The 123,495-nt window shown below is 33.1% G+C and overlaps 17 protein-coding genes and 1 long non-coding RNA gene across 20 annotated transcripts; 7 read left to right on the forward strand and 11 right to left on the reverse strand.

The window, feature by feature from the left end:
* Positions 1–250: 250 nt before the first annotated feature.
* On the forward strand, positions 251–1,661 carry LOC126673306 (GDSL esterase/lipase At3g48460-like). Its single transcript, XM_050367394.2, has 2 exons — positions 251–950; positions 1,032–1,661. Exons 1-2 carry the CDS (start codon positions 306–308, stop codon positions 1,536–1,538), a joined length of 1,152 nt encoding a protein of 383 aa, XP_050223351.1. The 5' UTR covers positions 251–305; the 3' UTR covers positions 1,539–1,661.
* Positions 1,662–3,171: 1,510 nt separating this feature from the next.
* On the reverse strand, positions 3,172–5,152 carry LOC126673308 (E3 ubiquitin-protein ligase AIRP2-like). Of its 2 annotated transcripts, none has more exons than XM_050367397.2 (5): positions 4,855–5,152; positions 4,260–4,417; positions 4,057–4,123; positions 3,627–3,861; positions 3,172–3,534 (listed from the first exon to the last, which is right to left on the reverse strand). In XM_050367397.2, exons 1-5 carry the CDS (start codon positions 4,928–4,930, stop codon positions 3,324–3,326), a joined length of 747 nt encoding a protein of 248 aa, XP_050223354.1. In that variant the 5' UTR covers positions 4,931–5,152; the 3' UTR covers positions 3,172–3,323. The 2 variants fall into 2 exon arrangements, with proteins under 2 accessions (XP_050223354.1, XP_050223353.1); XM_050367396.2 differs by having other exon boundaries at positions 4,260–4,422; positions 4,855–5,150.
* A 15,584-nt stretch (positions 5,153–20,736) lies between these two features.
* LOC126674629 (adenine/guanine permease AZG2-like) lies at positions 20,737–22,385 on the reverse strand. Its single transcript, XM_050369109.2, has one exon. The coding sequence runs from the start codon at positions 22,371–22,373 to the stop codon at positions 20,799–20,801; it is 1,575 nt and encodes a 524-aa protein (XP_050225066.1). The 5' UTR covers positions 22,374–22,385; the 3' UTR covers positions 20,737–20,798.
* A 1,515-nt stretch (positions 22,386–23,900) lies between these two features.
* On the reverse strand, positions 23,901–25,872 carry LOC126671335 (adenine/guanine permease AZG2-like). Its single transcript, XM_050365102.2, has one exon. The coding sequence runs from the start codon at positions 25,624–25,626 to the stop codon at positions 23,998–24,000; it is 1,629 nt and encodes a 542-aa protein (XP_050221059.1). The 5' UTR covers positions 25,627–25,872; the 3' UTR covers positions 23,901–23,997.
* A 2,139-nt stretch (positions 25,873–28,011) lies between these two features.
* LOC126673761 (uncharacterized) lies at positions 28,012–39,093 on the reverse strand. The gene is made up of 20 exons (XM_050368019.2): positions 38,825–39,093; positions 38,418–38,504; positions 38,243–38,311; positions 38,020–38,152; positions 37,888–37,934; positions 37,694–37,780; positions 36,736–36,797; positions 36,123–36,165; positions 35,940–36,020; positions 34,934–35,050; positions 34,283–34,388; positions 32,798–32,861; positions 32,388–32,430; positions 31,900–32,157; positions 31,656–31,817; positions 30,580–30,714; positions 30,038–30,190; positions 29,690–29,776; positions 28,659–28,727; positions 28,012–28,514 (listed from the first exon to the last, which is right to left on the reverse strand). Exons 1-20 carry the CDS (start codon positions 38,954–38,956, stop codon positions 28,431–28,433), a joined length of 2,019 nt encoding a protein of 672 aa, XP_050223976.1. The 5' UTR covers positions 38,957–39,093; the 3' UTR covers positions 28,012–28,430.
* A 1,887-nt stretch (positions 39,094–40,980) lies between these two features.
* Positions 40,981–43,875, forward strand: LOC126673706 (uncharacterized). The gene is made up of 10 exons (XM_050367941.2): positions 40,981–41,134; positions 41,281–41,306; positions 41,462–41,546; positions 41,701–41,910; positions 42,087–42,209; positions 42,290–42,347; positions 42,512–42,585; positions 42,995–43,083; positions 43,165–43,241; positions 43,551–43,875. The coding sequence occupies exons 1-9, from the start codon at positions 41,060–41,062 to the stop codon at positions 43,232–43,234; spliced, it is 810 nt and encodes a 269-aa protein (XP_050223898.1). The 5' UTR covers positions 40,981–41,059; the 3' UTR covers positions 43,235–43,241; positions 43,551–43,875.
* LOC126673705 (uncharacterized) lies at positions 43,426–45,976 on the reverse strand. Its single transcript, XM_050367940.2, has 2 exons — positions 44,911–45,976; positions 43,426–44,641 (listed from the first exon to the last, which is right to left on the reverse strand). The coding sequence occupies exons 1-2, from the start codon at positions 45,699–45,701 to the stop codon at positions 44,014–44,016; spliced, it is 1,419 nt and encodes a 472-aa protein (XP_050223897.1). The 5' UTR covers positions 45,702–45,976; the 3' UTR covers positions 43,426–44,013.
* A 202-nt stretch (positions 45,977–46,178) lies between these two features.
* LOC126672078 (elongator complex protein 3) lies at positions 46,179–49,889 on the reverse strand. Its single transcript, XM_050365979.1, has 9 exons — positions 49,356–49,889; positions 49,187–49,256; positions 48,905–49,077; positions 48,604–48,778; positions 48,153–48,319; positions 47,515–47,734; positions 47,313–47,417; positions 46,821–46,973; positions 46,179–46,645 (listed from the first exon to the last, which is right to left on the reverse strand). The coding sequence occupies exons 1-9, from the start codon at positions 49,823–49,825 to the stop codon at positions 46,487–46,489; spliced, it is 1,692 nt and encodes a 563-aa protein (XP_050221936.1). The 5' UTR covers positions 49,826–49,889; the 3' UTR covers positions 46,179–46,486.
* An 81-nt stretch (positions 49,890–49,970) lies between these two features.
* On the forward strand, positions 49,971–56,900 carry LOC126672076 (uncharacterized). Its single transcript, XM_050365978.1, has 12 exons — positions 49,971–50,348; positions 50,437–50,568; positions 50,796–50,970; positions 51,707–51,892; positions 52,229–52,386; positions 53,016–53,289; positions 53,391–53,605; positions 53,868–53,966; positions 54,057–54,565; positions 54,837–55,606; positions 55,709–55,907; positions 56,619–56,900. Exons 1-12 carry the CDS (start codon positions 50,177–50,179, stop codon positions 56,778–56,780), a joined length of 3,051 nt encoding a protein of 1,016 aa, XP_050221935.1. The 5' UTR covers positions 49,971–50,176; the 3' UTR covers positions 56,781–56,900.
* A 1,819-nt stretch (positions 56,901–58,719) lies between these two features.
* Positions 58,720–61,112, reverse strand: LOC126671553 (probable ubiquitin-like-specific protease 2A). Of its 2 annotated transcripts, none has more exons than XM_050365334.2 (7): positions 60,846–61,112; positions 59,993–60,254; positions 59,726–59,893; positions 59,505–59,636; positions 59,343–59,424; positions 59,153–59,263; positions 58,720–59,038 (listed from the first exon to the last, which is right to left on the reverse strand). In XM_050365334.2, exons 1-7 carry the CDS (start codon positions 60,895–60,897, stop codon positions 58,967–58,969), a joined length of 879 nt encoding a protein of 292 aa, XP_050221291.1. In that variant the 5' UTR covers positions 60,898–61,112; the 3' UTR covers positions 58,720–58,966. The 2 variants fall into 2 exon arrangements, with proteins under 2 accessions (XP_050221291.1, XP_050221292.1); XM_050365335.2 differs by having other exon boundaries at positions 59,993–60,645; positions 60,846–61,111.
* A 691-nt stretch (positions 61,113–61,803) lies between these two features.
* On the forward strand, positions 61,804–63,203 carry LOC126675264 (uncharacterized). The gene is made up of 4 exons (XR_008790504.1): positions 61,804–62,129; positions 62,691–62,780; positions 62,894–62,961; positions 63,041–63,203. It is a non-coding gene; the product is annotated as an uncharacterized LOC126675264 (long non-coding RNA).
* Positions 63,204–66,859: 3,656 nt separating this feature from the next.
* Positions 66,860–69,857, forward strand: LOC126673943 (26S proteasome non-ATPase regulatory subunit 6). The gene is made up of 8 exons (XM_050368278.2): positions 66,860–67,101; positions 67,204–67,318; positions 68,237–68,327; positions 68,432–68,577; positions 68,670–68,889; positions 68,974–69,082; positions 69,226–69,394; positions 69,481–69,857. The coding sequence occupies exons 1-8, from the start codon at positions 66,966–66,968 to the stop codon at positions 69,653–69,655; spliced, it is 1,161 nt and encodes a 386-aa protein (XP_050224235.1). The 5' UTR covers positions 66,860–66,965; the 3' UTR covers positions 69,656–69,857.
* Positions 69,858–73,394: 3,537 nt separating this feature from the next.
* LOC126675097 (uncharacterized) lies at positions 73,395–78,291 on the forward strand. The gene is made up of 12 exons (XM_050369677.2): positions 73,395–73,739; positions 73,831–73,959; positions 74,281–74,475; positions 74,626–74,673; positions 74,746–74,874; positions 75,287–75,411; positions 76,185–76,295; positions 76,522–76,630; positions 76,826–76,944; positions 77,068–77,221; positions 77,760–77,904; positions 78,002–78,291. The coding sequence occupies exons 1-12, from the start codon at positions 73,605–73,607 to the stop codon at positions 78,064–78,066; spliced, it is 1,464 nt and encodes a 487-aa protein (XP_050225634.1). The 5' UTR covers positions 73,395–73,604; the 3' UTR covers positions 78,067–78,291.
* Positions 78,292–89,514: 11,223 nt separating this feature from the next.
* On the forward strand, positions 89,515–90,686 carry LOC126674831 (uncharacterized). The gene is made up of 2 exons (XM_050369353.2): positions 89,515–89,686; positions 89,938–90,686. The coding sequence occupies exons 1-2, from the start codon at positions 89,602–89,604 to the stop codon at positions 90,393–90,395; spliced, it is 543 nt and encodes a 180-aa protein (XP_050225310.1). The 5' UTR covers positions 89,515–89,601; the 3' UTR covers positions 90,396–90,686.
* Positions 90,687–91,623: 937 nt separating this feature from the next.
* On the reverse strand, positions 91,624–93,799 carry LOC126674830 (nucleoside diphosphate kinase 2, chloroplastic). Its single transcript, XM_050369352.2, has 7 exons — positions 93,470–93,799; positions 93,227–93,283; positions 92,765–92,851; positions 92,478–92,558; positions 92,268–92,380; positions 92,111–92,160; positions 91,624–91,866 (listed from the first exon to the last, which is right to left on the reverse strand). The coding sequence occupies exons 1-7, from the start codon at positions 93,710–93,712 to the stop codon at positions 91,799–91,801; spliced, it is 699 nt and encodes a 232-aa protein (XP_050225309.1). The 5' UTR covers positions 93,713–93,799; the 3' UTR covers positions 91,624–91,798.
* Positions 93,800–94,152: 353 nt separating this feature from the next.
* Positions 94,153–95,987, reverse strand: LOC126674466 (GRAS family protein RAD1-like). Its single transcript, XM_050368912.1, has one exon. The coding sequence runs from the start codon at positions 95,895–95,897 to the stop codon at positions 94,314–94,316; it is 1,584 nt and encodes a 527-aa protein (XP_050224869.1). The 5' UTR covers positions 95,898–95,987; the 3' UTR covers positions 94,153–94,313.
* Positions 95,988–105,498: 9,511 nt separating this feature from the next.
* LOC126672924 (stemmadenine O-acetyltransferase-like) lies at positions 105,499–107,398 on the reverse strand. Its single transcript, XM_050366874.2, has 3 exons — positions 106,299–107,398; positions 106,027–106,059; positions 105,499–105,935 (listed from the first exon to the last, which is right to left on the reverse strand). Exons 1-3 carry the CDS (start codon positions 107,274–107,276, stop codon positions 105,627–105,629), a joined length of 1,320 nt encoding a protein of 439 aa, XP_050222831.1. The 5' UTR covers positions 107,277–107,398; the 3' UTR covers positions 105,499–105,626.
* A 4,036-nt stretch (positions 107,399–111,434) lies between these two features.
* On the reverse strand, positions 111,435–112,828 carry LOC126674942 (stemmadenine O-acetyltransferase-like). The gene has a single exon (XM_050369494.2). It carries the CDS (start codon positions 112,784–112,786, stop codon positions 111,608–111,610), a length of 1,179 nt encoding a protein of 392 aa, XP_050225451.1. The 5' UTR covers positions 112,787–112,828; the 3' UTR covers positions 111,435–111,607.
* Between the last annotated feature and the right edge of the window lie 10,667 nt (positions 112,829–123,495).

Raw genomic sequence — 123,495 nt, forward strand, 5'->3', positions numbered from 1 at the left:
CAGAGTCCATTTATTTAATATACTTATTAGCTCATCATATATTTTCTTGCATCTACGAAACATGGAAAATATCATGGTCAGGAGCTCTAATGTTGATTAACACAAGCAAGAACATTTGGTTGTGATTAATGACTTTGATTAATCCATCACCATCAAGTAATTAAAATGCTCACAAGTCACAACCATATTTTGGACCAAATTAAAAAAAAAAACTATTCTTAAATTTTATCAATTGTATATAATAAGCTGCATACCTGTATGCAAAATATTGAGTAATGTGCTGTTAAGCTAGAAAACCTTTTGCAATGGCAGATTCTTTCACACACTTTTCTTTACAAATTCTGCTTATATGCATCACACTCTTCTTCACTTTTTCGACGTTTGCTTCTGCAACCGATACGAAATCACGCCCCTTCAAGAAGATCTACGCTTTCGGTGATTCATTCACCGACACTGGCAACACTAGATCTACCACAGGTCCTAATGGTTTTGGCCATGTCTCCAACCTTCCATATGGCAGCACCTTCTTTCACCGCTCTACTAACCGATACTCGGACGGACGACTCATGATTGATTTTGTAGCCGAGACACTTTCATTACCGTTCTTGCCTCCGTATCGTGGCCTCAAGGGCAATCCGAGTAATGGTGTGAACTTTGCTGTTGCTGGCTCAACAGCTATAAATCATGCATTCTTTGTGAAGAACAACCTTTCATTTGATGTTACTCCTCAGTCTATTCAAACTCAGATCATTTGGTTTAATGAGTACTTACAGAAGCAAGGGTGTAAAGGGTCAGCGTCATCAAGCCCACAGTGCAGAGCAGCGTTTGAAGATGCACTGATCTGGGTTGGCGAAATCGGAGTTAACGATTACGCGTATATTACTGGCTCATCTGTATCTAGTGATACTATTAGAAAACTTGCAATTAGCAGTGTCACCGGGTTTCTACAGGTAAGTAGGCAACAACTCAGCTTCTACTTTATGTCTCTCCTGATACAATTTTTATACGATTTTCTGGTTCTGTATTTGCAGGCATTGCTGAGCAAAGGTGTGAAATACGTAGTCGTACAAGGCCTACCTCCGACAGGATGCTTGACGATGGCTATGACATTGGCTCCGGAAGACGACAGAGACGAAATGGGCTGTGTGAAGAGTGTGAACAATCAAACCAGGACCCATAACGCCGTCTATCAAGCCAAACTGAGAGATCTCAGTAGGCAGTTTCCGAATGCCACAATTGCATACCTTGATTACTGGAACGCCTACCGCAAAATCGTGACCAATCCGGCAGCTTATGGATTCAAGGAGCCGTTCAAGGCATGCTGCGGATCAGGTGATCCACCTTATAACTTTGCTGTTTTTGCTACATGTGGAACAACTTCTGCAACTGCTTGTCCAAACCCAGCTCAGTACATCAATTGGGATGGAGTTCATCTTACTGAAGCCATGTACAAGGTACTAACCGGCATGTTTTTGAATGGAACTTACAGTAAACCTCCGTTTCAAAACTTGCTTGCCAAGAAACAGCATGAAGGATAAATCTTGTTGCACTGGATTTTGATCAGCTTTGATATACATTAGTGTTTAATGACATAAAACATGGCTGAGTTAGTATTTACAGACCATAGAATGCAAATCTATCAATTACATTCCTTTTTATATGCGTATCATATGGTATTTGCATTTGTTTAACTGAAGATTTATTCTTTTAGAGATTACAAAATTCATGAATTACGAGATACAAGAGAACGCCACATGTGTCAACGCTATATGCAACCTGTTCTACGAAACAAAAGAATTCTTAGATGAATCTAATTCACCATGTAGAAATCACTATGTAGGACCGTGAATTTTCCACACACCACATTTCACAATATGAACGAAAAATTTATCATCCTAACTAGATTCACATCAAAATTTCTTTAACGAAACAATGAGGGACTAATCTATTTGGCAAAAATAATTTGCCTATGTTCCAATCATAGAATTATTATGAAGAAAATTAGAAAGAAAAAATTCTACCGTAAGTATTGAATGAACATTGAATGCAGATCAGCATTTATCAATAAGAAATATTATCCTGCAACCATAATTAGGTTGGACAATTCAGCTAGTATATTATTTTCCGCCATAAAATTCTGACAATCCAATGACCTTGCTATTAATGATGCCTCATAAGCTGGTAAACTATCATTTCCAACTACTTCATGGATTGTTGTCATTCTAGATTTAAACATCACCTATAATTCACCAACACATCTTGAATAAACCAGTTTCACAATGTCACCATCTAGATCAAAAAGTGACTCATATAGCTTATTCTTCTAATAAATTATATTTATGTTTCCTTTTGGCTAATCAGAACTCAGAAGTACACATGACAAATGATGCAACTAAGTAAAAATATACTTTGTCCTAAGAACTTACCAAGTAACATAACATGAAATGTTAACAGCCAAAATATCTTTGTAGTCAAAAAGCTATGCTGTGCATTTGAAATAAGATAAAGAGTTAAGAACAAAAGATTGTATTTGTTGTGTCGCCTGTTGCCGGCATGAGGCAGTGGCTACAGACAGTTAAATCATGAATGCAATGTCATGCATTTGAAGTACTAACTTCAGAAGTTCAAAAATCAGTGTGCAAGTATCATGTACACATAGCAAGCATTTAAATTCAAGAAAAATAGACTTTAGGGTAAATGAAATTTCATTTTTTAGCGCCAAATGAACAGTTAATACAACTCTAGGCCCATTTCTTCTATAAGGTGAAAAAGCATTAGTTATTTTCAAAAACCGAAATTGCATAACTATTTTTCTACATGGAAAGCTGTTTCCGTGTTTCCAAAACTCATTGGAAAACAAAGAAAACATTTCAAAACAAACCGTTTTCGACAGTGAGCAAGCAGATGATATGAAGGCCGGAATGATTTCTCAAATCAATGTAATTGTTGACCAATTATCTTAGGTAGAATTTTACTTAATATTGATGATACTACCCAAGTTGTCAATCAAAAGCATATCAAACCTCAAGCTCATTCGACAAGTTGTCAGCATTATAAACTAGTGCCTAGATGAAATGCAGGATGCAATATCATGATTCATATTATCCTCTTTCCTTTTAGGCATTCTCAAAAAGAAGAAACCTTTTCTGCTGTGAATTTTTAGATATAACATTAACAAATGGGTCTCTTATGAGAAGCATATACATTATTCTGGACAATAAGTGGAACGGAATTTCCAACATGAAAACCTCACCAGTCATTAGACTATGTACGCATGACGGTCAGCAGTTTCCCTCTATACATCAAACTTCTTGTCTGTCAAATTAGATTAGGTACTCGTAATACATCAAGAACACAGCATCAGGGACATCATTAGGCAAGCTGTTAATGAAAAGGTAGAATCGCAACATATCCTCTTTTAACACAGTTTTAGTGTCAACCACGTCGCTGTTGCATGTGAGAACCCACAAATCACTCGAGTTTACTCTTTTCAGACTTCCCCTACAAAATGGGCACGATTCGGATCTCGTATTCCTGCAGAATTTGAAAAGGGAACATTGACTATCATTAATGATTTGACAGTTGACTGATACAAAAGGGAATGCAGTAAAAAGGTTTTTCCGTACCAGTCACGGTAGCAGTTGATGCACATAGCATGGCAGCAACTTGGCACAACCATTTTTGTGCAGGGCTCCAAACAGATTCCACATTCATCTTCCCTGTTTATGTCCATATCTGAAACTTTCCTCCAATCCTCTGGTCTTTTTTTAACAACCATCTCCACATAATGACCATTTTCTTGAGTCATGTTCAACTCCAATGAATTGCCATGAAGATGTTGAAGTGATGGTAATATAACAGCTGCGATTTTAAGAACAGCCGAGTATGAACAATTAGAACTAAATTAATGGACCGAAGATTCAAGAAATGTTCCGTTTTGTTCGCTGCTATTCAACATTTTATAGCCCATGTAAGAAACAACAAATAGGTTTTGACTGTTCGTGTTAAACAATAAATAACAGAAAAACAGTCATCTTTTCAGTCAAAACAACTCACCATAGAAGTCCCTAATTGTAGCTTTCCTTCTGCACGATGAAATCTTTGGCTTCCCGTCTGAACATACCTAGACAAAAACACGTGGAACTGTTCAAGGCAACACGCTCTGAGAAACTAGATCATCCACAAAAGGAAGTATAGAATAACTGAAGCATCCAATTTACATGAGTAAAGCACAACAAAGCAAGCAAATGAGGACCAACCTGATATACAACTATATGAAAAAGGTTTAAATAACTCGAAAGTAAACAGCTACACGAACAATCCATCCATTGTAGCAACAACAAACATAAAGGCGCCAAGTGATTGTAAACCAGCTTCATTTGAAGACATGATCCACCCTTACCTCTCGGTATCGAAGCTGCCCTGCAAATAAAATTCAAATTAACTCAACCAAAAAGAAACAGATGCATATAATTGTTCAAGACACTCATATCATAATCCAATCCAACAATTCATTCAGTCCAACATGACTTAGCTCATATGGAAACCAATAGTAGCTAAAGAAATGTCAAGATATAAAGATAAGAACCACATATACAATCCATAATTGCCTAAAAGAACTAGTATAGTAAATAAAATTCCTTAAATGCAAAACTTAAAGCTAAAAATTCTAACAAAATAAAAATCCATCAAAGGCCCACTAGCACAAAACCACAATTCATCAACTTTTTACATGTTCTATGATCACAATCACCCTCAAAACATAGAAAACTACAAAAAGTTCATAAATTTCAACAACATAAAAGCATACCCAACATCAAAAAATGCAAAAATTCAGAGGAAAAGAAAACTTACAAAACATTGGCATGTTGTATATCAGCCTCAAGAACCTTAAGAGAGTCTTGGTAAGGGAATCTATCAGCAAGCTCATAGTAATCCATCAAAATTTAATCTTTTTTTTTTCTTGTGTTCTCCAATTTGTTGAACAGAAAGCAAATAAAAAAAAGGAGAATTTGTTAAAAAGAATTTCAAAAACTGGAATTAGAAAGAGTTGGTGGCCTCCACCATGAAAGTTTTTCTTGTTTGTTTAAGGAAGTGGCAAAAAGATAGCTCTTTGGATTCTAGAAAATGGGGGTGAGGGAATTTGGTAATGATAATTAATTAATTAATTAGTCAATTAAGCACTACAAAACATGAGCTTTTTCGAGAGAGATTAAATAATCTTTATTGGGGTTTTTTGAATTTGATTTATAATTTTACTTCAGTTAAGATTTTTTGACTTTTTTGACTCTGTTTTTGACCGTTTTATACTATTTCATCTCCTTTTGATGTGCAGTTGTAAAAAATAAAAATAGCTGCTTACTTGTTCCAATCAAAAATCCAACTTTTTTAGTCAAAGGATTTGGGTAAGACTCAATAATCTTTCCTTAATTTTCCTTTATAATTTTTCTAATCAATAGTCATGCATGTGTCATTAGATAAACATAAGTATTAATTAGGGATCATAATTAATTTATTTTAAATTGATTAAACATGAATTTGGAGTGTTATTTTTTATAAAATAGATAATGTAAATTAAATTTGCAAATTAAACTAGATTAACTCAGACTTTTTATTTTATAAAAATAGTATAAGTTGACTGTATATGACCTCATATTCAGTTAGGATATGTAATTCTAATCCAAAAGTTTATTCACATTCTTACTAAAAAGCTGAGCAGTTACTCAACATGTAATAAATGTTGTTTGAAATTTCAGAATAACAAAAACTTCCTCCCATTTTATCTATCGATTATCTATATTTACATATTAAAAATTACTACTAGATGTTAAAAATTTATTTAAAATTATTAAGTTAATCTTTTACATTTGTAGCAATTTAAGCATAATTTTAAAATTTGGAACAAAAAAATCTAACATCTTATTTCATGACATTTTCTAAAACTAGTTTCGCAGTACGTGCTATGCACGTGGCTCGTAACGTGACTTGACAATATTTATTAATAAATTAATCAATGTAAATAATATTAATTTATGATTTATAATATAAATTAAATTAAATTTATTACAATTGTATCAATATGTTTTATGTATAATTGATATTAAATTTCTTAGAGTTTTTGTTAGATTAAAAAATATTTTTGTAGCAATTAACTAATTTAATAGTAATAGTTATATATAAAAAGAATTCTATTTTAAATAAATAATTCCATAACATTGGTTTATTAAATGGACACATAAATAGTAAATTCAACACACGGAAATTTATAACTGCAATAAGAACAGTAAATAGTTAAGGTAATAATAGTATCTAGCAAGTAATAATTTGTAAATAGTAATTTTATCATGTCTTGGTATATTTGGTATGTTATAGATAATATAGTTTTCTAATCCATGTTAAATTCTTATTTCCTTTATCAAATCAAATACATATTTCTTATCATATGATGTCAACTTTGTGATATTATTTCCTATGTATTATTATACGAAAATCAAAACCAGCTGGTTAATGTTTATGTCTTGCCATATATGCTAGCTAATAAGATATAAGTATAATCATGTATTCAAAAAGAAAGACATAATCATAATTAAAAATTAAATTTATTATATAATCATATAATATTTAAATTAGTTATTAAACTAATTAGAAATTAGTTAGAGTTTGTATTGAATTAGGAAATATCTTATGAGTTGGATTAGAATTTTTTAATTAGTATTAAATTAATTAGAAATTAATTAGAATTTGTATTGGATTAGGAAATATATTATGAGTTGGATTAGGATAGAATTATCAATTTTGTTGATTAATTATATTAATAGTTAAAACAGTGTTAAGGGTAATAACGTAAACGTGTCTGTCCCCCATATAAAAGCATTATTTCATCAAATAATATCCTTTGTGGGTTTTAATGAGGGAAATGACATTGGATAATAATATCGATTGTCAACTATGGGCTAGAGCATGCATTAAGGAGCTTGAAGTGGTAAACAATGGAGAACTAGATGGTGATGGTGATGGTGATTTTCAGAGAAAGGAAGACTTTGACATGTGCGATTAGACCAACTAGCTCAACCACTTTATTAAGTAGGGCTACGTGAGGAATTAAATGTTGCATGCCATGGTTTTCATAAGCAAGGAGCTATTGCTAGCCTACATGTATAACAAGTTGTGTATAGCCTTAACCCATTCCAATGCTTTCTTTGACCGTCTCCTTTTGAAGACCCAAAAGATTCAACTAATGCAAAACCAAGCTGATGAAGATTTGCTTCTTGTGATCTCTTCAATGCAACTACAAGAGGAAACTGACCCTGTTTAATTCATGAGAATGACATACATTACCCTGCTTCATTTCACTAAGGCAAAAACTCCCATCTCCTCTAAACGCGACACATTTCGCTTCTGAGATCATACTTCCATGAAACGCCGAATCCGAGAAATGAATTATCATATTCCTTCCGCTAGTATGATCTCAGGACTACTAATTCTCTCCACTAGTTTGATGCTTTTAATGCATCGAAAACCTTGAAACCGACACAGAAGTCACCATCGAGTAGCCTGGAACATTGTAATATTGAGAAGACCAATTGCCTAAGTTCTGATACACTATAGACTATAGCTAGCCTCATGACAGGAGGCACTGTTTTGGTTCCTGATCGTGGAATATGGAAGCTGCTAAAACTAGCATGCACCGTCATTCCACAGCCTTCGGCTTCCCAGGTGTACAATTGAAACCTCCATTCCTGACAAATTGGCCGGAAGAAAAGCTCTATACCCGTTTGAGGATGGCGCCGGACTAGAGTCTCGAAAGCTGAATCCTGAAGAAAAGTATGCATAGAATCACTAGTGTAATTTTCCATTCTCTGCAAATTCATATTGGCAGGCTAATAAATAGTAGTTTTCTGGCGACTAATCAGAACAATGTAAGCTATATTTGATGCACACTTATGAATAAGTTCATATAGTTAGTATAAGCATGCTTAAAATGAGATAACTATATAATGAAACACCATTTACACAGAGGCAAATGAATAGTTATTAGAGTGGAATAGTACATGTTGATGTAAGAAGCACATACATCTTCATGACATTCAATATAATTGAAGCAATCAGATTGCTGCAAATGCTTCTGCAATTCTCATTCATTCAAGCATTTGCGGACATTTGATGTGCCTCAGAAACGGACATTAGATGCGCCTCAGAAGCGAACATTTCTTCAGTATCAGCCTTAAGTTGAACACCGATAACACTGTCTCCTGCATCACCAACGCCATCACCAGCCTTGAGATGTTTCACATCTTTCAATATCAACTCGTCATTCTTTCCTTTCTTATGATTATTCTTTATACGGCACAGAACGATATTGTCGCATTGATCAAGACAATATTCTTTCATCAGCCACTCATTTTCATAGTTTCGATACGAAAATCTCTTTCGGGTCCATGAAATCCCTTTACTGTAAACTTTTTCCCTGTGTCCTCTCCGTGTCAAGTTCCTCCGCTCGATCCAATGTTCCGTTTGACGGTAGAACCACCAGCAACCTTACTCTTTAAATGGCTAAAAACATAAAGAAATCCTTTGTTGTTGTTGTACGTTGTGCCACCTAAATTATCCCAAATTTGTCAGGGTTCTTCATACTCATACACATCACAATTTGATATCACTCCTTCGCATCGAAGTGAGGTTTGATTAGCTTTGTTTAGTAAATATAATTCGACAATCTCATCATCACTTGGCTGAAATTTGAAACCACCCATCACTAATAGAAAACAACAAATTACCGACGTATTTTAGCGAATATTAAAAATTCGTCGCTAAATGTAGGGGTGTGCATTCGGTTTTTCGGTTCGGTTCGGAAGTGCAATTATCAAAACCGATCGGTTTTTTAAGAATTTTAAAACCGGTTGGAACTTTGACCAAAAAAATCAGTTCGGTTCGGTTCGGTTTTTGGTTTTACCGAAATAACAAAATAATTATTTTTTCTTTAAATTTTACTCATAAAAAATCAAAATTAAAATTAAAAAATTAAAAAAATGAAATCTAAACTTCAAATCTAAGTCAATTACACACAATAACACTTAAATATGAAAGAAAATAGTATTATTTTTTAAAAACAATAGTAATATTTCTATAAAAAGTTAATAAATTTTAAAATATCGATTTTTTCGGTTTTTCGGTTTTTGAAAACTCAAAACCGAAGCGAACCGAAATGTATAAAAAATCATAATTCTAAAACCGAACCGGCAATTTTCGGTTCGGTTTCGGTTCGATTTTTGGTTTCGGTTCGGTTTTGCACACCCCTAGCTAAATGTATCATTTTCCGTTGGATTAGCGACGGATGTATTTGTCGCTAAATTTCCATTTTGCCAAAAGTACCGACGAGATATTTTTCATCCATCCCTAAAAGTTAATTAATTTAAAAAAATTAAAAATTATTTATTTAAAACGAATTATTAATTAAACAAATTTCTTGAAAAAATTATTTAAAAAATAATTTTATTAAAATGTGGGAATAAAGTGTGGGAGTAATTATTTTTTCTTTTTAGTTATAAGTTAAATTTAATATATATATATATATATATATATATATATAATAATAATAATAATTTGAATTTGTTAAGATGAAGTTTGAACAAACGATCACTTTACCCCTTTAACTTGGCACAAAGTATTAAAAACGTCAAAAACAGGAAAAAATGATCATTTTCACCCTGAATTTGCAAGATATGGTCAAAAACCTCCCTCCCCACTTTGACTCAAGAGAGTGAGACACACTCTCCAATTTTGATAGTGGTTTTTTTTACCCTAAGAAGGTTTTTGATAGAATATTTTTTAAAATGATCATAATTTTTTTATAACATGTTAAATTGATACCTTGTAATTAAAAAAAACAATTTAAATTCATTTAATTTAAAACTTTATATAGCAAATTAACCCTCAAATTTTATATTTTTAATAAAAAAAATTAACTTTTTTTAGAAATTGGAACAAAATCCGTGGGTCTATTCTTCAGAGAACAGACCGTAGCTGCTGCTCCTCCGAGGAATAACAACTCGCCTTCTCCGGCGAGGAGCCCTCCTCGTGGGAAATCAAAAAAAAAGAATTGATTTTTTTGAAAAAAAAAGTTCAAAAGACCCCTAGATTAAATATGGTTTAATTATGATTAATTAGTTTAAATATGAGTAATTAGAGTAAATTGTGATTAATTAGAAACGAACAAAGGATCACTTTACCCCCTGAACTTGGCGCAAAGTATCAAAAACGTCAAAATTAGCAAAATGGGGTCACTTTTACCCTGAACTTGTCAAATTTGGTACAAAAACCCCCCTCCCCACTCTCACTTAAGAGAGTGAGATACACTCTCCGGTTTTTAAAGTGGTTTCGGTTTCTTAAGGTGGTTTTTGATAGAAAAAGGTTTAAAATAGTCCTAATTCCTTTTAAACATTTTAAATTAATACCTAATAATTAAAAAAAAAACAATTTAATCCCTTTAATTTAAAATTTTATATGACAAATTAACCCCCAAATTTTATATATCTAACAAATTAACTTCCAAATTAAATTTTTAACAAAAATATTAAAACTTTAAAATTTTTTAATAAAAAAAAATTAAATTCTAAAAGACCCACGGGTCTTGATGAACAGACCCATGGGTCTGTTCATCAAAGATTTGATGAACAATTTTTGTTCATCAATTGATGAACAGACCCATCTCTTCATCAATTGATGAACAAAAATTGTTCATCAAAAGATGAACAGACCCATCGTGGGTCTGTTCATCTTTTGATGAACAATTTTGTTCATCAAAAGATGAACAGACCCACGATGGGTCTGTTCATCATTTGATGAACAAATTTTGTTCATCAAAATGATGAACAAATTTTGTTCATCAAAATGATGAACAGACCCATCTGGGTCTGTTCATTTTCTTCAAATGAAGAAGATGAACAGACCCAGATGGGTCTGTTCATCGTCTTCCTCGTCAAACGAGGAGCGGATCCGCTCCTCGTTTTGGCGAGGAGCAGATCTGCTCCTCGCCTGAGGAGAAAATCGCTCCTCAGGCGAGGAGCGGAGCTGCTGCTCCTCCTCGGAAAAGAGGAGCAGCAGCTCCCTTCTCCGGCGAGCAGGCTCCTCCTCCTCGCCGGAACTGTAAAAAAAATTTGAATTTTTTTTGGAAAAAATTTAAAAAAGCCCCTAGATTAATTAGGGTTGAATTATGATTAGTTAATATTTAATTATTATTAATTAGAATAAATAATGATTAATTAGAACCTCACTCTCCATTTAAGGTGCCACGTCAGCATAGGGGTGTTTTTGTACCGGTTTTGCCAAGTTCAGGGTAAAAGTGATCCGGTTTTCCTACTTTGGACGTTTTTGATACTTTGTGCCAAGTTGAGGGGGTAAAGTGATCCTTTGTTCAATTAGAAACCACTCTCCAATTCAGGTGTCACGTCAGCATAAGGATGTTTTTGAGCCGGTTTTTTCAAATTTAGGGTAAAAGTGATCTGGTTTTTCAGTTTTGGACTTTTTTGATACTTTCTGCCAATTCGAGGGGGTAAAGTAATCATTTGTTCGATGAAGTTACGTGTAGGAGAACTTCAAAGTTAAAGAGTCTTGGGCGGAAGTAATGGTAGGATGGGTGAACTATTGAAAAGTTTGTGAAAATCTCGATAATGATAAACGGAAATATTGAAAATGATATTAAAAAATAATTAAATGAATAACTTTTACGATTTAGTTACAAATATATTTTTTTAAATTAAAAAAACATTATGTTAATAATCCGTCGCTAATTTCCGTGGGTAATTCGTCACTAAATAATCGAATTTTTTTGAAAAAACAACATATCTCCCGCTACTAATTAATATATTATCGTCGCTAATCTGTCGCTAAACTAACAACATATTACTAATCTGTCGGTAACCCATCGCTAATTTAGCGACATATTTGTTTTTCTCATCGCTAAATGGATCTAGCGGCGGATTTTAGTCTTTTAGCGACGGATTTTGGCTATTTTATAATAGTGCATTAATAATGGACAACAACTAATTCATCCTTCCATATTTCAAAGCAAATCATAACAAATTAAGAAAAGATGTTGACGATCAACTTAAAACCTAAGAAATTTGCAAATTAAAGAGACTACCCAAGAACTTAATGAGTTGAAAACAGAAGACAAAATAAATAGAGTAAGAGTAGGGTTGAATGTAATATCCCGTACTTTTAAACTATTTTTTTTAAATTTATATTTTAAATTTTACATTCCGTTAAGATTTAGGTAAATTATTATTATTATTATTATAATTACTAAACTAAATATGTTAAGTATTTATTTTGATTATGGAAAAAAAAAGGGCCATGCATGCATTTCACGTAACAAAGGCCTATTTTCTTCTTGTTTTCTCTTCTTTAATGAAAGGCCCATTCTTTCATTATTTTGAAAATCCAATTGTTGTTATAAAAAGAAGGATGCGCAGGTCATCTCCTTATTCATGTATTAGCTCTCTTTCACGTTTCTGCAATTCCTAAACCTAAATTTCATTCTGTTCAAATCAAGCCAGCCGCCATCACTCAAGTTTTTGAGATCAAATCATAATCATTCATCAACTCTTGCTTTCATTAGCTTCAGTAAGTATTCTCATTCTTTTCTTGTTTAAAGTGCGATATCGTCGAATACGGTTCTTAAATTCCTTCTTATTGTATTAGTTATAATTCGATTGTTCTTCGTCGATCCACACCAACTCAGCGAGCTCTATCATCGCGATGTTTCGAAATTGATTAAGGTACGTATAGGTTCATCGTTTCCTCGCCGTTTCGATTTCGAACGTGTTTTAACTATATTACTGCCGATTCCTTTTTCTGAGATTGTTGCTGCCGTTCTTTTTAATTCTTGCTGCCATGTTGTCGTTCTTGAGGTTGATTATTATAGTAGTTCCATTGCCTTGTGCCGTCACGAGCTCGGCCGTTGCTGGTTTCGATTATGGTTTGAATTGTTATTGTTAGTTTTATTCGGCCATAATGAGTTTGATTCTTCATGTGTTGTTGTTTGAGCCATAAGATGTTGCTGCTGCCTTTTTGTTCTTCTTTTACATGATTATGTTAAGTAGGTTTCTAAAGCTTATGATTTCACGTTATGCAAGATTTGGCCTAATTTGTGTTTACAATATATATTAACTGTTAATAGAAATTGGTAAGGAATTGAATGAATATTAGCTTGGCGGCAGAAACATGGAAATTGTGTTTGAAATAGAAGAGATGGATAAATGGACATAGTAATCACCATATTGTTTGGTTTAAATCAATTGAGTTCCTCAAGCTATTTCTAGATATAGTTATTGTGTTTGATAATAACTTTTGAATTTGAATTTGATTTATAAAGTATTAAAGTGTAAATGATAAATGTTTTATAATTTAAATTTATATAATTACTCGGGTAATTATATATATAATTTTGAATATCAATTAGACATGCCATTTTGGCTAAATTACGATTTAGCCCCTAAAGTTTCTAAGAAACTTAATCAAGATAAGTTTTATCTTTGGATCTTTGTTTTGATTTATAATTTAGTAAATTGAGAATGAGTAAATAAAATTTGATGTTGAATATCAAATTGGCTATAGTACAATTTAGTCCCTATTTGGCTAAAGTACCATTTAGTCCCTAGTTGGCTAAAGTACAGTTTAGTCCCTAAACTTATAAACTTAAAATAATTAAGTTTTGGTTGTAACTTGGGTTACTTGAATTAAGATATTAAATTCTATTTTAATATAGGTAATTGTTTTATTAAAGTATTTTAATTTATAAACTCGGGTTTATAATTTAATAAAGTTTTGATTTGGGTTAGACTGTGGTCGCCCAACAAGTGGGAAGAAGCTTGGTAGTTTTTAATAACTCGGCTGACTCACTAATATAGATTTTAACTCTGATTTATTTAATTATTCTATGTACCATTTTAAATATGTTTATATGATTTGTACCTTATAACTTGGGTTATATTTGGAATGCATTTAATATAAGTGTTTATTAAATGTGACTTGGTTTTGCGTTGTGCTAGTCCTATGTGGTGTCTAGTACTCTTTAGAGTTAGGGTCTGATTTTAATTATAATTTTAATATTTTATTTAGTGTTCGTACTTCAGAGGCGAACCAGAGTTAGATTGCTTGTCAAGTTTCACGTGGAATAGCAAGCAGTGAGTTTATATCTCTATTTACCTCTTTATTAAGCAAATGTTATATTTTGTATATTTATATGTATAAACAGCTTTCGAACTGTTTTTCGGCATTGTGGATTTGATTTGGAACGTGCTACTCGATGGGCATCATCGGGACTGCGTGCGCACCGGTAATGATTATGGTATTGAGGTAGGTTTGAGATACGTCTCACCTTAGTGAGGGCACCGGTGGAAGATACGTCTCCTGGGCTCACTATTTATTAAGTGATAGTCGGGGATCGGTTATTGAGATACGTCTCACCGACACGACAATGGATTTAGAATTGTGGTTTAGGGTTTCATTGATAATCCATAATGAAAATGTTTTATTAAACGTTTTAAAGGTTTTTAACTTAATAAATGTAAATGGTTATATAAACTCTACTCAGTAAATCTGACCCCGTTGTTTTCCCAAATTTTCCAGGTTTATGATTTGAGCATTGGTCGATCTCCGTGTCTTCATTCTCGGAGGTTCCTTATTTTATTTTCAGAATAAAAGAGTCGTACTGTTTTAAACTCTTAGACCGCAGTAGTAGTATTAGATTACTTATGATTAGTCTTATACTTATATTTTTAGACTGTTGATTGTTGGTGATTATTTTATTGCTTTTGGCATGATTACAGTATTTATGGTATTTATATTATGTTGCCATACTGTTGGAGTTATAATTTCAGATAAGTATACTTTGAATATATGTTGCTTATTGTACTGCTAGACTAGGCTGAAGTCTCGGTTGCCCCCGAGCATGTGATCTTCTGCAGGTACATTGTTTTAAATGATATAAGTTGGTTATCCGCAAGGCTAGCTACGGGTTTTGGTACAACCATACCCATACCCTAGCGCCGGTCACGATTCATGAAAATGGGTCGTGACATTGAAACTCCGACTTATTTATAGGTTTTGTAAAATGTTGCCTAACTAACTATGGTATTTTTACGTGAATGTTTTCAGTTTGATGTTTATTTACTGCTTGTAATTAAATTACTCTTACTTATCTAGAATCTAGTTATGGAACAACTGTGTGACAGTGTAACAAAGAAAACATACTCTTAATAAGATCATTAAACTTTTATGGGTTATCTATCATTCCATTATCAAATTAAACTACTCTATCTCAATTTTTATTAAAATGAAAATGTCAATAAATTTTATTAACATGCACAGGCTGAAGCAGGGGAGGGCGAGATCGGGATGTCGCTCGGCTTTGCCAGCGAGAAGCCAAAGACATGTTCCTCTCCCCTTGCAGTCCGCCATGGCATCGCTGCAACAACTTCGTTGGAAATCCTAGTTTTTTTTATTTTGCTGCAACTACAACATCTATTTAAAGAAGATGAGTTTTTGTTAAAAGACTCAATTAAGCCTTTAAATTTTGGGTTAATTCCTAAAAAAATCACGAACTTTATACGAAATTTCATTTTAATCATGAACTTTAAAAGTTGTCATTTAAAGGCACGAACTTTCATTTTGTTTCAAATCTATCGCCAAAGTAAAATCCGGTGTATTTTATCGAATCAAAAATTCCTAATCCTATATACTCTAACTAAAAGATAATAAGATTTAATGTCGATTTATAATTTGGGTCTTTCATTAATGGTTTATTGAAGAATTTAGTCAACAAAAATACACTGAAATGATAGATTTAAAACAAAATGAAAGTTCATGCCTTTAAATGGCAACTTTTAAAGGTCATGATTAAAATGAAATTTCGTGTAAAGTTCGTGATTTTTTTAGGAATTAACCCTTAAATTTTTATGAAAAGTTTATTTATGTAACACCCTGTATTTTCTAACTTGTTCCGTTAAACCTAAACGATACCTTGGGTTCATTTGAGTGGTTCGACCACTTAGATTCGCGTGTCGAAGGTTCCAAACCTTTTAAAATGTGTTTTAAGATGTATTAGAAGTAATCTCGGAGTTTGAAACGTTTTCGATTTCAATTTCAAAATCTCAAATTTTCATCGGAGGCAGTAGCATTTCGCGGGCGCGATTCATGTATCGCGGGCGCGATGGAGGTGTAGCGGGCGCGAAGCGTGCATTGTTCAGTTCGCTGATTTCTATTTAAACTCACCTAATTCGACCTAATCTGATTTTACACTTTCTCTAAAACCCTAAAACGGCTGTAGCATTTCTCTTAGTCGTTTTCTATCATTTCTAAGCCTATTTCCATCGATTGTAAGTATTTCTAATACTCTCCTTATGGTTTAATCCATTATTTATCATTGCTATCGATTATAAATTCATTAGCAATCATATGGGTTGATTGTAGGCTGATTTTGAATCCATATTTTCTGAGTTTCTCTTGATTGTTGTTCTTAATCCATCTCAAGAGGTTAGTGGCTTAAATCTCTTGTTTTGATTTGTAGAGATTGCTATATACTCAATTGTTTCGATACCTTGGGTAATTTAATTATATTTTCTGTTTTGTATTGATCTAAAATCTGTAAATAATCTTGCTATGTCATTTTTAGTTTGTGTTTGGTGTTTGTTTCTTGGGTGGATGAGTGTAATCGTTATAATTGAAAGACTAATCAAATTGTGGGATTTGTAATGGAGTGTTCTATTTTTATGATTAAACTAAAATTTGGAAATTTCAAAGAAATGGATCATAGGGTATTAGATGATAAACAATACATTGGGTGGCTTTGAGAAATCGTTTAAACGGAATAGCGTATAGTTTGGTTAACATTTTTGAATTTAAATTCTGTTTTGAACTTATTACTAAAAGCTGGAATTGTTTTTTGATAATTAAAAAGGTTGTTAGATAACAACTCCTACCTTGGGTGATTTGAGATAAATTGACCAAAGCTAAATCATAGATTAATTAAGGTTTTACAAAGGTTAAATTCGATGTTTCAAATAAGTAACTTTGTTGGAAACTATTTTTAAAATGGTTTAAAACTTGTTAAAGGAATACTAGTTCATCTTAGGTTGTGGTTTAATGTAAATTGAGTAATATAAAACATATAAGGTGTTATATGTCATGTAGGGTTTCGGTTGAACTATTTTAGCTTCAAATTAATACTTGAAAGGTGTTGAATCTTATTGATTCTATTTGAGGTGACATAAATAAATATATTTGGGGTGCTACTTGCTAAATGTTAGCAAGCTTAATTGTTTATGGCATTATTAAGTTACGGCGTGAGTTCTTATTTAAAAATTGACTTGGGTTTCATTTAAGATTTGATTAAAGACTTTGGTTTAAACTTGGTTTATGGATGGGTCGGGTTAGACGTGGTCTCCCGACATGTTGTGTTGAGTTATACTGCAGTAAGGCTAACACACTACTTTGGGAACTGTAATTGTTTTGTGAAGACTATTTAGGTATTTAAGTACTTTGGTTTCGTTTTAAAAGATAAGAACTCAGCTAAGCTTAACCTGCCTTATTTGTTAATTAGTTATATGGATACTTGGTGGTATTTTGATTACCTTGTTTGAATCTTTGGTTGTGTTGTGAAATGCTAGTCCTATGTGGAGTCTAGTATTCTTAGAGTTAGGGGTTGTTCGGATTTTGACTTATATAATGTTTTAGACCCGTCGACTACTCGTGCTTCGGAGTCTACGCAGGGTTAGCTGTTTGCCAAGATTCACGTGGACAAGCAAGCAGTGAGTTTATAGTGTTATTTGCCGCTTTATTAAGTACCACACACTATTTTAGTATATCAAATGGTTGTGAGCTGTTTTAAGGATTATGGATCTGGATTGAAACGAGCTACTCGATAGGCTTGTATCGAGACTGTGTGCACCGGTAAGTACTTTGGGATTGGCTGACCAATGTCTGGCCTACTTTGGGAATCGATGAGGATTTGTTTCCATCTACTTTAGGTTAAATACTTTGAGATTTCATTTCAATACTGTCTTCCATAACAAGTATATATATTAGTCTAAAAGGATTTGTTTTAAGGGTTTTAAACTTAATAAATGTAAATAGCATTATGAACTCATCTCAGTATATCTGACCCCGTTGTTTTCCAAACTTTCCAGGTTTATGATTTTGATAGCGCTGGTCATCTCCGATCTTTTGATTCCTCGGAGGTCTTTTTATATTATCAGACTTTTCAACTGTTTTACTTCTTAGACCACAGTAGAACTAGTTGTCTCTATTGTTGTACTTGGTTTGTCGTAGTGGTACGACTTTTATATTATTATACTTTGGAATGCTACATTGGATTATTTATTATATGAGGCATGTTTCATAGTTTCGAATTGTTATTAATTAGTTATATAAGAACTGCTATATAAATTGTTAGACTTAGGCTGAAGTCTCGGTTGCCCCCGAGCATTGGTTTTCTTGCAGGTTATATTGAACATAAGGTTTTCCGCGAGGCTTGCTACGGGTTTCGGTACGACCATACACATACCCTAGCGCCGGTCGCGATCCATGAAATTGGGTCGTGGCAATTTAAATCTTTAAAATAAATTTTAAACTATCAAACTCTTAAAATTTAGTATACTTTGTAATTTAAAGAACTATATAATCAAACGCATATAAAAAACTTAACATAATTAATCATTGTTTTTAATTTTAAAAAAAGCTATTTTTTTAAAAATAGTAAACAAATTATCTAACAATGATAAGCCTCTTCCCATCATATTTTCATGTGTGAGTTTCACTTTGTCAACATATGCAGCATCTTTGTCAGTTATTAAATTAAAAACGGACGAAATCTCAAGCACTCCGCAAACATAAACACAATGTTGGCAAATCCCTTCTTCTTAAACGGGTCCGGGTAGTTCGTCAACTGAAAGATGTTGTACGCAACAACTGAAAACTAGTGTCCCTTCAAGACCCTCCAAATCCGTATAGTTCACCCCCAGAATAGTGCGCATGTCAGAATTTGGATATAGACAGTTTCTGAATCGAGCAGTTTTCCATTTGTCTAAATGAACCCAATGTGACCAAACGATTTCAAATAAAAAAATAGTGATAAAATGTAATATAGATAAATGTTCATTAGAAAATTCAAAAGGATATTACTATAAATATTAAACAAAACAACTTTTCTTGTCTTAGTGTCTGAACTTTTACTTCTTTTAATTAATATTTTTTTAATATCAAATAAGTACATCACGAGTTCCCAAAGTCTGAGGAAAAAGAAAATTTCAGCTAAATATATAAAACAAAAACAAATTAATTTAATATTAATACAAATTTACTTACAGTCAACAAAAAGTTCGACATAAATCGGTCGAATGCATATAGTGCTGAATATCGCATTTTACCATCAAGTTCATTATCCCCCAGATTGTTGTATAAAAATTTAGAAAGTTTTGTTTACCTTTACTCTTTTCAGTTTATAATTTGTTCTTTAGCCATTTTCAAGGAGTGTAATGTTTTTATTATTTCGGGTAATGAAATATGAACTTAACATCTGTAGTCTCTGAAGATATTAAAACCAAGGATTATAATTACAACATATAGTAAGTATTTTTTTTTTAATTTTTTAATTAAGTTTAATTGTTCAAATTTGTAAATTTTACTAGTGATCTAGGTTTCATGGTGTACGCCAAACACTACTCCATAATCTATAATTAACAGGAAAAGAAGAAATATGACGGTTTCAACTAAGTAGGGTTGGTGTCACCAGTTTTGGAATAGTTCTACTCAGGGCGGAATCATGGGAATGCGAGGCCGGGCAGCCGCCTGGCCTTGTTGGCGAGAAGACAAGGATCAGTTCTTCTCCACTGTCTGTCCGCCATGGCATCGCTGCAACAGCCTTGTTGGAAACTTTAGCATTTTTTTTAAAAAACTTTCTACAACTACAATGTCTACTTGGAGAAGATAAGTTTTTGTTAAATGGTCTAATTAAGCCCTTATATTTTTACAAAAAAGTTTATTTAAACTCTTAAAATAAATTTTAAGCTATCAAACTCTTAACATCTAATATACACTTATTGATTCATGAAATTCAAATATATTATTAACTCTTTCGTTTACATATTTTTATAATTTAAAGAACTATATAAACAAACGCATACAAAAAATTTTTATACAATTAATTATTGTTTTTAATTTCACAAAAACTAAATATATTTTTAAAAATTAGTTAAATAATATGTCGATTACCTAAAAATTATAAAAAAAATAACTGAATAATATTATTGTTTAGTCTAAAAAAGGTAAAAGCACATGACATATATTGTTCCGTCAAATTATTTTTGACCCCCCTCATTTTAAGTCCTGGCTCTGCGCCTGTTGACATGGCACCAGATTTAAAATATTTTAAAAAATCTTTGTCATGTCATTTAAAATTAAGTGTTCATTTGAGATAAAACACTATAGTTCGGTAAATTTTACTAAAATAAAATAAAATTCTACATCAATATGTTTGAATTTTAACATTCGAGCATTGATATGCTTTCTTTGTCTTATGGCTATATTGCTATACACATTTCAAAATGAAAAACTTTGCAGAAAATGCATCACATATCCCTTTATAATGTATGCATAAACACTCCATGTCCTACCATTATTTAGGACAAGTATCATTTAACATAAAATATTATAAAAATTACACAAACTTGACTGTAAACTATCGAACTTATTATAATCTATATTGCACGAAATCTTGTCGGGCCTTATAATTAAAGTATCTACACAGACACTTGATTTTGTTCATGCCCTGATTTTTTCCTATTGATAAACCACATTTTCAACCTTATAATGTAATCAAACAAGCTAAGGGCCACATAAAGCCCAATGCCCCCAATAATCCCATTTGGTATAGAGTAAGTTAAGGGCATAAGGATCATTGTCATAAAAGCAGGAGCTGCCTCTTTCATATCTCCCCAATTTATATTCTTCACCACTTTCATCAAACTAATCCCAACTATTACTAATGAAGGCCCAATGGCCCATGGAGGCACACTTGTCAACAATGGTGTAAAAAAGATTGATAAGAAAAAATAAAGCCCAATAATTACTGCAGTTAGCCCAGTTCTACCTCCTTCTCTAAGCCCAGCTGATGATTCTAAATAAGTTGTACTTAGCCCAACTCCTAATGCTGATCCTACAATTGTAGACCCTGAATCTACCATAAATGCTAAATATTGCCCTTCAAAATTACCTTCTGGATCCACAAATCCTCCAATTTCTGCTATGCTGTATAATGTGCCTGATGTAATTAGTACATCAACATATAATAAAGTTGCTAATCCTATCCAAACATTTTTGTTGTTGAAATTAGTGAAACTAATTGCACCAAATGTGGATTTGATTTTGTGAAAATCAACCACTTTTTTGAAATATTTGTAATTTTTCTCACCTTGAGGGGTTTTAGGAAAGTAAGTTACGGAAGTGCCCCTAATCCATGAAATTAGTGTGACAAATAACATGCCATATATCATACTCCCACTAACATTCCACATTAGCCCATAACATGTTATTAGAAACCCAATTGAGCCTAGCCAGAATTTTGGGCTGTGCATTTTTCCCGCAATGCATTCTCCGGTCACCGGATTTGTGTCCGAGCAGGCCGTGAGGGTCAACAATGTTGACGGGTCAGGCCCGATAAGCCCGACGCCTTGATGGATCAGCAAACCGATGAACGCAATGAAAATCCCAAGGCCCGCGGCGCAAGCGAGCCGGACCGGGTTCGGTATGAGACGGGCTAGCTTTTCTCTTAAGCCCAGAGCTGATAGTGCCAAGAAGACACAGCCTTCAATTAGGACCACTGCCATGGCGGTCCCATATGACATGAACCCAGATCCATGAAAGCCCACAAAATTATAAGACAAAAAAGCACTCGCCCCGGTCGCCGGAGCCACACCCACAGGCAAATTGGCCAAAATACCCATAGCAAATGACCCCACCATGGCTGATAAAGAAGTAGCCACTATAAGATCACTCTCTATTTTCTTGACACAATTCTGATACCCTTCGTTGGGTTTAAGCATGCAGTCCGGGCTAGCCGTTTGGTTAGCCGGAGCTGAACAGTCAGCCATGGTGCATGTGCCGCCGGAATCCGCTAAAATGGTGGCGTTTACGGTGATCACGTACGCCATAGTGAGAAATGTGGTTGTGCCGGCACGTAGTTCTTTAGTGAAACAAGTGTTTCTTGCTTCTAGCTTGAAATATTTGCCAATTTTAGTGTTTGAAACTGCAGAATTGAGGCCTTGCTCCATTTTTCTGCATGAAGATGAAAATTTTGAGTATAATCCAGTCTCCATTTTTCTCTGTTTTTTGGGTGTGAGTGTGTTCAAGTATTTAACAGTTCAAGCGTTACATAATAAAGTGGACCTGGTGGTTATTTTTTGTAGTATTTTATAAGCCAAGTGTTGCTTTTTGAGAGGATTTATGGAGTTGGTTTTTCTTTCTTTGCAGATTCTGTAATCAATTTCATACTGTAAATGTAATAATAACAGACCAAAAATAGAAGTAAATACAATTTGTAAGAAAATTTTATGTGCACATTCATTCATCATGTAGTAAGCAGAATCATTTCATGATAAAAATATTATCCATTCATTCAATTATTTATGACTAAATATAATTTATTCGACTTATGGAAGATATTTTGTACAGTTTAAAGACATTAAAAGATAATGTCCAATTCTCTAACACTTTCCTATTGTAGATAATATGGTTGTAAAGTGAAGAAATTATTAGAAACTAGAAAGCATTAGGTAACAGACCTAATTAAGTAGCTACAAATAGGAGAAGCGTTGTCATATTTTGCATGCATGTTATAGAGAGAAAGAAGTGAGTGGAGTGTGTGCAAAATGTTAGTGACGTGAGAGTATTATCGGAAGTGAGAGTGTGTGAAAAAATTTCTTTGAGTATAAATAAAAGAAGTTTGTTCATTTAAATCCTCCTATTTTCTAACATATAATTGTAGTTTAAATTTATTTTCAAAAAAAAATTGTAGTTTAAATTTTAAAGTTTTCCTTAGTTGTACAAATTTGTTGCATAATTCAGATTTAGTTGATACTCTGCATATGTTAGTATATAAATCGTTTTTCAGAATCAGGTTGGAGAATTTTTAGCGTTTGAAAAAATTGAAGCTACGACTTTAATAGAATAGTGTCTAGTGTCTAACTTTTAGTTGACCTATAACTCTTCGGCATGTATATGTAACACATAATACTTAAAATAAGGAGGAAAAAAAGTCTCATTGTAAAATTAAAAATAAATTATCACAGTATAAATATTTTCATTTTTCTTTAAAATAGTGATAATCTAGTTGACTGGAATGACTCACCTCAATTCCAACTTTCTTCCATTTTTTTCCAAATTTATTTAAATGGATGACACATAAATAAAATGATAAAAAATTAACTATATTAAATAGGCTCGAATGTACCAAAAATCACCAAATTTTACGTGTTTTTGGTATTTAACATAATTTTTTAATTTTAACAAAAAAGTATACAAACTTTCAAAATTTTGCAATTAAAGATACCGACACTGTTTAAGATTAAAACGGCACCGTTTTATATGTAAAATGACACTATTTTTCAAAGGAAACACGTACTTTTAAAAATAATAATACATCAACTGAAATAAAATATCAATACAAAAAAAAAGTTGAAGAGTTAAACCAATAATATACCTACCAGAATTCAACTGCTGGTCAATGAGTTTGAAAGTGAATTTGTTAATTTACTAATTAGGCTAATCAATTACCGCTAACAATTAGTAACATGGAATAGTCCCACACCTGCTAAAAAAAAAATTAAATAAGCAACAGGAATAAATTTACGAAATCCAAACAGTGATAAGATTCATGCTTTAAAACAGCCATTAAATGCTGCAAAAATCACAGTACAAACTAACTCTAAAAAAACACCCTAATTAAACAAGCTGAATTGAAGGATCTACAGATACTTGATTATGTTCTTTCACAACCATTTTTCTCATCTTCACCGTCCATCTCACAAAACTCACCACATAATCATACAAATTAAGAGCAATATAAAGCCCAACTCCACCAATAATCCCATTTGCAATCGAATAAGTTAACGGCATTAGCAGCATCGTCATGAACGCCGGCACCGCTTCTTTCATATCGGCCCAATTAATATCCTTCACCACCTTCATCATCATAACCCCAACTATCACCAGTGACGGACCAATAGCCCACGGTGGCACACTAGCCAATAGAGGGGTAAAAAATAATGACAGTAGAAAGTAAAAACCTATAATTACCGCGGTTAATCCTGTTCTACCTCCTTCTCTAATTCCTGCTGATGATTCTATATATGTTGCTATTGGTGAAACTCCTAAGGTGGACCCCACAATTGTTGATCCTGCGTCTACCATGTATGCCACGTATTCACCTTCAAAACTCCCCGTTTCATCCACAAATCCTCCAATTTCTGCCATTGTGTATAATGTTCCTGTGGTTGCTAGCACATCTACGTATAATAAGGTCGCTAAGGCTATCCACACGTCGGATCTGTTGAAATTAGTGAAACTTATAGCGCCAGCCGTTGATTTGATTTTGTGAAAGTCTACCACTTTTTTTAAGTAATTGAATTTTGAGTCACCCATTGAACTGTCAGGGAAGTATGTGACAGACGTACCTCTAAACCATGAAATTAGTGTCACGAAAACTATACCATATATCATGCTCCCTTTTATTTCCTTTATTAAACCATAACATGTGATTAGAAATCCAATTGAGCCTAGCCAAAATGTGGGGCTTTGCATTTTTCCGCCGATGCATTCTCCGGTGACCGGATTGGTTATCGAGCAAGCTGTGAGGGTCACCAATGATGATGGATTAGGCCCAATTAGGCCCACACCTTGGTGGACTTGTAAGCCCGTGAATGCGATGAAAAGGCCAATACCTGCTGCGCAAGCGAGCCGGACCGGATGTGGTATGAGTCTAGCGATCTTTGCTCTGAGCCCAAAAGCAGCTATAGCAAGAAACAGACAGCCCTCAACAAGAACTATAGCCATGGATGTCTCGTAAGATATGGTTCCGGATCCATGAAAGCCCACTAAATTATAAGCCAAGTAAGCATTAGGGCCCATACCCGGAGCCAAGCCGAAAGGCAAATTAGCAAAAATACCCATAGCAAACGACCCGATCATGGATGCAACTATGGTGGCAACAACAAGGTCACTCTTGGCTCCGTCAAGGCACTTTTGGTAGCCGTCATTGGGTTTCACCACACAGTCCGGACTAGCCGTTTGGTTAACCGGAGCCGAACAATCAGCGACGGAGCACGTGACGCCGGAGTCGGCAATAATGGTGGCGTTAACTGTAATGATATAAGCCATAGTAAGAAATGTAGCCGTAGCCGCACGTAACTCATTTGTAAAGGAACTTTTTCTTGCTTCTAGCTTGAAATATGTACCAACTTTGCTCTTCGAAACTGCGTCGTTTAAGCCTGTCTTCATCTTATTACAAGAAGTTGATAATCTTGTGCATAAGGTGGCATCCATTGCTGGACATAGCTTGTGATTGTGTTCCATAATGTTTAGTGTTTTAGAGTTTGGTTTAGGCGATAGAGAGAGAGTGAATAAAAGAGGGTTTAGTTAGATTTTATAGGACGGACGTTGCACATGAGGCAGATATAGTACTGAATTTAAGGGATATGCGTTACCAGTATCTTTTTTTTTATTTGAATTTTGTAATTTGGAAGAGAGCGTTAAGGGTAGGGCACTTATGATTTGCATATGTAACAGAATCAGAAAATAAAATGAAAAACAAGAGGAGAAAAAGACCCGTGAATGAAGAATGGAGACGGAGTGAGACGATTTAAAAAATAATGATAACCAACGAAAGAAATTTAAAAATAATCGATAACTGACGACCAAGACGACACTCTTACTTATGCTTTTAATTTGAATGAGCGTCTCATGTTATATAAAAACTGAATCATTATTATTTTTCATCATAAACTTATATACATCATTTGTCCAATTTTTAGATATAATATATTTGATTTAAATAAATAGTTTATCTTAATGAATATCATAATACTAATTAGCAATTAGTGCTAGACAGAATCTATAAAGTTTATTAGATGATTTGGTAGTCAGATAGTTTAATTTTGATGGGTCATGTACATAATAACAATACCCACCATGAATTTCATCATCCAAGTCTAGTTTACTAACTACACTTATCAATCAAGTAAAGAGATTAATGATGATTAAACTTATTACCCAGAAATTAAATATACATATAGCATAGACAAAATTATGAATTGGTGACATTATCTGGATTTTGCCATGACATGATAGTTTCCACATTAAAAAGCATATAAATACTCTGAATTCATTGAAATTTTACCTAAATTAACATTTTACATCAATTTGTTTGTCATCTTGACATATACGTCCACACAACATTAAATTTGGATTAGTTGGTAATGAATCATTGTCCAAAAATTATGGGAGCCTTTAATAAAAATACATTTTATGCATACGGCCTTCAAGCTCTGATTGAACACTTTAAGAATCAAAACATATTATGTATATATAAATATATAGAGATGTGCTTGCCAACTAATACAATTGAGCAAATGAATGAAATAGTTTAGTGCCATTAGATAATCCAATTTGCACTCCTTTTGTGTTGCTAAGAAATTGCTTTATTTTGGGTAGTTGCTCTAAAGTTCCAAATGCAAAATCTTTGAATGATCTAATGTCAATTTTTTAAATAAATTAGTTCAAAAGAATCTATCAAAATTTCTTGGCCCTTTTCTCTTTTGCAGCTTAGAAATCAAACTTTGTACGAGGGGTTATAGAAATAAAAAAATTGGTTGTTAATTAAATATAAAAATCTCTATCGACACACACACTAATGAAATTATCTATCAATGTAATATAAATTAAGAGCAATTCTCTGTTTATATGAACATATAGCAACAATTCTATTTCTTTATATTATATTATATAGCTCAACTCATATATATCTTCTCTGTTGTAGCCAACAGCAGGTAATTTAAAAATGCAGGGCATGCTTATCGATCTAATCAAAGGCTTTCATTCTTCTCGTAACTTGCAAGATTCCATCTTATAAACAATGTTTTAATTTGAAGAAAAGACTATCTTTTTTGTTGTTTATTAAATAAATAATACAAATATGGGAGCAATATAAGAGGATAGCTATAAATAAAGCCACACATGATTGTATACTTTGATAGAATATAAGTTTATGGGCAATTTATGCATATGGGAAACTCTGAAACTCTAATATTTATAGAGGTTTTATAGTAAAATACTAATTAGAATTTAGCAGACTATTTTAGTGGGTTGTTGGAATTTTAAACTAGAGTGGGTTCTTCTTTTGAGAGACAAGCAAGTTAAAAGAAGAGATTACAGAGAGAAACACACACACCAAAGAATGGATATTATAGATTAATGTTGCCAACTCAAGGAGAATAAAGAGTTTACCATTGTGAGGCTCTACTTTAACGGATTCTAATAGTGTTTTTTCTTCTACATTTCACCCAATTCTTCATGTTTTCAGCTATTTTGATGAATAGTTAGTTTAAAATTAGTATAATCATATTCTTCAGGGAAATACCTAAAGTACTCATGTCCTGAAATGCGCACAGATAGAATGCGATTGCACGTAATATTCAAAAATGAAATGGCTACTAACCAAGTAAGATGCAGTTATTAAATGACAAACTCACAATGAAATCTTCGTAGTTAAAGCTTTGTTCAGAGTCAGCTTCAAGCGAACAGCTCCACGATCGTATTCGAGCAGTAACATCTGCTGAATAAATAGTACAAGTCACATAGAATTTGTAAACAAGTTAAAATCCTCTACTTTTAGACAGTGCCTCCAACTAAAATTTCATTATATGACATAAATGAATATATTGATTTTAAAAAGAAGATAAATACCTTAATAATTTTGTAAATATATTGTCAAAAATTGTTACATAATGCCGGCATTTCCACACATATAATCTAGTGACAGAGAGGTATTGTTCGAATCTAAAAGTCTCTCACCCAAGAAAATTTAATTATTTTTCCTGGATAGCTTGAGCTAGGGGTGTACAAAAACCAAATAACCTAACAAAACTGAATGACTAAACTAAATCGACTCTTCAGGTCAACTTTGTCTTATAAATAAAAAATTTACAGTTCACTTTTGGTACAAACCAAACCGAATTAAAAAAACTACCAAACTGACTAGTAATGTTCGTTTTGATTTGGTTCGAGATATTTAAGATTCTAATAAGATAGATTCAGTTTTAAAAACTATCAAAATTTTGGTTCGGTTCACACCCCTAGTTTTGAACTATATCAAGACACTTTTACTTCTTCTTTTTGCCTCTCTTTTTTGAAGTAGGTTCAACCTCTTGCTCTTCCGCCTTTTGTTCCGCCTCTAATATAGCCAACTGCAATATAAACAGAAACAGAAAAAATGATAACATGAATGTGCAACTAAATCTTATTCTTCGGAAAGCCTTTTTACCCTGATTCCCCCACAGAGAATGTAAAACGCCTCCTATATAACTAGTGATGGGAATTAAAAAGGCTACCTCATCAAGAATTGGTTTAAGTTCCCTATACCGAACTTCAGCGAGATCAAATCCGTCCTTGCGAAGCTCCTGCAAGCCATAATTACACCACATGTTATGAAATTTCAAAGGAACTTCAGTTATTTCATTGAGTCATTATATGTGAATGCTGACAAAGAGATAAAGATGGACACAGATAAATCTGCCTCCCTCACAATATGAAGCATGATATGTGGAAGGGGACAGCCCATTAGTCAATACTTTCACATAGTTACTTCTGAAGCATGGTAAACCGGGTAATAGAAGCCAATTGGCTCTTGGCCTTATAATGTGTACTACACCTTCATAGTGGACATAATCCAGGTCCAGAGAAGTATGTGCCTCCAAGGGCTGTGCATCGGTCGGTTCGGTTCAGTTTGGAATCGACCAAAACTGACCAAACTGAAATATGTTAAATGTCAAAACAAATCGAACCAAAATTTTCTCAATGACTGAACCATTCTTACAATTTTGGTTTGGTTTGCCTCAAATTTTTTGGGCCAGTTCAATTTTTGCACACCCTTAGTGCCACATAAGGGGGTGCACAAGATGGATATCAAGATCAAGTCTGAAATAAATCAAGATCAAAGCCAAATTAGACATCCATAATCACACACTTTCTGCCATTATGAAGTAGTTTCAATCACAGTTTGGAAAGCCAATATGACCCAAAAAGTGCGATAGACTCGATATTATGGAACAGCAGCAATCCTTTGAACTTCATGTGCAGGCTGCTCCATAACATTCGAGTTTAAGTTGTTCAGTTCAAGAATATTTAACCACCATCCACCTAGTTAATTAGCAGTCTATTAATTGAGTTGTCTTTTTATCAAGTACTTAGTCTTTGGGCGAGTAAACTGAGCTGAAGATAATGCTTAGAAGAGCCAAGCAAGCTCTAGACACCAACAATGAAAAAATTAACAGAAAGGAATCACGGAGAAGCACAGGCATATCCTTAGCTACAAGGAAGTTTATAATAATCAACTATATTAAGAAATGAATGTAAAACAGACCTTCCCAGTGTGCTGAGTATGTTCATGGGCAGCCATCTGCCAGTACAAATTCGTCCGTCTATAGAAATCCTTCAAAGATTCTCCAGGCTTAACAAAGTATGAATTAGAAATGATCAATAAATACACTGACATGGTTAAGAAAAATAGAACTAGAAGGAACACCAAATCCATCATTTAATGCAAAAAGTAAGGTTTAACAAAAAAATAATTGCACTAAAAACTCAGTTTCTATACAATAGCGTCTCATGGCATGCTTAATATTCTGAAACTAGAAAATGAAGCTTCATTTTTTTTCTTTTTTCCATATACAAAATTCCAGTCCAAGAGGCAGTAAAATGTAAAATTTACCACTGGGGTTCTTTGTGAATCGGACAGGCCTAGGTTGGCCCTAATCTGCTCTATTCTGGCTCGTTTCTCTTTCCTCCGAAGATTCTTTTTCTCGCCCTTTATCATGGCAACAGCATCTCCCACTTTAAGTGATGAAGAGCCATCATTCCTGGCCTACATAGAATGAGAAGCGAGGGAAAGTTTAACTAAGCATCAGCACAAAAGAAAACTATCAAAGATCTGCTGCAAGATAGCATCTCTCCCTATCCGGTGTATCATAAAAAACTGTCTTCTACATATACCATATCAATATGCCCTCAAATATAATATCGATAAAATAGTTTAGATCATCTGCTTTCTGTAATTCAAATATGGCATATGCATACAGAAAAATGCAGTTGATAATTAAAATCAAGGCTGCATAAGTTTTTGTGCTAGATGCTGTGATACATGCAGTTAGATCTCAACTCCACCATGCTATTCAGCAACTGCTAAATCAAGCTGTGTGAGGAAGGAAAACCATTTCCATAAATGAATTTCCATTTAGAGGTAATGAAGGTTACCCCTGCATCATCATCAGATTCATCATCGTCAGTCTCCTCACTGTTGCTATCATTGCTACCATCATCCTCACTTGAATCATCATCCTCATCATCACCCTCATCCTCTGAGGCTTCCACCCATTCTGATTCAGATGCCTACATCAGGAAACAAAGGCGGTGTCAGTATACAGACCAAATTTAATGAATATTTTATACAAATTGAAAAATTAGATCTTTTAGAGCCCATTTTTTAGTGGGCCAATATCCAAAAAGAAAATTCAGATTGTCAATATTGCACTCAAAATACTCTCTCATCCAAATTTCACTACCCACAACCCATATTTGAACACCCCTAATCAGCATAGCATATACTGTACATATCGTCAAGGAATAGATAACCTTTAGATAATTTTGGGTTTCTACAGTGTTTTATTACAGCTGTTGTTCCTTGATATATATTAGTTTAACATAATTCCAACACTGTGTATTAAATATGTACTCCCCGCTAATGATCATATAAACATACAATTTCATTCCAAATACTGTTCTCTACACACATCATGACTTCTACCAATCCTAACACCAATGGTATTACCGTTCATGTTACCCAAATGGCTCCTTACTAATTCCGTCCATTACTATTCAACCCTTTTCTGTGAAGCTTTCCAACCGTATTTACCTTCAATGGAAAACTCAAGTTCTTCAGCTGCTCAAGTTACACAAACTTACAGGTCTTACCGATGGCTCCCTGCAGCAAGAACCCTCTCTTCCAAAACTAATCCTCCTATCATGATTCCTAATCCATAGTTTGATCAAAGGTTTTAAACAGATCAACTAATTTTATCTGGCTGTTGTTTTCCCTATCTGAAGAAGTATTTTTGTATAACTTATACATGAAAGTAGTGCATTGTTAATTAAATACTACGGTTTATAAAATACCTAGCACAATTATATTGAGAAATAGAAGGAAAATTTTTAAGCTTCAATGAGATAAGACAAGTTAAATGGCCATCACATTAGGATAGATCAATAAAGAACCTAGCTATCTAAATCCATAAATAAAGAAGATAATAGAACATGTGATAGATATAACAAACCGGAATAATACACTTCCACTCGTCAAGTTTGCTGAGATTAAGAGAATACAAATCATCAAGTGTGATCTCTTGGTCTTTAACCTCCATCATTCCCCCATAAATGTATAATGTATCTTTCCCAACAACCATGCAGGAATTTATGCGTCCGCAGGGCTTCACTGTCTACAAAGTCAAACTAGATCAATAAATCAAGAAAAGATGAAAAATATCCAAATTCAATAAACTCTTAACAACTATAACAAACCTCAAGTGAAACAGAATTTTGCAGAACCATTTTAGATTTAGATGTATCAGATTTTCCGTCAAATTTTGATGTTGAGGAACCATCATCAACATCCATATTTGCTGTCATACTCTCAGATATTTCATCTATGGTGCTTTCCAAACCAGCCACCTCTTCGCGGTAATCTTGATTCCCATCATTAACACTCTCGTCTATTTCCATAGCATTTGTTTTGTCTACATCAGACCCATTAGACCTTTGTTCAGAATTCTTTTTTAACTGCAAAGAACTTTACCAGCATCATTAAAAAGGAAACTTGACAGATATGCCTACATTGCATAGAAAACAAATTACAATCTGTAGACTGTAGAGTTGCACCAGAAAAGTCCTTTCTGAAAACTAGTAAAGATCCATTTGCTTTATATTAAATCCAAAAACTGGGATCCACTTGCCAGGGGTACAACCTTACCTCCTACATATTATCAATACATGTCTATTCACAAATGTACCTTATCTTTGGTTGACTTTTCTTTCCGCAGCTCCAAAGGATACCTGCACCAAACAAGAAAAGAAACCACATATTTACTATAAAAAGTAAAAGTAAAATATGCAAAAGTAGATGGCTTTTGAAGAATCGTGAACATAATAATTTCTGGTTAACCATGTTACGAGAATCATACTGCAGAAAAATCAAAGGGGAGAAGGATAAATACGCTGATGGGTAAAATTTTAAATAGTGTATCCTTACTAAAATCATATTGTAAAGAATATATACTTCTATCTGTTTGGGAAATACTAGACATAAAAGGTACTCTTATCATGTAGCTAAACTAAGGTACAACAAGAGCCTGCTTAAAGGCATTGATGACAGGCCAAACAAGACCAACCATTTAAAAGTTTAACTTGAAGAGGGACTTACCAGCGGTAGTTGTCCAATTGGAAGCCATAAAGTTCGTTCAAGAAAAGGCTCATCATTACATCTCCTGTGCAATTACACAAATTAAAAATGAAATAAGGAAGACGAATCCAAGAAAATAAATGCTGTGAGCAAGAGAAATAATCTGCTGGAGTCCAAGGACATGGACAGCTATTGTGCACCAATAATGACCTATTAGAATTGCCCTGTAATTTTCGCTTCCTAAATTGCCAAATCTTTAACGATGTTTTCTTTGTATTATGAGTTCATGGCCTTAGAGGTGTAGATGAACGGCTAGAACTTTCATAACTATCAAACAAGATCAGCTATCAATAATTATAAAAAGCTTTATGTTTCAAACACCATCATCATCTCTTACTAGAGGAAGTTGAGGCGCCTACTAACTTATAATAATCAATCTTCCCTCATGAGGTGCCTACTAACTTATAATACTCGATCTTGCCAGATGAGGTGCCTACTAACTTATAGTACTCGATCTTCCCAGATGAGGTGCCTCCATAACAAACCAAACCACCCTCAGGGCCCCAAATAGACAAAGCAGAAAATACCTCAAGTGGATTGAAAAAATTAAAAGGAGAAGAGAAACAATTACCAAGTAATTGAAAAACCCTACAAAATTATAAGGCTGCTTTCAAATGCTAGACTTCTATAGCCATGAACAGTATTAGAAGTTGACATGACATTCTTCCACGTGACTAAAATTCCTCTATGATTATGAAAAATCTAGATTATACAAGTGATATACTTCTGAAGTGAGACATGGGAGCACATAGGTACATGCACACAAGACTTTATACAGATATGCATTACAAAGAATTTAATAAAGTGAGACTTCTTTTCATCTCTAAAAGACATCAAAGTAACGGATTTCATTTTGTCTCGCTGTCCTTTCACTTGGTAGCACACATCCACATGGATACATGAATTCATGAATTTATACAAATAGTTGGTGCTGAGGAAAATGAGACAAGGTCAGAAGGTCTACGCATGAACTCGATCATATATGTTAAAAAAATAATAAAATCATAGTGTGAGCTTTTGGTGAATTGCTTATTTGAATACAGTATCAAGCATCTATGATTGAAAGGTCTAAAGTTCGATTCTTGACAATCTCCATTTAATTAATTATATATTTTATCAAGATAAAATAGGTATGTGCTTGTTCACGCTTTGACCCCAATGAACATTCTCATATGGAGGTGTGTTAGAAATAATAATAAAATTATAGTTAGAACCTCTCTCACCTAACAGGTTAAAAGGTAAAGAGGATCTGTACTAGTTCCAACTTTAAAATCAATGGACTTGTGTGCAGAGGTGTGTTAAGAATAATAACAAAATTATAGTTAGAGCCTACCTAACAACTTCAGATTTTGGATATATAGTTATTTGACAATTTAGAAGAAGTCAAACAATATCTATTTAAAGAATTGGCGTGTGTATGCAGAAAACACATGTAAAGACACCAACCTTCCATTTCCATATCAACTACACCGCCAAATAACATGGCACGCTTCTTATGGACACACATAGAAAACCCAGCACGTGGCCCAGGAGGCATCCCACTTTTCTTTACCTATTACATCAAAAAAAATATTAGACACATAAAAGCACAGTACATAACAATGTGAAGGAAAAAAAATGCAATCTAAAGAGAAAAAGGAATTAGCCAGGTCAAAAAAGAGGCATGCTTTTGCATGAAAAAGCACTCCAACAAAGAAAGTTTATCCACCAATAATAGATAGCTCAATTATTGATATATGTACATGTTCGGGAATTATCATGTTCGCTAAAAGAAATCATGTACTTTCATAAGACTGGGAAGAGAGAAAAAGAAGAAACACCATGGATACAGCATATATGAACCCGAAAATTTCAGGAGTTATCATGTTCACCCAAAGAAATCCTGTACTTTCAGAAGTACATTCATTTAGAGTAAATACCATCTTAAGACAAAATAAATATGGATAATGAAATGTGGTCGAATCATCACCACAAAGTGGCTACATTAAATGCACTAGAAGTATAATAGTCAAACATATAAATAATTGTAATTATAAAAATGAAAGAAGAAGTGCCATTTAAAGTCTTCTGACATTTATTGTATAAAAGGAAACTCACCTTGCTCCATTCCCAAGTCCTAGGATCAAGAGACCACATATCTGAGTGAACAATTCCCTTTTCAGAGCTGTTCTTATCAGATGAAACCTCTTTCGAGTAGCCCCCATATAAATATATCTGCAATATTAAACAATAAGCATGTTATCAATTAAAACACACTATGATAAATAAATCAAAAATGAAGATGTTGCCACATAAGAAAAATCTGAAGTAATAGTAGTTGACATATTTTTGCTTCAAATGGCTATCCATGTTAATGTTAGCAATTACCATAAGGAAGAACAGCTAAGAATAGGTTAATGACCCATATTCAATCATAAAAGTTAGAAAAAAAGAATAAGAAGTCTCGACACATGAATAAATCTTGTCCTAATCAACTTTGATCAGTATTTCATGTTTCATTTTAGTAAAGCAAATTATAACCGACAGTAAGTGTGAAGGTAACTATACACTACACTCTTAGTGCAAAGAAAGAACGAAGAAATGTTAAGATGGCTTGTAGTGATGTACAAGAAGAAGCAGAGTGTTTTGACACAAACAAAATGAAACAATAACCATTTTGACATCTACCAACAAAGTATCACAAATGAGGCACTAATAACAGCATTCAAGTGAAAACGAAACCCCATTATATGCAAGAACACTTAAATTTCCTAAAAAAGGATTCAAATATCAACTCCAAGAATCAAGGAATCTTGAGTTAAAAAATAAAGAGTGCTACAAATTACCATAGCAAAGCATTTACAACCCCCTAACTAATGTTTCAGCCTCTTAAACATGGTTAGGAGCACAACAAATAACAAAATTCCAGTAGCAGCTCAATATATTAAACTCGAACTCAGCTTAAATAAAATTTGATGGTCAAATTTTGACAAAATTCCCCCAATTGTTGCAAGTCTTGGGCAGAATCTAGAAGATTATTGAGGACAAACAACATTTACAGAACCAAAAGTGCTTAGATGACCACTAGAATGCCTATATACCTCAGATGGAATTTTGACTTTACCTCGTCTTGATAAACAAAGAACTGAAAACCACTCCTTGCACTTGGCCACATTGCTCCCAGCTTTGGCTTCATTTCTTGCCACTACAATACACCAGAAAATTACTCTTAGGAAATAAGAACAGACAGAAGATCAACAAAAACAACAAAATAGATTACAAGAAATTATTATACAAATACGCTTACCTTGAATTGATCTAAGTCGAAGATATACAGATCATTGTAATATCTGCAGAAGTAAGAAGAACAGGTCTATCATCCATTGTGCCTTACCAAAGGAAAAACTTCAACATAGGTTAAACATTCAACAACCTTAAGCAAAGAATAAAGATGAATCATTTTCATCAAAAGACAAATTCCGTAATTTTGGTTGATATAAAGTAAGAAAAAGTCATAAATCTTTCAAATTCGATTTGTGCTTGATGCTTTGTAATTTTTGAAGGTGAATGGCACCTCAAGCCCCTTTATGATAACTATAACTAAACTCATAACTTGGAGATAAAATGATTTTCTTTTTATATCAGTTCATGTTCAAGAAATCTATCATTTATTCGTTTCACTAGTAAAATCCTTCAATGGAATCACAAAGGCTAAACAAAAGTCCTTGAAGGAAAAATAAATCGGCCAAAAAAAAGAGTGAAAGAGCTACACCAAAATTAACTTGGAATTGAAATCCCCTTACTGGGTTTTGATGGTGTAATTGTCAACTGCAACAGATAGATATTGTAAACAAAATGAGAAAATAATCTATTGATTCTAGATCATCAAACAATGTTTCCATGAAAGACCCATTAACAACCTCACTTCTCTTAGAGTGTCATAGAAGCCACCGAAAAGAATAATTTTGTGCTTGTATAAGACCTGCAATAGAACCACAAAAGGCAAAGAACATACATATGAGATGTAGTCTAGCATGTATACATATGTTCCTCAACATATTTTTAATTGAGAATCTAATAAAATTTATGAACAACAAGATAACCATTGGATTTTACCCTAGTGTTGAATGTAGAGAAATCTCATCTAGCAACATTTCAAGAATTCTTAGCATAAACTGCACCTCATATCATTGTTTGATGCTGATTTGGTTCTAACTAACTTGCTAGACTGCTAGTAATTATTCGGTGTTGCTTTCTTATGTTTTTGCTGGGCATAAGCAAAACACTCTATATTCCATACATTCTAGGACGAGATGTAGCATAAAGTTCATCAAATAACTTCCAGGAAAGAAGTATCCCTGCTCTAACTTCAGGGTGTAAAAGCTGTTGTGTTGCTTTTGACTAACACTAAACTTGCAATTTAATGATGTTTATTTCCATTTTCTTTTTCTCTTTTCCTTTCAGCTAATGACATACCTAATGTCTGGTTAAAGAATAAAAATCACATATCTTTCTTTTCATAAATACTAATTAAAAATCAGTATTGTTGCAATGTAGGAATATCAAAGTTACCATACTTGCATTTTGTTTCTCTAATAAGATCCAAGTTTATTTAATTGCTTGCTAGATCGATTCTATTCTATTATATCAGCAATAACTGCATGGATATTATTTAACATTTTCAACTTACAAAATACTCCAACTAGCTCACCCCCTCCATTGCTAAATATGTAGCCACGTAATTCAAGCATTGCAGTAAAGTTTCAAATGTTGAAAAGAAGATTGCATGCGTGAAGTACAGAAAGAAATAAAATGAGAAGGCAACAGTAACATCCTTTCTGCTAAAGCAATGCAATATACAGAAAGGCATCAATATACCATTCGATGACCAGACCGCGGGCTAGGACTTCCTTTCAAGTTCAATTGTTCCCACTGATTTGTTTTCAGGTCTAAGACCCAGAAGTCCTGAGACAAGAAATCCCGTCAAAATCAGAATTAAGTGTATATACTGCACTAGACGTGCAACGCATGGAAGCCTTAACAAAGAAGAATATAGAAAGGCAAAGTTTCACCTTGTAGTGATGGAAGCGCTCCTGATTTGGGGATGTGAATTCCCCACCTATCAACAATTTTGCAATTACATATGCACAATGCAAGAGATACAATAAAGTAGGGCTATTAAGAAAAGGGTTCAATAAACTTACCAAAAATATAAAAATAGTTCTTCCAAGCAACTGCCTGATGAGCGCTACGAGGAGGTGGGCTATTGGGGCTTGATACCGTCTTCCATTCTTGCTTCTCCACATCATAACGGTAAAGATCACCATATACAAATGTCTGCAATAATAATCCATATCAAATTAACCTAACACATGCTCATATACGGAGAGATAGACATAGTAAGGACAGAGTTGTGAAGAGTCTTACCTTATTACCATTATACAATTCACCTCCATAGAGGATCAACTCAGTGTCCTTTAAGGGATTGATGTTTAGCTACACAACCATCACTCAATATGAACCTCTCAGTTTATAAGGTTAAAATCGCATACAAATAAATACTGACAAGTTGTTCAAGTTAAAAAAAATCTGAAATCATTACCGTACAATTGGATCGTGGAGACGGTGCAGGAACATTTTCCTCTACATGAACTTCCTTCTTCTTAGCTTCCTCCTTTTGTATGTTCAACTGTTTGAAACCAAACCAAACCAAAGTCACACTTGTCAACAATGTTAAACATGATAAAAATGTACAGCACTTAAACCTTTTCATTCTCAGCTAGCTGAAAACATTGCTTCAATTATTATTACTTACAACTAAAGCCATTAGTTTGTCAAGATAAGCTCAAATTGGACCAAGGTATCACTTAGAGGATACTGAAAAACACTATTCCAAGCTTTTGAATGCAATCTAGTGATTTGAGCTCAATTAAATGGTACAAAAAGTCGGAATTATGCACAACTACACATGATTAAGCGAAGAGCGGCAAATGAAATAGAAATTGTTACCAAAATGGCGTCAATGTCATCTTCGGGAGAGAGTTTTTTAGTTTCTCTGCGAGCTTTTTTCTCCTCAGCTTTCACGGTTTTTTTCTCGGTTTTTTCTTTGCCTTTTCCTGCCTTCTTTGTTTTCTTTCCCATTCTTTCTCTATTTCTTTCCTTCCAAACTGAAACTTGAACTGGCGCAGGCGGGCGGCAAGTGAAACTGCTCCAATTGGTTTAGCTAGTTCGTCTTTTTTTTTTTTGATGAAGTTACCTAGTTCGTCTTGAATATACTCTAAGAGTGACTTTTTAGCAATGTTTTTAAAACCGGACCGGAGATCGAACCGGCTTCGTCGGGGGTTCACGGTTCGACCGGTTCAACCGGGTTCAACCAGATTTTTTAATTATAATAAATATAAATTATTTAAATTAAAAATATGTATCATAACTATAAAATATGATAAAATATTTAAATAAAATTATCTTTAAATAGAATTTATTATCAAATGTGTGAAATATAATAATAATTGATCAATATTTATCTGTGTATAGAATAATTATATGTATGAGAAAAACTATAATTTTTAAAAAACATAACTTTTAATTTAACTTGTTATTATATTTTAATTTTAAAATAATTTATTATGAATATAATTATATAATAATATTCAAGAGATAAATATATAATTTTTAAATTTTAATAATTAATAATATTTAAATAAAAAATATAATATAGTATGTTATAAATAAAAATATGATAATATGTAAAAAAAAACAATTATAATTTTTTTCATGTAATATAATTATAAATAATTAATATTTAAAAATATATTTTCTTGATTTATATTTAAGAGTATATAATAATATTAGAGAGAGTTGGTGTTTTTTTTAGTGAAAATTTTATTTCATAAAAGTTAAAATGATATATGAGAGAGAAAATAGTAAGAGTAATTAATATGAGAGAGAAAAATCAATGCACATGGGTGAGAGAAAGAAAAGGCACACATGGTAGGGGCCACAAATGTACTTTCTAGCCAAAAAAGTGTTTTTTTGCCTATTTTATTAAAAACCGGATTTGTCCGATTTTTGGGCAAAATCCGGTTTTTCCGGTCAAATCCGGTTTTTGACCGGTTTTGACCGGTTTTTTAATATTCCGATTTTAACAGAAAATCGAACCGGACATCCAGCCGGTTCCCGGTTAATCCGGTCCGACCGGCCGGTCCGGTCCGGTTTTCAAAACATTGCTTTTTAGTATGCAAATACTAACAAACTTCAATTGCGTTAATGAACTTGCAAAGAACTTTTTTTTCCCCTAAAAACTTAATTTTGTAAAAATTAAATTAAAAAAATCATTAATATAAAGAAAAAGTTCTTGATGGCTTTAATGGTGCTCTTTTTTAGGAGGAAACAAAATAACTAAAAGAAAATTGTTAATAAATAAATATATTAGTAGTACTATCAATAAATTATAGTATACAAATAATATATGGATTGGGATTCCCTCAAGTTCATTTAACTTGAGGGGGTCATGTTTATAATCTATACCGTTCATTATAAAATGAACGGTGTAGATTAATTTGATCAAAATTATACCTTTTTGATCTACACTGTTCATTTTATAATGAACGGTGTAGATCGTGAACATGACCCCCTCAAGTTCATTTTGAACTTGAGTGAATCCCAATCCATAATATATGTGCTACATTTTGCGCAAGTACCAAAAGTTTCCTCTTTAAACCTTACTTATATATATAATCGTTTAGTATTGGAGGTAGAATTTTATTTTATGTAAACAATTTACTCGGCTCGAATACCGTTTAATAATGAAATTGTCCAAGAAATTAAAAAAAAACAAAAGGGATTAAAAAAATATTTTGCATGTGAGATATAGTCCGGTGGGCTACTCTTCACCATGCATCTTTTAGAGGGCAATAACCCCGCTAATCTCCGCTAACACCTAACCTAGTGTTCTACCTTGAAAAAAAAATTGAAAATAAATCGTAATAGTATTTAGGATTTTCTGCTGGATTGTATAATTAGAGCCGAGATCCAACACAAAATGTTAAAATTTAAATGGGCTGGCCCATTGTACAATCTCGGTGCTAGGACTCGCTAATCTTCGAGAAAAGCATATGAACCCATTGTAGCCAAACAGGCCCAACCATTTTTTTTCATTTTTCTGAGAAATTTTTGCAAGAAGAAAGGAAAACATTTGCAGAAGAAACACAAAAAAAGTGCTGTTTCTCCTAACTGGAGAAAAAAATGGAGAAAAATAAAACAGCAACTGTCATAATTCTTCTTTTGATATCTCTCTTCTTGCACTCAGCTCAATCTCAGGTATAATCAGTAACTTTAAAATTAATCCAATACTGTATTATTGACGATCTAAGTCTATTTCATATTTAATTATTCCATGAAGATTTTGCTTTAATTTTATATTTATAAAGCACTGGATTACAGAAACATTTGTTGATTTGTTTCAGGAAATTGAAGAAAATTCAGCTGCAAGGTTAGGATTCAATTTGAAGTTTATTTTAGCTCATATTTACTTGATTTGAAGTTAATTTCATTTTCATAGCTTAATTTTGTTCTCTTTTGTGTTTAATAAATGTCACTGTTTCATATACTTCAAGTTATTTATTTTTAATGTCTGTTTGTTCTTAGAGGTGTTAAGAAAGAGAAAATGCATGCACATGAAGTACATTGTTCTAGAGAAAGAAGTAGGGCTGCCTGGCAAATTATAGAGGAGGTAAAAACAGAAATTGCTGTTTCTCGATATGTTTCATGCAAGAATTTGATTCAATTGAATACTCGCTTGTGTTTTTGTTCCAAACTGAGCCTTTGGCAAAATTATGATGCTGTATAGGTTTTCTATTTGTTTGTTTTGGTGTCTATTTGTATAGTATTTGCTGCCCTTTGTGGAACGGGAGAGGTACCAGATTTCGAATAAATGTAGACTTCATGCTGAAAATGATCTGTTCAGAGATCAAGAAGAGCACAAGATTCACGTGGATGTAAATGAATGGAAGTGTGGATACTGTAAGAAGAGCTTCCGTGCTGAAAAATATATTGATCAGCATTTTGACAACAGGCACTACAATCTTCTTAACACCGTATGTGGATTCCGGTCCCATTTCCTTGTTATGAGCGTTAGACGTTTCTACTAATTTCTACTGTTTGTGGACCTTCAACTTGTTTTCTTTTTATCGACTCATTTTTGGGATGGCAAATAAAAATGGCTTCAGACTTTTAGTTAATGAAACATAACGAACTTTTTAATGATTTTCAGAGTGAGAGCAAGTGCTTGGCTGATTTATGTGGGGCACTGCATTGCGATTTTGTGTTGAAAACCAAAACACCAAAGACAAAATGCAATCCTGCAGCTGTTGCAAAGAACCGGCACCTGTGTGAGGTAGGTTCTGACTGCCATAGTTGGTGAATACTCCACTCCTTTAGCCTGCTCTGCACTGATGTCTATTTTTTCATGTTCAGAGTCTTGCAGATAGCTGCTTTCCTCTCAATCTGGGGCATTCAGCAAGTCACCTTCATGGTATATTTTAAGATCAACAAGATAGTTTATGATTTTATGCTCTTTAGTTCTTTTTTCTTACTTTTGATGACAATGTAATGCTACCATAATACTTTTCCTTTAAAAAAAACTATGGCTGTGTTCAGCAATTTCTCTTTCATTGATGACAACATTTTTGCTTGCAGAGTTGTTTTTGCACCAATTCTGTGATGCACACACTTGCTCAGGGAAAAAAAAACTTTTTCCTAAAGGCGGCAGGGTAAGACTTTACTCTAAATACAGCAGTTGCCTAATTTGTAGTCAAAGTTTGATATTACTTCTGTGGTTATCAGACATTTTGCTTTCACTGTAGTCAGTCCTATACTAGATTTTACAAGATTGGCCTGCACACTACTCATTATAATAGACCACATAAGAAGATTGTGAAATTTCCTTGATCTTTCTTGTTGGTTGTTCTTATGGGATATCCGAAGCATTTCAAGACCTCTTCCCTGTTGAATGAGCTCACTAACAATAACCTGCAAATCTTCTTTCGAGTGCTTGAAAATTTAAAATTTATGGATTTTTCTCTATTTTTGTTCTCTAGTGGATCATTATACTACATGTCTGTTGCTTACCTCATTCTTGTTTTAGATGCTTTTAAGGTTAATGTTTATTTTTTCATGCAGAAGCACACAAGTGTATTCTACCTAGCTATTTCAATATTGACTTTGATGCTGCTGCCTCTCTTCTATCTCATAGTTTATTTGTATCAAAGGTACCATATCTAGTTCTTCGAAAGTTCCAAATCGACGAGCTTCAGAGACAATTTCATCAGCTTTTTTTTTTTGATTTGCAGGGAAATGAGGCAGGGAACCCAACAGCTGAGGCGAATCAATCCAGTTGGACAGAAAAAGAAACCATCATAGTCAACTGGTACAACTTTATGTTTCTTTCAATAAACTTCATAAATCACCATGATTGAGACAATGTTTATGCGCTTAACCTAAAAACAGACTTATGAGATAAGCTGAGTATTTTGTTATTAATTTTCAATCTACTGGTTCTAATTTCCACATAAAAGGCATTTGCATTTTTAGTTATCTGGAGCATTTCAATCTTTGCAATGGCAATAATGGTACTTAATATCGGAATAAAATGGATTTGCATGTTTCATGAATAAATAGATGTAGTCATGTAGACGAGCTAGTAAATAGATATTGAGCAAGTACATGCTTCTTGCAGGCATACTTAAGCTACTCCTCCACAAGATCATTATATAGCAAAAGCAGAGGACTTGTTTGAAAGACCGAACTTGACACATTGGCCATGGACAAATTATTCCAGGAGATGGTTCAAAAACCGATTATGTGTTGATATTCAGATCTCTTGTGAAATGGCATCCACCCCGATTTTTGTGCTCTTCTGATATGGAAAATTTGAACATATACTTCCAACTTTTCTGTAACAATTATACTATTGACTAATGTTTAGAGGCTTGTTGTAAATGATTGAATATGCAATGTCAATCTTACTTATGAGTTATAAACAGAACACCCTTTGTCCGCGATGTCCATAGAACATTACGTTTTTCCGGTTTCTGTAAAGGTTCCACGGAAGCACCAATAAGCAAACAAATTATGTTCGGAAATATAGTCATGCTTCCACTATCAACTGCCAAACTTCCAATAAGTTCTGGTTTGCGATTCTAAGGGGATATAACCCTAAATGCAAGAGATATCAATTCATTTGACATCAGAAATCCATCCGGATCACTGAGCCGGATATAAGCTAAACCAATCCCAATCTCATCTTCACACGTAAACCGGGCTTTAAATTTGTCTGCAGTCACAGCTCCTCTATCCTTATCTAAGAAAACCACATGACCGCTCTCTATATACGGTTCATAGACCTTGCAGAGAGAAAAAACCAGTGAGCTACCAAAGGCATCTGCAAATGACCTCAAATCAAGTCCCTTTGCAGTTCTAAGTGAGAGCATCACAATATCCATAGCCATGTCTTTAGCATCACGACTATCATTTCCACTATCGTTCACCGTCTCATTCTCCAGATTACGCACATAATCGGCATACTCTTTCATCCTCCTTGGCCTCGAAAACCTCACACCATTTAGATAACTAGCAGAGCCAAGTCCAAAAGCATAGAAAGGTTTGTTCTTCCAGTAAGTATAATTATGCTTGCACTCAAATCCATCTTGGCAATAGCTACTAATTTCATAATGGTTATAACCAGCCTCCGAAAGCATCCTTGAAGCCATTTTATAGAAATCAGCAGCCTGCGATTCGGTTGGCAGAGGAAATTCTCCTGGTGTATAACTGCAAAAAACAAAAACTCAAACTTCAAAAAGAAATTCTGAAGCTAAAATCCAATGATATAAAGAATCCACATTTTTTTGTGACAAGGACTCACTCCCCTTAGCCGAAGCTTAGGATCACTGTCAAACCCGGTATGTGGACCGCCCGCAAACCCACATACCCGGTAATTTCGGGCTTGCCAACAGTCCAATACCAACCACTCTCCATTTAATGGAAGCCGGGGTTTGAACCCGCGACCATGACACCCTGATGCTTATTACTAAACTTACAGGTTTCCAAATTTCGTTTCTTGTTCAACTTGCAAATCATATACAGAAACATGCTTAGGTTGTGCTTTTACTGTTTGAACCAAACTGTCTTCCCACATTTGTGGAGTCTGATGAGGAAGAGACGAGATAAGATCAATACTCCAATTCTCAATCCCACATGAACCAACAATCTCAATAGCTTCATAAACTTCCTTAATCCCATGTGCTCTTCCACAGCTTTTAAGCAGTTCCTCTTGAAAAGCTTGCACTCCTAACGACACTCTATTAACACCCAACACCATCAATTCCTTCATTTTCTTAGCATCAAAAGTACCAGGGTCCATTTCCATTGATATCTCAGCATCATTGCAGACTCCAAACTTATCTTTTAATGTATCCAAAAGCGACGAAACCAGCCTTGGCGATACTAAAGAAGGCGTTCCGCCCCCAAAAAACACAGTTTCAAGAGGCGAGTGAGAGTTGAAATTCGGTTTTGTTGAGAGTATTTCTTGTTGAAGTAACTCTATGTAGTTGGAGATTCTTGGGTCGGTGTCTGTTGGGTTTGAGGAGCCGAGAGCAACGATTGGGAAGTCGCAGTAGTGGCACCGTTTGCGACAGAATGGGAGGTGAATATAAGCTGAAGTTGGAGGTGGGTTTGTGGTGGATGGTTTGAGTGAGGCATTTTGGTGAACAGGTTGTGGGGATTGTGTGTATGCGTTGGTGATTATGAAATAAGGTGGGAATTTTTGGAGAGCTGTGATGGGTTTGGTGGGGAAAGTGGAGAAAATAGGAATGAAAGTTGATTTAAGCATTACTGAGTTTGTTTGAGTTATGGTTTTACCACAATGACTAATGGTGAAGAAGGTCTGATTCTGGTACGAGAAAGCCACTCTTCAGCTGGAGTTGCTGTACTGTCTGATTTGAAGCAATAGTTTTCAGCAGAAACCGAGAGTCTGCTGAGTGCTAAATGTGGTTTCTGCTGATATTATAGCTATCCGATATGTTTACATTACATTTTATTAAAAAACCGGCAATTTGTAGCAGACGTAAGGACCGAAAGATGTTGTGGTGCGATAAGTTAGATACCACGAGTATTTTAATCATAATTTGTACTGATATTTTAGAATATAATTTGATATTTTGCATTTTTATAAAAAAGAATATGTGGTCCTTAATTTAATTTTGAGCTGAATAATGAACTTAGCAACATAATTAAAATCGTATCAGCTATAAATCACCGGATTTATAAACAATGATATAATTGGGAAATAAAAATAAAAGATGGTGAATGGCATTAACAATTCTTAAATCTTGATAGAATTATAATTTAGTGTAAAGATGATAGATACATAAATTGAAATTGTTGAACTTGAAACAAAATGTATTGTCCAAATCTGTAATTCCTAATAAGTGGATCCAAAACCTCAATGGGGCTAAAAACCAACAAAAAATACAAGTGATTGAGAAAACTGGATTTTTTCTTCTTCTTTCTTATTCATAATTAAAACTTGTAATGACCGAATAAGAGATTAAAGCTTTTCCGAACACAAACATAAATTACAAAATTTTGTTATATCACATAATAGCCTCGGCAAGTTCAGGCCAGAGACTTGACCATATAAGGGCCTTCAAGCTCATAACCCAATTTTCTATAATAATGACGAGTTCCAACACCTGAAATGACTGCTAGTTTAGTTGATCTATGCTCCAAGCGAGCAATCCTCTCTGCCTCTTCCATTAACAGAGTCCCGTAACCCTGCCATGACAAGGTGAAAAGGATGAAACATCCAGTAAGAAAATAAAGGGTCGGTTAAATTGTAAACGGGCAATTAATTGTATGGAAAGGAAGAATTTGCAAACTTTGATCTTGACAAATCCATAATAATTACAAGTCATGTCATTACTTATTCGAAAAAGCATTGCTATGTTACCTGATGTTGCAACTTATCTGCATCGCGACCATGAACAGGAACTGCAGTTCCATAAACATGGAGCTCACGAACAATCGAGCACCTCCCTGTGAGCTCAGGGCAAGTAACGTTGCGACCACATTTCCGCAAGCGCAACAAACCTACGAGAATATCCTGCAGCAAACACAGTCCAGAAAAGTTTATGTTGTTTCAGAAAGCAACTAAGCTGACATCAAGATGAAGAAATTACTAAAATAGCAGCTAAAGTCTCAGTTGAATAACAGCAGTATTGTGATCCACAAAACTCTAGAGCATACATGGCATATTACAATGAAGGGTAAAAGGATGTGATGAATATATATAAAAATGGATGATCAATAAGTCATTTCATGTGACAGCTACAAATAATAGAGCATTTGCAGATAATTTAAGCGTACAAGTACCAAGTACTTATCTATCACAATTCACAAACACACAGAAGAAAATGCAGGACTGCAATAATGTTCAACAAACCTGCCGCGTATCCTCATATGAGATAAATGTCTCCCAGCCTTCATTAGCTGTATAATCTCGGCGAACAAGCTCAACTTCTTCAGGCTTAATTTTATGATGAATGTCCTATAATGGTTAAAGAGGCAATCAGCATGAGGGTCTCAATTTGTTCGAGGTAATAGCACAATCACAGCAACAAGATGCTGGAGTTTCTTTTGCTTACCTGGATTCCAGCTTCACGTGTACGGACATCACGGCATTTCAAGCCCAAGTCATCCATTCGAGCTAAAGCTAGCTCCCTAAGATTTCCTTTCTCAACTCCAGATGTAACCAAGGGCATAGGAATATCCCGCTGAACTCTATAAACACGTGTCCAAGGGGGTACCATGGCTAGGATCCTTGCTATAATATCCACAAGTTGTTCAGGTGGATAATTTCTGTACCTGCAATGAGTAAAATACATAATTATTACTGTACACTCAATTATGCACTTTCCCTATACAGAACAAAGGCCAGTTTTTTCAAACCAGATTTCCATATCATTTTAATGACCGCATCATCAGATATATCCCTATGTTATCTAAATCCATTGAATTTTCCTTTTTGACAAGGAAAAACAGAAAACCGAGGGGCGGCACCTTTAGAATAGGTAAGAATCAACAAGGATTTATAAAGATGAATATGAGTATGTAATTGAGATACCTAAAACGCAAGAGGCTATGAGGAGCTATAAAAAAAAAATAGTGGGTTCACAATAAGCCTAGGGCATAGAGTAACCTGATATTTGATTTTTCTTTTCTACAACAACACTTTGCTCAGAGAAAGAAACAAGTGTAAGCAGTAATTAGAAGCAGTACAGACCTGCCAGTTTTCCAGAGTTCATAAAGCCCAGTTCCACGGATTACAAGTGTAGGATAAATTTTGAGACCATCTGCTCTAAATGAAGGACTCTCGAAGAATTCTCGAAAGCTTTCCATGTCCCTCTCAACTCCAACATTTGGAAGATCAGGCATCATATGAGCAACAACCTTGAGTGCAGAAACAAAACATAAATAAAGTAAATCACAGCAGAATTTTATAGAGATAAAAAGTGAAGCAAGTGAACATTAACTACGGCACTACTCAATTATTTTTGACCCTTTAGTGGTGGAGAGCATCAATTTGAGATTATTTAGATAAAAAAAGTTCCTTCACAACTCATAGCTGGAAAAGAAATATAGACTAAGTACACTAAAGACCATAATAAGTAGGTCAGCATTCATTTTCCACTTTCACTAAGGAGTTTTTATAAATATATAGTACATCAACACACCTTAAAACCAGCATCTTTTGCCAAACAAAAACAATCAGCGACAGCAGCCACTGTATGTCCTCTATTAGTATCCCGAGCAACATCCTCATATGTGCTTTGCACTCCAATCTCAAGTCGTGTACAGCCGTAAGAAAGCATTTGACGCAAGTGAGGTCCAAGACAATAATCTGGCCTCCTGTAAATAAACATAAGTGATTAAAAACTCATTCTCAATAATCATGAAATATGCATAACAAGTTTGTAACACAAATCAAAACAATTTGCTGATAATAAACAACATAGTACAACACAAATAACTTACGTTTCAATAGTCATGCCAATACACTTCACTGCACCATGCTCAGAGAAAGCAACCGCCTCTTCAACATTAGAAGAAGTATGACCAGATAACGCATCATGAAGATTCCTCGTAAAATAATCACGGTATTCTGCTGGCAGAGACATGAAGGTACCACCCATAAGTATAAACTCAACCTGAAAACACAATATCAATGCTTATATGTAAAATCTGAGTTATTAATTTAGACACCATTGCAGTTAGAAATTACATATAAGAGAATACTTAAAGAACAAAAAAAACTACCTTATCGGCGCTATGACCTAATCGCTTAAGCTGATCAATCCTGCTTCTAGCCTGAACATATGGATTGTATCTGAAATCAACAGTTAAGCAAATAAGTAAATTCAATAACTAAGATAGACACACTTAATTATTAAATTAATTTCAGTTCAGTTCGTGAAAGTTAACCTACCTGGCTCGAATTGCACGCATGCTAGTAGGTTCATAACCAGTATAAGACTGAGTACTGTACTCAAAATCGGAGTCCGGTCCACCCGGACAGTAAACACAAATATTTCCCGTCGTAGCAATATGCGGACATCTATGCGGCTTCGACATAACAGCCACGACAGCAATTCCTGAGGCGGTTCGAACCGGTTTGGCACGGAGCTTAGGAAGGAGAGACTCGCGGTCGGACTCAGGCAGAGCGGCGATCATCTCAACGAGCTTCGGCGCCCGAGATAGGCCGTACTTGCGGCAGGCGGCGGATTTAATAGCGTTTAAGTCGACATTCTGGTTTTTTCGGGAGAGCTCTACCATGGAGTTTACGATTTCTGCTATAGCTCGAACTCTGGCTTCTTCTTCGGTTAGTCCATGGGCTTGGTACCCGCCCCGACCCGGTCGTGGATGTTTCATGGATTCGGAGCTTACTGCTGTCGCCATTATAGGCTTTTCAGAGAGAAAAGCTTATTAAACCTCAAAAGCACAAACAACTGAACAAGGAGAGAAAAGAGTGTGAAAGGAAAAGTAGAACTCGAACTACGAAACGTTGTCGTTTTATGCTAAGAAACGGTGTCGTTTATGTTACGAAACGGTGTCGTTGCATCTGCACGCGCGCAAACTCTCTGGCTTATTATTTTTCCTGCAATATGTGAATTTCTGCTCCGGCAACAGAATTTACAAACTCCGACCGATTCTTCTGCCAATCATCTACTTGAATCTTAGTTTAGTAGTTTATTAACAACAGATTAGCAGAAGCGTTTTTTACCGGAGAAAGTAATTAGATACCGGAGAATGGAGGAAGAAGCAATCGGAAGTAAAAGACTGATAGAAAGCAGAGTAATAGAGAAAACAGGAGAAGTAATCTCAGCAATAAAGAGTGCCAAACACGTCGATCAAGTAATTTGCGCTCTCCATTCTTTCGCTATCATTCTCTTCCCTACTATAGATTCCTCTCTAATTTCAGGTTCGTCTTTAATCTCTTCTTTTTCGTTTCATCAATAAGTTAGGGCTAATCATTTTGTTTTAACTGCGTTTTTCTAAAACAATTGAAGGTAGTCTCGACGATCGGTACAGGAACCAAGTGCTTAGCACTGAAATCCCTGCTTCAGAAGACAGAGAAGAAGGTTGGGAAGCATTTTACAGGGGAGCTGCATTCCCTACATTAGCTCGGGTTTTGCTGCGTGGTAATGAACTTGCCTTGGTTTCGGTCATATTATAGTGTTTTGTTACTTGTATGCTAGGTAGCACGGACATTTAATTAACCTGTTCCGTTTTAGAAACGTGTTTGACGTTTCGGAAATGAAACTTCACTTTTTACATAGAAAACCTTAAAATAACACGGTTTCGCAATGTCCGTGACCGTGCAACATAGCTTGTATGTATGTATTGATCAGTTTCTTTTTGGATGCAGATGTGGCTTCCGATTGGTTAGCTTGTTTCCCTCTTTCAGCTAAAAAGCATGTGTATGATGCTTTCTTTGTGAATGGTCTTACTACTGAGGTTGTTCAGGTTTTAGTTCCTTGCTTACAGATCAATGGAAATGACAGTCTTCTTGATGTTAATGCTGTTCAATCAAATTCTGAAAGGTATACAAACTGCAAACTTATCTAGGAATTATTTTATTGAAGTAGAAGTTTTAAATTTAAGCTTTCAGGAGGAGCTGCACAGATGTAATGTCTAGTTTCCATAGGAGGAAAAAAATTCTTAAAGTAAATTGCAGAGAGTGTATTTGATATTAAACCTTTCTAGGTAGTATTTTTTTAGTTTCATTCTCAAGTAATAGTATGAGGTGTAGGAAACTGATAATTTGATTCACCACTTCGTTCTGATGGTCAGCTATTGGTTTCAAATTAAAGGCATGGTGAAGAGTTGTTCCTCTTCCAGTATAGCTATCTTGCTACTATGTGATAGTTCTTGAGTTTGTGACTATCAAATTGCAACTGATATTAACATATAAACCGATCATATGAGATGTTATCTTTCTGTGCATGATGTGTATGCGGCTACAAATTACTTTATGATCTCCTTCACACTCATGGGGAGATGTTTTCTCTATTTAGAGAATTACCCCTTTTTCCTATACCAAAAACCTTTTTACTCTGTTCACATTTTTCTGTGTATTTTGAACACATGCTCGCTAATATGGTTTGGTAAATTGAGTTTATTTCTCTAATATGTTTATACATTGTATATTTGTCGCAACTGTATATATTAAGCACACCATAGATATTATGTCAATCAACAGTAGCTACGGCACTTTTATTGTATATACAGCTGGTTTTACATAACGGCAAAGAGAATTTATAATTCATGTTCTGACAGGTTACTTCTTCTCTGCTTACTTGAAAATGATGGAGTGGTGCAAATGTCAAGAGAATTTTGCAGCAGGTACCCATCTGTTGATTTTACAAACAAACAGCTCCAGCCAGATGTAGCTAGAATGGCACAGATTATTGCATCTATTCCTGATAAAGCACGACCGAGAGCCCCAGCTTCACTCTCATCACAGTATCCTTATTCTATGCTGTGTTGGGTACTATGGTTTCATAATTTAACTGACCACTGCTTATCTGTTGAGTCCTAACTCCTAACAAAACAGGACTGTGATTTATTCCACTAAAAGAGCTTGTTTTTTCATGTGTTAGATATTGTGTGCCTATAAGAACTTGAGATGTGCATATCTATTCTATGTTTGGACTACTTATTGGAAGATTTTGAACTTTTTTAATGTTTATCTCATATGCTTATTTATGTGTCTGTTAATTTCTCTCTTTTCACAACTGATTTTATTTCTTTTGCCAGTTGTTTCTAGTATATATGGTTTCTCCTTTACTCTAATTTTAGTTTGTTCTTCAAGCAAATTACCATTCAACTTCTGCGTGAAGTACAAGAGAGAGTTACCGATCTACTTGATAAAAACTCTACTAGTGCATGCTACATAGATGGTTCAATGCTATTTGCTGGTGAAACATTTTCTCGTATATGTCGGCGTGGTTCTTCAGGTAATTGAAAATTTTCAAGAACCATATTGAATAGTTAGTTTTGCACTGCATGGAATGTATCTTGAAGTTGACCTTCACAATTAAGTTATTTTTAGGCATGCTTTAGGCAAAACACTATTGTTAGTACAATGTATTTGTTGTCTCCTCTCCGGATGGAATTTCGTAGTTTGTTAAAATAACTATTTATTTCTTCAAACTTAACGGTTTTACAAAGGGATAATATAGTTTGGTGGCGACAAGTGTAGCTAGGGTTCTAAATGAACTAAACTGTTCACTATTCAAAGTTCGACTTAAAAACCAAGTTCAGACTTTGTTTAGAAGCTCATTTTGTAAACAAATTGAATTTGAATTCCATGATGTTCAGCTTGGTTGAGCTCACAAGCTCGGTTGAATTACGTAGTACGCAAGCTAGTTCATTTAAAAATTCATTTACTGTAAGCTAAATCGTGTAAAAATTCGTGAATTGTATAAACAAATCTCAACTTGCTAATGGAAAAATCCTTAATTCAGTGTACATTAACCTGGTTGGATTATGCTGAACTATTTGCTAACCGTCACGCATGTTCTAAGGTGTTCCTGATAAGATGTGGCACTTCAACTCATGGAAACTGTTTGTTTCATGTTTGCAGATGTGCTGTTAGGTGAACTACTCCCTCGGGTGATTCAAGATGTACGATGGTTTCTATCGAGTCCCAATCAAGCAACGGAACAAATGTTTGAAGGAAACCCTAAATCCCAAATTTGGTTAAGCATTCTGGAAGCAATTAAAGATTCATATGCTGTAGAAAGGTTGTCTGAACAGCTTTTACATCAGCTGGCAATTGAACATGTAACTGATATTGAAGCTTATTGGACTATTTGGTTACTGTTTAATCATATTATTAAAGATCAGCCATCAGTCAGGTTAGGAAACATGGTTCTTTTAGGTATGATGTTGATTACAGATGACAGGACTTCAACAGTTGATGGCTTGATGTCAATTGTTTTGTTATTCTTTTCTGCAGGTCTATGTTTGTTGACAAATTTCTATTTTGGAAAGTATTTCCTGTTTGTTGCCTACGATGGATTATCCAATTTGCAGTGCTTGGTTGTCCACCTGATGCTAGTTTACTCAGTAAAGGTCATGATACACATGTTCTCGTGGGCACAGTGCAGCGCCTGTTGGCAGTATGGTCTAAAAGGGAATTTTTGCAAACAGCTCCAGTAGAGCAGCAAGCTTGTATACTTCCTCACTTTAACTCCTCTGATTTTAAGTTCCTAATACTACAAAAATTCCTGGACTTGGTATATAAAGTTCTAAGATAATTGGTAATTGAGAAAACTACACACATCTCACAAAAAGTTGTGTTTGTGATCTCTTACATTAAATACTCCTTGATCTTCACTCTCAAAATGCGCCTAACATCTTATAGTGATGCATTATTTTTATTGTTGAGTGCCACTTGATTGTGTATTATGTTGACCTTTGATCTGCAATGCAGATATAACTGCTGCTATAGGCATATGCATGGAACAGATGTCTAAAGAGGAACTGGATAGTTCGAAAGATGCTATGCACTCGATTCTTCAAGGAGTCAGCTGTAGATTCTTGTTCTTCGCTACCATTGAGTTTTTTTTGCAATATAACTCTGTTATTCCTTTCCCTTATATCTACTATTTATTGCTGACAGGTAGGCTGGAGAACCCTACTCATTTAGTTCGGAAAATGGCTAGTAATGTTGCTTTAGTATTCTCCAAGGTGATTGACCCAAAAAATCCCCTGTATCTTGATGATAGTTGCAATGAGGAGAATATTGACTGGGAGTTTGGATTGACTAGACTTGAGAATAGGACTCTGCCTGCCTTAAAAGAAAATGACAATACAAAAACATTGACCATTCGAGAGCCAGAAGAAGACTTGAACTATTCAAGATACGATGGAATGAGTGGGAGCAATAAGGGTGAAAAAAAGAAATTACGTAAATTGGTCGATCCTGATGAAATTATTGATCCAGCCACACTAAATTATGGATCAGACTCTGACAAAGAGGATGATGATGCAAGTGTGGATTCTGATTCCTCCAGTGATTCGTCTTTACAGCCTTATGACCTAACAGATGATAACACAGATCTGCAAAGAAGATTCACACAGTTGGTTGATGTGGTTGGAGCCCTACGGAAATCTGATGATGCTGATGGGGTAAGTTAATATAATTTGTTGGTCAATCATCTCCTCAAGGGGTTCTTTGGAATTGTAAGAGTCAAATTTACTTGCAACTTTTCATATCTTAGTTTGTGGAACACTTAAACTGACTAACGACGACTGGGTGTCATCTAGTTTGTAAGCTGAATTCAGATGTAGAATGTTGTTGTAATAACCCAGCACTCTAAAACGTTAGATTTTCTGCAAGGATTTTTGGTTATTTCTTAAAATAGGGCAAGATATTCAATTTAAGCTGCTTTACATGCAGGTAGAGAGGGCTCTGGATGTTGCTGAAAAGCTTGTGCGAGCATCGCCCGATGAACTCACACATATAGCAGGTGACCTTGCTAGAACCCTTGTGCAAGTTCGTTGCTCGGATTTGGCTGTAGAAGGTGAGGAAGAACCAGCAGAAGAAAAGAGGCAAAGCGCATTAGTAGCGTTGCTTGTTACATCTCCTTTCCAGTCTCTTGATGCTTTAAACAAACTGTTATATTCCCCAAATGTAGATATCAGCCAACGTATAATGATTCTTGATGTAATGACGGAAGCTGCTCAGGAACTTGCAGATGCCAAGACCTTGAAACCTAAACATCAATCCAGGGTCCTCATATCAACGGCAGCAGAGAATCAACCCTGGTTCTTGCCTAGTAGCTTAGGACCTCCAGGAGCTAGTTCCTGGAGGGAGGTATCGGAAACAGGGTCTGTATTGAACTATTCTAATCGTTATGAGAGGGAACTCCCCCTCAAACGTGGTCAGATCAGAAGAGGAAAGACTCGTCGCTGGAGTCTCAGATCAGCAAATACACAGGAAAGCCAGCTGGAGTGGACCCATAACAAGTTTCCTGTTTATGCAGCAGCATTTATGCTTCCTGCAATGCAAGATTTTGATAAGAAAAGACAAGGCGTTGATTTACTCGATAGAGATTTTATCGTTCTAGGGAAACTCATATATATGCTCGGTGTGTGTATGAAATGTATTTCCATGCATCCAGAAGCAAATGCATTGGCTCCCCCTCTTCTAGATATGTTAAGGTCCAGGTAAGCCCCTTTATATCCATATGGCACATGCTCGCTTAGCTGTTGGAAAGAATTATATGCTATCGGCACTTTAAGTACTAAATAGCTTTTGGCTTTATCCAGGGATATTTGCAATCATAAAGAAGCATATGTCAGGAGAGCTGTCCTTTTTGCAGCTTCGTGCATATTAAAGTCACTTCATCCATCATATGTTGCATCAGCACTTACAGAAGGAAACCTTGAACTTTCTAAAGGACTTGAATGGATTCGCTCATGGGCCCTTAACATTGTGGAGACCGATGTAGACAAAGAGTGCTATATGGTAAGTAAGAATCTGAGGCTCCAGAGATGGAGTTATAGCATTGTTTCTTCATTCTATCGCATGCTTTTCATAAGATGTCAATTTATGTGGTTATGCAAGAGGAAGTTTTTCTCACTCTTATTATTGATTTCCTTCACATGCATTAATTGAATTCTCTCCTTTCAAGACATAAAATACTGTTCAAATGCTTCAAATTCACTTAGTTATAGAAAAGGGTAACTTTGATAAAAAAAAATATAGGAAAGGGTAAAATTTAGGGTTAATTACTAGTACTTCTGAGTTTTGGTTTGAATTAGTGTCCCTCCTAAATTTTGAAAAATCACTACTTCCCTTAAATTTAAATTTCTTTTATCTAATGTCACGAGGAAATAGCAGTTTTTCAAAAGTGAGGGAGGAATTGGTAATTTAAACCTAAACTCACAAGTGATAGTAATTAATCCTAACTTCTAACTAGCTGAAGCGCTCTTGAAATATGAGGAACATCTAATAGGAATATAGAAAAATTTGAGCATTCTAAGTTGTCCCATGTGAATAACCATTTCGTTTGCACCATTGCTAAATGAATACTGTCCTCAAAGCTTTCTAGAAAGAGTAACTGAATTCTTCTTGTTCTTTTTGTTTATAATAATGTCTGAATTCTTCATGCTCTTCATGGTACTGATACATAAGTATGGTTGCAAGATGTACTTATGTAGTCGCTTTTTGTTGTAGATGGCTATGTCGTGTCTCCAACTTCACGCTGAGATGGCCCTCCAAGCTTCCAGAGCACTAGAGGATGTAGAATCTACGTTGAAAGCTAAGAAAATTGGGCTCCCGTCTAATTTGTCAATGGGAACAATCAGACTCCCCTACACAAATATGGATTATAGATGAATTGATATGCTGTGTAATTCTGTACAGTTCCTCTGAATAAGTATAAGATGTTGCAAGTTATTTAGCGGGAACTTGTAGCATTATGAAGATTATTAATGTTAATGATGCTTATTATGGGTTCGAACTTTGCCAAGAATTATAGCTCTACTTTGCAGCAACACATGCATAAATTATGAGAAAATGAAGCTAAACGCCTCGAAAATAGGCAATTTTCAGATGGTTTCCAAACTTTCATCTCTTTTCCATTATAGTCCTTTTTGTTTCAATTTATAACCGTAAAATCTCTTATTGTTAATGGTATAATAAAGAAAAATCTTGTAATTTATTTCGCAAATTCTGTCAAAAATTATCAAACTTAAACGCCTACACTGCAGTTGTTCTGGCAATTCAAAGTCACACATATTAATAAAATATACATCAACCATATATTGGCGATATTTGATGGAAAAAAAAACATATCATCTTTATAATTATTAATGGTGTTGTGCTGGTGTTTTTTTGTATATGTGGCTTCTATTTGCCAAATTATCTGCATTATATGTATTAAAGTCCTTCGATACCTTTTTTTTATTATTATATCATTTAAAAGTCAAAAAATTATGGTTACAAATTTAACGGCAAAAGGGCTCAAAAACTACCCACCTGGCCACCTTTCATTTTTTTTCAATAGCACCCTGACCTTGTAATTTTTTCAATAGCACCCTATTTCGTATTTTTCAGTTTCAATAGCACCCTAAAACATCAATTTGAACTTTTTTCATTTGGTTAATATTCAAAAAAAATCCTTCATATATATCATAAGTTCTAAATATTCTACAATGTTTTAAATTATATATAAACGCCCTCTTCTTCACAAAATAAAAAAAAATATTTAAATAAATTAGACCCGTGGCGGAACCCGTGACAAAATCCGAAGACGAGCTCCTCGTCTATGGAGAAAGACCATGAAAGACCAGCTCTGGTCTTCCATGAGGGAAGACCAGCAGCTCGCTGGTCTTCCATCTTCCCTCATGGAAGACCAGCGGTCTTCCATCTTCCCTCATGGAAGACCAGCGAGCTGCTGGTCTTCCCTCATGGAAGACCAGCCAGCTGCTGGTCTTGCTCCATGGAAGACCAGCTATGTTTAGCTGGTCTTCCATGGCGGAAGACCAGATCTGCTGGTCTTCCATGGAGGAAGACCAGCAGCAGCTGGTCTTCCGAGGAAGACGAGCTGCTCGACTTCCTCCGGAGCGGGTTTGTTTTTTTTTTTTAATTTTAAATTAAATTATTAATATATATTTGTTTATTTTTTTTGGATTTATTTGAAAGATTTTTAAGTAAAAGGACTTATTTGAATTTGTCCAAGTAGAAAAAAGTATAAAATGACCCTTAAATTTAATTGTTTTAATAAGTTTAATGCTTATAATAATAAAATCATCTTTTTTTTAAAATTTAGGGTGCTATTGAAATCGCAAAATACGAAATAGGGTGCTATTGACAAAATTACAAGGTGGGGGTGCTATTGAAAAAAAATTGAAAAGTCGGTAGTTTTTGAGCCCTTTTGCCCAAATTTAACTAAAAAGACTTCGGTATAAAATAGATGAAAGTTAAGGGGATGTTGATGAAAACTATATCAACCAAAATGATACTGTATGCACTACTTTCTGTACTGCTGTAGCATGTAAGCTAAAGCCTACAAGCTTAAACAGCAGTCACGCATTTTGGTTTTGCTAAATGCGAACAAAAAAAAACTTATGTAAAAGTAATCACTCGGGACGGAAATTAAATCCAGTATCAACCACTTTGGAAAGTAGCAAGAAAAATATTTTTTCTAGCTTTTACAATCAAAGAGAACTAAAACTTCAAATGTGAATAACAAACTAACTACAAAGCAGAAGTTGCATGGCCTTGGCTGAAGCAGTAACCATGGTAATATTGATATCTAGCTTGTAATGTTCCCTTCACTGATAGTTTAAATGTTATATATTTTTGAATTTACAGTTCTGAGATTCAGGATGTCAAACACCAAGATTGTGCAATTGAAAATGATCTAACTTAAAAAAAATATGACAAAATTGTCAAACTTCCCATCTGCAATTTGCAGGAAAGATATGTACATGATGACTGCTACTTCAACTATGTATAACCTCAAACGATTCGAATCAAAAAGCTATTCACAGTTACTCAGTGATAGCAATCATTACAATTCACTTTTCAAATAATTCCAGTTCCTCAAAAAAACGCATCAAGCATTCAGGGCTGAACCAGTTCTTATCCATCTGCATTAGCTCATTCAAAATAGTCATCTCATCAATAAGATATATTAAATCATAATTTACACGATGCAGAACTTCCGCCTAGCAGAGAAAATATAAAGCGATTGAAAAACTTACGAAATATGGGTACTTGTTGATGCTAAATTCACCTGGAGCATTCTGCATAAACAAATTTATAAAGTAGAGAACATAGTTGCCACATTCTTCGCCATTTCTTTGTTGCGGAACCTATAAATGTTTCGAAAATGCCTATGTAAATGAACTAAGTATGCAGAAAATGGCAAAGAGCACTGTGGTTAGTGCTTACCTTGGGTACCAATAATGGAATTTTAGAAATCAGTTTTTTATTTGCAGCCCTGCCCTCTGATCCATATATGTCTAAGACAAATCTGAATATAGCAAACAAGTTAGTTTGACATTAAGCAACTATGACGAAATAGCAGCCCCAATTTTCCATAAGCAAACATACTTTCTTATATCTGGCTCAAGACGCCTTGGATTAGCCTTTTCAAGTGAATCCAGCAACAACATACAGGGTGTTCTGTCCTTCGATTCAGAAGTCTCACCGAGATGACACAATATTAAGACACTCCAATGACCCCTGAAGGAATAATAATTTCAACACCTCAAATCCTACCTTAGCAAACGAACAGAAGTATCAAATGGCCGATACTAAGAAAAGAATCTCACCAGCAAACAATAGGAACAATGACATATGTCTTTGAAAAAATTTGCTTTGTCCGTATCCAAGTAAGTACTTTTCCTTTAAAGGATGCTGTCAAGTATAAGCCGAACCACATACTATCCAGGTAAGCAAATTCACTCCTCTTATCTTCTGAGAATCCCTTCCACAAATTCCTGTACATTTTGGAAAAGGTTGATATGCCACAATTACCAAACTAATACAGAAGATTTAAGTCCTGTTCTATCAGGATTCAAATACGATAAACAGCTTACAAAAAGTAGCAGTCAAATTCTCCACTATGCATCTTTTCCTTTTTCTTTTCTTCATTAGTAGCTTTAACAATTGGGCGGTCATGCTTAATTCTCCTCTTTGATCGCTCACGAGTAGGAAAAGTACCGAAAGAGCACGGGAATACCAAAGCTAATCTCCTCACCTCTTCAGCTTTTTGTTTATTTATCTTCTTTCCATGAGTATACAAGCTCAATACCATGTGTTTCCAACATGAACGATGCTTACACAGTCGAGAATAAACCTCTGTCAAAAACAAAATATGCTAATCCGTAATTTCTCCACTTTTCATTCATTAAGCATTTGAAAGATCAGCTAAAAGTGAGTGACTATACGAACAGTACATGTTTGAAAGTATGCAGTAAATTGGTAAGGGTAAATCATGCACATTAACAGCAAGTGAACTTTCTCAGTTCCATATAACAATGCCCAAACAGAAATTCATGATAACATTACTATTGCAAAGGCACAAGATTTTATTTTTTTTGTAAAGGGTTCATGAGTTTTCCTGGACGGATACAGATACCAACTATGACATTTAAGCCTTCCATATTTGGACTAATCCCCATCCGACCGGATAGGTCCCTTGCTGGCTATCCCCCAAGTTTTAAACAGCTCGATCCCAAGTTTTAAACAGCTGCATGCATGAGTACAAGATGACGTCCTTTGGTGCATATCATAAACAATGCTGCTTATAGAGATAAATTACAAGGATGAATGCTAATAAATTAAGATGGGTAAAAGAACAAACTTTCAGGTTTTTTAACAGCAAAAGAATCTAAATTGGTTCCATAATGATGATTAAAGCTAAAATTGAAGGGTGGTAAACAGATTAACCTGACATTGGAATCGCAGCAATATTTCCATTTTGAGGCTTTCTCTTGCCCATTGTTGATCAATCGTGCAACTAAAAAAACTGATAATTCAAATTTAGAAGACAAGAAACAGCAGCATTAATTGATCAAATTTAAGAAATACTAAAACAAAAATCAAGCGGTTTGCGACTCCGAAGCTGTTTATGGGAGGTTTGACATCAGAATCAAAGTCCAAAACTTTTCAAATTCTTGTCATGGTTTCGGTTCGAGTCGCTGGTCAGGTTCGGTTTGGACTGGTTAAAGTATCTGAGATGAAGGCCGAGCTCAGTCCAAATTACCAAAGAAATCTCAAAAAAGGTGCAAAAATGACCTTAATATTTAACACGTGTCTCACTTAAGCTGCTAATATTTTTTGGGTCTCAAAAATAACCCCAACATTATTAAAAGAGGACATTTAAACACTCACTCAATAAAATCGTAAAATATTTTGACGTGTCAGCTAAAAATCAAAAAACAAAATGAGAAAGGAAGAAGATGGGGTAAGATTTTTTTTATTTATATTTTTTATTGTTGCCACGTCATTTTTTATGTTTTTAAATATGTTTTGTGCTTTTGTTATTTGATATGTCGATCATCTAACGATTTTCGTTGAGTGAGTGTTTAAATGTAATTTGGGTCATTTTTTAGACGCAAAACGTATCAGGGGCTTAAGTGAAAATACAGACCAAATATTATGATCATTTTTACATCTTTTCCCAATTGTTACACGAAGGCATATAACAAGGATATAGAAAAAATTAACCAAACATTAACGTATTGTTTGGATTAGGGGTTGAGATAGGAAAGGAAGAGAAGGGAATGGTTGTAAAATTTCAACCCCTGTTTGGCAAAAAATTTTGAGGAAATTAGACCCAGCACCACCAAAATCCATTTTATTCTCATAAATACCACGCGGCATGTTTGGTTGCAAAAATAAAAAGTAATTCACTCCTTATAAATTTTTACGATTTCAGTATATGTTTTTACGGCAAAAAAACTTGAAATGTACGCTTTCTTTCTCCGATCAAACATGCAATTGATTTCATCGAGTTCAGCCGCATTTTCATCCTCCAGATCTCGATTTCAGAACGGCGGGCAGTGAGAAAATAAAAGAGGCTGAACAGAAAGTTTTTACTGCCTTACTCGCGTTCTTTCACTAAGAAGCGGATGTGGGTAGGTCCGGGCTTTTTTTGTATTTTCGGCAGTGGTTCCGATGTGGAACGAACTACCGGTAAATATCTGCGAGTAATTGAGATGTCTCAACGAGGTATGGCCAAACTTTTTTTATTTCAGTTGTATTTTTATTTTTAATTCAATTTAGTGCTAAATTATTGTTCCTATCTGTTCAACTAAAGCGTAGTTGATTTTCTATTACGATTCAAATTAGTGTTACAGATGCACGATATGGTTTCTGACAGGTTTCTTAATTCCAGTTTCTTGAGATTCATGTATTTATGTTTTGTTTTTGATTAATTTATTGGTGTGGATATTCTCATTTCCTCTTAGTTCTGTTAGAATGAGAAGAACATTATTTTTGTCCTATTACTCATCCACCAACAGATTGAACATAAGAGGCTAACAATATTTTCAACTGGGTGCTAATTACTTTCATTTAATTTATGATTCATTTGAGATGATTAATTTGGCATTAACTGTGTTGTGTTTGTAATGCTTCTATTGTGATTTAAGTTGCGAAAGAAGGATGTGAAAAATTGAAAGTTTGAGTAATGAAGTGATTTTCTTGTGACTAGTTTCTTTATAGGAGAAGTGTGATATAATAAATTGTATAAATGAATGATTTTGAACCCTTCTTTTTTTTTTGTTTTAGGAGAAGAAGCCTTATTTGGATAAAGCTGTTGAGCTTAAGGATGAGTATGTCAAGGCCTTGGAGCAAGAAAATTATGCTTATAATGAAGATGTATGAATCGACCACTCTCAAAGGATGTGAAATATTTTATTTAATGGCTGCTATATTTTGTTGTTTTAAATCCCTTACTATCTTTTGCAATATGTTAATTGTTGAATCTGCAGGTCATAGACTTACTTGGATCCAAAAGCTGCCTACAAACACCATCACCTGCTCTTCCAACACTCAAAATGTACATTATTGTGATGTTTATGCATTTATTTATTGATGTTTGATGAGTAGATTAGCTTATCCATGTTGTTGTTTCTCAGAGGTTCAATAAGGTGGAAGAGAAGAGGGTTTCTGTAATTTTGTTGGCCGGAGGGATGGGTTTATAATAAAATTTGTAATTTTTTTTTGTTGGTTAACCAATGGTTTATTAATGGTATACCAATAATTTTGCTTGTAATACAATGTTCGTAAACGCTAGGTTAACCGTTGGAAACTTGTAATAATTTTTATTATGATTATATGGTTAATAAATTGTTGGTAAACTTGAATTGTATATTTTAAACATACTGCACTTTTAAAAAAATTGATAAATTTATTTTTAGTACACCGTTAGTTAACCGTGAGTAAACCGTCGATAAATTTATAGTTAATTTCCATTTTTTAAGGAATTAATATAAATTTTGTGATAGTACACCGCTAGTTAACAGTGAGGAAACTGTCGATAAATTTATAGTTAATTTTCAAAATATTATTTCCATCTTTTAAGTAGAGGGATAGAAAAGACTAAATAAAAGGACCTTAAAAATCAAAAATTAGATAACTAGAGGGACTAGAATAATTAAAAAAATAGTACAAGGATTTTCGGAAAAAAAATGATATAATACAGGACCTCCGTACTGGAAGAAAGATGGAGTCTATGGCTGAATTAGAAAAATTAAAACATTATATTTTGTGATTTTATTTTGTAATTAATAATTATAATGATTTCGTTGTTGGTTTACCAATGGTTTACTAATAGTATACCTAAAGTTTAATTTTAGTAATACCATTAGTAAATCTTGAGTTAACCGTTGGTAATTTTATAATTATTGTTTTATTATGATCTTGATTTTTTTATATAATATTTTTATTCACTTGTGTATGTGCAATGGTTTTTTTGTTAGTTAACCAATAGTTTACTAATGGTACACCATAAAATTTAGTAAATTATGTAATGATTTCGTTGTTGGTTTTGCTAATGGTTTACCAATAATATAACAATAAATTTAATTACCATTAGTAAACCTTGAGTTAACCGTTGGTAAATCTATAATTATTGTTTTTATGATGCTCTCAATTTTTGTATGTAATTTGTTTTCACTTGTGTATCTGTAATATTTTTTTGTTTGGTTAACCAATGATTTACTAATAGTACACCAATAATTTTAGTAAATTACGTAATAATTTATTTTAACATTCTATAATTTAAAAATAAAAAATAGTGATTTGATTTTTAAATAAACTGACAGTAGACCATTAGTAAACTTATAGGAGACTGTTAGAAAACTGTTAGTGAACTTATAGTGAACAGATTTTTGGTAAACCGTTAGTAAACCATTAGTAAACTGAAATCGTATTTTTGCAAAAAAAAAAGTATTTTTATAAAAATATTTGGTCAAACCGTAAATTTTAACTAATTTTAGTCAAAAGGTATTTTTGAGAATATTTAGGTGTTTTATAGGTATTTGTCTAAAAATCCCAAAATTTTTTAAAGGTTTTGAGGGGTTGAAAAATATTTCCCAACCCCCCTCAACCCTCATATGCCAACCCCCCATATTGGAGTGTTGGATTATTTTTAACTGATTTTTTTAATAAACCCTTCATTTACTTTATTATTTTCCCAAACATGGAAGGGTTATGCACAACCCTTACCTTCCTTTACCGTCCCTTACGATACTTTACTTTACTTTAAAAACCCGTACTTTACTTTAATGTCTTCTCTCCCAAACAAAGCCTAAGAAAAATAACTTTTCTATCCTTCTAGCATTAAAAGTTGGTTTAATCATTAAAAAATATTTTATCTTTTAATTTTTTTATTTATGGATTTACTTTTAAATTTTTTAGATTTTCGCTTATTTTTAAATTTTAAGTTTCAGTTGTAACCATTTATTTAAATTAAAATTAAAAAAAATTCAAATACGTCGTTTATATTAATCTATACCGTTTAATTTGTATTTTTATCATAAAAATTATAACACATGAATAATAAAGAGAGTAACTTTGAACCTTTTATCATTCCAATTTAAACTAATGGTTATAATTAAAATTTAAAATTTAAAATTTTGTAAACTGAGATTATAAACAAAAAAATTCATATAGATGAGGTATTTTCAGATGATTAAACTTTTAAAGTTCATTTTATTTTTCTGTTGGGCTAATAATCCGCCATAGCCCTGACTTCTGGGGTACCTTACAATAAATTCCATATGCTTAAAAACGATCAATAAATCTCCTCATATTTGTGGCGGCGCTCGTTAAACCCCAAATATGATAAAAATTCCACTGCCGCCGTCATTTTCAGTCAACTGCCATTCTTTTTTTTTTAAAATGACAACGCCACACAACTGCTACGTCAGCAAAATACCTTAAAAATTTCAAACACTCAAAATACCCCTAATTTTAATTTAGAAAAAACAAAAAAGCCAAATCAACTCAATCTGAACTAAACCACTCGATTAACCCAACAACCGACCCAACCATAACTGCCGCCCGACCACCGTCGGGAAATGTTTCGGTCATCATAAAATCAGAGAAGATGACCGGAAATTTTTTCGGCGGTGGTCAGATGGCGGTGGTTGGCGACAGTGGTTGGGTCGGTGGTGGATGAGTTATTTGTTGTAAGGCATTCCAAAATCAGGGCCGTGGCGGATTATTAGCTATTCTTTTTGAAAAGTTTTCACTGAGGTGGGCCGGGGCCCGGGTCCAAATGTGACCCCTTGCAAAAGTTACCTCCAAACAGCAGCCCATACTAAAAAAAAAGAACAAAGGATCACTTTACCCCCTGAACTTGGCACAAAGTATCAAAAACGTCCAAATTAGCAAAACGGGATCACTTTTACCCTGAACTTATCAAATTTAGTACAAAAACCCCCCTCCCCACTCTCACCCTAGAGAGTGTACCTCACTCTCCGGTTTTAATAGGGGTTTTGGTTTTCTAAGGTGGTTTTTGATTGAAAAAAGTTTAAAATAGTCCTAATTTTTTTTAAACATTTTAAATTAATACCTAATAATTTAAAAAAATAACAATTTCATCCTTTTAATTTCAAACTTAAAATTACAAATTAATCCTCCAACTTTTACTTATATTCCAAATTAATCCCCAAAAATTATATTTTTTAATAAAAAAATTAAAAAAATTTAAACATTAAATCAGACCCATGGGTCAAAAAATTGACCCATGGGTCTCAGAGGAGCTGCCGGCAGCAGCTCCTCCGTTCTTGCTCGTCTGAGACGAGCAAGCACCTGCTCGTCTGAGACGAGCAAGAACCTGCTCGTCTGAGACGAGCAGAGACCTGCTCGTCTCAGACGAGCACGAACCTGCTCGTCTGAGACGAGCAGATCCTTGCTCGTCTCAGACGAGCACCACCTTGCTCGTCTGAGACGAGCAAGGATGTGCTCGTCTGAGACGAGCAGATCTGTGCTCGTCTTAGACGAGCAGATCTGTGCTCGTCTGAGACGAGCACAGATCTGCTCGTCTCAGACGAGCACATCCTTGCTCGTCTCAGACGAGCAAGGTTCTGCTCGTCTCGGACGAGCACCGACATGCTCGTCTGAGACGAGCAGCAGGTTCCGGCGAGGAGGATCTCCTCCTCGCCGGAAATTGTAAAAAAAAATTCAATTTTTTTTGAAAAAGGTTCATAAAAGCCCTTGAATTAATTAAGATTAGTATTTTAGTATGATTAATGAGTATTTAATTAGAATTAATGAGTATTTAGAATCTCACTCTCCAATTAGGGTGCCACATCAGCATAGGGGTGTTTTTGAAACGGTTTTGCCAAGTTCGGGGTAAAAGTGATCCGGTTTCGCTAATTTGGACGTTTTTGATACTTTGCGCCAAGTTCGGGGGGTAAAGTGATCCTTTGTTCAAAAAAAAAAAAGTCGATTTACAATCTCACTCTCTTCTTGGGTTTCTCTTTGCTCAAGCCAACACAAGCTAAACTTTTTTTCTTTCGAAATCTAATTCACAAGGCACTCCATAAATTTTCAATGGAAGGTCAAGAAGGAACTCAGCAACCGCACCTCATCCTTGCTCACAAGCTATTCCTTCTCACTCACCCTGATGTTCAAGACATTGAGAAAGTCCGCCTCAAGGAGGAGGTTTTCGCCGCCGTTAAGTCTGACGGTAACTAACTGATTCAGTCCGAATCTCAGCTCGTTTGAAATTCGAGTTAAATCTGACCTAACTTGAATATCTGTTGTTTTGTTTTTGGCTTTAATTTTGTAGATATGGCTCCTTTATATGAAACCCTAGCTAGCCAAGGGCTGCTTGAGAAGGATCAAAGCATTTTGGATCCGATGCGTGCTAAGAATGAGGATGAGCTTAAGAAGATCGATGAGAAGTTAGTTTTTGTGTCCTTCAATTATTTTGAATTTTTATTTTATTTTTTAAGTTTGATTTTTAGGGTTAAAATGTAGAACAGAGCTTAACATGCGGTTTTGAAAAGTGGACGGGATATAGAATTATATTATTTGATTAAAGGTCCAAATTAACGAGAGTACGCCATTGCTTGTTTTTAGTTTTAGCTTAATTATATGACATGGTTTTTGATTGAAGATTGGTTGACTGATGCTTAACTTAAACTCGATTAGTATGTTTTTTTTTTTTGATATGTAACAGTGATTGCTTTAGAATTGTTGATTGATTTATGTAGATTGAAACATAGTGTCTGCAATGAACAGAATTTATTGTTGTTACATTGTTGAATGTTTTTGAATTCGGAACATTAGTGCAAGCAAATTACATCACAGCCTAATATGATGCTACGGACAAAGTGGATATAAGCAATTTAAATGTGAACTGTTGGTTTTAAGATTTTTTATTGAACTGAAGCATTTCGAGACGGAGTTGATTAATAATTATAATATGTGATAAGGTTGTGACTGGTCAAATTTAAGTTGTTTTCTTTTGTTCTTATAACATTTACTAATTATATATTGTTTTTCATTTTAGTTATATTACACTCCCTACTTTTCTTATGAACAAAGTACCAACATTGTCTACTCATTAGGTTATCGTTGGGATTGAATTCATCGAGTACTTTTTTATATGCAAGTTATTGTAAATAACTGCTGATGTATTCGTGGTGGATCTTACGATATAATGATAAGGATGTGCTCGTTGCATTATTTTTGGGGAGAGACTCGCATGGCTTCAGAACAGCTAGTATTGTTGAGTCTTTTTTAATTTTGAAATGTCCAGTAGGTTCTAGCTTACTGGATTTTCTATATGAGCATATCTTAATGTTTTTCTATGTTAGAATTGCTGATGCTGAAGAGAACTTAGGAGAAAGTGAAGTTCGAGAAGCTCATTTGGCCAAATCTCTGTTCTACATTCGGATTGGTGACAAGGTGAATAAGAGCTGCTATAACTGGTAGTTTTGATATTAATATTTGACTGTGCTGCCTTCATTTTAGTAGTATCTTATGTACACATCTGTTACACTTTGAACCAGGAGAAAGCATTGGAACAGCTAAATGTGACAGAAAGCAAGACGGTTGCAGTTGGGCAAAAGATGGACTTGGTATTCCATACTTTACAAATTGGCTTTTTCTACATGGATTTTGATCTCATATCCAAGAGCATTGACAAAGCAAAGAGGTAAGCAAAACATGAAATTATCTACTGTTTTTTTTTTTGTCCAATTTTGTGTTTCCGCAAGCAGGCAAGTATTGGTTTGTGTCTGATGACAGCTTGTTTGAGGAGGGCGGTGACTGGGAAAGGAAGAATCGATTGAAGGTGTATGAGGGCTTGTTCTTCATGTCCACTCGAAATTTCAAGGAAGCAGCCGACTTATTTTTGGATTCCATTTCAACCTTCACTACCTATGAGATTTTTCCTTATGACACATTCATATTTTACACTGTACTCACAAGCATTATATCACTGGATAGAGTTTCTTTGAAGCAAAAGGTATTGTTGGTTGCAATATGGTTTCTTTTCTCATGACAGTTTGTGCCTTTACCTAGTAATACTAATTTTAATCAAATTGAGCAGGTAGTGGATGCTCCTGAGATCTTGACAGTGATCGGAAAAATACCATATCTTTCGGAATTCCTAAATTCGTTGTACGAGTGTCAATACAAATCCTTTTTTGCAGCATTTGGTGAGTAGAGTTTAATTCATTACGCATTGAAGTTGATTCTGGTGCAGTTGTTATGCCTTGTAGGATTTAGTAATAGCATGTTACAGAAGGCAGTATTTCCTTGAATATCTCATAATTGGTTTATTCTTGAATTTCATTTACAGCTGGCATCACTGAACATATTAAGCTTGACCGCTATTTGCATCCTCACTTCCGATACTATATGAGGGAGATCAGAACTGTTGTCTATTCTCAATTTTTGGAGTCATATAAGAGTGTTACAATTGAAGCCATGGCAAAGGCGTTTGGTGTGACAGTAGAGTTCATTGATCTGTAAGTGGTTAAATTTCATGAACCTTTCCCTGAAGTTTCGGTTTCCGCTCTCTCTGTTTTTGACACAAAGCTGCTTCAATTTTCAGGGAACTATCACGTTTTATTGCTGCTGGGAAGCTTCATTGTAAGATTGATAAGGTTGCGGGTGTTCTTGAGACTAACCGCCCTGATGCAAAGAATGCTCTATACCAAGCCACTATAAAGCAAGGAGACTTCTTATTAAACCGAATTCAGAAGCTGTCTCGTGTGATTGACCTGTGAAGTTTCTAGTTGTTTTGTGCGATTTGCAATATGAAATTTGATGTTTCGACAGAAAAATGGAGCATAGGAACTTCATGGTGGATACTTTGATTTAATCAATCTGATACTAGTTGAGCTGTTCTTTTCTATCTATTCACCAATATGTTTAATATTTTTAGCATATTGCTAGTTTCTAAATGAATTACTCTCTTCCTTACCCAAATGCTGGAGTCGTTTCTATCTGAGCAAGTCTGTTTTGATAGTGTTTCCGTTTCGAACTGTGGAATAGTGGGAATTATCTGATCTGCCTTGTTGATGTCTTCAAAAGCTAAAGTAATTATGTTTAATTTTTACTCCACAAAGGAGGAATATTATGAAGTAGCCGATCAAAATTCACAAAGGGTTGAAGGTGGCAGCCATTTGAAGATCATTGCTAATACGCAATCTTTTTTGAGTTCAAGGGATTTTTTGCTCATGAATGTCACAAGGATTATGTACCACATTTACTTCTCTGGACTGGATTGTAGGAAAAGCTGTATTTCGCTCAGCCATCTGCAGACTCGTGTTACAATGCCAAACGCGTACATTCTTCTTTATGTTAAGGCTGAAGAATGTCTATACATAAAATACAATGCCAAACTCATAATTCCAATCATGCCGATCTTATTTTTGACGTGTGAAGTTTACAATATCGGCAGCAAAAGCAAAACACGTCTCAATCTTCCACCCTGTCCTGCATATGGGGCATCAGTCTGTTTCGAATTGCAAAACTCCGCACATGTACTGCACATATACTGCATCCAGTAACAGATAATAGTATCATACAAGCACAAAATCCCAGGCATAATCAGATCTTTAAATGAATCAAATCAATGAAAAATTGTTTGATGTAAGTTTTGCAATATCAACATGTGCCTATATCCGTAAGTTAAAGTAGTCAAGTGATTAAGTGAGCAGGACAAACTTGTGTAATCTAAACATTCATCAGATGAACTACATAAGATTTTGTTAAGAAACATAAACAAGTCTCAGTAGTTCAGCCCTGCTTTTGATATTAAGGTTGGGGCAGAAGGGACTGTTTTGTTGAGTGGATTGGTGGAATTTACATAAGGGTTTTTATTAGTGACTTAAAATGAAAGCTAAAAAATTTAATCGTAATCTTTTTTTTTATGGTTAATCCTAATCTTGATTAGGTGAGAGAATTTTACTTTTAAGTAGACTCTTATAATAAGATTAAATAAAAAAGACTTAAAACGATATTAAAACATAACTCAGTGAAGAAAGAACTCAAGAAATCATGGATTGTCTTCCTTCTTCGTCAAGAAATCATATCCGTAAAAGTTTATTCTCATCTCCTTCAACGTCAAAAACCCCATCATTTTCATCAAACCTTACAGCAAAACAATCTTCAGCAACATCGTCTCCGTCAAAGACCCCGCTATCTCCGTCAAGAACCCCGCTATCTCCATCAAGAACCCCATCATCTCCCTCAAGCATTACAACAGGAGGACATTCTTCTTCAAAAGCATCACCAAAATCAAAAACGATGACATACTTGATGGACAAATATCATTTTAGCCTTTCCAAGGCATATCTCATTGTCACTTTAAAACCACCGACATGCAAAAAGAAGAATGTTTTCCGGCCTAATAAACCTACAAGATTCTGCCCTGCCATTATTGCATCTTCAACAAAGATTTTGCCACCCTCCGAGCCCAACTTCAACAAACAATCATCTTCTGTTTCCACCGCTTTCGTCAAGGGTTTGGTACGTTTCGTGAACCTCTATTAATTTTATGGGTGAGCATTCGCTCGGTTCGCTTCTAAAGTCGAACCGAAAAATTTCAAAAAATAAAATAACCAAACCGGTGAATGCTCAAAACTAAACGGATTTTCTTTTCAAAATTGAACCGAATGAATATGCTGGTAATTCGATCGGGTTTTTTTTTTTTTTTTTTAAGAACGGTCAGGTTCCATTAAAACCCATAAAAATACAAATTTTTTTTAACAAAAATTAAATTTTGGGTTATTGAACTTTCTGGACCTTTTAATCTTTAACTTCACATTTTTTGACACTTTACATTTTTAATGTTACAATGAATGTTTCCTTGAACTTTTAATTCTATACTATGATGTAAGCATAGTTAATTTTATAGTAGACATTGTTCTTTGTGAGAATTATGATTCTTAAACTTAAGGCAGCCTTAGTAATTTTTAATTGATTCATCATTTCGTTTTGCATGGACTGAATATAACATATTTTTACTGTTAATTGTCTCTTGAAACGAGTCCTTAATTTTATTTTTAGACGGGTTTTAAAAAAAATACCAACACGTATCGGTTTCGGGCGGTAAGGAGTCTGTTTCCCCTTAAGCAAGGTCTTGAGTTTTAAGTCTTGTGAACGGAAAAGATGCGTGCTGGAAGAGTTTACCCCCATTTAATTGGGTCCGTCTCCGGCTCGAAAAAGAAAATAGGCGATCTACTCCGCTGCTTCATGAGTATACATAGTACCAAAAATATGTCGCATAGAATATAACCGGATATTAATACGGTGACATTTTGCGGAAAAAAAGTAGCCTAAAAAAATGCTAAAAATACCTTTGCAGATTGGTTCTAGGTGGTAGGGAGCCTAGTTCCCCTTAAGCAAAATCTGAATTCGAGTCTTGAGAACGGAAAAAATGTGTGCCGGGAGAGTTTACCCCCTTTTCGGGTCCATATACGACTCGACCAAAACAGACCGACACATATTGGCACAAACGGTTGGGAGTTTGATGTCCCTTAATCAAGTTCTTTAATTTGAATTTTGTGAACGGAAAAAATGTGTATTTGGGAGAGCTTACCCCCAAATTTGGGTCCAACCGGCTCGTAAAAAGCAAAAATAAAAAAAAAAGGCAATAAAGTGCTAATAATGTCACTTGAGATATAACGGAATATTTTTATGTTGACGATTTACGGAACATATCGCCTTAAAAAAAATCTAGTTTGCGAACTTTATTTTGGATTAGTAGAAACGGATAATTAACCGTTCAGATATGTAGAAGGCAGTTACGTGATTATGAAATTGTTTGAATTTAAAATTTAAATTACTTTGGCTGCTTTAGAGTTCTGAAAAATAATTTAAACTGGGATTATGTTTGCTTCTAATTAACTGTTTCTGAGTAATTGCTAGAAAATAGAAGTTCAAGTCGTTTCTTAACAATTTTTGTAATTTTTGTAACTACAGTGTAAATTGGTGGTTGTAATTTTTTTTAAATAAATTTATATAATAAAAGTATTTCTTTTATTCAGTTGTTGCATAGATTTAAATTTCATTTGAAAATTTGTATAAGTGTATGCATCAACTAATGTTTGTAATTGAATGAGATAAGGGAATCAGATGTGATGTTATATGCGGAGCGGAGAAGGCTGTGTTGTGGAGAAGGCTGTGTTGTTTTTATATTAATGACCCAACATACTAAAAAAACTCAAATTATTTTATATATCAATTCATGTTTGTAATCCAAATAAACTAAATCTAACACCCCGCCGAGGTCGATAATTAACAACTAACATGAAATTTTAAAAAATTGATTTCCATTTTTGATAAAAAAAACACCCCTCCTAGTAATAATAGGCAAGAATATAAATGTTAAGCAATGGAATAGTCAATATGTTATAGTTGGGATGTGTCAGTCAAAAAAAGAATAGTGACACCACAGTTTTGGAACGTGATTGAAAAAGTGATGAAAGTTCAGGGTTTTTTTTTTAAAATATTAAGCCTAAAATTTACCCATCAATCACCTCCTCTCATTTGTTACTCTCTCAACATCTGTTCTATTACAACTTTTAATGCTCTACACACACAGCCCAGTCAATTCTTAGTTTTCTCAGACACAATCTAACTCTAACAATTCTCGTTGGTCTCATCTCATGTGACTCAAGAACCTGAATTCAAATTCTTGATTCTTTTAGAGAATAAAAACCAAACTCCATGCTTCCTCCTCTTCCGCCCTTCCCTTCTCTTAATTTCGAAGACATTCAAGGTAAGCTTTCCACTCAGTTTAGACCCTGGCAACGGTCTCTTCACTTCTGGGCTCGCACAGCTGATATTTACACTGGCTACAAGGTTTTATTTTATTACTACATGTCATTTCTGCCTTGTCTCTGTGTGTGTGTGTGTGTGTTTTGATAGCATTTGGTGACTGGGTTTTGGTTAGGTGTTTCAACTTCGAGTGAGTTTTGTTAAGGATGTGCAAAAACAGGAGGCAATGTGGGAAATGCAGCATGAACTTGCTGCTCATAAAATTTATTCCATGTGTTATGATCTTGGTGGGTTCTTTCTTAAGGTAATACATTTTAATTTTTTTTAGTTTAATTGGGTCCTTGCTTTGTTTTTCATTTTTCAAAAAACTTGAATTATGCATTCAAAATGAGTCAATTCTAATACTTTTGTTTCGCAAGTTTGTTTGATGAATGAGAATTTGAAGTTTTTCTTTGATTTCAATGGTTTATGCTTGTATTTAACACTAATTATTATCTAAGTTTTCCTTATATAATTGTTGTTTATCGAGTTAATTCCTATCCTAGGAGTTAATGGTAGTTTTTGAGATGATAGTATATTTGTTAGACATTCTGTAAAGCTTGTAACTTTGTAATGGTTTAACTAGGTTGCCCAAATCATTGGGAAGCCTGACTTGGCCCCTGCTGCATGGGTGAGAAGGCTGGTTACTCTTTGCGATAGAGCTCCTACAACTCCATTTGATTCTGTTCGGCTTGTGCTGGAGAAGGAGTTAGGTCAAACTGTTGGGGAAATATTTGAAAGATTTGATGTAGATCCCCTTGGATCTGCTTCAATTGCACAGGTAATATGTTTCATCCGGAAAAATGTATGAATGTCGAGGGAAACAATGGCAGTGTCTCACAATATGCAATGGAATTTTGTGTATGAATGAGAAATTTGCTTCTAGAAATGAGGTTTCGTGTAATTTATACTTCTTCTTTAACCAATTTAGGTTCATCGGGCAAGATTGAAAGGCGATAAGAGTGATGTTGCTGTCAAGGTAAGCGTTCTTTGCTGAGATAGTTTTAGTTCTTTATAGTGTACAATTCTCTAACTGTCAGATGTCTAATAGGTGCAACATCCTGGGGTTCAGGAGCTGATGATGACAGATATCCGGAATTTACAAGCATTTGCCTTGTATATGCAAAAGACAGATATCAAGTTTGATCTGTACTCTGTGACTAAGGAAATGGAGAAACAGGTGCATGTTATTTTGTAGAATATGCTTATTCTTATTCATGTCCCGTGTTTGTGATTACTCCTTGTTCTGAATTTTAAAGTTGGCTTCTTTGAATTGAGATGTTGAGCCTAGAAGGTTGAGGAAAAATACCTTTCATTGCAGTGAATATACATCTAATGAATAGTCTCAGAAATTATTCAAAAAAATCAACACTTGGCCTTCTCTGAACATGGTTTTTGCATTACGTATGTTATACTGTTTGTTACTGATCTTCTTAAACATTTGTAAGTAAAAAATGTTATTCCCAGAATCAAAGCTTCTACTATGTAAATAACTAATATAATCTGTAAAATTTATGACAGAAACTGAAAAGTGCTTAATGTTGGATTAAATCTGATAAATGTTTCTGGATATTTCATTTTTGCTATTGAAGATTGGATATGAATTTGACTTCTTGAGGGAGGCTGATGCTATGGAAAAAATCCGGTGTTTTCTATACGAGAATAACAGAAGAAGTCCAGTTTCGGTGCCACGAGTGCTGAAGGATAAGGTCACAAGGTATGTAATATAGCAGAATATTTCATTCTAGGGAAATTTTTATCATATCCTTATTGGTGGAGAGTGGAAAGTCCATGATATATACCATTAAGTTAGAATATTTCGCCTTGTCCAATTTACCTCTAAAATTTTCATGCCCAAGTATGCAAATTTCATAAACTTTGTGCTTAATGTATTACTTGCATTGTATGCTTGCATTGTATTGCTTCCCTTTTTATAGAGGGAAGAAGGTACCAATACTGAGATCTCAATCACAGATACTTTCTAATAGAAATTACAGGTAATGATGCTAATATGTACTCATGTCACTAGCCAAGAAGGTTGGAGAATTAGAAAGTTGTGGAACAGATTCATGCAGCTTATAAATCAGTGAGATGCATCCCGACCGGCGACTGTAAAACATTTTCTGTCACTACAAAATTTACTAAGAATCGAAGATATACTAATGATCTTGATAATTTACGTGTGGACATTTTGAAGTAGGTTATTATGTACTAGTATATAACATGTAGAATCTCTGTTTCCACAATCATAAGTGTTCTTTTTGACGTACTTGTCATTAGCTGTATGATTGCGACGTGCTTAATTCTCAGCTCAGGCCAACTTAACATTTTTCTGCAATTCGATTGAAAATCACCTTTTCCTTTATGCTAATATAACAGAAAATAGATAAGCTGCTTTTTATGGTGTTGTTTTATTGAGTTCTCTCTGGTTTATTACTATCTTGTAACTTTTTAAAGCAACATTTTGACTGAACGGGTCTTCTTATGCAGGAGGGTATTAGTGATGGAGTACATTGATGGAATTCCGATACTGAATCTAGGTGATGAAATGGCCAAAAGAGGAATAAATCCTGATAGTACGATGGCAGCAGCAGCAAAGCAGTAAGCCCTTAGGTCATCCTAAAAAGTATTTAGTTCTTTCTGAAAATGGAAAATTAGCTTAATTTAAATACCAGTGGAAAATAATTTGTTTCATTACACTTCTTAACAGATCACTGTAACAGTTTTTACCATATTTGTTATTCTTAGGCTTTCTGCTAAAATGTTATAGCTTTGTGGAAAAATTGGAAGAAGATTAACACGCATGTTAACATTTCTGTGAGTACAGGAACATACTTAAAAGTCTGACCCTAGCATATGGACAAATGATACTAAAGAGTGGTTTCTTCCATGCAGATCCTCACCCAGGAAATATTTTAATCTGCAAAGGTTCGGAGGCAAGTCAGCAACCGCCATTTGTTTCTTTTTGATGTTTTCCTAATTCTTGATATATCATATTCTTTTTTACTTCATGCTTGCGAATAGCTGCAATGACACTTTATGGTCTATAATGTACAGTTTAATCTATGAAATTATTTATGCATGTTAGAACTGTAACTAATTTAAATTATATTCTTTCTATCTCAAGTCAGGTTGCCTTACTAGATTATGGGCAAGTGAAGGATCTCCCGGACTCACTAAGGCTTGGATATGCTAATCTCGTACTTGCTATGGCTGATAACAATGCTGTAAAAGCGACAGAAAGCTACAGGTACTCAAGGCTTGTCATAGTTTCTTCTGACTGATTACATGTATAGTTTCTTTTGACTGATTACGTTTGCAATAATGATAAAAGATCATTTTTGTGCTCACATTTTGCTGTTTTCCGTTCTAGAGAGCTTGGGATAGGGACTTTAAGCAAATGCGAGAATGAACAGCAGGAATTACTGACATTGGCACAAACAATGTTTGATACTAAATTACCTCCTGGAGTAGAAATATTGCAGCCTTTCTCGGAGGACTCTTCCATTAAAAAGATTGCCGTTGAGGTAAGCATCTTTTGATAGTTTCGGTTGTGCCTGTTGTAATAAAAATACTTCATTTTACTGGTTCTTTCTGCGGTATATGAATATTGAATAATGTTGTAGTTAGAAAACCATCAAACGGGGTTGACTATGGTATGGTTGGATGAACCTATCAAATGTTCATTGGCAAATTCCATTTTTTTTGGGACTACAAAAGAATATTAAATATTAATCTGCCTTCTGAACTTACAAGTCTTGATCAATTAGCACATGTATTAACTTTGTTATCATTGGTCAGAAACTTATCTTTTTTTATCAATTTGGTCAGAGATGTCTAATTCATGCCCGGGGTTTAGAGAATAAATTGATAAGTTTCTGACTAATTTGATAATAAAATTAATTTCTGTGCTAATTGACCAGCACATGCTAGTTTAGGTCCTGTTTTGGTGCATTAAACATGCTGAGCAGCAGAAGTTAGAAGTAAGAATTTAGATGTCATTGCATCTCTTTTATCCGAAATTTCAGAGCTTATTTGATATTATCTTTATGGCTGCTGTAATAGGCTTTCCCAGAGGAACTATTTTCTGTTCTTCGAACGGTGCATATTTTGAGAGGCCTCAGTGTCGGTATGGGGATCAATTACTCGTGTGCCGAACAATGGAGACCTATTGCAGAAGAAGCATTATATCAATCTGGCAGATTAAAAGGTTACCTTACTGTTCTATGTAGTGTAGAAATGAAGTATTTTTTCATGTATTCATTAATATCATTATCTGTAACTTTTTTCTTTTTCCATAATTGCAGAACCAGAACTCAGAAGAAGAGTGCGGCGACGTCGTTTATTTAGAAGATTGCTTCGCAGGGATTAATTTGATTGGCTAGTGAACAATCAACTGCTAACTAGTGAGAAAAAGCAGCCATGAGCAATAATCTGAAGACAATTAGAAGTAAATAGTTGCTTAATCCTTCATTACTGATTCAAATTCGTTTTAATTTATCTTCTGTATAACTCACCACAAGCTTGTCTTTGGCATAGCTTACATACTAAATTTTGAATGCTTTTAAACTTAAATAAAAATTTCATTCCTTCGTTATTATGCAAGTGAACTCAAAGGGGCACTAGATTTGAGTGAAATTTTATTATTAAAATTTCGAATGATGAATTCTGCAATAAAAAGCAATTAAGACTATTAAGTAATACATTTGAGTGATGAATTAAGCATTTTGTTAAACTTGTTTCCATTAAGCATCGATATATGACAATTTACATTTTTATTTATGTAAATTTTTTATTTATGTAAAGCTGACTCTAATATAGTTTTCAACATAGTGCTCTCAAGTGGACTCCTCTACTCCAGCTATGTGTATATTTATTTTAAACCATTAAGCCTCCTATCGAATTAACTCAAATTTTAAACACAAAGTAACTCCTTTTTTGTCCAACACTTCTCATTTTCCAAAAAATCATAAATTTTTCATATTCCATCTTTTTTAACTTCAAAACTACTACTTGGTATTCCATCTTTTATGACTCGAAAACCATTAACAACTTCTTTTATTTCAAAAACGTTACAAACACCACAAGTTATCTATGCTAAAATCTGCACTTCCATCACTATATATTTCACCCAAAAAATATCAAACTTAGACAGATTGATTCTTATGGCAATATTTGCAACATTTTCAAATTCATCGGCAGAAAAGCACGTTGGTTTTATAATTTTCTATTATTTGCTAATTTACAAGTCTAATTTTGCATTCTTCATCGTCTATTTGGTCGGTTAAATACGTTATTTTTCCATGCTTTGAATGCATTCATTTTTTTTTAGACTAATTCCCTGAAAAAACCTCCACTTTTTAGCCCTTTTTCGTTTGCACCCTCACGTTGTAAAATCACCAATTTTACCCAAATCTGCACCTTTCGTTTTCAGTTCCACCCTCTATTAGTAAAATCCATACTTTTGCTTTCAATTACACCCTCAAATATTAAATTGTCTTTTTTTCAATACTTCATGTTTTAACAAATATTCAAAATAGTCCCTAATGTTATAATTAAAACAAAAAAACCATCTTTCTAAAATTTTAACAATTAATTATAAATATTATTCAAAACTTTTTATTTAAAACTTGCTGCGTTTATTCCGAAAATAAATTTAAATTAATTAAATTATATTTTTATATCATTTTTAGTTTAATTTTTTTTGGAAAATTTTTTAACCTTAAATATTAAGTATTGATTTGGACCCTTTTCAAGTGAAAAAGGATCAATTTAATGCTTAAGGGTGGAATTGAAAACGAAAGGTGTGAATTTGGATAAAACTGGTGATTTTACAACGTCATGTTACAAACGAAAAGGGGCTAAAAGGTTTTTTCATGGGATTAGCCTTTTTTTTTTCTTTCTATGTACTAAAGTTGGCTCTTCTTTTGTAATTCACTTTGTTGAGATTGAAAAAGAAGATTTTTTTGTAGTGGATTGGAAAATGTATTATGATGTGATCATGTGAATGTGTTGAAGTTGTAATGTGGAGTTTGATAAAATAAGAAGACGCAGTAATTTTTTTTAACGGTAAAGCTTTTGTTGTGTTATTGTGCTCTTTCTACTCTACGAAAATTGATAAAGTCTATAGTAAATTGATTGCGGAAAATAAGTACCATTCCAGCCTCTATAGATTTTCCATCGCTGAATAAACTATGAAGACATCATGGAAGAGTTTGTACCACACTTTTAGTTTCTTGTCAAAAACTCATGATTTGTCTACAATTCTTTTCATGTTAGTGATTTTTTATCTTATTAAATATTATTATTATTATAAATAACTAAAATTTACATTTAGAAATTTTAGAAGTCTTATGTTATTACTGATGTCTATTAATTAAGAAATATGAAGAAGTCATTAAGATTATTAAAAACTATTTACTATGAAATATTAAAAGTTTTATATTAATTTTTATAAGTTATGGAATATAGAAAGTTCTCAAAATTAAATTAATTAAAATTAAATTTGATAAACTTTTAAACATTTTATGGTTAATGAAATTTGAATAGTTTTGATATATCATTCATGTTTATAATTTATGAAATAAATATAAATTTAAAATTTAATTAATAAAAGTTTAAACTAATGAAATAAAAAAAAGTTTTATGATCATGAAATTTGAAGCGTTTTAATAAATTAATAACGTTTATAGATTATTGAATATGAATAGGTTTTCAAAAAAATTAAATTTTAAAAGGTGGGAATATAGACGAAATATATTGAAAAAAATGGAGTCTTTTTGAATGATTATGCCTACATTTAAAGGTCATGTGGGTAACATTTAGAAATTAATAAAAGGTCAATTTGATTTCAGAATTTATAATTCGGAGTCAAGTAATTCACTTTAAGTAATTATAATCAACTAATGATAACATTCTCTATTTTAAATCAATTGGAGACAAAATTGTACAATATGAACAAATACGTATATTGAAATGATCAAGTTTTATCCTTAATTAATATAATAATAGAAAGATCTAATGGTAAATTATATCTAAACCTTCATGGACTGATGTAATTTTATTTATAACTTTTAATTTTTGTATTAGTAGCCTATTTTCAACATTTTGCTGTAATTTTATCCATTATTTCAATCAATTTAATTTTTCTAATTTTTCACCTCAACACAATACCTATTGGTTTCGTTTAAATTTTCTAATCATTTTCAGTTTCATATTCATTTTTTTTTACGTCAATCATCAAAAAAGTTTAGAAAATTTATTATTATATTTTAACGTTATTTTTAAAAAAATTAATAGAAGTTAAATTTTGAAATTCTGAAAAATGGAGTTTTCTCATTAGTGAACTAATTTATAAATTCAACTAAAAATTGGAACAATTAAATTGATTGGAAAAAATTGGCTAAAATTGCAACGAAATATTAAAATTATGCTATTATTACAAAATTGAAAAATTTGGATAAATTTACAATAACCCGTAAATGTTTGTATTTATTTTTCTATTAGGCTTAGTAGAAATTATTGTTCTTAATTAGCTTAAAATAGACACTACTAAAAAAAGTTGATTATTGACGGAAAAATCTGTCACAAACTGCTTATGACAAAATTAGTTGTCACAAAGTAACAAATATCTTTTGACGGAAATATTTTAAAAAATATTAAAAATAAAAAATATATTTGTATTAAACCTTAATAGCTATAAATATTAACCATTATTTAATATCAATTTTGAAATTTTTGTATGTTATTTTCAAAAGAATTATAAGTTTTCTAGTATGTCACCCATCATGAGATTACTCTACTTATGACTCGTTTAATTGCACAAAATTTCCACACTTTACTATATTTTAACCAACTCAAGTTATTAATATATATCTATGTATAATGTATTTAGTGTTAACCATAATACTTTTTAAAAAATATATATTTTTAATAATTTTTAAAATAAATATTTTTCGATAACAAATATTTTTTAAGAATTTAAATTTTAAAATAAATATTTCTAAAAACATTTGAGGCGGAAATGAAAGTCAAAAATTTTGTGACATGTATTTTCCGTCACAAAAGTTTGTGATGGAAGCCCACCTCACAAATTCGTCACAAATTTCCAGCACTAGTACCAGCATTTTTTGTAGTAAGAGAGTTTTACATTTAATTGATTAAATTGGTTTTGAGTGGGTTGTTTGATCTCGAACGACAAGATCAAATTAGCCGAGAGTGAGTTAATTGATCTTGAATGAATAGTTCAGAGATCAAGATAATGAGCTATTTGATTTTGAATGACGAGTTCAGAGACCAAAATAATGTTTTATTCATTTAAAATAATACAGCATTTGCTGTTCTTTTACATTCAATTTAAAGTAACAATTTTGGGTCAAATACCTTGTAAATCGCTGAATTTTTTAAATTTTTTTAAATAGCAATTTTCAAGGTTACCAAACTCTAAATTTTATTTCAATATAATCTTGTTAAAATAACTTGTCATGTCAGCAATGGTGATTAAAAATTTTACTATTTTACGTTAAAATTGATATCAGTTTACATGGTGTAAAAATAAATTATTAAGATGTAAATATTTTTAAATATTATAATTTAAATGACAACATATAACAAAGACATAAGTGAAACATTATTAATTTAAAAACGTCTCCAACATATTCAACTAATAATAAATTAATTTTTCAGTATTGTGCGAAGTGAAACATCTCAATAAAAATACTTATTTCAGATAACAATATAAGTGGTAATTTTTCTTGGTGCCTAGCAAATTTTACGTCCTTTTCATTTAGATCTCTCTCATAATCTCTTCAATGAAAATCTGAGTTTATGTCCCCTCGTCGGTTTGGCATCACTTGAATTCCTCTATCTTTCAAATAATAATTTAAGAATCGCAATGTCACTATATCTTTTCTTCAACCTCTCAAAACTCAAAACTCTTTGTTATTTGGATAACCATATTTATGCAGAAAAAGTGTATAATATGTAGACTTGTTCATGGGCCCGATCCGGCCGAATATTTTCATTTTTTAAGTAAGCCCAAGCCCGGTTTGAGCCCGGACCGGGCTTCATTTGTACCATCCAAATCGAGCCCTTACATTTTATCTTCGCGGACTCAGACCGGGCTTTTTCGGGCCTACATGTAAAATTAATAAAAAAATAAAAGTCCAAATCAGCTCATAAAATAGTAGTCTTTTTTTGAGTTTAGGTCGGGCCAGGCTTGAAATCAAAAATCAGTGTTCAAGCCCAGCCCTAAGAGTACAGACCTGGACGGGTCCCCGGTCCCATGAATAGGTCTAATGATATGACATCAAAATTTCAACTCAATAATCTTGATTAGTCTGGTTATGAATATGGTGCGTCATTTTCTAAATTCTTATGTCATCAACATCAACTTGTGTCTCTAAATATCTTAAATAATAAATTTGAAGAGATAATTCCCTACTGGTTACTAAACAACAGCACAAAATTAGAAGAATTTTATCTACCCAATTGTTCTTTCTCCGGTCTTGTCCAGTTGCCAATTCATTCTCACATGAATTTGACCGCCTTTGATATCTCTCAAAATAGCTTCCATGATAGTATACCAATATAATTAAAGGCATATTAATCTGGATTAAAAATTCTAAAAATGTCAAAAATGGATTTAAAGGTAGAATACATGACCTATCCAATTGAAGTTTTTTAGAATTATTGGACCTTAGTGGTAACTACATATCAGGAAGAATTTCCGAGTTTATGTCCCCTCGCCGGCTTGCCATCACTTGATATCCTCTATTTTTCAAATAATAATTTAAGAATCGCAATGTCACTATATCTTTTCTTCAACCTCTCAAAACTCAAAACTCTTTGTTATTTGGATAACCAAATTTATGCAGAAAAAAATGTATAATATGTAGAATTGTTCATGCGACCGACCCGGCCGAATGTTTTCATTTTTTAAGTAAGCTCAAGCCTGGTTTGAGTCCGGACCGGGCTTCATTCGTACCATCTAAATCGAGCCCTTACATTTTATCTTTGCGGACTCAGACCGGGCTTCTTCGGGCCTACATGTAAATTTAATAAAAATAAAAGTCCAAATCCACCCACAAAATAGTAGTCTTTTTTTGAGTTTAGGCTCGGGCCGGGCTTGGAATAAAATATCAGTGTCCAAGCCCAGCCCTAAGAGTACAGACCTGGGCAGGTACCCGGTCCCATGAATAGGTCTAATGATATGACATCAAAATTTCAGTTCAATAATCTTGATTAGTCTGGTTATGAATATGGTGCGTCGTTTCCTAAATTCTTATGTCATCAACATCAACTTGTGTCTCTAAATATCTTAAATAATAAATTTGAAGAGATAATTCCCTACTGGTTACTAAACAACAGCACAAAATTAGAAGAATTTTATCTACCCAATTGTTCTTTCTCCGTTCTTGTCCAGTTGCCAATTCATTCTCACATGAATTTGACCATCTTTGATATATCTCAAAATAGCTTCCATGGTAGCATACCAATATAATTCGAGGCATATTTTTCTGGATTAAAAATTTTAAAAATGTCAAAAATGGATTTAAAGATAGAATACATGACCTATCCAATTATAGTTTTTTAGAATTATTGGATCTTAGTGGTAACTACATATCAGGAAGAATTTCCGAGTTTATGTCCCCTCGCCGGCTTGGCATCACTTGAATTCCTCTATCTTTCAAATAATAATTTAAGAATCACAATGTCACTATATCTTTTCTTCAACCTCTCAAAACTCAAAACTCTTTGTTATTTGGATAACCATATTTATGCAGAAAAAAGTGTATAATATGTAGACTTGTTCATGGGACCGACCCGGCCGAATGTTTTCATTTTTTAAGTAAGCCCAAGCCCGGTTTGAGCCCGGACCGGGCTTCATTTGTACCATCCAAATCGAGCCCTTACATATTATCTTTGCGGACTCAGACCGGGCTTCTTCAGGCCTACATGTAAATTTAGTAAAAATAAAAGTCCAAATCCAACCACAAAATAGTAGTCTTTTTTTTGAGTTTAGGCTCGGGCCGGGCTTGGAATCAAAAATCAGTGTCCAAGCCCAGCCCTAAGGATACAGACCTGGGCGGGTACCTGGTCCCATGAATAGGTCTAATGATATGACATCAAAATTTCAACTCAATAATCTTGATTAGTCTGGTTATGAATATGGTGCGTCATTTCCTAAATTCTTATGTCATCAACATCAACTTGTGTCTCTTAATATCTTAAATAATAGATTTGAAGAGATAATTCCCTACTGGTTACTAAACAACAACACAAAATTAGAAGAATTTTATCTACCCAATTGTTCTTTCTCCGGTCTTGTCCAGTTTCCAATTCATTCTCACATGAATTTGACCACCTTTGATATCTCTCAAAATAACTTCCATGGTAGTATACCAATATAATTCGGAGCATATTTTTCTGAATTAAAAATTCTAAAAATGTCAAAAATAGATTTAAAGGTAGAATACATGACTTATCCAATTGTAGTTTTTTAGAATTATTGGACCTTAGTGGTAACTACATATCAGGAAGAATTTCCGACTTGGTAAAAAAAAAGGCATCTCTCAACATTTTGGATACATCAAAAAACAACATATCTTGTACTGTCAATTCTAATTTGGGCCTTTCAACATTAGTAGAAGTTTATTTGTTAGGAAATAGAATACAAGGATCATTGAAGAATGTATTTTTAGCGTTTCTTAAGAGCTTTTCGTGATTAATGTTAGCCATAATCGTATGACCGGAAGCATTCTATCATGGATTATAGCAGTACGTAACTTGGGCTATATTCTCCTGAATAATAATAGTTTTTAAGGTGAACATCCAGTATAACTGTGTAAGTTGAATCAATTGAGTGTAGTTAATTTTTCTCAAAATAAACTTCTGGTCATATTCTTCTATGCTTAAGATGTAGTAGCCATACCAATAGATTATTTTCTATGATCAGGGGAACTAGATATTTCACTATGAGGTGGCGAATTTGTACAAAATAAAATTTGAGGGGGCTAATTGTATAAAAATTAAAATTTTAATAATTATATTTATAAAAAAAATTAAAACTTAAGGTAGTAATTTTATAAAAAAATAAAATTTATGGGGACGATCGCTATCTCAGCCCAAAAGGCTAGGCCCGCCCATGTCTATGATAAATAATGAAGGTAATATATTGAATATCAAAACAGAGATAGAATTTGCATTGAAGAAAAACTCTTATTCTTATAAAAAAAGCTTCACAACTATAATCTCAAGAATATCTCTTGGAATAATTTATCGGGCAAAATTTCGGTTGGATTTGAAAGTTTTAACGAGATTAGTATGTTAAAATTATCGCACAACAATTTGGTAGGATCAATTTCGAGAGAGTTTTCCAGCTTAACTCAAATTGAAAGCTTGAAAATTTCATATGACAATTTGATAGGAACCATCCCTTAATGAGCTCATTAAGTTAAAATTTTTGGCCTTCTTTAATGTGACGTACAACGATCTATCTGGTAGAATCCTAAAAATGGTATAACATTCTATCAAAGTAGTTATTTAGAAAATCCTTTTCTCAATAGATGTCTTTTAAATTGTAGCGTAGAGGAATCTCCTTTAGTGATACCATAGCTAAAACTCGCAGCTTGGAAAGTCAAGACTTTATGGACCTGAACGATTTCTATGTGAGCTTTATAATGGCATGTGTTACTAGCGATAGCTACAATTATGTGCATCAATCCTAATTGGAAAAGGTATGGTTTTTCTTACGTGTAAATGAGTGCAGAGAAATGTTATTATTTCATCATTAACAATCTCTTTTTCATTTAGGGCCGAGCCTTCCAAGCTTTTTTATTTTTTAAATAAGCTCAAGTCCGGCCTGAGCCTTGACCGGGCTTCATTTTTATTAGCCAAGCCCGACGTCCTTCTGTTTTTGCTGGTTCCGGCCGAGCTTTTCTGGGTTTGCATGTAAAATTAATAAAAATAAAAGCCCAAGCAAGCCTATAAAATAGCCGGCTTTTTCGGGCTCGGCTCGGGCTAGGATTGGAACAAAAAATCAATGTCCAAGCCCGACCCTAAGGGTACGGGTCCGGGCACCCATGAACAGGTATAATAATATGACACCAAAATTCCAACTCAATAATCTTGATTTACCTAGTTATGGAGATGGTGGATTATTTCCTAAATTTTTATATCATTATCATCAACTCGTGTCCCTTAATCTCTGAAACAATAGATTTAAAGAGATATTTCCTTGTTTATTACTAAACAACAACACAGATTTAGAAGAATCTTATTAGCCAATTGTTCTCTTTTCGGTCTTGTTCAGTTGCCAATTCATTCTCACATGAATTCAACCAACTTTGATATCTCTTAAAATAACTTCCATGGTAGTATATCAATGCAATTCAGTGCATATCTTTATGGATTAAAAATTCTACATATATCAAAATTGGATTTGAAGGTAGGATTCATGACTTGTCCAATTGCAGTTTTTTTAGAATTTTTGGGCCTTAATGGTAACTACATATCAGGAAGACTTCTCGACTAGATAAAAAATATGGCATCTTTCAACGTTTTGGATCTATCAATAAACAACATATTTGGTACTGCTCATTCTAATTTGGGGTTTTTAACATTAGTAGAAATTTATTTATCACAAAATAGAATACAAGGATCATTGAAAAATGCATTTTTTTAGCAATTTTCAAGAGTTTTGCATGCTTAATGTTAGCCATAATCATACGACCAAAAGCATCCCATTATGGATTAGAGCAATGCTGAGCTATCTTCTCTTGAAAAATTAATTTATATTAGTTGAATGTATTGTTTTAGATAGATATTTTTTTATTTAGTGTTAAATTTTTAAAAATGATTTTATTTGAATGAGACCTTAATTGCAGGTTGCCATTATAGTTATATAATTGGGAGAATATCAATTTATTTTTAATGCATACGAAAGGATATCATATTAAAAGAATCATATTTGATGGCCGGGCTCAGTAGCATAAGCCTGTAACCAAGCAGGGAATTAAAATAGTTTGAAGTTGTGTAACCACGTAGTGAGGTGGTTTGACTTTGAAGGAGTAATGGTGCAACCTTAGAATTTAAGGGACCCCTAGAAGAGAAAAGAATTATTTTTTGATGATAAGTTAAAATTAAACATATGTCAGTTATCCAATTTTTTTTTTGACAAAGACTAATTTTTTTTATTAATAATAACAAAAATTATATAAATAAACGGCTGTTCAATAAATTAAAAAAATTGTTTTTAGATAATAATGAGTGCTATAAATACAGCTGTACATACAGTTATCGATAAAGGTTTTTCAAACCACAAAATGGATCACCCAATACATTTATGGTTCAAATATTAAAATACGATTTTGAAACCGCTTTATTCTTAAAACTTCAAACTCTTCAAGTATCATCTTCAACATGAAACCAAAAATTAGATCTAATAAGAAAACAAAACACAACATTAAAGAATATCTGCCAAATCTTAGATCTACAAGAACGTGGATCTAAAGTTTCGAGAAAAGCTAAAGAATTTTGAGCGATCTAAAACTTCGAATTAAAGAAGTGCGAAAGACCTTAAAAATATATTCAATCAAACTAAAATCCAAACAAACAAACACCTTAAATAAGATTTATTAAAATAAAAAAAGACGGATCTATGAATAATAGTGCTATGAGCGGAGAAAAGATGATTTTCCGGTTAACCGAAAAAAATCATCTTTTCTCACCCTTAAAAAAATGAAGAAAGAAAAAATTCTTTTGTTTTTAGAGAGAAGTGAGAGTTTTTATTTTTAGAGAGAGACACAAGTTGCCAGAAATTAAAAACTACAATTACAAAAAATACATAAATGAACGGTTGTTCAACAAATTAAAAGAACTTGATAGTTTATGCAGTGGCGGAACCAGGATTTATTTCCAGCCCGGGCTAATTAATATGTAAAATAGAAATAGTTTTAACGTAAATATACATATGTTTATAATTTTAAAATAATTTCAATACAAATTATTTCGCTCCTCCAATTAGAATAAGAAAAAATAAAAAAGTTCAAGTTTGTGATTTTAAATTAAAAAAAATACTAATGGCTTGTTAATTTTGGATCGTTTTACACTAATAACTTCATTGTGTGAAAATATAAAATTCAATTTTTTTATATTGTCTTAAATTAAGGGGGCTAAATAGAATTTTATTGAGTAGCCATGAATAAAAAGTGATGAATTTATTAGATTTTAGTAAAATAATGAAAAAAAATAAAGATCATATGAGAAGTGAGAGACATCGGAAGCGATCACGGGACATGTGAAGAAGAAATAGACTCTTCACCACTGAACCAAAATGATTGTTGCTGCTCATTATTACATAATTATTTACATATAATTTTCCAGCCCGGGCTAAAGCACACCCAAGCCTGAACGTGGTTCCGCCACTGAGTATATGTACATTTAATATAAATAACTGATATCATTTTTTAGTCAATTAAATATATAATTTTATATTTTTGAAATCAAAATAAGTCATTTTAAATTTTATCAGTTAATTAGATTCTCAAACCCTCTTAATTTAAGTCAATTAACACTCAAATTGTATACTTCAAACATGAACTTATATATAAATTTGAAATCTAATTGACTAAAGTGATATATTTAACTCCGAAACAGAAATTATTAAGTAATTCATTAAAAAAGTTAATTTTGAGGTAGTTGACCCTTTGCTCAATTACATACCGTAAAGCTTCAGTTCCTCTGAGTTTGGGCCACATGGGCTGTTCGGCCCGACTTAGGTCAAAAATTAGAAGTTGACAAATAGCAGCACAAGATTAGAGAGTTCCCGCTTCGTCTACTCCATTTGTGGCGCCAAAGAGCGAAACTGAAACTTTATTTGGCAGATCTAACTTTGTATGAGCAAATAATGTTCGGAAGAGTAAGAACATCGTCGTCTTCCTTGGACCGCCCGCCGTCGAAGATCTTCAAGGATGATCCTCTCTCCATTTACGGTTCTTACACTCTCTCCCTCTTCTCGTTAATTATTTTTAACAATTAAAATATTTATTTGCTGCTTACTTATATCTACAATTTGAAGCTGTTATAAATTCAATCGGATCTTTTAATTTCTAAAATGTCTTTCAAACGACATGTAGTTTACTCAAAAAGAATTGATTGGTTGAAGAGGTCTCTCATGAACTTTATAACTTGCTGATTCAGTGCTTTAATACTGTGTTTTGAAGCTCTCCAATCTTTGATGCAGAGTCTACCTTGATGAAGCTTAAACTAGGTTCTCAGCGGGACGCAAGTCTTCCCTCTACGGAGACAGTTGAAGACATGGAAAGTGACTGCGCTACATTAACTGTTTCCAGAACTTCGGCGGAACAGCTTGATTCTTCTACTTGTACAAATATCTCGGGAAGTTCCGAGCATTTTGTAACTTCACCCGGTGAAGAAGAGGCAATGGCGATTGATACTTGTAGTCCTTCTGCCAGTACTCAATCAAGTCCTAGCGCCAGTGCTTTACCGAAACAGTTGCAAAGCAAGAACATGCCACTTCTCTACTTATTTTCCAGATATAACAGTACTAGGCATGCTCTATCAAGCTCGTCAGATAGCGAGTCATTGAGGGTTGTCAGTTATTACGATTCTGCAAGCAATTCGCCGAGTTCCAGCAACTGCCAGTCTTTTGGCAGCTCAAACGAACATCATGTAATTTAGAATTGTTCAACTTCAACCGAGAACAAAACTGTAAGATTTTCAAAGTGAGTTCACAGCATACCGAATTTCTTGGCGTATCATTACAATTCATCGGAGCAGCAAAGACTCCGTTTCATTTGTGAATCATGGGTTGTACTATTAATTAAGTCGTTATACTGTAATATTTTATATTAGTTGCTCACGAGAAACCAAATCAGTTGATTTCCTGTAAGGTTCGATATTGTAGCCTGTGTAGGCTGAGCTTGTAAGTCACATTCCCTTCAAATTCAAAATAGCTGATAATGGTGCTCATACTTTATTATCATCAACAGCCGAATTATTAGTTAACTAAACCATCATAATTGCATCAATAGTGATAATCGGATTGTGCACACATATAGTGATTTAACATCGTTGACCCACCATACCTGGGTCCAATGTTCGATTAGTAGATGCGATTCAATGGTTGGCTGGACCAGTAAGCATCACTAAGCTTCAGGTACTTCTGCGGTAATAAACAAATTTTTGTATCCATTATTTATTTGTTAATATAGTTATATATAAACTTTTCTTATCAGGTTGCATTAAAGGCTGATAAGGGTATGCAAGAAGATCTTGATTGAATTGATACAGCTACACAAACACTACATTCATCACTGCAAGGTAAAGTATGATTATGGACAAGTACTTGAGTATTTGTGCAGAAATTGAAAAACAAACGATTTATGTTTGCAGCTGCTCATTCTTTCGTAAGTTAAGTTCCACTTCGCGTAATTATTCCATAGAACTGTTATTACTGATTGAAGAATAATTAAAAATTTGCAGTCCACCTGAATGAACATAAAAAATAAAAAAAAAAGCAGAGAAACGCTTTTTTAAAGCAGTGCGGAGTGGTATGTATGCTTCAATATTTGTGATCGGTAGACATTTTACGTTAAATAACTGAGTAATTGTTTTCAGGTAACAATAATTGTTGCTACCATTGAACTACATAGATCACACGCCATTGTTGACTGGAATGACTTAATACAGGCGTTGCAAATTCGTTCTTTTATTCCAGTTAACCATATCAGTGTTAGTATTCTATAAATCTTTACGAGTTTTGATTTTTTATTTTATTTATTTACTTTTTAAATTGATCATTGATCACAGGGAATTATCATGTTTCGAGATCAATATGAAGAAGATGCATTATCAATGAAAAAAATGCATCAAGATCATCCCCTCTTGAAGAGTTTGATTTGACAAATGACTAATTGTTTGCTTTTATTCTATTTTTATTTTCGAGTTTAAGAAGAGTAAAACAAATTGAATGTGCATGAACTGATAATTATTTGAATTCAAAATCATATTGTTTAAAATAAAGCTGCTTCAGCAAAACTCTTCAAAACTGCATGTCTCTATATTTGAGTGCTTTGGCAAACTCATTCCCTTAGCCATGGTGCTAGCTCTGGTGTCCATTCACATATTTCGCCTTCTTTGAACCAAAGAGCTGGGGAAAAAAGATGGTTACGAGCGAAGTCGGGATAAAGGTTTAAACAAAAAAATAACACCATGATAATGGTAAAATATGAAAGCTACACTGCCATCATTTTGATCTATGCTATAAATTATGAGGCAAAACTAGAGAACTGAGTATTTTCATTTGTGCTATAAGTTACGAGGCAAAACTAGAGAACTAGTATATTGATTTGTGCTATAAGTTATGAGGCAAAACTAGAGAATCAAGGTCTTACCTATTTCGCGCTTCCCATTTTCAGGGCTGTCACTGCCATGGATCACATTCCTGCAGAAATTTGCATCATAAGACGGAATGACATTGCAATGAGAAAGGAGAAAGAAGTGAAACCCTAGCAACACAAATTAGCCTAGAGTAGAGCTTATAGTACTAACCTTCCTGTTTGAACAGCAAGATCCCCTCGTATTGTACCTGGTTCAGCTTGAAGAGGATCTGTGGACCCTATTAGCTTACGTGCTGATGCTACAACACCAACACCTTCCCAAGCCTGATCAACATAATATTAAGTCATTTTGTAGATAGAATTCAAAACCTACATTCATAAATTTTATTATAGAACGATGATGAGAAAATGTTGAACATACCATACACACAACTGGACCGGAAGTGATGTAACCGATCAGTTTGGGGAAGAAAGGTCTTGTCTTGAGATCTTTATAATGCTCCTGTAATTAGAAAAGTTAATTCCACCAATGAACATAAAACACTTCTTCCAAACACTTGTATCAGAAAGTAGAATCATTCAGCTTGCTTCAAAAAAGGAAACAGTTGTGCAGACCTTCACTTGGATAGTTACAAGGAACATAGAGATGCTGATTGTGTTTGATCGTAAAACAAAGGAAGAAATATAAAATAATGATGAAGAACAAACCTCTGCCAATTCTTTAGGGCAATTGAAGAGCTTTAGCCCAGTTAGTTTGAATCCTTTCTTCTCAAATCTTGAGATTATTTCTCCAACCTTAAAACAATTCATGCCAGAAGAGATAAATTTAGAACAATGTCATTTTCAGCCACAAACAGACTCATGAGTCATAACTGATAAATCCTCATTCCTTGACACACCAATTTAAGCAGCATGGACATTTCATTCAATACACATTTCCCGTTTCGGAAACATGTCGGAAACTTAGCATTTTGGACATGAAACTTCATTTATAACAAAAAAAAAAACCTTAAAATAACACCATTTCACAATGTCCGAGTGGGCCGTTTCCCGTGTCCGTGCTACCCAGACACCAATTTCTCAACTTTAACCTAAATGCATAACAATTCTTCAATTGCCAAACACGAAGCTACAAAAATAAATAAAAATTCAAGTAATAGTAAAGCTTACAAGGCCACGTTGGACGCCGTCAGGCTTGACCATAATGTAACTCACTTCAACTTGTTCCTATAGAGTAAAATCAAGAATTAAAATAAACCCAATACAAGAAATATCAACAAATTAAATTGGGTAGCAATGAATTTTCTTAATTTCAGATTACAGAAAAATTAAGCCAAAAAATGACTCCACTAAACTCAAAATTAACAGTAATTTCAATGAAACTATGAAATAATAGAGCAGATGGGTACATACCATGGCAGCAACCAAATGAGGAAGAAAAATATGGGTTTTGGTGGACTTGCTGCGTAGTTTAGCATGGCGTGAATGGGAGATAGAAAAAAGCTGAGATGAAGATGGGGAATGGAGTGCTGCTAAGTGGGTGGTGCGTAGGTTAAGATTCTTGCTGGAGGTGTAGGATAAGCTGGTTCTTGACTCTATTGATGAGCGAACAATAATGGATGAGGAAGAAACACAGAGTGACCCTACTGCTTCCATTTTTTTACTCCGAGTTTCTTATGGTTTTCTTTCTATCAGTACTGTGGCATATTTTTATGGCAGAATTTCCGAAGAAAAATATGCGAAATGTAATAAAGACAAGACTCCAAATTAAGTGGATTGTTTTTGACCCAATTACCCACTAAATCGCAGCCCTGTAATTGAAAATCCAATGGTTACTAATAAGGCTCTCATTTGGTGTGCTGGAGGGTAAAGAGTATTTTAGGTCCTTAAACTTATTAGTAGAGTTTGTATAAGTCAAATTTGATCTATTGTTGACAATTTAGCTCATAGTTCTTCGTTGATCTAAAAAAAAAAAAGCTCATAGTTCTTCAAAATAGGTTTAATACACATGGAAACCAACCTATATGCACACCAAACAACCAAATGGAATTCCTTTATTTCATCTGTTCAGAAATCGGAACAGCTAAAAACCAAACTCAAGAAAAGAGTATTTATTTTCAGTGCTAAGTCTATACTTGCACTTTCAAAAAAGAAACATAAGCATTTTGTACACCACAAAAGCTATTGAAATTCAGCCAACTTATTAACACTACTTAGTAAAATACGAAAGGAAACTTGTTGGCAGAGTAACTTTTATCTAGCATTTCCAGCAAGAAGCTGCAATTATAGGCTTTGATTTCCAACCAAGGACCAAACAACCCTTCTCCTCCACAACTGTATATCCATCACACACATTAATCTTCCCCAGCCATTGCTTGGCCTGAGCCACCATCTTAATCGGTGCACCCTGAAAACCCGCACGGCTCATTCTCCTACGCCACTGATCCACCTTCTCGTGACGCTCTAGCCTCGCAGGTCCTTCGCAGCTCACAATGTTCTTTATCTCCTCGGCGAAGTAAAATTGTTCTATCTTGGCTCGCCTAGTGTCATACCTAGGCAGCATAGAATCCAGAGAGTCAAAAATTGCGGAATAGTAATGCAATGCTTCCATAAATCTCCCCAGAAAGAAAGGCCCATTGTGGCTCGAATCCTGCTCGACCAAAACAAGAACTTTCGGCGAAAGGGTATGAATAATCTGCAAAACAGCATTCAAAGCTCCTCTGCTTTCTTTTACCACACAATGCAGCTGAAGAATACTATTCACAACAAGAACTTCACCATCAAACACCTTGATATCATCAGGCTGCAATTTTTCTAAATTACTTTCGACAACGGAGAATTCCAAGTTGATTCCGAGATCTTTCGCATATTCCATCAGCTCATTACCAATTCCTTGGAATCTACCAACAGAAAGTCCTACAGCCGTAATTCTAACGCGGCTGGGTGGCTTGCCGGCGCGATCAGCTAGGCTTTGGATCAGGTGGCGCCACTGATGACCATGTGGTAAACCAAGTGTCATACCCAAGTCAACTACATGGACAAAACTCTCTCCCTCAAAGGCTTCCAATATTGCAGAATTGGCCACAAAATGACCAAACTGAATATGTGGACAAATTTCGTAAACAAGGCGTAAGGCTTCTTCTTTCTTATCCGTCGCAGTGTCCATTATGTTCATCATCGGCGCGATAATACCGACAGTTCCCAGTGGTTGAACCAGCGACAGCCGATCAGCGAGCCCTTGCACAAAACAAGACGCGACTCGCTGGAAAGAAGAGCCGAAAACTAAAGCACTGGAGCGAAGCTCCGACAATAAAGCCGAAGCATGTGATTTATCTCGACAAGCAACAGCTTCAGCACACGCAATTAAAAGTTGAACAAGTCTCATTCCATCAGCATTTCCATCTTCTCCATGATTCTTATTATCAGAATTACTATCCGCCATAGCTTCTGCTGCCTCCGCGATTGCTTCAGCAGCAAGATATCGCTGCGAATAAGTCCATATATGATCTCGAAAATGCAACCTCGTCAAGCTATTCAAGCTATTTGTGCTGCTGCTCCGGCTTATATTACCATCACTATTACCACATCCACCGCTATAAAAGCTTCCGTTACTTCCCGTAGATTCCGCAAAGCTTAAAGTCCGTTTAATCCTCTTATGCTCCCTAGCATCATCAGAGAACGGATTAACGATACAAATAGAAGAATCCCCGTTCTCTAATGAGGGCAAGTAAGGGTAAGGATAGTAATTAGCCATCGCAGACAGAGTAAGATCAAGATTGCTTATTTCATTAATGGAATCATCAAGAAAAAGATCATTTTGAAACAACCTAGGACCACCCATTTCAAGCTTATATAGCTCACTGTCTCTGTCTCTCTCTTTTTTTCTAAAGATATGTCAATAAAGCTCTGAAAGAACCTACTGCCATGAAAAGCTGGTATATAAAGAAGAAATTTTCTTGTTGGAGATTATTACAAGGCAAATTAATTAGTTTAATATAGAAGATTAACAATTAATATAACAATTTTACAATGAAGATATATTGGTTCATATGGTTGTCTGCCTAACAAGGAGCATAGAGCAATCAGATATATTCTCCTCTCCAGAGATTTTGGTATAGCATATCTTGTCCTCTAAAACTCCTACCTAGGTGGTAACTATATGGTAAATATAATAAGCTTTATTGGCATGAACATCACTTTCTAGCCATCTTTTTCTCTTAAATTTTATACCCTTTTATCTCAAGATTATGCATACTTACTTTGCTTAGATATTAAAGTTTATTATTGAACATCATTTTCATAAAATATCTAGTGTGACGGCAAATGAGTAAACTAGGTGGGATACTTAGAGCTCGAATTCTAGAAGCAATGTGTCCATTACTATATACCTTTCATTAGACTAAAGCATTATATGCTGCTACATTTCTAGAAGCATAAAAATTTTAGCTGAACAATCCTGTTTTAATTTTTTTTTAGGTCGAACAATATCGTCTATATTTATTGATTACATTATATGATTAATTAATATTAAATATTAACTCATCAATTATTTATTAATTATGATTGAATTTTAAGTTTTTGTAATATTGAATAGGAAAGATAATCTAATATTTAAGATTTACATAGCAATTTGCTCCCTCAACTTGTAAACAATGAGCAATTAGCAATTTTAAGTTGGTGGTTATAGTCAATTAATTCATTTTTGCAAATTAGTTTACTAATTGTGAGGACAAATTGCTAATTAAAGAAATTAATTCCATTTTTGCAAATTAGTTTACTAATTGTGAGGATAAATTGCTAATTGAAGAAGTAATTAGTTTATAAGTTGAGAGGATAAACTGGAAAAATAAGGTTAATGGTTCGGTTTGTTTTGCCGGCTCATAATTTCAATGGTTGACTTGATGCATACGCAGGGGGTGGATACTGCTCTTTGGATTGAAGGGGGAACCCTCCCTTTCAGTTTTTTTTTTTTTAATAAAACAATGCTTCAAATTCTTTTATTTTTATAATTATATGGTTTGTTAATTTTTTTTTATTTTTTTTAATAATTAAATCCCCCATCTTTTTTATACAATCAAGTTTCCCATACTAGAATTTCTAATTCCGCCCCTGGAAATGCGGATACTGAAACGAAATTTGCTAAAACGATAGAAATGCATGTCTGATATTTTCTACCGGCATATTTTATTCAAAACCCAATTATGAAATCCTCTTTCTAACAGAGGATATGCATTATTGCCTGCATCAGTTGATTATCACACCAGTGCTACCGCTGCTCCAACACTTCCACCACCGGAAATCCAGCTCAGAGACAGCTCATAGCCATCCAGCTCGTAGCCAGCTCATCAAACCCATACATGCTTCATTGTGTGTTTAACATTCTCTAGAAATCGTTTTTCAGCAGTGTGTATAAATAGAGGAATAGCTTTACATTTACTCTTTGATTTGTAGTTTTACAATCCAATCAATATAGTTGTTTGTTCTCTGAGTTTGTTTTCTGATATGGTATCAGAGCGGGTCCGAGCCCGGGAGATGGCGTTGCCACCGGTGTTGCCGCCGCGTTTCAGATTGAGTGTTTCTTCTCCGGTTAACTGTACTGGATGTCCAGTCCTAGCAGTTCCGTGATTTCAGATTTATTGATTTGTTTCTTCTCCGTTGTATCGATTTGGATGTCCAGCCCCAGCGATCCGGATTGAGTTTAATTTCAGTTTACGAGCATCGCTATCGGTGACTCGGTTTCTGTTTGTGAGCATCGCTATCGGTGACTCAGTTTCAATTTCAGTTTCGGTTTCAGTTCATCTGTGATTAAATTTTAGTATCTCCATTGAATCATTGCATCAATGATTTCAGTTTATTTTCATCGTTTCTTATCGATGATTTCAAGGTTTAATTGCAGATTTCAGTTCATGTGGCTTTCAATCGATATCGGTGATTTAAGTTTCTATGCCAGTTAAGAAGAATTATGAACAACATTCTCCTATGCAGATGTTATGATTTTCAAGGTTTATTAAGTTTTATTCATCTCATTACTATCGGCTCAACCTCAGGTTCTTTTCAATCAAATTCAGGTTCCAATCTCTAAAATTTCAATTTCAGATTCTTTTTCATTCAAATTCTAATATTATTTTGTTCTCTGTCAAATATGATTTTGATGAGAGAATCTGTTTCTTGTTCATCATCTCTTCTTATCTCTTCATCCAATTAGGATTCAATTCGTTTTTTCTTTTTTCTTTTTCTATCTCGATTGATTTCTGATGTGTTTGGTTGTCGTTATTAGTTTCAGTCCATTGCTTCATTTCAACCTCTCATTTCATCATACATCATATCAATTTGAATCGATTTTTTTTTCTTCTTCTTATTTTCTCATATTTGATCTCTTGTTGAACGTGGTTGTTTGTGCAAGTTGACTGCAAGTATTGGCATTTTCTCTTTTGCTCAAGTGATAATAGATTGATTTTATTAGAACACTTGTTGAAGAAAGTCCAAAAGTTTTGCTCACTACCTGTTTGATAAAATTCCTCTATGGTTATCGCAAAGAATCCATTTGAATAATAGTTTGGGAATTGAGTGCATCATATGTGGTTTCCAAAGCTTCATTCTGTTAGTGGAGCTGTAATCAATGGTACTACTAAAGCTGTTATGATGAATGTGCCATCAATTTGGTACAAATTAAGAGAGTTGTTGTGATTGTCTTTTAAATCTTGAGGACTCCAAATGTGTGATGATTCAGCTGCTGCCATTGTCAATGGAGAAGCAGAATATAGATTGAGTTACAAAGCTCGTCATTTTGGGAAAAATAAAACAGCTACTGTCATCAATTATGGTCATAGTAAAGTTGCTGCTATCAAAAGTGACAGCTCCATTCTTAATTCATCACAAGCTAGTCTCTCCATTGATGTATATATGTGCAAAGGAAGTATTGAAACAGAGGATATGCATTGTTGCCTGCTTCAGCTGATTGCCACACCAGCGCCAAAGGTGTTTCTTCTTCAAGCTGGGCATATTAGATACATATGCGCCAGTTTGAGGGGGGGTAACAGAGGATATGCATTATTGCCTGCATCAGTTGATTATCACACCAGTGCTACCGCTGCTCCAACACTTCCACCACCGGAAATCCAGCTCAGAGACAGCTCATAGCCATCCAGCTCAGAGACAGCTCGTAGCCAGCTCATCAAACCCATACATGCTTCATTGTGTGTTTAATATTCTCTAGAAATCGTTTTTCAGAAGTGTGTAAAAATAGAAGAATAGCTTTACATTTACTCTTTGATTTGTAGTTTTACAATCCAATTAATATAGTTGTTTATTCTCTGAGTTTGTTTTCTGATACTTTCTCCCACTCCACACCTCGGAACGCACCGTTTAATATGATTAATTTCTGATCCTGCCACTGCATATTTATGATGGTTGAAGCATGTAATGATATTGATACGCACATTCTTACTAAAATAAATAGTATAATTAATATTTTCCAATGAGGCTTAGGATATTCTGAGTTAAATACCAAGCAAACAAGACCCTAAAGTAAGTTATGTATATTTATATGTATATATCTTACCATTTAGATGGTAAAATGTTAATGCCTGAGACTGTCATCTAACAAAGGCCAGCTACCTTGTGTGTACTCCATTGCAAGTTTGCAACATAGCATATCCAACAAGAACACAAGTTTTTAATGTTAAAACTCACTGTTTTGATCGATGCTGCTCAAGATGCTGTCAGGATCTAAAAGACACATAGAAAAAGATAAATTAAGATTACATTAAATTAATTGAAAAACAAGAAAATGTATAATTATGCCAATTGTTTTCAAGAGAATACACATAAATTAAACTCTAAACCCTTGATAATAAATTATACAAATAATAACAATAATAATAATAAATAATCACATTTAGTTTACCTGTAAATTCTAATTTATAGTTCTACATCTGAATTTTTATAGAAACTAGTTTCGCATTACGTGCTATGCACGTGGCTCGTAACGTAACTCGTCAATAAACATATTAGTAAATTTAATAGAATTATATCAATTTTTTATTTATAATTAATATTAAATTAGTTAAAAAAATTTGTAAAAGTAAATATAATATATTCGGTATAAAATATTTTTCCATACTGAATAATAAGATAGAAATTTAAATAATAATATATTGATAATCACATTTAGTTTACCTGTAAATTCTAATTTATAGTTCTACATCTGAATTTTTATAGAAACTAGTTTCGCATTACGTGCTATGCACGTGGCTCGTAACGTAACTCGTCAATAAACATATTAGTAAATTTAATATAATTATATCAATTTTTTATTTATAATTAATATTAAATTAGTTAAGAATTTTTGTAAAAGTAAATATAATATATTCGGTATAAAATATTTTTCCATACTGAATAATAAGATAGAAATTTAAATAATAATATATTGATTAAATACAGTAGTTTTAATTTTGTAGTTCAATCAAACTAAAAGATAGTTATTCCCTACTAATTTGGAGACAATTTAGTTAATTTTACATACTAAAAACTAAATTAGAGATAATTTATCTACCTATTCTAATTAGGACTTTAATTACAATAGTGATTAATTAAATAACTAATTAGTTAATGACTAAAAAAACCTCTATTTAGTAGTAAACTGAAAAGGATTATTCAGTAAATTTGCCTGTCCCCCCCCATCCATACTTTTATATATAGTACTAGTTTTTCGCCACGTGCTACGCACGTTAGCGATATTTATATGACCCGTTAAATATTTAATATTAGTTAAGTTATTAAATAAAATAATTTAGTTGCTAATAAAATATTAATTAGCAAATATTAATTACTCCCTCCGTTCTTTTTTAATTGTCCATTTAGCCAATATTGCACATACCAAGATAATGTTCCTTTTGTCTTGATTTTTAAAGAAAAATACTAATATAACCCTATTAGTTAATAAATGCCTTTTAAGTTAAAACATATAGTCATTTATTAGGGATGGGTAAATTTGGAAGATAATAGCTAAAATCATATTAAAATTCTAAATAGACAACTAATTAGAAACAAATATATTTTGCTAAATGGACAACTAAAAAAACGGAGGGAGTAATAAGCAATCATTCTTTTTATAACAAAACCTAACAATATTAAAGAGATTGATTTAGAGTTGAAGACATCAACTAACAATAAACATTATCTAATTGCAAGTATTTTTTGTAGAATTCGATGCAGAATCCATACCTCCATTGTGTTGCATATTACTGCATTATTACATGTAGAATTCGATGTAGAATCCATATCTTTATTAAATAAAATATTTATTTTAGATAACTAATAGTTTAATTAATTGATATTTTTATTGAAACTAAATTTTATAAATCAGAGTCCTACTTAACTATATACTATTTTTCAGTTAAACTATTAAATCTTATTATTATTATTATTATTATATATGTTATTTATTCAATCGCTAATAATGAATTATAATTATAATTAGGATTAAATTCCTATGTTATTCTATATTTCTTTAAAATACATCTTTGAATCTCACCATTCATTAAGCGCAAATACAATCACAAATTTGTTACTATAACATTGGCAATTGAATTTCAGAACCACCTTGGATACAAATGGAACAACATCATTATTATAAATAATTCAAAAATAATACTGATATCAACATATTATAATGTCTCAAACACACTATATTTTGGATACCATAAGTGAAGCCACTAAAAGAAAAAACCAGTTCGAATATTTAAATCAGATTTTGAACTTTTTAACTGTCAAAATTCACTCGGTAAAATAGATTTTTTCATTAAAAAATCAGTTTCAATATTACATAAAAAAATAGAAAATTTTAAATAATTCAACATGAGTTGGACTTTAAAACCAACTCTCATTTTTTTAACGATTCAAGAAGATATTGTAATTATGGAGGATAATCCAAAAGATACCAGATCTTATAATCTAGAGGATTTATTTATATAAAAACAGTAAAAAAAATTATAACCAAATATAATTACACTTGTAATAGCCTATGGGTCTGCAACTAATAATTATATTAATGGAACCTTTTAGGCAAAGCAGCTATAGCAATATACATAATCAAGTTGTGATAAAGTTCAACAAAAAAACTATAGAAATATACGGTATGATAAGCTTTTTTCAAAGATATGAATGAAGTTGGATTAACTTATAAGAATAGGTAATTCCCAGCAAAAATATCATCAAAATGAGCTTCACTTTTTTTCAATCGCCTCAAATCTTTTTCTTGAATGGGCCTTTCCGTACTTTTGCCAATTCCTTGGAGATCTCACAACTTGTGCCTCATAACTTGGCTCAGAAGAAGAACCCATGAAACAATATTATGTCTTTGGAAAATGGCATAACTCATATATCGAAACCATTCCTATTGACATAAGACTCCTATTAAACTGTAATCTTCTACGTTAAGAAAAAATACTTCATATTATCTTTATTATCATCATTAGAACTCTATGTAAATTTGTGTTTATATTAGAATTAAACTTATAATTAACTTCTCTATTTTTGTGTTTGTATTAGAATTGACTTCTTAATTATTTAAATTATATTTAAATTAGACTTGTATTTAGCTTTTGTAAATATTTTAATTATTAAAGGTTAATGTGGTAATTTTGTCTGTCCCCCCCCCCCCCCCTTCACACTTATAGTATAGTTATAGATAGATAGATAAATATATTTAATTAATTTTATGAAATCATTTATATGTATTTTATTATGAGTGGACTATATTGTGTTGTGATTTTTAGTAGGATCAATCCGTATGATCAAGGATATACAAAAACAAAATCAAAACTGAACTGAATTGACATAATTGTTTGAATTTTAAAATTTATGTTTTTTATTTTTATTTTTTGATTTGATTTATTTTTTAATCCGTATGATCATTTTTTAAAATAAGAAAATAGCCAACCCGACATATCAATTTGATTATGTTAGAAATACTTAAGTTGTTTATAAAATCAATTTACTTTGATATGTAAAATAAAATGAATTATGTTGGGTTTTAACAGAATGCACAATCTATTGACACTTGCAAAAGAGATCGAAACATTGGGGCTCCAAACTGGAAATTAACATACTAAAATAAGTTGAGAGTTTTTTTAGTTTTCATGTCTTTGACATTGTATACAGAATATTATTGATATGCTCTTAGTCAAAATTGACCTCACATTTATTTAGTTAAAATTAGTAAATGTCATTTTACTTGAATTTCACTAACAAGATTGGATAAATATTTTATCACCATTCTTTGACAACGAAAGCCGACTTAAACTTTCACTAATATAGTATCAAATAATTTGCCACTTTCGTAAAATGCCAATTTTAAGTAACTCCAGTAGCTCAGAGTCAAAAATAGATGTACCCAAGGTCCAAGGAGAGCTATTGAAAACGATTTTCTGTTTGGGGTGAAGCCATACAAGAGTATAACAAGGAAAAACTTAACCATAAACAGAAGATCAATTCAAGACCTCAACTTAGATCAAAATCTCAAAATAAATATTTTCAATGTTTCTTGACAATTAAATCCATAATTGAACTAATTTGAGTCATTTCAAATCCTTGATTGTAGCATTGATTCAATCACGAGTCTCTAAAATCAATAGTTCATGGGCTAAAAGAATCCAATTCGGACAAGCTCTGGGTTTAATCGTTAAAAAAATACAGAAAAGTAAATTTCTAATCTTCGATCCAAGTTGAGAAGGTGAATTGATCACATAGGTATATTTTGGAATTTGGATCTTTAGTTCTTATGTCATATTTTCCCCCTCAAAATACTTTTAGGGGCCGTTTGGTTCGCCATAAAAAAGAGGGAATGGGAATGGATATAAGAATGATGCCTATTATTTATGTTTATTTTGTCAAATTGTCCTAGAGAATGGGAATGTGATTACCCTCTTAATGGGAATCACCCATTTCCCTCTTATCCCATGGGAATGGAAATCAAAATTTTACAAAATATTTTAATAATAAATAATAAATATATAATTATTAAAAAAACTATTTTTAAATATTTACTTTAAAATATACTTAAAATAACAAAAAAATTAATATTTTTTTCTAAAATTTTTTAAATTTTTTTAAATTTTTTTAAATTTTTTTAAATTTTTTTAAATTTTTTTAAATTTTTTTAAATTTTTTTAAATTTTTTTTATTTTTTTTCGAAAATATTTTTTTAATTTTTTAAAATATTTTTTTAATTTTTTTTAAAAATAATTTTATTTTTTTTATATATAAAATATTAAAAAAAATAAAAAAATATTAATAAATAATAAATAATTTTTTTATTAAACTTTGTCCATTCTCATTCCTACACTAATTTTGAATCAAACAAAAAATGAAAACAATCATTCCCATTCCCATTCCTTCTCATTCCGATTCTCATTCCCAACCTTGAATCAAACGGCATCTTAATTTCAAGTTTCAATCAGATTAAGTGAAAGATGCAAGAATTTACATAAAAATGACAAATTCTTTTGTTTGTTAAAATTAGAGTAAAGTCAACTCCAAAACGCAGATGAATTGATAAAGCACTTTTCTGACTTAAGTGAGGTCAAATTATTTCAAAATAATTTAAATAATATATCTGTATTTGATCAAAAACTTAATATATAATACTCCCTCCGTCCCGTTTAAGAAGGGACATATTTCATTTTTATTTGTTCCATTTAAGAAGGTCATATCGTGTTTTCTGTGCTATTTATATTTAACTTCCAATTTTATCCCTTTAGTTATTTCAATATGCATTAAATGCAACTCAATTTACAATACATTTATTCTATTATTAGGAGAAACCATACTAATTAATAGGACATGACAAAATAAAATATTGTTTTATTTTATTAATATTTGTGTAAAACTCATTTGTCCCTTCTTAAACGGGACGGAGGGAGTATCATATTTCCTTTCTTTAATAAATTTGTTATACTTGGGGTCATTCCAATTTCTTTTTGGGAGGATTTTTCAGGTTTAATTTGTTTACCTGTCTAATCTTTGGTCATTCCTACGACTTTGAGATTACATTTTTTTTTATAATTGGGTAGAGAGAGTTTGCGGGGACCTTGAAAATTTATTATCCAGTACTTATACCATTTAAGTTACAACTTGTTGATAATTTTGAAATTATTTTCAATGACAGAATGAATTTTAGGAAGGAAAATTTACAATTGATAATTTACATGAAATAATCACTCATTTACACGAAGCCCAAATCTTAAATTAATCAAATTTTTATTTTCTTTAAATATAGATAGATTAAAAATTGTTTTGAAAAAAAAAATCAATTCAGCTTTCGGACTTGTATTTCAAAATCAAATAAAATCAGTTTTAACTTTTTTAGTCAACTAGATTCCAAAACTTGTATCTCGAGAATAAATAAGTCATTTTTTAAATTTTTTTCAATCCCCTAAATATTGACCTCGAAACACAAATTTAGGATAGATTGATCAAAAATATTAAAATTTGATCTTCAGACACAAATTCAAAAGTGGAATTGATCTTTTTCTCTAATTATTTTAGGACCAACCGACTGATGCCCACCCTAGCCGGAAGTGATGGAGGCATAGTGTAGAATTTCAGGATTGTGTTCAAATGCAACCATGTCTTCCTTAGGCAAAGAAATCCATACTTCAATTCCCTCACCATCCTTAGCATCAATAAACACTGCCAAATTGTTAAGCCCCATAACAGTGCCTACCCAAGCAGGTTTTCCATACCCAAAATCAGCTTCATAGAAAGGAAACTTACACCAGCTACTAAAGCTAAAAACTCCGGCCGCCATCATTCCTCCGGCTGACTTTACCATCTTCAAATACTCACCATCTTCTGTTACGAAATGAAACTTGGATTTCTATTCAAGAAAATCAAACTGTTACAAACTAATGTTCTCACTATTTATAGGCAGTGAGGCACAATGAAACTAACTAAAGAATCTAACTAACCTGCCAGCTAATTAACAGCTCATATCTTCTGAGCTAAGTAAATCAAACTCAGCATGTCACAAATGCATAACTCAGGTTCTTGACACGGATTGATGACGTGTTCAATCTGAACCTTTGAACTGGAGGAGAAGAAGCACACTTCTGAGAAATCTGGACCTTAGATCACTTAGGAGGAATGTAATCAATTGCCTTTGCCACATCAGCAATTGATTCACAACCTTGCAGCAGCAGAGAAGAGAACCTTGCAGCAGCTTATTTCACCAGCATTATTATTCCGTATTATCTTCATGCAACTTCCTCACATATTCATCGTTTATCATCCTTATTGACTGCCGAAAATTCCCTACTAAACCATTATAGTCTACTCCCATGTCTATTGGCCACATTGCCACCGTCAACTGATTGATGTTCCCTATGCATTTCTCCGGCAACGGTGGATTCATCCTCTTGCGTAAATCTACTATACTTACAGCAAGATGAGGTTTTCCGGTGGCCGACGATGATCCATCTTTTTCTTGAGATATGGCGATCACAGCTCCCCATATCACAGCAGATAATGCCTCGACACGAGTTGGTTGATCTCCGATTTTTTCTCTTAGAGAAGCTAGTTTAGACCCGTTAAACACAAATCTTTTCGTAAGTAAGTTTGTAGACAGCAAATCTTTTTCATCCAGGTATTTACCAGTGGAGAAAGCCAGTAAATCTTGGGGAGGAAAAAGGGAAGTGCAATCAACAACCACACCATCCATATTATTATCCGCCCCACGAGCAATTTCCGCCCAGCTTGTCACGAAAGAAGCCAAAGCCGACGCGTTAGCAAGAACATGCCAAATGCAAACTCCAATCGCAATTCCTCCGCATGAAAAGAAATTTACTCGAACTAATAAAATTGGTTGCTCGAGTAAATTATCCAACTTATCATGCGGATTACAAGGAAGTAGCTGTTGAAGAAAATCCGCGTCAGGCTGATTAATCACCAAAGATATGTCGGTATTAACATTAGCTTCGGTGTAAACGACTCCATGATCGTTGCATTCGACAGAGAACGCGTCTTTAAAGCATCCCGCGAATGGATAGAAATGTGTTAGTGTCTTTGAAAGGGAGGATTTGAAGTGATCATGATCGATTTTCTTGTCCGATTCCACGGGTGCATAGAAAAGGAGTAAGGGTGCATACATAGGAGGAGACAACTGATCTAAAAGAGAGAGTTTATAGGTTTTGAGTAGAGTTGGGGTAATATTCATGGCCATTTTTTTTAGTGAGAATGAAATGTTGTAAATGGGAGAAGGTTTGCTATGACTAATCTTCTTGCTAATGGAGTATATTTTATAGGAAAAAATGGTTATTGCTAGTAAACATGATTACACTCTATGTAAACTAAAATTAAAACCTTCACATTGAATTAATTATACTAATATTTATATGATTCGATTATACGTTACAAACTTACAACTACTTCAGATTTTTTTTTGAAGGACCACTAATTAATATGAACCTTCACTTACTACTTCATCCGATTATTATTTTTAGTGAGAGTGAAATGTTCTCAACGGGAGAAGGTTTGCTATGACTAATCTTCTTGTTAATGGAATATATTAATTTATAGGAAAAAATGGTTATTGCTACTCTATGTAAACATGATTACGATCTAATTTAATTAAAATTAAAACCATCGCAATATTATTTACAATATTTATATGATTCCACTCTATTATTGCAACTACTCTATTTTTTTTCTCTCTGAAAGGACAACCACTCTGGATTATTTTTATTTGTAAGGACAACTACTCATCTATATCTTAAATAAAAAGAATAAAACCAATATATAATGATTTAGAAAAGATATTAACATAGTCTAAGAGATCACCGTATAATATCTTTTATAAACTCATCAAACTGGTTAATCAAGGGTATTAAACTTGTGAGGATACTGAACTATATGAAAGTTTCAAAATAAATACTGAACTATTTTTTGCTACAAAATGAATACCGAACTATTCAAAACGTTACAAAATGGGTATTTTCAGCCATGTGTTCTCCACTGATTGGACGAAATAAGAAGTCATGTCAGCAAAAAGTGGATGAGAATATTTAAAAATAATATCAAAAATTACAATTGCGGTAGTTTCTTTTCACCAATGTCAAGTTGACCGATTCTTTACATTTTCTATTTTTTCTCTTCACAATTTTTGTCATTCCACTCAATTTTAGACACCGCCCTTCTCCCTTTTCAAATGTTTGACGCGTAAAATGCGTTAGTGCGTCAGATTGACGCATTGTTTTTTTTTTAAAAGAAAACTGATACTTGAAATAATTATTTTTTGATCAGTTCATATTTATTATAATACCATGACAAAAAATTATTTTGTTGAACCAATCATATATAACTGTCAAAATAAATTTAAAATTATTTTAAATGCGTCAAATATATCTTTTACTATATAATTGGCAATAAATATTTTATATATATATATATATTACATAATTTGTATTTTAGAGCATGTTACATATATTAGTTTTATACAAAATACGCGATAAATTTAAATATATTATCAATACACATGATATGTTTGTTCAATGTGTTAAGGATTCATCTCAAATATATATAAAATAATCATATACATTATTATTTTTTATATATTATTTTATGAGACGAGATTGTAATATTTTAAAAACACATTTGATTGATACATCATTGATACATATTTCATATATAATATATGTATCTTCTTAATCATTAAAATATTTTTGAATATATATTTTTTATATGTAATTTATGAGAAATGTTTTTTTTATTTATTTTACATGATATGTACATATATATATATATATATGATATACAATTTATATATTTTTAGAGCAAGTTAGACATATTATTATTGATATAAAATATGCTACAAATATATTATGTACACACATAATATATTGTTCAATGCGTTATATATGAAATATGGAGTCGGAGGCGTTGACACATGTCTATTTTTAAATTAATTTTTTTTAGTAAAATTTAAAAATTAAGTAATTATATATCTAATTAAATTTTTAGGACTTATTTTTTTTTAATATAAAGGACTTGTTTGAATTTGTTCAATTAAAAAAAATGAGATTATTTTAAATTTAGTTGTTTTAAATGTTCTCATTCTTATAATATAAAAATCGTTTAATTTTTTTAATTTAGGATATAATTAAAGCTGAAAATACGAAATGTAGTGCTATTGAAAAATTATAATGTCATGATGCTACTGAAAAATATATTTAAAGATCAGTTTTTTTATGGCCTTTTGCTTATTTTTAATTCATGTGCAGATAAATTTCTATATTTATAGAATAAAGGAGTAAATGAATAAAAAATTAAATCTGAACATCAAAATATTATGAGGTATCTAAATTATCACAGGAGGTTCTCCAAAGTTTAAAAGTAACACTAAAATAAGTTGTAAGTACTTCTTTTGCATGTCTTTTATATTGGAGTGTGTTTATTCCACATAATAATTATGCCTCGTTATTTTCATAACAAATCAATAAATATTTATAATATTTATTATGAATTTTTTATCATTAAATGTCATAATATTACAAACGTCTGATTTATTGTACAAATGATGTGTCATAACCTTTTGATCGTATAATTATGACTAAATCCATCTAAAAATCCTTATACTATATTATTTTTGTTTAAAAATTTTTGTACTATTTTTTTTTCCGGTCCCTCTACTTACATAATTTTTGATTTTTTTTTAATTTTTTCTAGTCCATCTATTTATAATTTTTTTATCTTTCCAGTCCCTCAAAAAGACCTGAAAATCAGAGTTTTACTAAGTACATAAATTTAAATGTAAACAACTTTGAGATAGGGACCTCTCAAATAAAACTGGTGAAATAGAAGGGGCTCTATATGAATTTTGCTTATAATTATTCTTCATATTGCAGACATAATATTTTGATGAGTAATGCTATATAACCCAACTCTTTTAACCCACCTTTTTGTACCACCTGACGTGTCAGTTAAAGAGTGGATGAATGAAATTTTATTTTTTGAGATATACACTTTTAGGTGAGTATTGGACGAATGAAATTCTGCCACGTAAGGTGGGTTATTGAAGGTGGGTTAAATAGGTGGGTTATAAAGCATTTTTCTATTCTGATACGCTCTTCATCAAAATTGACATCACAAATAAAGAAAAGTCAACGTCATTTTATTTGAATTTGAAAATAACTGAATCCAATGATACTTAATACTATATTGTTTTTTCATTATTTTAATGATTAAATTTTAATATTTTTATTTGGTTACTAAATTTTGTTTTACTTTTATTTTTCCGGTTAAAGTGGCAACCGAATTTTATTTTTTTATCTGAAAATTTACAATGTATGCATAATTTGACTTAAAAACTTTATTTTAAAATGAAATTATATATATATATATATATATAAAATAAAATTTTAAGGTAAAACTTGCAAAATCCGGCTGCCATCTGAATATTTTCTGCCTGATAAAATAAAAATAAAATAAACAAACAAATTTAATAACAAAAATAAATAAAATTAAAGTTTAATCATAAAATAGAAAAAGGAAAAAGGATAGCTTAAACATCTTCAAGATTAATAACCCTGAATTTCACTAACAAGATTGGATAAAAATTGTATCATCATAGACTATTTGGGGTGTAGTTATAGTCATTCTTTGATAACAAAGCCGACTTAAACTAATCTTCAATTTAGTATAAGAAACTTTCACTATATAGTTTTTTTTAGATAAATAACTTTCACTATATAATTAAAAATACTTTGTCATTAGTGCACACAATGTTTCGTAAAATGCTAATTTTAAGCAAGTCCAATTGCTCAAAGTCAAAAGTCGACACACCCAAGGATTAGGGTGAAGCCATACAAGAGAATGTAATTCTAAATTTCTAATCACATAGGAAAAATTAATCGCGTAGGGACACTTCTCAAGTTAAGAACAAAAAGAAGTTATTGTACATCCTTGGGGTTAAAATTCTGAATGGTACAAATTCTTATCCTAAATTTTAATTGAGCTGATATTAAAACTTCATTTCATATCAAAATAGTACTAGTAAAAAATTACTGTTTATTTCAAGATAAAGTGCTTCAAATTCATAGCCTATCAATTGGTGCATGCATCATATTCTAAAAATATATTCATACAGAAGGCGTCACATTATATAATGATTGATATGACGACCAATATGAAGTATATATTAAAAATATATCTCTCTTTAGTTAGATTGAAAATGAGATACAGTCACCTGAATAAAAATTTACATAGTAATACTATATATATTTGAATGCGGATTAAAAAATATGTACTAAATTGAAATATAAAAAATTAGAATCATTCATGTTTTTCAATCCCACATTCTTGAAATGTTAAGAGCATGATTCTCTTTTAACAAATTTATTAACACCCAAAACATAAATATGTTGAGGATATATGTGGAGCTCAAAGATGTGAATTAAGGTGAAAAGTAGTGGATTCAAATGAAACAAGCTCTTTGTTCTTCTCAAAAATTGCCATTTCTTGTTCTTCTAATGTAACCCAAGCTTCAATTTTATCACCTTATTTTGTTTCAATCAGCATAATCACATTCTTGAATGCCAATTCTGCACTGCTCACCCAAACTGGCTTTCCCCACCCAAAATCTGCTTCATAAAGCTCAAATTTCCTTAGACTAGTGAATCTGTATATGTCTGCATCTTTTAAAACAAGTTCTCCTATTTCATCAAGAGTCTCTCCTAATACTAATAGCCCATCCTCTCCTTGTATTTTCTTCACATACTCATTATCCAATTTCTTCAAAGATTTTTGCACCTCATGCACCAAATCATGTAGGCCAAGAAAATTTATTGGCTCTTTTGCAATTGCCAGCCAAAGAAAATTTCCTGCTGCAGAATCTGGTAACGGCGGATTCATCCTCGGACGTAAATTCACAGTCTGTGTCAGGTAAGATGGGCTGTTTCTGTTCAATGATGATTTTACTTCCATAGCCCATTTCCAGATTAATGCAGACAGTATTTCAACGCGACTCGGGGGATTAGGACATGAACTACCGTATATTCTTTCTCTTAATGCAGCAATTTTTGAAAGCTCAAACACGAATCTCTTAGTTATGTTTTTGGCTTTTGGTATATCAAGAACCTGATTAAACAACCCGGACAAATCTTTTGGAGGAAAGAAATCCGGTCCGACGAAAATGGGTGGCGAATAATCATCAGAGCCTCGAGCCATTGAAGCCCATACGTTCATGAAGGAAGTGAATGTGATACCATCGACAAGCTTGTGAGATATATTCGTACCAATCGCAATTCCTCCGCAGATAAAAGTGTTTACTTGAATAGCTACTTGGAACTCCATTTCAGATGAAACAGAAGGTAAAAACTGATTCAGTACATCTGTTTCAGGTTTCCTGAGAATGTCTGAAAGTGGACAGTTCACTTTGGCTTCGAAGAAATCAACGCCGTGATCGTTGCAGTCCATGTAATGATTATCTTTCAGTGTTCCTGCTAATGGATAGAATTTGGTTAACATTTTTGATAGAGATTTTTTTAAAAGGTGACGGGTTTGGAGTCCGTCAGGATCAGAACAATTTGGTGCGTAGTAGATGATCATAGGAACATAGGCTGCAGGAGAAAGCTGGTCTAGGAGGGAAAGCTTGAAGTTTTTTAGGGTTTGAGGAGTTGGAGATGATGGTTTAAGGGTTTCTCTAGTTGTTATCATGACTTTAATTTCTGAATTCATAATTAACCTGCAAGATTTTAATAGGTGGTTGATGGTTTAAGCTTGCCTAGCTAATTGGTCTTTTTAAATCCTGAAGGTGAAGCATTAATGTATTTGGGATTAGATTATAATACCTATGCCAGGCTGCATTTGAAAAATTAAGTTACCTTGGAGATGATGTAAATTAATCTTCCTAAGATGGTGATATTGTTTGCATCGAAACTTGCTTGTTAATTTTGGCAACTTGTGGGACAAGTTATTTATAAATTAAACTGTGCATTGAAACACAAGATATACACAACAACCAATTGTTTCCAATAATTTTAGTAGTCCACTTTTTTTTTTTAGATATGATGTCTTTGTAATCCAGTGGGTAATTGATTCTAACCATCATTAAACTTTCCAGTTTTTTTTATTTTAGTCACTAATTTTTTTTTATCATTGAAATTTTATTTATTTTCAAGGCCAACAATGCTTAGGTGGCTGCCGGAAATTGACATATGGCAACCGGATTTTACTACTAATTTACTTTGAAAATTTACCACATACATAATTTCACTTTAAAAATGAGTTTTTAGGTTAAATTATGCATATATGGCAAGTTTTTAGGTTAAATAAAATTTAATTCCGGCTGCCACCTAAGTATTTTTGGCCGGAAAATATCAAAATGAAAAAGAAAAAAAAAGTCCAGTGATCAAATAGAAAAGAAAAATAATTTAGTGACTAAAATAAAAAAAACTCAAAAGTTCAGTGATCATCAGGATTAATTAAACTAATCTAGTACTCCTTCCGCCCGTTTAAGAATGGCATATGTTTTTTTCACATAAAATATAAAAACGTTAATTAATATTTGAGGACAAACACATTAAGAAATTTAGGTTCTCTATATTAAAAAGAGTTTATGTATAAACAAATATCATACTTATTCTCATTTAATATAGGTGTAACTTTTGTCTTTCTATAATTTTTGTTATCTTTTCAAAATATTCCCTATAATTAATGAGGTTATATTTGATAATTATAGTCAGTAAGCTAAATATCTTGTGTCTATAATGTGAGACAGAAAAATTTGAAATAGTGCCTATAAATTTGGGACGGAGGGAATATCTATTAATTTAAGAAAGAAAAATAAGAGTAAGTGAAAATTCAATTTATATTTATATGAAAAACACGATATGACATTCTTATATGAGATATTTAAAAATGTGATATGTGTTAGTAAAAAGCCAACTTGTAATAAAGTGGACTATAAGTTCGGGTTGTCGAACCCACAGGGATGAGAGGTTTAAAGTGAGTGAAATCGATTTTGAACTCCAATTCGGATAGCAAACGAGTGATTGCTTTTTCAATTAACAACTACGAAATTTAAACTTAAGCAATCAACTATTCAACTATAAAAGCAAACAACAATCAACAACTAAATGATAAAAGGATTAAAGACAATAAGATTAATGTGTTTGAGGGTTGATACTAGCGAATTAACATTCCAACAAATGGAAGTGAACATCATGGCATTCAACAAGAACCGAGTTGTTTCTAAAGCATCGTTCCCGCTCTTTCGAGCCTCAAAGAACAACAAAACCTATCGAGCAACAATTAAAGCTTAACTCACTCTCGTGATACTAAACCTAATCAATTAAACAACAAGCAATGATTAATCCAACTCAATGGCTACCTAATCCTTAACCCGCTCTCACGGTGTTATGACTTAAACTTTAAATCATATATGTCTATCTATTTAACCATCTCTCAATGCATTAAACAAACACTAATCATGCTTTAGGAGATCAATCTAAAACAAGCATTAAGAACAATGATTAAAACATGTTATTCAAGCCATACATACAAATCCATTCAAAGCAATAATTAAGAGTTCATATCAACCCCCAAACATGGGGGTTTAGCCAAACATGCTAAACATCACTAATAACTACTAAGCAAATGGAAATCATATTGAATAAATACTTATTTGGAGAATTAAATCAACAACAAAGACTTGTATTAATAGATAACTATTGTTCAACACAAATCATGAAGCTCCAACACCATAATAATGGTGGAAAAGATGGAGGCACAAAACCCTAAACTATTCTACTCTTAACTAAAAGAAACAACTACAAAGAGAACTAAATGATGTAAAATGTTGTCTATCAATTCTATCCTAATTTGAAGATAATGTTGTTTTTATAGTACCCATAAAAGAGAAAAAAAAAACATCAACTACAAATGTGTTAGGCCCAAAATGCAAAGAGAATCAAACCTTGTTGTGTTTGAAATCAGAAATCCCCCTTTTTTCAAGTCTAAGCTCGAACCAAGACACTTAAGATGGAGGAGTGTCTCGGTTCGAGACACTATAATCTGCCTCCAGGCACATTTGTCTCGAATCGAGACACATATCACACTTTGGTGTATTGGTTCGAGACACCCTTTGCTCTGGAGAATCGCGATCTTCGAAACTTCATAATTTGGTGTAGAAATGTCCGATTGAGTCGATTCTTGAACCTTTGGAAAGCTTGGGATGTCTACTTTAACTTTCTTAAAGAATACAAATTCATTTGAAGCTTCTACCTGGTTCCAATTTGCCAATTAGTGCAGCGGGGTCGGCTTTTCAGACTTGTAAATGAGCTTTCGCCTGTTTTCCGTCGAATTTTCCATCTTTTGTACCCAAATGCTTCTGCAAATCTCCCAAGTACCTGAAATACTAAAACATGTAATAAGGCACTCGAAATACTATAAAACCGTGACAAATCATAATAAAAACATACGGAAACAACACTCTAAATAGGAGTAAAATACTCCTATCAATATGTTTCTTATTAAATGGAACAGAGGGAGTAGTATATATTTTTCGTTCCATTTAAAGGAGATATCATTTTTACATATTTAAAATTCCCGTATCATGTTTCTAATGTTATTCTAAATAATTTTTTTTGTTTAAAATTAACGATTATAATTCTAAGCATAATTTATAAAACCACCCCTAATAACTAATAAGGAAAAAATTGGGAAAACAATACTGATTATTATCTATTTAATCATATGCAAAATGTATTTGTTAGATCTGAAATAGGGCAGAGAGAATATCATGTTTTAATGTGAACAATGTAAATACATGAGGAATGAGAACCAAGAAAAAAAGGACAGACTACATAATTATCCAAAGAATTCAAAATAATAAATCAGTCAATCCTTTTTATTTATATATTTTCATTCTACTATTATATTTTTAATATAAGATTTTCATAACACGTGATACTTAACTTAAAAAAATTAATTGTCATTATCAGCATGGACGGACGTATGATAAATAATTTTATCTCATAAATTAAATTTTTAAATAATATATTTAATTTAAATTTAATTGTATAGTTTTGTCCATCTAAAAATAAATTTATTTTTCCAATCATTTGAAAAAATAAATCAAAATATGTATTTCATTACATTTTTGCACACCTTAAAACAAATTGAGTCGGTCATCAACACCAATTAATTTATAAGGGAATCTCATAAGCTTGTATGAAAAAAAAAAATTATTGGCAATTAAAAGATAATCACAAACCTCTTTCAAAATTATGTGTAACTTTTTAATTTTGTGAAAAAATGTATGTTATCATTAAAATAATTTTATTTAATAGAAATCTATAGAAAAATCCAAATCTAGAATTATTTATTATAAAATTAATATAAAATATTGAATTATATCTTATTTTTATTAATTGGACTCATTATTTTCTTTTTGATTCTTGGATAATGGATATTGAATTGTATCTGATTTGAAAGATAAAGAAAAAGTTATAAAGTAAATTGAGCTTTAGTATAATGAAATCTTAAATCAGAAATTTGATTGTTGTTAGAGAGTTTTTTTATAAAACAAAATCTAAATGGAAGATCGCTTCTTTTAATCACAATGAGACTTTCTTAATTATTTTTTCTATATAAACCTGGAAATTAATTAGTGCCATATAATGCATATAGTAATAGCAATAATCGGCTTCACCAGGCTAAGAAATAGCATAAATGGAGGTTCAAATCATTTCAAAAGAAATAATAACACCCTCAAATTCAACACCACAACACCTAAAAACCTACAAACTTTCTCTTCTTGATCAAATAGCCCCTCCACAATACATTTCAATAATTCTCTTTTACACCCCTTCCGCAAACATAATTACAAACCATGCAGATCCCACCAAATTATCATCAGATCACCTGAAAAAATCTCTTTCACAGACATTAACCTATTTTTATCCTCTTGCAGGACGCATGAGCAAAGACGTCGCCGTTTTTAGCATTGACTGTAATGATAATGGCGCTTCATTCACTGAAGCCAACGTGGCTGGTGATCATGACATGAACATGGTAGTTCAGGAATCAAATGTTCACGAGCTTATTATAAGAAGTGTGGGAAGAAGAGATGATTTCTCATTGATGGAGAACTTGTTTAAATACAAGTAAATACAACAACCAAATCTGATTACAAAATCTCTAACTGAATCAGATATTTACAACAGATAATAAACTAAGTTTCAAATACAAAATAAGATACAATCTTGAACATGTCAAACATTATCTGTTAACATTCCCCCTCAAGATGGAGGTCTGCTTAAGACACCAATCTTGGATCGTAGAATCTGAAACTTGCTACCAGTGAGAGACTTTGTCATAACATCTGCCAGTTGATCTTGACTGCTCACATGAGCAACACGAAGCAGTCCTTGTTGGACGAGATCCCTTACAAAATAGTAATCAATAGCAAGATGCTTCATTCGAGAATGAAATACCGGATTTGAACTGAGCTGCGTAGCTCCCACATTATCACAATAAATCACTGGTGGTTTGGATAATTTAATGTGAAGTTCTTGAAGCAAGTTACATACCCATAATGTTTCAGCAGCAGTTGCAGCCACTGCTCTGTATTCGGCCTCGGTAGAAGAACGAGCCGTCGTTCTCTGCTTTTTAGAGCACCACGAAATTGGGTTTTTACCAAGATATAAAATGTATGCTGTAGTTGAGGACCAGTCATCCCTATTACCTCCCCAATCCGCATCTGAGAATGAATGCAAGGTTAAAGGCGATTGTCGATGAATTTGGATGCCACTTCCGATGGTACCTCGCAAATACCTCAATAATCTTTTGACAAATAACCAATGTTCAGTTGTAGGAGCCTGCATATACTGAGATAATTTGTTGACAGCAAACGCCATTTCAGGACGTGTAATAAGCAAATATTGGAGACTTCCAACAACCATCCTATATTCTTTAGGATCTGGTAGAACACTACCTGACTTCTGAGTTATAGAAAAGGAAGAAGGAAGTGGACTCTTGACAGGTTTAGAATCAAGCATTTGAGTGCGAGCTAAGAGATCTAAAGCATACCGTTGCTGAGATAACAAAACACCGCAAGAATTTGGTACGACCTCAATACCAAGAAAAAATGACAGTGGCCCTAAATCTTTGAGAGAAAAACGCTGTGATAAGGTAGTAACAAACTGAAGCAACTTCTCTTGATTTGAACCTGTAAGTATAATGTCATCGACATACACCAACAAATATATGAGAACATCATCATCATGATAAACAAATAATGACGTATCAGACTTTGAATTCTGAAATCCAATTTGAAGAAGAAATTGCCGCAATTCTTGATACCATGCTCTAGGTGCCTGCTTTAGGCCATAAATAGCTTTCTTTAATTTGCAAACATGATTAGGGAAATCTTTGTCAACAAAGCCAGAAGGTTGTGACATGTAAACTTCTTCATGCAAGGTACCCTGCAAAAATGCATTATTAACATCCAGTTGCCGCAATATCCATCCATTAGAAATAGCCAAGCTCAAAACAACCCGTATTGTGGTAGGTTTGACAACGGGGCTGAAGGTATCATGAAAATCAATTCCTGGACGTTGATTGAAGCCTTTTGCCACTAACCTGGCTTTGAACCTGTCAACAGTACCATTAGAATTTCTTTTAATGCGAAATATCCATTTGTTTCCAATTATATTTTGATAAGAAGAAGCAGGAACTAGTTCCCATGTACCATTACCGACAAGAGCATCAAATTCAGCACTCATGGCTTTTCTCCATCGAGAGTCAGCCATTGCTTGTTTCATTGTTGTGGGTTCTGTATCTTCAATTTCAGACTTTTGCGCTGTAAGAGACAACTTTTGAACAGGTTTTCTGATGTTGTTCTTTAAACGAGTTGTCATGGTATGTAATGGAGCTGATGGTTGTTGATTTCGGCTAATTTGGGTAGTTGAGTCTAAATTCACAGAGTGGTCATTTAGAACGGTGGCTGAACTGTCAGAGTTGTCATTTGAAGCCGTGGCTGGAATTGCATGAGCACTTTGAGTTGGTGAAGGAGTCATATGCACTATAGGAGAGTCTGTTTGTTCCAAGGATGAAATATCCAACATAGTTGGAATTGTGATCTCTGGAGATATCCACGGAGAAATAGAATTTGATGTTGCAGTAACCTCTTTTGAAGTCATAGCCTGAAAAGGAGTAATAGTTTCCACAAATTGCACATGTCTAGAAACATATAACTTAGACGTAGGAATATGAAAGCAAAGATATGCACTTTGAGTAAGAGAATAGCCAAGAAAAACACATGGAATAGATCTACTGTCAAGTTTATGTTTATTGTAAGGCCGAATCCATGGATAACACAAGCAACCAAAAATACGCAATTTTGAATAATTGGGTTTATGTCCAAAAATTTGTTCATATGGAGATTGAAGTTGCAGAATTTTTGTGGGCATGCGATTAATTAAATAAACTGCAGTAGAAAAAGCATAAGACCAGAATTTAATGGGCATTGAGGCTTGTGTTAAAAGAGTAAGACCCGTTTCCACTATGTGTCTGTGTCTCCTTTCAGAAACTCCATTATGTTGTGGAGTATGTGGTGGTGTAGTGTGATGTGAGATACCATTATTGGCTAAGAAAGAAGCTAAAGCAATGAATTCTCCCCCATTATCACTATAAAGTGTTTTTATTTTGTGACCAAAGTGATTTTCAACAACAGATTTGAATCTAATGAAAACATCTTTAACTTCAGATTTTGCTCTCAATGGATAAAGCCAAATGTATTTGGTATAGTGATCAACAAACACAACATAATATTTGAAATTGTCTACAGACACTACAGGAGAACTCCAAACATCTGAAAAAATTATATCAAGAGATTGAGAAGAAGATAATGTAGAGGTAGAGAAAGGAAGTTTGTGAGATTTATTGCATGAACAAGCATTGCATGTAACATCCATAAGAATATTAGATGACAGATTATTAGTGCTGACTATATGTTTTAAAACTGGAAAGGCTGGATGTCCTAGACGTTGATGCCAATTTGAAGCAGAAGTTTTAGCGGTGGAAAAAGCTATTATGGGCGAGGTAGTCGGCTGACTTTCATTCCATTCATATACTCCATCCTTAGAAATTCCTTGATGCAAAACAGACTTAGTGCATAGATCCTTCACCTGAAAATTTTGAGGAAAGAATTCAACAGATACACGGTTAGAGGTACAAAATTGTGATATATATCTAAAATATCCTTAATTGAATTAGATTTAGTCAACTAAATTACAGTGATAATGACTTTGATAACAACAATAAAAATATTTTTTTATAGTTTTAATATTAAGAGTAATTTTATATTCCATCCGTTCTAATAGAGTGGTCCATTTTGAAAAAAAAAAAATTGGCCAAAATTCTTGTCCACTTTTAAAAAATAACTACTCACTCCGTCCCACTTTAGAAGTTTCATTTGACTTTACACACAGATTAAGAAAACATTAATTATTCTTGTCTTTTTATGTTTTTTCATGTTTTGCCCCTATTAATGATAGTGAAATTTTCCATAAAACTCTTTTAAGATAATTAAAATAAGGGTAAAATGGGGTATTCAATGGAAAAGTATTCTAAAAATAGTAATAAGACTTTTTAAATGGGACATCCTAAAATAGAATATGGGACTTCTTAAACGGGATGGAGGGAGTAACTTTTACACTTAATTTTCCTATATTATCCCTATTTAAAATCTACTAATGAGTAAATTGAAAGTAAATTGCAAGTGGATTCTGTATTAAATAGGGATATGACAAGAAAAGTAAGGAAAATTTTACAAAATCCATAAACAATAACTGCTTTTTTAAACTGTGTGATAAAAATAATATGGACAACTCTATTGAGACGGAAGGAGTATATATTTTATAAGTGATTTTGAATTATTAATCAATAAAAATTGCATTGAAAAGAAGAACGCATTGACTATTTGATAAGGGTATTATCGAGTTAGTATTATCCTAACTAATTAAACTAAATTTCTTAATATGTGTGTAAATGAAACAAATCTATCTTTTGTGGACAGAGAGAGTATGTCTTAACTATATTTATTAAATTTTTAATAAAAATATTTTTATTTATTTATTTTGTTATTAACAATTATAAACTAATATTTATAGTTTTAATAAAAAAATTAATTATAACCAATCAAAATATATTGGATAAATTTAAGGATTAATTTTGAAATAGTATAAAGATACATATGTAACATTAAAGATTTCTTTAGTGATTAGTCCATGTATAAGTAAAAATTGGAAATTTTTTCATATAATTATGGGATAGAGAAAATAATACTATTCAGTAAAATCAATATTTTACATTTTAAAATTAAATAGTTTATAGTACTATTCAGTAAAATCAATATTTTACATTTTAAAATTAAATAGTTTATAGTATATTTTATTTGGTGTATTTATGTTGAAAATAAATAAGTCTAAAATAAGTAATAAATTTGATGCATAAGTTGTGAATAATGTCTTTTCCCTATTCCCATGGTGGATATTTTTATGTGAATTTTATTTTTAAAAAGATCATAATAATAGTGTCTAAATGTTTTTATAGTATGCAATTAATATTTTTGAAAATTATTTTGTTTAAGAAATCACCTGATACATAATGATAATCATTATTTATGTCCTATATAGACAAAAATGTAACATCTACTAATAATATATGTAAATAGAATGTTTATATATAATCTAAATCGATAATTACATAAAAAAAATTATTTATTTTAAAATAATAGTCCGGTGAATAATACTAATAATTACATTAGAATTTCTTTTAATGCGAAATATCCATTTGTTTCCAATTATATTTTGATAAGAAGAAGCAGGAACTAGTTCCCATGTACCATTACCGACAAGAGCATCAAATTCAGCACTCATGGCTTTTCTCCATCGAGAGTCAGCCATTGCTTGTTTCATTGTTGTGGGTTCTGTATCTTCAATTTCAGACTTTTGCGCTGTAAGAGACAACTTTTGAACAGGTTTTCTGATGTTGTTCTTTAAACGAGTTGTCATGGTATGTAATGGAGCTGATGGTTGTTGATTTCGGCTAATTTGGGTAGTTGAGTCTAAATTCACAGAGTGGTCATTTAGAACGGTGGCTGAACTGTCAGAGTTGTCATTTGAAGCCGTGGCTGGAATTGCATGAGCACTTTGAGTTGGTGAAGGAGTCATATGCACTATAGGAGAGTCTGTTTGTTCCAAGGATGAAATATCCAACATAGTTGGAATTGTGATCTCTGGAGATATCCACGGAGAAATAGAATTTGATGTTGCAGTAACCTCTTTTGAAGTCATAGCCTGAAAAGGAGTAATAGTTTCCACAAATTGCACATGTCTAGAAACATATAACTTAGACGTAGGAATATGAAAGCAAAGATATGCACTTTGAGTAAGAGAATAGCCAAGAAAAACACATGGAATAGATCTACTGTCAAGTTTATGTTTATTGTAAGGCCGAATCCATGGATAACACAAGCAACCAAAAATACGCAATTTTGAATAATTGGGTTTATGTCCAAAAATTTGTTCATATGGAGATTGAAGTTGCAGAATTTTTGTGGGCATGCGATTAATTAAATAAACTGCAGTAGAAAAAGCATAAGACCAGAATTTAATGGGCATTGAGGCTTGTGTTAAAAGAGTAAGACCCGTTTCCACTATGTGTCTGTGTCTCCTTTCAGAAACTCCATTATGTTGTGGAGTATGTGGTGGTGTAGTGTGATGTGAGATACCATTATTGGCTAAGAAAGAAGCTAAAGCAATGAATTCTCCCCCATTATCACTATAAAGTGTTTTTATTTTGTGACCAAAGTGATTTTCAACAACAGATTTGAATCTAATGAAAACATCTTTAACTTCAGATTTTGCTCTCAATGGATAAAGCCAAATGTATTTGGTATAGTGATCAACAAACACAACATAATATTTGAAATTGTCTACAGACACTACAGGAGAACTCCAAACATCTGAAAAAATTATATCAAGAGATTGAGAAGAAGATAATGTAGAGGTAGAGAAAGGAAGTTTGTGAGATTTATTGCATGAACAAGCATTGCATGTAACATCCATAAGAATATTAGATGACAGATTATTAGTGCTGACTATATGTTTTAAAACTGGAAAGGCTGGATGTCCTAGACGTTGATGCCAATTTGAAGCAGAAGTTTTAGCGGTGGAAAAAGCTATTATGGGCGAGGTAGTCGGCTGACTTTCATTCCATTCATATACTCCATCCTTAGAAATTCCTTGATGCAAAACAGACTTAGTGCATAGATCCTTCACCTGAAAATTTTGAGGAAAGAATTCAACAGATACACGGTTAGAGGTACAAAATTGTGATATAGATATAAGATTTTTCTTAATGAGTGGAGCACATAAAAC

The sequence above is a fragment of the Mercurialis annua genome, linkage group LG3 (genome assembly GCF_937616625.2).
Source record: "Mercurialis annua linkage group LG3, ddMerAnnu1.2, whole genome shotgun sequence".
Lineage (NCBI taxonomy): Eukaryota > Viridiplantae > Streptophyta > Magnoliopsida > Malpighiales > Euphorbiaceae > Mercurialis > Mercurialis annua.

What these genes read in the sequence shown, in the direction of transcription:
- LOC126673306 (XM_050367394.2), top strand. Translation starts at nt 306, where the DNA reads ATGGCAGATTCTTTCACACACTTTTCTTTACAAATTCTGCTTATATGC. An exon ending in GTGTCACCGGGTTTCTACAG is followed by an intron (nt 951 to 1,031) that starts GTAAGTAGGCAA and finishes CTGTATTTGCAG; the next exon opens with GCATTGCTGAGCAAAGGTGT.
- LOC126673308 (XM_050367396.2), bottom strand. Translation starts at nt 4,940, where the DNA reads ATGGATTACTATGAGCTTGCTGATAGATTCCCTTACCAAGACTCTCTT. An exon ending in TTCATATAGTTGTATATCAG is followed by an intron (nt 4,124 to 4,259) that starts GTTGGTCCTCAT and finishes GTTTTTGTCTAG; the next exon opens with GTATGTTCAGACGGGAAGCC. An exon ending in TACAATTAGGGACTTCTATG is followed by an intron (nt 3,862 to 4,056) that starts GTGAGTTGTTTT and finishes TTAAAATCGCAG; the next exon opens with CTGTTATATTACCATCACTT.
- LOC126674629 (XM_050369109.2), bottom strand. Translation starts at nt 22,373, where the DNA reads ATGGAGACTGGATTATACTCAAAATTTTCATCTTCATGCAGAAAAATG.
- LOC126671335 (XM_050365102.2), bottom strand. Translation starts at nt 25,626, where the DNA reads ATGGAACACAATCACAAGCTATGTCCAGCAATGGATGCCACCTTATGC.
- LOC126673761 (XM_050368019.2), bottom strand. Translation starts at nt 38,956, where the DNA reads ATGGGAAAGAAAACAAAGAAGGCAGGAAAAGGCAAAGAAAAAACCGAG. An exon ending in AAAATTCTGTTTCACTTGAG is followed by an intron (nt 31,818 to 31,899) that starts GTTTGTTATAGT and finishes TTGACTTTGTAG; the next exon opens with ACAGTGAAGCCCTGCGGACG. An exon ending in AATCTGATGATGATGCAGGG is followed by an intron (nt 30,191 to 30,579) that starts GTAACCTTCATT and finishes CATTCTATGTAG; the next exon opens with GCCAGGAATGATGGCTCTTC.
- LOC126673706 (XM_050367941.2), top strand. Translation starts at nt 41,060, where the DNA reads ATGGAGAAAAATAAAACAGCAACTGTCATAATTCTTCTTTTGATATCT. An exon ending in GAAGAAAATTCAGCTGCAAG is followed by an intron (nt 41,307 to 41,461) that starts GTTAGGATTCAA and finishes GTTTGTTCTTAG; the next exon opens with AGGTGTTAAGAAAGAGAAAA. An exon ending in CCTGGCAAATTATAGAGGAG is followed by an intron (nt 41,547 to 41,700) that starts GTAAAAACAGAA and finishes CTATTTGTATAG; the next exon opens with TATTTGCTGCCCTTTGTGGA.
- LOC126673705 (XM_050367940.2), bottom strand. Translation starts at nt 45,701, where the DNA reads ATGCTTAAATCAACTTTCATTCCTATTTTCTCCACTTTCCCCACCAAA. An exon ending in GAAACGAAATTTGGAAACCT is followed by an intron (nt 44,642 to 44,910) that starts GTAAGTTTAGTA and finishes TGTTTTTTGCAG; the next exon opens with TTATACACCAGGAGAATTTC.
- LOC126672078 (XM_050365979.1), bottom strand. Translation starts at nt 49,825, where the DNA reads ATGGCGACAGCAGTAAGCTCCGAATCCATGAAACATCCACGACCGGGT. An exon ending in ATGCGTGCAATTCGAGCCAG is followed by an intron (nt 49,257 to 49,355) that starts GTAGGTTAACTT and finishes TGTTGATTTCAG; the next exon opens with ATACAATCCATATGTTCAGG. An exon ending in CAGATAAGTTGCAACATCAG is followed by an intron (nt 46,646 to 46,820) that starts GTAACATAGCAA and finishes TTGTCATGGCAG; the next exon opens with GGTTACGGGACTCTGTTAAT.
- LOC126672076 (XM_050365978.1), top strand. Translation starts at nt 50,177, where the DNA reads ATGGAGGAAGAAGCAATCGGAAGTAAAAGACTGATAGAAAGCAGAGTA. An exon ending in AGCTCGGGTTTTGCTGCGTG is followed by an intron (nt 50,569 to 50,795) that starts GTAATGAACTTG and finishes TTTTGGATGCAG; the next exon opens with ATGTGGCTTCCGATTGGTTA. An exon ending in TCCAGTAGAGCAGCAAGCTT is followed by an intron (nt 53,606 to 53,867) that starts GTATACTTCCTC and finishes TCTGCAATGCAG; the next exon opens with ATATAACTGCTGCTATAGGC.
- LOC126671553 (XM_050365334.2), bottom strand. Translation starts at nt 60,897, where the DNA reads ATGGGCAAGAGAAAGCCTCAAAATGGAAATATTGCTGCGATTCCAATG. An exon ending in ATTGTTCCTATTGTTTGCTG is followed by an intron (nt 59,637 to 59,725) that starts GTGAGATTCTTT and finishes TTATTCCTTCAG; the next exon opens with GGGTCATTGGAGTGTCTTAA. An exon ending in CTTGAGCCAGATATAAGAAA is followed by an intron (nt 59,425 to 59,504) that starts GTATGTTTGCTT and finishes TGCTATATTCAG; the next exon opens with ATTTGTCTTAGACATATATG.
- LOC126673943 (XM_050368278.2), top strand. Translation starts at nt 66,966, where the DNA reads ATGGAAGGTCAAGAAGGAACTCAGCAACCGCACCTCATCCTTGCTCAC. An exon ending in CGCCGCCGTTAAGTCTGACG is followed by an intron (nt 67,102 to 67,203) that starts GTAACTAACTGA and finishes TTAATTTTGTAG; the next exon opens with ATATGGCTCCTTTATATGAA. An exon ending in AGCATTGACAAAGCAAAGAG is followed by an intron (nt 68,578 to 68,669) that starts GTAAGCAAAACA and finishes GTCTGATGACAG; the next exon opens with CTTGTTTGAGGAGGGCGGTG.
- LOC126675097 (XM_050369677.2), top strand. Translation starts at nt 73,605, where the DNA reads ATGCTTCCTCCTCTTCCGCCCTTCCCTTCTCTTAATTTCGAAGACATT. An exon ending in GATCTGCTTCAATTGCACAG is followed by an intron (nt 74,476 to 74,625) that starts GTAATATGTTTC and finishes TAACCAATTTAG; the next exon opens with GTTCATCGGGCAAGATTGAA. An exon ending in TCAATCTGGCAGATTAAAAG is followed by an intron (nt 77,905 to 78,001) that starts GTTACCTTACTG and finishes CCATAATTGCAG; the next exon opens with AACCAGAACTCAGAAGAAGA.
- LOC126674831 (XM_050369353.2), top strand. Translation starts at nt 89,602, where the DNA reads ATGTTCGGAAGAGTAAGAACATCGTCGTCTTCCTTGGACCGCCCGCCG. An exon ending in TGATCCTCTCTCCATTTACG is followed by an intron (nt 89,687 to 89,937) that starts GTTCTTACACTC and finishes TCTTTGATGCAG; the next exon opens with AGTCTACCTTGATGAAGCTT.
- LOC126674830 (XM_050369352.2), bottom strand. Translation starts at nt 93,712, where the DNA reads ATGGAAGCAGTAGGGTCACTCTGTGTTTCTTCCTCATCCATTATTGTT. An exon ending in CTTGCTGTTCAAACAGGAAG is followed by an intron (nt 92,161 to 92,267) that starts GTTAGTACTATA and finishes AAATTTCTGCAG; the next exon opens with GAATGTGATCCATGGCAGTG. An exon ending in AAATGGGAAGCGCGAAATAG is followed by an intron (nt 91,867 to 92,110) that starts GTAAGACCTTGA and finishes TTTTTTCCCCAG; the next exon opens with CTCTTTGGTTCAAAGAAGGC.
- LOC126674466 (XM_050368912.1), bottom strand. Translation starts at nt 95,897, where the DNA reads ATGGGTGGTCCTAGGTTGTTTCAAAATGATCTTTTTCTTGATGATTCC.
- LOC126672924 (XM_050366874.2), bottom strand. Translation starts at nt 107,276, where the DNA reads ATGGCCATGAATATTACCCCAACTCTACTCAAAACCTATAAACTCTCT. An exon ending in TGCATGAAGATAATACGGAA is followed by an intron (nt 106,060 to 106,298) that starts TAATAATGCTGG and finishes TGATTTACTTAG; the next exon opens with CTCAGAAGATATGAGCTGTT. An exon ending in AGCTGTTAATTAGCTGGCAG is followed by an intron (nt 105,936 to 106,026) that starts GTTAGTTAGATT and finishes TTTCTTGAATAG; the next exon opens with AAATCCAAGTTTCATTTCGT.
- LOC126674942 (XM_050369494.2), bottom strand. Translation starts at nt 112,786, where the DNA reads ATGAATTCAGAAATTAAAGTCATGATAACAACTAGAGAAACCCTTAAA.